Genomic DNA, 108,115 nt, shown 5'->3' with positions numbered 1-108,115 from the left:
ATTTAACCTCACCTAATTTTAAAAAATTGAAATAATTTCATAAAATCATAATAGAATCATAGAATGGTCTGGTTTGAAATGGATCTTAAAGATCCCTGCCCCATGGGCAGGGATAGCTTCCATTAGCCCAGGTGGCTCCAAACCTCATCCAGGGGTGAACACTTGAACACCTGGCCTTGAACACTTCCAGGGGTGGGACATCCACAGCTTCTCTGGGCAACCTGTTCCACTGCCTCACCACCCTCACAGTAAAGAATTTTTCCCATGTATCTAACAGAAATTTCCAGTCTTTCAGTCCCAGAAGTTTGTGTGGAGCAAGTCTCTAATACAAGCAAGCTGAGATGCATTGCCTAAGTGATTATCAAATAGTGACCCCTACAATATTATGCAGTTATGTAAGGTGCTGGCACTCACTATGTAGCTATGGTTTTAATTACACAGGCATGTTTTGTAACACAGACCTTGGTGAAATCAATATAGGTAAATGTTTAGGGAAACACAGCAAGTTTTAGCATTATTAGAAAAGAAGAAAGAAGGGAAGATGGACACATGTATAGAGGAAAACATGGTTTGAAACCATCTATTAATTCCTAATAGAAAAACCATTTTGGAAAACTTACAATAAATGCAACAAGACTTCTTTCTCTATAATATTTCACTTCTTCACAAGTTACAATCTGTTTAATTTTTTTTTTTTTAAACCACAAACCATTCAGGACCAAGTAGTACCTAGGTTTTTGTTGTTTGTTTTTTTTTTTTCTTTTTGTGTGTGTGTGTGTTTTTGTTTGTTTGTTTGTTTGTTTGTTTGTTTTGGGTTTTGGTTTTGTTTGTTTGTTTGTTTCTGTGGCCACAGGTTTTGAAAGCCAGATCAGATCTTAAAATAAAATTACAAGATCTCAGAGACTTCATATAATGTTGCCATAAATTTTAGGCTCACTAGCAGCAGCATTACACAGGCATAACCATAGTTAGAATTCACTATGAGATTATTCTCGATATTCAAGGTGAAACAGAATCACTGACAGTAGAGAGCAGGTGACTAACGGGTAACAATGTAATGTTTCCTCATGCCCAAATTTTTCAGTTACTAGTTTTTCATTCTTCTGCTTAAAAAAAAAATATCCCACAACTGACCCACAAATTCTGCGAGCATTCAGATTTTTCTATTCTGGGACACAGAGATGCTGTGACAACATGGCTTGCCAGTAGTGAGAAACTCATAGTTTAGGCTTTTGATGACAGAGGGTCTTGTTTCATTGCTGTGTCAGATTGCCACACAGGGCAGTATTTATAGTCTTCTGCAGCACCAGTTCCTTGCTACATTGCTTTAGCTTATGGGTGGGCAGCTCGTTGTACCAGCTGATGAAAGAAAGTAGTGGAATGCCTAGGCAGTTAAATATCCTCTTCCCTAGAAATGAGATTTAGGCAAGAGGAAATGTTTTGAACTAGATCAAAAGAAGGAGGTAAGCACCTAAAAGCTGGTGTCATAATAGTGAGGGTTTAAGGGGAATCTCACCTTAAGCTCTTTAAGTGGAGGTAAGGCTGAAAAACCTGATCAGTCACTCTTGAGTGGGGAAACCTTCATAGTCAATAGGAGGTAATGAACACTGGTGTGCTGTAAATTTGGCTGTTGTACAGAGCTACAGACATTGTACCTTTGCTCATTTTTGATATGCCTTCCAGCATCTGGTTTTCAAGGGTTTAAAACCACTTTTAAAACCGAGGAATCACTGAAGCACTGAAGTTCAGTTCTTTTCTTTGCTGGGGGGATAACAGATCACATCTCCTTTATCATGCTGAAATATTCTAATAATAGGAGCTGTTCTAAAGAGTCCTTGGATGAGAGTTGTTGGACATTAATCAATAATGAGCTCTTGTCATTTCAAAGTGGTTAATTATTGTTGGGCCCAGCAGCTACAATTCATGCTATTTAGACATTTGTATCTGGTATTTATGATCATGTACAGAGGGAAATTAAATGCAAATGACGGTTAAAGAGATTCTTCATCACTGAAACTATACAGAGTCACCAAAGAATGAGAACCTTCCCCCTTGTTGGGGCAAGCAGCCAGATACAGAACATGAAATTTGAGCCAAAAAACATATGTATGCATTTACATAATGTAAAAATGGTGGAAAATGGAACAACTTTCTCCCAAATTAAATTAATTGAACCTTTCACCCTGAAACTGATCTGTCTTATCTAAGGATAAGACAGATTTGAACAACTTGAAGGAGAGATTGGCTCTAAAGCCTTACACAGTTGACTGAGGCAACTTCTTTCTAATAGATGCAACTTCAAGTGGAATTCAGAGAAAACAGAATCCTGGTGGTCACAGTTGATAAAAAATACAACTTTTCCACTATTATCTTAGGGTACACAAGTTTTTTGTGTGGTTGCCTGTTTATTAGTACGGTCTGGTTTAGGAGTTGTGCTTGAACACCTTTATTTGCCTTGTACCTTGGCCTTGTTTGAAGGAAGAGTAACAACAGAACAGCTTTACTCAGGAAGGTAGCCCTGGAAAGCCTTACTAGGTACCTAACTCCCTTCTCTGTCACATTCCTTTCACTTCCCAGGGAGGAAATATGGTGGTGCCGCTGTTGAAGCAGCAGTGGGACTATGGCTTCAGAGAGTAAGAGTCTTTGGTGGTCAGTGGTGATCAGGTAGGGTCCTCAGCATGCCACAAGACCTAGGGAAGAAGAGTTAAACCTAGGAAGTCACCACTGAGTTTTGGGTGGTAGAGAATGTTCTCTGTTCTTCTACAAAACTTTTGGCATACAAAAAGATTTTTCAGGGTTATTTCAGCCATAAAGACAGAGCACGTTTTTGTCTTCTGGTAGTCAGAACATTCCTTGGGGAGCATTATTTATGATTTTCATCTAATAAGAGGGGGATTTTATCACAAATCAGGGCCTGTTTATAGTCATCTTCAGAGATCAGTAGCTACTTCTGGGAAATATTTTCACAGCAGCTGGGCCCAGATCACCTCCAGAAGGGAAGCTGAATCTGCTTTGTATGTTCTTGATAACTGCTGTGCTTGCTAGCATACTGTGTAATTGACTGAACCTCACCTCCATTTGTCTGGAAGCTTCCATGTTTTAGAAGGAGACAAGTTGAACAGCACATCAGGGGAGTGCACTAAGGGTGCACACTGAACTGAGCCCCTGAAGCATTCCAAATGGCCAAGTGTTTGATCTCTAGGAAAGACATGTGAGGCACAGCATGGTGAACACACAATGCAGTAATACTGGAGGAATTCCTGCATATCCAGATACATTGAGGATTCAGGAAAGAGTAAGAACAAAAATCATTTGTCTACAAAATAACTATGGCATAGGGAAGCCTTAGCAAGTGCCTAATTCTCTAGCACATAGAAAAGATTTCTGGTTTTCAAACACAGACTTGAAATTGCCTACTCCTTTATCTTCAATGGCTCTGTTAAATATTACTTTTAATTTCAATCAAGTATTTTTTAAATGGAGATATACTTAGGAGCATTAAAAAAAAAAGAAGAAGGAAAAACAACCCAAAAGATCTTTTTAATAATTGGTAACAAGTAGTTATTTTTTATTCTTCCTTGTTCATCCCATTCAAACCTTTAACTTTTACCAAGATAATAATTTCAATATCAAAGCAACATTAAGTGTTTTTACAGTGACTTTTAGAGGGCAGAATTCCCCAGCTCCATGGCAAACAGCATTCCCGCCCTTTGTAATCGCTGCAGTCCCGCAGGTTGTCATTAAAAGCTTGCAAAGGCCTGGCCTCGGCTGTTTCCTGCCATCTGGTGGGTACTTGAAGTAACTACCTCGATGCTTCTAATTTCCGTGGGTTCTTAGTAACCAATATTCTGAACAACAAAGCGAGAATCACAGACCGCAGAAGGGCTGAGATTGCCAGGGATCTCTGGAGTTCACCTGGCCCCTGCCCTAGCAGGGCCTCCTAGAGCCGTCTGTGCAGGGCTGTGTCCATGGGACTTGTAAATTCTCCAAGGAGGGAGACTCCATCGTCTCTCTGAGTGACCTGTGTTAATGTTGGTCACTTGTACCTGAAAACAGCTTCCTGACAGACAGACAGACAGACAGACAGACAGACAGACAGACAGACAGACAGACAGACAGACAGAGGGAATCTCCTGTGTTTCAGTGTGTGCCCATTGTCTCTGGTCCTGTCACTGGGCGCCCCTGAAGAGAGCCTGGCTCCCTCCTCTTTGCACCCTGTTCTGTTTAAGAAAGTTTGACATCCATTGAAGTTTTTCATAAGAAGAAAAGCTCTTTACATTTAGATACTTAAATTAAAAACTCACCTTCCCTTTTATGTGTGTTTTACTGTCTGAGAGCATCCGTACTAGTGCATATTTGACCCATGCAGGCTTATAGAAATGAACTCGCTAGTTTTACCATACACATTTTATCCGTATCAATATATGAACCAAATTCACTGTTTTCTGTATTGGCAGTGGTTCTGACTTTAGGGCATGACCACAATATTACTGCAGTGTAATGCAGAAATCAAAGGGTATCTCTTATGTGAAAGCATGCAGTAAAAAAAAAGATCAATGGTACCTAAGGGATGCTCCGCATTTAACAGTTCATTCCTTGCTGGAATCAACCATCAAACACAGATCAGTCTTGCTGCTGAAAGTTTGGTAGCTGCAACTGCTCATGGTTGAGATGACTAATAAATGACTCTTCTGCAGTTTGTTGGCTATTTGTATTCTCAAGATAAACTTGATTTTTCACAAAATGAGTTTTTAACCTTTAATTGTACACAAATTCATGTTAAATAGAAGCAGAATTTTGTTGATTTAGCACTCCTTTGTAATTTTGAATTTAATGACAGGTTGCAGCGAAAGAACAGTCCAACCTACTGGAAATGTATGACAAGTATTTTTCATGATGATGAAATTGAACTGACAAAAGGTGGTTATAGGTTTGTTGTTGTTGTTATGTGGTTGACTAAGAGTGCTGGATATAATCTATTTTAGAAGTCTCTCTCCTACTTTTCTGGTGTTTAGTAATGCATTGACTTGGTATTCTTTTCTTTGGTTGAAGCGACTGCCTTGGGTCTGAGGCAATTTTCTTTTAAACTTCTTTTCTTTTCTTTTAAACTTCTGCCCTCTCACCAAGGTCTGAGGTGTGCTCAGACTGTCAGGCATGTGTTGATACTTTACAGGACCTATTTCTGCTAAGTAACCAGTCAAAGTAATGTACTTAACGTGAGTTTTAAGGTGAAGGTCTAGCCATGAAGGAGTTTGCCTTCTAATGTTTAAAGAAGAATCAGATCAGCCTTCATGGACTTTGTATTTGATGGGGAGTTAAATCCCTCAGAGGAACTATAAGAATTTGCCTCTGTAGTGATTCAGGGCTGTCTTGCTGCTTTCTGTTTATCATCAGGATTTGATAAATGGCTTGTGTCCTACCTCCAAAGCAGTAAGTGGCATCCTGCTGCTGCATAATGCCTTGTTCCCTCTCCAATGCGGTATGAAAGAAAAAGTCAGTATCTCAGGCCAGAATGCTCCAGAAGGAGATTATTTTGTGGAACACATTACAATTACGATTTAAGGATTAAATAGCCCTTCAACAATCCTTTTATCATGACAAGTATGAGATGCCCATTTTTCAGAGATGAGGCACATCCAAGTGATATATGGAGTGGACCTCCTGTGATTGAAGCCACATAGATAAACATCAGGAAAAGCTAAAAATAGAAGGCAAACTGTACCAACTTGCACTACATAATGATCACTTCCCTAGACATAATCCCTGGAAGATACAAGTGTACCTAGAAGTGAGAATCATGAAAAGCTCAATTTTCTGGCTGTCACCAAAGTTATGTGCATGGCACTTCAGGTTTATCTGCCAGCATACGGAATATCCTCTACTCACTGTGAGGTGGAGTATGGCAGCAAAAGTGGTGATATTTTAGTGAAATGGAAGGAAGAGCTACTTTTTATCACTACACCTTTTTAAACAGGGTTTAAGGAAGAGAAAGCTTGTAGGACAAACAGTGCAATAGGTTAAGCTCTGAACAACTTTGTTTTTAAACAAGTACATTTTCCTTTTTATTTCATAAGAAGTTTACTGTTGAAAAAATGATATATATTAAAGCAAACACATTATACACATAGGTTAAACATCAGATAGCAAAACTGTAAGGAATGAGCACTACTGGTTGTATTGTATAGGGTTTACAATCAAAGGTATACTTAAAAACCCTTAAGAGTTAATGTACTTTCAAGGTAAGTTAGGCACAAAATTTAGCTTGTAACTAGCTCTGCAAGCATCTCACTGTGATTTAAGTGATACAAAGTATTACAAGTGATCAAAAACATAAACTGACTTTTAAAATTTTTTAAGTTTTATTTGTACTATGTGCTGAAATAGTACAAATGTATAGAATACTCCACCTTTGTTTAAAAAAAAAGTGTAGGGACTGTAAAGTAGAGTCAAAGGCCTAAACCAGCCCTTTATTTGGGCTCAGAATTAGTATGGCATAAATCTATGGCTTTGCTTTCTGAACATATTTGAAAGTGGGTAACTCCTACAAACGTGGGGAAAAAAAACCACCCAGGATGATACTTTTAATGAACATGATGAGTTACAATACAAATATTTTAAAGCAACTTTATAAGTAAGGGAAACTAGCTGGTATCAGATGTGTCTGTCTTCCTTGGTTTTCTGTATAAGATGCAAGATAAAATGTGAAATTTTAAAAAGTGAGAGACTGTGTCACCAAAAAAAAAAAAAAAAAAGAGGAAAAAAAAGAGAAATCCAAGGAGCAAAAAACCTTCAAGTAATTTCCTGCAAGGTTTTAGCATTGATGAGGCCCTAGCTTAGAACCAATTGCTAATTTGCAAGAAATGAGAGGGCAGCAGCAAGTCTGTGAACCATAGTAAAATCTTCACAGAAAACTGTGGGATCTTCTAAATATGCATATTAAAAACATTTTTGATTAAACTACCAGATTTTTTTTTCATTTTCATTTTTTCATATATTGCTTTGTCCTTTTTTGCTTGTTTGAAACCAAACACATTATGATTGCCACAGAACTGCTAGAAACTGCGTACTTTCTACAGGTACATTTTTACTGCATCATACAGGAATTGCTTAATAGGCAAAAATAAACACCTTAAAGTCTTAATGCTGTTTTTGATTAGCAGAAATACAAAAAGGAATGCACTGAAGCAAGATGAAAAAAAGAAGTGTATCATGCAGTATGTTGGCTTAATGTATAAAAAATTTCAAACCAATGATGTGACTGGAGGGTGGGGGGGGTTTAACCTATTGCATTCTCATTCAAAATTAAAATTGTATGTGAAGGCAAACTGTGTGGAAATGTGACCAAGACTGGGATGCCTAACAAAAGGGTGCCAGATGTGTTATTGTTCCTAGCATGCAGAGCTAATGCTTGAAGGCCTATGACAGCAGCATAAACTCCTGCTACCTCTAGTTCTTTACATTACTGCTTTGTGTGTGCTGGCCGCAGTCTGGCCGCAGTCAGCAAGTGCTCTACGGTGTGAGGAAGTCAACCCACAATCTCTGCAGGTTCAGTGACCAACTTAGATCCATCCCATGCTGTCTTGAACTGTTCAGGAACCGGAAATTCTTTCTGGTAGGAAACAAAAGCAACAATGGTGGTTAAACAAACAGGGGATATCTCATGAAAACTGGTGGAATACTATTAGTTCTACATGACTGCGAAAGCATTGATAGCTCAGACATGCCGGGATTAGAGAGAAGCCTTCTTCATTACCCTAGGAAGTTGTTTTACAATGCCACACAGGAAAAAGCCTGATTGCTACCCAGTTTCAAACAGCCTTGGTATGGTACAACTTTGCATTAATCTCTCTCACACCATTATCTGCATCAACTAAGTAAATAAGCCTCATGTCAGAAATGACTTCAGATTCCATCGATGTCTGGGTTGGAAGACGGTAGAGAGGATTTAGATGTGGAGATTAAGCCAGTAGTCTAATTTTAAGGACAAAAGCAATACTGTAATATGGAAGAATAAAATAAAATTAAAAACGCCAGTCATTTTAAGTATGATACACTTCAACATAATCAGCATCCTTTGTGGGGTACACGAAATGAAGCAGAACATCAAATAAAGTGCCCCTCTATTCTACAAATTCAGTGAAACGATGGGGGATATTGTTGAGTATTTCTCTATACCCAGTAAAGGAAAAAAATATGTGAAGAGAAGGGTTTTTTGTTTAGACCTCAAAGAGATGTTTTTGTAGCCAGTAATTTCTGATGGTATGGTGATTTTGAGGCAAGACTGAACAAAAGGACTCTCTTTTAAAATGAAATAAGTGAATATGAGCCCACTAAAAATTGTTCCCTTTTACTTGTGTAAAGCTGGGCATCCAGCAGTCACTTTTGGAAATGTTAAGCACAGAAGTTCTCATTACATACTTTATTTTATAAAGCCTAAACCCTTGTACTAAATTCCAGCCCAACAGACTGACAAGAAATTTAAGTTCTGTCTATGGCCATGCACTACAATTTCAACTCTGCTCTATTGATGACACCAGGGAACTATTATGAGCACACTTTGTTTGCTTGTGTGTGAAGTGACAGAGCATGACTTTACTAGAAATGCCACTGTGCACAGTATGAAAATTTCACTAGAATGGGAAAGGAACTGGAAAAATGCCAGTTTAAGTGGCTTTTAAGGACATATGTTGAAAACAGTACAAAGTACTACTGTTGCTATCCATGTATCAATAGCTTTAGAAAAAACAAGTATATTATACTGTATTATTTGACCTGTAGTAGCCTTACATGTATCTTAGTTTTAGCCCCATCATCTTCAGACTTAAGTGCTCTTCTGTGAAGGTAATTTCTTTGGGAGATTATGTTTAGATATAAAAAAAAAAAGATCAAATGGATAGGACACAAAGCCATTATCCATCAGAATGGCAAGACAGGAGATAATTTTTGATCTCTGAAATTATTTTGTGCCTCAGAAAATAAGGAATTCTTCCTCCTGAGAGATAGGCACATAGAAATTAAATTGCTTTGGATCATTTTTCGATGACATAATTATGCATGTTACATCAGTTTCTTTCCTAGAGGCTTAAGTGCTCTTAACTGCCAAGACTAGTATGAAACAGAAAGGAAATTAAAAAAAAATATCTTACTCACATAATCACCATCCTGGGGGATAAGAATGTTCATCTCGGATGACTTGGCACTCACAATCTCACAATCCAATGACTCCTCACTGAGGTAGATGTGGCAGCCTTCTGTTTTGTTAATAGAAATGGTTGGCACTTTCCCCATCACCTGCAAAATAAAATCTACTTAACATCAAATCTTAAATGCAAACAGAGATACTGTTAATAAATTCCTCATTGCCTTCTAGGTCTAATTTTGGCCACCAGCATCTGATCTATGTGTCACCTGCCTGCGTGACGGTTTGATTTGATTTGCTGGACACTGAAAATTCTTGGTGGTGGTAACAAAGACCTATACACAACAGCAAACCTGTAATGTGCAGCATCTTTTAATACACAACTGTATATTAAACATGACAGAACTTCTCTGATTCTCTCTAATTTCAGTGATGCTTTTGTGCTGATATTTAGGCAGTGTTCATCTTGTTCAGCAGTGAGTACTGGCTAAGAAGTCAAACATGTCAACTTCAACCCAGTAAGGGCAAAGGAAAGATCCCAGCATAAAGTAGAACTCAACAAGGTATTTGTAATACACTTTGAAGACTTCAAACCTCTTGCAGTATGCAACCCAAAAGGGTTTTTATCCTCTTCAGACAAGCTACAGTTCTAAATAGGTACTAAGACCAACTTAATTAAATCTCTAAAACTACTTCATATGTCTCTTTTAAAGCAAGAACATGATTTACTTGAGGCAAGGAAGGGAAATCTTCACTTTTCTACAATTTTACAGACTGAAAGATTTCTTCATGGCCAACAGTCTGTCTCACTTTTTGTCAGTAAAAATTCCTGCTCCTGCCCTCTCTAGCAAGGATGGCAATATACTCTGGACATCAAAACACCAGAGATTATCCTAAGCCATAGAACACTGACAGCATGTGACAGAGATTTAATTGTTAATAAGAGTGTCTCCCATCACTTAATCAAAGAATATCTTTCAACTTCAGTTCCTTAAATGTGGCAGTAAACCAAATGATCTGTCCTCTTGCATCCCACCCTTATCCTGAAGTCTGAGCTATGCAGTGGATCAATGCATCCTAAAGTTCCTCTTCTAAATGGGTTCTTATGCAATCAAGAACAGAAGGAAGGGTGTTTAAAAAATTTTGCAATCATCTGGCAAGAAAAAAGATACTGAGATAAAGGAGAGACAAACAATTTGGCACTAAAGTCACTATAGCAAAATCTATAGATTAACTTACTGAAATCTGTTGCCTTAACATACCATGTACGTTAAGGCAACATATCACGTATGTTCAAAGATATCGTGTTTGAACATTATGAACTCAGGTCTTCAAATTACTGAGAAAACTGAGGTTCTTAGCACTTGGCATATGCCAGCCCTGTGGGAGCTGCCTGATTCAAGCAGCATACAGCATATAACCAGATCCTGCCTTCCTAAGTGGATGCCCAGTCTGCTCCATGATATACACAGAAGCCTTATGCAATATTCATAGAACATGCTTAATTTTGATTCCAAGAATTTTGATTCTTATAAAAGGTATTTCCATTTTATTTAAGTATTAGCAAGCTGTGGCTTTGCTATTTACTACATATGAAATTTTCAGCTTTCATGAATAGTTAAAGACGTAATGATTAAAAATAATATAATTATTTTAAAACTGCTCCAATAAGTGCCTGGGATCTATAACTGCCTTCTCTGCTGTAAAAAGACATGTAGTGATCATGAATAAAACTGATTGTTACACTTCAGTCACTTGCATAAGGCTCAACATATAAAAACCCCATCTTGCTCCTATTCCCTGTGGTGGCTGTGACCATTGTTTTTGAAGCATGGAGCAAGACTGCCTATATTTAATGTCATACAGCAGGCACCGCCTCTTAAGCAAAAGACCTCACTTTGAAGAGTGGCAGTTTAATATAATTATTAACATTTCTTTTTCACTTAAAATAGTATGTCCTAGACTCCCTTATTGAGATTACGCTGTGTGTGTCAGACACAACTCAGTGTTAGAGCAGGTAGTTAGACCTCTGTGGAACAGACTGACTGAGTGCTGTAAATGTCAGGCAGTCTGTACATTTTGAGCAGGACAAGTGTTCCCAGTACAGAGGGCAATGTATAGATTTAAAATACTTGTATCTTCTTTTCATGAGAATCACAAGGAATATGATCTCTGATGAAGCTTTTTGAAGACAAATAAGTACACTACTTAGTTATATAAAGTGTCACATCACTGGCCAGGGAGATTTTTTTGAAACTGCAGCACCTACTTTTACATTATAACATTTAGTTGTCCCTTGACAGATTATTTGAACATTTCCACTGAAAGGATAAGAAAATAAAAAAATCTTGCGCAATTAGAAATCAATTAGCTAACTGCTAGAATTTCTTCTGTAAGCACCTCTGAACTTTCAAGTGCTGGGAGTTGCTTAGCATGAAAGCAAGCACATCAGGGACAGAAGTAACAGTTCTGCCAGTGTACAGATCTCTCAGCTCCACCAGAACCAGAAGGCACTGGGCTACGAGAGGTTGGTTCAGTGACAGTAAATAGTTTTCACAAGCATTTTCTAGAAACATCAGCAGAATTTAGAGCATGTAAAGATCCATTTTGGATACTTCTTACTTTTGTTGTGCTCTGTGAGTTTTTAAAATTTCTTGTAACTACATGCTGGGCTTTTTCACCCCTACTTGTTCTAGGTCTGTCTTCATCTCTCAATTGGATATTTACCTGAATCTGAATATCCCTGGAGTTGATCACTTCCACGATTCCCACAACATTGTCAAACACAAGGCCAAACTTTTTACAGTTGTCTAAAATAAAAGCAATCATAAATAAGAAAGGCAAGAAAAAAGCAAATACATGCACACCTGCTACATTAACTATGAAAATTCCCAGCCTGCACTGCATAGCTGAGTGACTTTCATAATCAATCATTAAAGTGAATGGAATGATTCAGATGCATTATTAATCACATAAGGCAGTTTTTCCAAGATTGTCACTTGAAGCCCAGCTGAGCTACCCACTCACCAATAGTAATTGAGTTGATTTTTCCTTTTATCTGAAGTGTAGATTTGTTACACTTAAAAATGTAGGCCACTTGCTTGAGTTCAGTGTTGTTAATGACCAGGTCATTCTTATCCTCTTGATATTCCTATTTCAAAAGAAAGTTTATTTAATTGGTTCTCTTTAACTAACAGTCTTAAGCTTACAGTCAGACAGAGTTTAGTACAATTTGTCCTCGAGTCATTGCATCTTCAGTTACAATAGAGCAATATCCTTCCTGTGGCTTAAAATCCTAATCTGCTTGGTGACCAGATATATCTCACCTAACTGACCCTTAGATGACACTGTATCACTTAGAGCTGCAGAGCTGAAGAAGTTAGCACAGACAGTGACAAAATCCATTAACTTTGCAGCAAAGATGTTATGCTCACAAAAATTAAAAAAGGCACTCACAAAACTGCAGTTTGGCTTCCATCTGATTCAGACTGAAGAACAGAGCAAGTTTTCCTTCCCCAAGTGTTATATAATATTGTGAACACATACAGGCATTACCATATACAATAATGGAGTAATAGGCAAATAAACTTCCTTTCACTAGGCTTAAAAGAACAATTACACTCCATGGATGCCCAGGAAAGGCTAGGGATCCACAAGGAAAGTTCCAAGTAGTAGAACCATAACAACATAACACAGGCAAACAGTGACTGCACCTTATGCAAACTGGACTCTCCTGTAATATACACTGACTGTATATAACTTTCTGCATGACTAAACTGCGTGTTCTTTCTGCTCTCTCCTAACCAACACAGTCACATCATTTTTCATTCATAGATTCTTTAGTATATGCCTACATAAATTAACACCTAAACTTTAAACAAATCTCCTTTTTCCATCTGTAGACTGGGCAAAAGGAAAACACTCCTCTACTTTTAAGCACAGAAGACATGCTTGCACGGAACAGGCAATGAAATATAAATGTACAATTCCACTGGCTAGGGAAACTGGAGAGTGTGGTCTGTGATGACTGTTCTCCCTCATTCACAGGAATGGCCTGCAAAAAGGGATTTTAATTGGTGTTCTTTAATGGACTTGTTTCTGGGGCATTGTCTGATTTTGCAAGGAATTTATATGCCGGTTCTGATGTTCTCCAATGAGATGAATTAATAAGTGATTCTCAGAGACAAGTGAATTTAACTTAAGATCCTACAGAATAGTAGAAGTTGAAGTGTAGCAATGCAGAGAAATGGAGGACTCAGCCCTTTTTAGTTGCAACTTTGTTTTGTTGCATGTGAATGACAGACAAGACGTTTCAGTCCTCCTCCTGGTTTGCAATGTGCAAAGTGCAATTCAGAGGTGTGACTGGAACTCACCACTCTCCACTTCTTTCCCTCTAGCTCCAAGACAGGGGCATGGTTCTGCTGTGGGGAATTCTTGGGAGAGGTAGGACTTGGAGTATGGCTTTTTGTTGGAGAACGAACAGGTGGACCTTGGGCACGTAGGCTGGGGTTCTTGTGAGTCTTCTGGTCATCAGAGACATGTCGAAGCCCTGAAAAACCAAAAAGAAAGGTGCTTGTGAAAGAGAGTCTATTTTCCAATCCTAAAAGGGCTCATATTGAAGCATGAGAAGTTTGTTTGTAGTTGTGTTATGTTACTCTCTGAAATTGCTTTTTAAAAAAAAATTTCCTCAAGGTTTACCATGGTTAACAACCTGAAGTGTCATTGCTGACATACTTTTAGCAGATCATATTAAAACTCTTCTACTGTGGATGGCCTCTTAGTATCTTCAACAGAAAATTCCACAATGTCTTCTAGGTCCCTCTCTGTAGCAAGCTCTGAGAGCTTGTTGTATCATGTTTTTCCATCAGTAAAACAGAGCTTCTTTTTCTAATTTATGACAATATTTGATCTATCCCTGCAGCATTAAATGCAAATATATCAATCATATGTATTTAAATTTATAGATATAGACTTAAATTACAGCTGTCCAATATTAATACAAAAAGCTTTATTTCACCTGACATGTAAGACATTTTGACACAGGTTTGTACACTCAATGTGAGTCAGAAAGAGGGATAAAACTTTATTGCAATTGCAACTTAAGAGGCTGACCAGCTACTGGGGGCTGAAGATATCCAGCTTGGCTGCCTTAAAATTAAAAGAATACCTCTAAATGGTGTGAATGTCAGGTATACTGAACTTATTTGAGTGCTGTAGCTTCTAAAGCTCATTTTGGTACACAGCCTTCTCCACTGGACCATTGCAAGCCTCAGAAGGATCTGAGCTGCTAGAATGTAACTAAAAAATGCTGTGAAAGCTGTGAAATGCTGTGAAAAATGTAACAGCTCTTGATGTAGTTTGACTCCTGGATCACAATTCGATTTCTTTTCTCCTGACCTTTGGTAATTGCCTCTCCCTGGTTAAGCTGTGCAAAGAGGGCTGAGCGAGCTGCAGTTCCTTCATCCTTTGTGGTTTCCGTATCGAAGATGGGGGGCGGTCCCGGGGGCGGCGGTGGCGGAGGTGGTGGAGAAAGGCAGGAGCCGCTGGTTAGAACAGATCGCATGGACATGGGGGATGCAACAGGACCCTGTTTGAGACAGAGGGAAATATTTTACATACAGTGTTTCAAGGAACATTGTATCACAACAGCTCTTATTATTAACATCCTTGAATGCTGGGCTCGGGTGACTCCAGAAAGCCACAGGCTCCTGAGAATTTCTGGCTCCATAATCGAATATAATCCTACCAATCTTTCCCTGCACCTGAGCAAGCACAGCTAGAAAGAATGACAGCCCACACTCTACCCTTACCGCAGAACGACTCCACCTAAAATATTTGTCTTCAACATTTCTAAGGGCTGATGTTAAAAATCTTTAACAGTAACTATTCCATAATTTATTCCAGTATTTACTAACATAAAAAGGATTTTTTTTTCCAGATAAAGAAGATGTTTTGGTACAACACAAATAACTGAGAGGTTCATCAACTGTCAGTTATACACAGACAACATGATAAATTGTATGCAAGATGTAAAATGCTATTCTTGGAACTGTTCAAGTTATCTGTAAAGATTCAAATACCACAGAATATACAACTAGGGTGGTTCATGTCTCTTGATTCTGAAATTCAATTTTTCTGTTTTTAGTTCAATTTCCCAAATTCTTTTTTCCCTTTTTTTTTTCAGTTGCAGGAGATCACAGCACGTAAGTTAGGAGTGAAGTGGGCCTTGGCAAAGTAAGTAACACAGTCTTTCTTTTAGTTTGCATAATCAGTACATATTTTTTACATATGTACTTTGCATAACAGTACATAATTTGGTCTGAATTACAATTCTTATATAGAATATTATCAAAAAGAAAATACTAATAATTATCTGACTAAAATTTTATAAGAATGCTCTTAACAATAGATGTTAGAGACAATCTGAGAATCACTTTTACTGTCTTGCCACTGAGTGTCACTCTGATCCTACCTCTCTGCAGCACGGAGGGAACTTTTAAAAGAACTATTGAGAAAATTAGATTTGTACTGATGAGTTCAGGTAGCTACAAAGATACTGTGCCTTGCAGCAAATAGTAACAGGTGGGCACACACAATGGGAAAATTACAGCGACTTACGGAGTCACAGCTCCTCTAACTGGCTACCTTTGTTAAGAGATACAGGTTGTTAGTGGGCCCCTGGTAATCCATCCTGGAAATAGATATTGCTTAGCTGGCCTCTGAGGATATTTTTAACCATTTATGGTACTACTCTTTCTGCTTTCCACTAAACTGAAACAGCAAAGCATTGATCTGTTTCATGCATCTCACAGGAGTGAAAACTACAGCTATTTTTTAAAAAGCAAAACTTGTTCTGGCCTGTAATTCCAAACTGTTAACAGGAAAAGGGCTGGGGTCCACATGTTCCTTTTTAACTTACTTTTCTGATATACCTTAAAAACAAAATAAAAGTCTAAGATCTCCTAAGAGGATAAGCTCACTTCTTGTTATTAAATCTTTTTGATCAAATGTAAACAAATGAGAAGAGTCTCCTTTTGGAATCAATTATAATTTATTGTCAAGATATACTGGGACTAAAGTCGACTGCTTTTAGAGACATTCCAGTGTTGCATGGATACATTTAACTCAGAGCTTCTGCTTACATACTGCCTTATTACAGGTCAGTGTTTTAGGCTGGGGACAACTTCTTCACTGGGCCCTCAGTTTATAGTGCCTGTTCCCTGCCTCTGCTAGTGCCAGTAAAGTTACCTGCAGCAGAGTCAGCAGAAGAAAGAATTATTGTAATTTAAAAAAAAAAAAAAAGAATGTAAGTGGATTTAGTGGTACAATCAGTTATTGCTGCCTGAGATGCAATACAGATCTTCCCCTTCTGTTGCCTGCAACCATAGCAACTGAATCCACTATGCCCTGTTATCCAGAATTATGAACATTGCATTTGCAGGGCTTTTTAAAACACTCAGATACTCAGAAATGGCACTCACCATTCACTGTGTGAACATGCAGTTATGAATTATGTATGCTTTATGAAAGACAATAATTAGCAGTAGTGGTAGTGGCTAATAACTTTTAGTCTGAGATGAAAATCCGGTTGCCAAATTCCAGACTGACATCTGCTTTCTCAAAAATACCTACTGCTTCCACCTGCCTATCAGTACAGTGTTGTAATCTTCCAGAAAACTTGTGTAAGAATCACACATCCACTTAGAATTAACACCATCTAAACTGTGCAAAGGCTGCAAAGATGCATTAGAGAAAAAAATTTCTGGAAGCTAACTGGGTATTCTGAATATAACACAGAGTCACTCTGGCAGTCTCTTTCCTTCAAGTGTCAAACTCAGGGCCATCATGGACTAATGCACGACTCTCTGGGCTAAAATAATTCTGCTGAGTGGTGTATCAAAGGCAGTTTCCCAAATGGCAACTGAAGTATGGGAATATCCATGTAACAAGATGGAAGTAAAACTCAGAAGGGTTTATCTATGGAAGGGCGTCATCTCTCTCCCAGAACTCTGAAAGAACTTCCTTGTCAAAGTACAGATAAAAGGAAGGGTTTTAAACACATAATTTAAGTTTGGATATGGTTTTGTATGACTGGAAATTGTTGTCATATTTATTTTCAAGAAACAGAAGAGGTAGGAAAGGATCTGGGAAACTAGGAGCTTTTTTCCTTTTAGTGCAGTACTGATGACGAAACAAGTCTACTCAAAAATCTCAATTCTTGACCTGAGCAGCTAAGACATTCTAGTCCTTTCACTGACTTTCAAAAGTAAGAAAAAAAAGTATTCATTGCACTCATGCTGCCCCATCTGCCTCTTCTTTTCTTTACAAGCCTGGTCCCTCCACCAAAGTCAGTGGTTATCTCCACTGAGCACAAAAGATTTTGAGTTAGATCTAATTAAGAACACAGAAGCTATCACAAGGTAAAGACACCCGAGGTTCTGTCACCCTTCCCACTTTTCTTCTTAATTTTGTGCAGTCACAGAAATAAAAGACAGACTGAATCCTGGTTGTTAGCTTTTCTCTTGCATGGCAAATCTTGTCTAGTTTAAGACCTGAGTTACAGCTACACAAGCGAACTGATATTGTAGCATGCTATTTTCAACATCTAGGGCCATTCTGGAAACTGCAAACAATTTCAATCATAAATTAGGCCAGGCAAAATTGAAAGACAAACAAAGGAAAAAATGTCTCTAAAGTACATGGCTTAACTGCTCCCATCTTCATCTACTGCTCTGTAGACTCCTCCAGTAGGACCATCTCCCATTGAAATAAAATGGCATGGAAAAGACAGATAAGTCTCACTAATGAGAAGGTACACAGACCTGCTGGGAAGAAGGGTACAGTCTAACTCTGGATACAGTCTTCTTTTCTTTGCCATTTTAATGTATCTAACTGAAATCAAACAAAAATTCAAATGAGGTGAAATTCTTTGTGAGAGAGTGGCTCAGGGAAAGTCTCAAAAGGGGACAGAAAGCGCAAAAGTGAACTGGAATTGCAGAATACACATTTCACTTCTTGCATTCCCTGCGTGCCAGGAAGATGGGACCTGTGCTGCACTCAGACACACTGATGTAAAGGGCAACTTAAAAATCAGCCAAGTGAAGTAGTTCCAGGATTTCTTTTTAAAATCCATTTTGACGTCTATTAATAAATGAACCTCCAAGTTACCAATCTCAGTCACCAGCAATTACTTTGCTTTCCTTAGTTTCTTTTCTAAGACAACTTACACCCTCAGGCTCCAAAATATTTCTGAACCAGGCTCTTAAACTGTTCTGGTATCTGGTGATACGTGTGTATAGTCCTATCCAATTTCAACAGAAGTTCCCTTCACAAAGTCCATTCATTTCTGTTCTGTATAGGGTGGTGTTTGTGAGAGCTGCTGGAAATAAAATAGCATGCTACATGCCCACAAAAGTTCATCTATCCTAAAGCAGCAGGTGCTTAGCAGCTTTGCTATTTGCAAACAACTCTTCAGATTAACTTCATGCAGATGTTAACAACAGTGTGTCTTTACATAAAAAGTGTTAGAAGCCATTTGGACCAGTGAAGGCAGTTGTTTGCAAGCTGCATTTCTTCCTCTTTTATTTCAGCTGTTTGCCTCGGCAACAGCTGCCGTTCTCAGTGCTGTGGTGTCTGCAGACACGAAGTCAAGTTATACTGATAGCTGACTGCTCCATTAAAATGTTCGTGTGGTCATTTTTCCATCATTTACAAATATGCCCCTAGTGAGAATTAGCAGGAGATGACAGGTAAGAGTCGTCCTTACTTTGTGAAAATGTAACACAAAAGTAAGCTGTAACTTTTAACCTGGTAGCTTTGTATAATAGTGAACTTGATGTGCTTTGAAATGTGCTCATGGAGCTGTTTGAAATGGAGGAAAATGTAATTCTCCGAGTAAGGTCCTATCAGGAACAGGAGATGCAGGCCCTGTGACCATGTACTAAGAGTTCTGTGGGGACAAAACATTCCAGAAGTTTCCCCTCAGAGCTGTCTTCAGCTTCCACCCATGCTCTAAATGGGGTGACAGGAATGGATCAGGGTTTGCTCCTTGCTGGACAGCCCTGAGCCATTTGCAGAGAGGCCCAAGGGCCTCCCATTGACTGTGGCAGAGACGTTTCCTTTAGCAACAGCGTCTGATGCTGCTCACAGAACTGGGTCTGATAAATGTCACTGTGCACGGTTTGCAGGATTGTGGTACAGCCTCAAAGTATGTTATATTTCTACCTTTATCTTGTGCAACTGGCAGAAGGGTGAGGTACACTTCTTTTTCTCACCTAACTGCCTCATTGGAAGAAAGAAATGATTGTTTATGTTGAGATAGCTGCCTGGTTGAAATTCTCATTTAATTCCCATGAAATTACAGCAGAGCTGAGTGAAGCCCTTTGCTTTTGAGAAGCTGGGCCTCATTAAGCACATTTCTCCTAAAGGTTTCCTTCCCCCGGAGCACAGGGCAAAACCAATCTTGTTAGAGAAATAAAATGCTGTTCAGACATAACACAAGTGCTCTGGATGACATACTGTCACTAATTTTCAGTGGCCATATGCAGCTTGACATGTCTTCAGGTCTGAGCCCAGCTACCGAGAGACACTATGAATTTCTTTTTATGTCTTATCGCAGATGTTACTATTTCCTGAGCTATTCTTGCTGAACAGCTCCCTGGGTAAGCCTTCCATGTCACTGTTACTATATTTGTAGAAGGGCAGCAGCAAGGAGACCCAGTCAGAGGCTCCTATCTCTGGGGCTACGAGGGGCTTACGTGCCAGACCCTGTACAAACACCCGCAGTGTTCCTCTGTGTTTATCTAGCTTTTGGCTGACACAGGGCAGCACGGACACTGAGGGCAACAAAGTTCTTGTGCTGGGAACCTGCTGTGGAGCATCTGAACAATGCATTTCTAGTAGCTGCAAGGGTTGATTTTACTCTGAGCCAGAAGTTTATAAGCATCTATATAATGCATGTAAATAAATGATATATGCATGTGTATGATATACAGTACCTATTTTGTTGGTCATTCCTATTAAGTGGTAAGTATCTATTTGCAGCTGAAGCAACAGGTGGCTTAGAGAGAGGTCATGAAATCTCTCCCTTAATTTACTGAAAAGCCTTCTTTTCAAGGCAGTAGACAAACAGAAATCTTAATGGGGAATACATTCTTCCAAAAAAAAAAAAAAAAAAAAGAAAAAAAGGAAGAATATCCCTGTTTTCTCCCCCTTTATAGTAATCCTAGTTTCACACCTAAAATGATTACAGCATTCTTTATTGTTCTTTTCATACATATGCACAGCCAAAGACAAGAATTGTGAAGCTCAAAATATCACATATCAACCTCTGGGAACAGGTGGACCATGACTCAGAGGCCCAGAGCTCTTGTTAAGGTGTTTTTTGTGTAAAAGTAGCTTAGCACAACAGTTCTATTACCTACTCTAAGCCACCTGTCTGCAAGGAGTTATGCTGCCCAGAGAGCTGCAATTTACTGGATGAAACAGCTGACTTACAGGGCCTGTAATCTTTGCCAGTTAAAACACAAAGCAACAAAACCCCGGCTCCATTCTTTTCTTGTTACTGAGTCTCAGCAGAATTATTTATCTGCAGTTTTCAAGCTTTGCAGCCCCCTGTAATATACTTTTGCCATTCATCACCTGTTCAGGATTTAAAATGATGCTTACATCTTCAGAGTTACCCAACCAGAAATGTTTTATACAGCCGTGGTCTTCTAAATCATTTGAGAACTGTATGATAATGTAATTGCCAACAAATAATGTGCTCCAACAGGCTGATTCAACCATCTTTTACTTTTAGAAAAGTTTGGTTAAAAAAAAGACCAATCCCTTTATCAAGATAGTGAAGTTTTAATAGATATACCTTTCCTTTTCTCTCTTGCTTTCAATTTTGTATTTCCTTTCCCTTTTCCACTGGAACTAGGCTGCAGGCCTCACCCAGGTTTTCCCTTAACACGTTTGAATGGTGCTTGGTCCAAGTTAAGAGAATACAATTGATATACAGTAAAGACAAATATTTTCACCCACTGTTGGAATAAGAGAGTAAAAATACTTTCTTTCAAAGGGACAGGGATGTGATTGAGGCAGTTTCTACCAAAGAGGCAACTATTGCAGAGGTGCCAGGATAGCCTGTTTTTAAATTTATCCTGTACCAAAAACCAGAACACTGCCTATTCTCTGAGAAAAAAACACTTGTAACTAAAGGATGCAACTAAAAAAAAAAAAAAAAAAAAAAAGTGAATAGGGGATAGGGAAGGGGAAAGGTAGAGGAAAGGAATGGAAGATATTCAGAAAAGGAGAGAAAAGGCTATCACTGAGAAAAACTGAGCACTGTGGAAATGTCTGTCTTCTCCGAGATACAGGCATCTAAATTTGTATATCTATGCTGCCCTTCCTTCTATCTGAATAAGGCCTCTGGGATTGCAGTCCTGGCTGTGGCTGGAATTTGGCACTACAGTTTTGACCTTTAGCTTTAGCAAAGTGGCTCAGACGATGGCTGCTTGATAAGTAGGTCAAACTAAACACAGCACAGAAGAGATACTGGACAGATAATAGGAGGCTTTTGCCTGCAGAAGTTGGTCTTTTGCAGCTTGTTCACATCAATATGTACAGAGATGATGTATTACAGGAAAATGTTTTGATAGAACAGGAGAAAGGCAGGGCCAATTTATAAGAAAATGTCTGGAGGTAATTATTTTAGACTAGAATAAAATGCCCAAGTCTGCACTGAGACTAGGATAATTGCACTCAATAAGGCTAATGTAGGAATTATGATGGTACTTCTCGGTGTGGAGCTTGTGGAGATTTTCAGCTTTTAAAGAATGTTTTTAGAGCACTATCTAAGGAGTAATAAATGTTTTTTAAAATGCTATTTCAGGAAAAAAAAAAGACTTGAAGATACTGGCTTCAATGGAAACAGTATTTAAATAAATCTCAACTGCTTTTAAAGATGTACAGAGTTCATCCTAAGTTGTTTTGATTTGTAAAGGGGGAGAGGGTTTCACTTGAGTGAAATTCTGTATTCTGCTGGCAAAATCTATCTTAAATTACTATTGTATACAAAGAACAAAATGTTAAGTACAGATCCACCTGCAACTGAAACATTCAAGATCTATTATCTTGGAGCAAGATTTGTGTCTTAACACTTATTTAATACATGGAAAACTACAGCAGTCTCTTATTATTACTGGTTGTTTTCTTGCTGCAAGGTTAACCTACAGAAATAGGAGCAGAAGATTCACTTCCCCCAAATTACTCATGCAGGCCTTGTAGCAAACAAACTTTTCATTAGGCATTCTTGTGAGCTTATATTACAGCTGTTCATTTATTCACATCACCAAAAAGAAGTGGAGGGTAGAAAGAGGCATGCTTCAACAGAATCCCTTCTTAAGAAAAAAAAGAAAAAAAAAGAAAAAAAGGCACTTGCTCTTTATCAGAAAGAACTGAAAAAGGACAGGTCACTATTACAGTTGTGGATTGCTTGTTAAAGACAGAAAGCTGTAGCAAGCAAAAATGACAATTACTGCATAGGTAAAATGCTACCCTGGGCACTTAAAATATTTCACTGTGACAACACAGTGAAAGACTCACTGACATCTAAGAATGTCATATCTGGTAGAAAATTAAAACAAATCTCCATTAGGCCGGTAATTGCTTATTGTCCCCATTGTCAAGATAGCTAAATTGAGATGTAGTGAGTATAGTGAATGGCCACTCAGCACAGGGTGTAGGAGGCAGGACAATTTACATCCAAGATAATGAACTACAAAATTACACTTTTAAGGAAATACTGTAGATTCATCTGGCTTGCACTGACAAGCATATTTTCTCTGCCATAGGCACAATCAATGAATGAAAATGACTAATTCAGATTATGTTGAAATACACAGAACTTTTTACTCTCTGGGACAATCCTGCTCACAAACATACATTAGATACCTACTTTTGTTCTGTGAGCACAATACTATCAAATATCCTAACCATATCCATCATGCCTTTACAATGTCATGATGGAAATGACAATTTACACAGTCCAGTCCAGTTCTGTACTACCACTCCACATGAGGAGAAAAACAGGTTCAGATGCACAAAAGTCTAAAGGTTCTTAACTACACTATTTCCTTCTATGTGTATTCTTAAATACACTATATTCTTCACTATTTTCTTGGCTTTCTCCTCACACAGTCACACATTTCAATAGAGTGCCCTTAATAAGTAAAATATTTTCACACAACTTGGCAGAACCAAAGCAAGACAGAACTGTGTTAGATCCAAAAATCCATGAACATCTGTTTTTATCACAAACTTTTTATAAAGCAGAGAGAGATAAGTGTTATTGTCAGAAGTGACTGCTTGAACATTATTTCAACCCTTTGTGTCTGTCTTCTAATTTATTAAGACGTTTCTCTTTCCTCTGAAGTGTATGCCTGTATGCCGGCTGCCAGAGCCAGGAACGCTGTTCCAGGATGTACTAGTGATCTGTTACAAGGCTGGCTGCAGCTGCCCTGTGCAGCTTGGTGGGGGGGCTGGAAATGGCACAGCTTTGGGATATTGCATGCACACAAATGTGCACACCACAGTATACAGCACCCATAGCTTAGTGGGTCAACTCAAAAATCCTGTCCCCTTTTTGGAAACGCAAGCATAGGAAATCCTCTGATTTAGGCTTATGCTCCTGGGGTTTTGTTAGAATTCAAGCATTGACAATACAGCTGGGAGAGAAGAAATAGTTAATATTCATCCTGACTCTTCACTCTCTTTAGAAATATACAAATGTGCTACTTCAGAGCTTTTTACAGAAACTTCATGCATTGCTTTGTTGACTTCTGCAGATATGAAGGGTAAATTATTGGCATAATACACTTTGAAATCTGTACTTACATGCCCCAAGACATTTCTCTCTCTCCCCCTCTATAATAAAATACCTTTTTTACACCAATGTCTACCTCTCATAAACATTCCACTTTATTAACGCCTTGCCAAACTACTGCTTTTTCCTTTTTTCCTTTTATGCATGTAAGTGGAAGCTGCTGTGTGCAATGATTAACAACTGTGTCTGGAATATATCTACAGCCTTTATATATGTCACATTTTTTGTCTGATTCTGCAGACCTTAATGCTTAACTTCACACAATGTGAATCTGTGACTTCCATTCTCACTTTAAAATGTATAACAAAAATGAAATTATCACTTAAGGAACTCATTACTTTCTGGAATGGATTTGTTGCCAAGCTTCATAGAAATATTTAAATAACATTTAAGTGATTTAAACAACCTGCTAACTTACTGGATTCTAATTTTCTTACATGCACATTTAGTAAAACTTAAAAAAATATATACATCCATAAAAATGAGTCTGCAATTTAATCTTTCAGACTTGTATCACATAAAGGATAATTTAAATGAAGCATACTTCCAGGACAACTTCCAGATATGAGTGATATCCAAAGTGAAGTGAAATCAGTACTTCACATGCAGGGATGGGCTCATCACTCATGATGGAATGAGCACAGTTGGCAGGAAACTATGCTTAATATAAATAAACAAGTCACACCTAGATTTCAGCAATTTCTTGGACAGTTGAAGACAGAGAAATATAAAGACACAATGGCTGAGGTATTGGTTTTAGGATCAGTCAAACATAATGTGCAACAGCTACCCTTCTGAGTAAGACTACCGGTACTCACCAGCATTGAGAGCTTCTCCTGTTTGATCAAATGGCTGTACAAACCTTTACCTTTTAACACTATATCCATATTTGTGAAGTTCCATTAAAGGTGAAGATTATTCTTTTTCTGTATTAACAGAATGAATTATGTCCCAGATTCTCAGGCTAATTCAGCTAATGGGGTACTACAATTCCTTTTCCTTATGTAATAATAATTTAGAAATCATTAGGTCTTCTCACGTTCACTGATATAACAGAAGAGGATGTAAGAAGTGTGAAATTTTGTACTAAATAAAGGGATCATGTTTAATATTTAATTTTTTTACTACAGAAACCTACAACGTAGCTAATAATTACAGTCTTCTAATTTATCCTGTTCAAGCATTTTGCATTGCTTCAGACTAAGATGTACATGCAGATCATGGTTTTCTCCTGTGTTTGAACCTGCAGTCAAATACTTGAGAATTGAAAGGCCTTGTACAATATCTCACGAAGGGTATGAAGAGAAAGCTGCAGCCTGTGCTGAATACAAGTAACCTACAATATCTTACATGGTTATAACCTCCATTGAGGGAGAGAGAAAGCAACTTTTCCAGGTACTATAGAATCAGGGGAAGGTTTGGATTGGAAGAGATCTTAAAGATCATCCTGTTCCAAACCCCTGCCATGGGCAGGGACACCTTTCATAGACCACATTGATCAGAGTCCCACCCAACCTGGCCTTGAACACTTCCAAGGATGGGGCATCTACAGCTTCTCTGGGCAACCTGTTCCAATGTCTCATCACCCTCAAAATAAAGAATTTCTTCTTTATATTCAGTCTTTCATTTTAAAACTATTACCCCCTGTCCTGTCATTACAAGCCTTGGTAATGTCTTTTTCAGTCTTTCTCACAAGCCCACTTTATATACTGCAAGGTCACAAAAAGGTTTCTATGAAGCCTCTCTTCTCCAGGCTGAAAAAAATCCCAACTCTCTTAGCCTGTCTTCACAGGAAAGGTGTTGCAGCTCTTATTCCATCTTAAGCTACACTTCATAGAATCACAGAATGGTGTTGATTGGAAGGCCATTAACTTGAAAGTTCTACTTCACTTCCCTATGTTCCCAAGTTCTTAAAATTGTTTGTTTTGAGAACTAAACAGTGACCTGTATTAGTCCTCTGAATAGTCATTCAATTAAAAATAATATTTGTGTACACCTAAGAAATTATAAATTTGGTGTGAAAGACTGCATGTGCAAGTATATGGTAGGTTTAGGAGATGGTATCAGTAAAGAGCAAGCTGATTACATTTTTAATATATTTCAGCGGTTCTCCTAATCGGATGATAAATACGAGCACATTATTAAAGTAAAATAGAACACTGTATCAATGTAGATGGTGGGCATAAACTCTTACATTTATACCCAACATAAAATTAATTTTTCATTTTTATACCTCTCTTAGAGAAAAATATTCATTTGTATCATCTCAGATGTAACACATTGAAGCATGTTATATAAGGAGCACAAATAATTAGGTACGCAGTTAAATTTACTCTGTTTCCAGAAGATATTTCTGTATGTCTAAAATAATAGTTTTATAAAGCTATCCATCTACAAAATTATGTATCCCTTGTCTTTGTCTTCCCTGTTATTAAATCCCTCTCTTTGTTCAGATTCTTTCCACCACCCTTCTTCTTTCCATGACATGCTCCCTCAGTTTTCCTTTGGTCTGACATGTCCTTCAATTTTTTGCATTTTGTCTTGTTCCTACCTTCTACAGGCATGGAGAACTGTGTCTGCCTCTCTTTACCATCTGCAGCTGAGGGTTATGGCTATAATAATCCCAAGTAATTATTTTCTCTTCCTCCAAACCTTTACCACAATGGCCTGAATATCTCCATTTATATTTCAAACATTCATTGGCTTGGTTGGGAAATCCACAGACTATGGCTTCTGCTCCTGGCATAGATATTTATTTTTCCTGAGCTAATGATCCACATTAAAGGACGAACAGGTTACTGGCTTTTTATGGTTCTTCTTGAAGAAAGAAAGAGTACTTACAGTTTTACTCCAGGTGAGACCTGTGGTGTGATGCTCTTTGATATAAGCTTGAAGCTCAGACCAGATGTTCAGATATGACTTCACCCAATCAACATGGCGTGTGTCACTATAGAAAAAGAAGCAATATTTATGTGTGAATGTACTCAAAACCAGAGAGCAGTGCTGCTCTTGCTTAAAGCAGATAAAACCCAGTGACTGCCTTAAAGCCATGGACAAATCAGTTAGCAGGCGGCCAACCAGCCCAGTGCTGCAAAAATTGAAGCTACTACATTGGAAAGCTTCTAGATCCTTCTAGAGGACAAACAAGAGCAAAGGATGCCTCTAGCAGAGAGTGCTTCCTGCTAGAAATTTGTGTCACCATTCTTCTCAGGCTCAAAGTCAAGTGAAAAAGCACTAAAGACACATTGAGCTGTGCAGCAGTACCTAGACATAGTTTCAAGGTGCTGAACTTTAGAAAATTAAATATCCATGGATTCTGTAAGATATTCTGGCTGCCATGTTCAAATATGGCCAGGGCAATAGTGGGTCATGTTACAGTCATCAGACTGAAATATTTATACATGAAGAATTTTTAAAGAACAAGTCACAAGTTGGCTTTAGAATCTTTATTGTTAGTCCTTCAATGGGACTCATAAATGAAACCAGGAAATATGTAGAGAGAAGTTGCTTGTAAGATGAACAAGTTATAGTTATAACCATATTTATAACAAATTATTAGTGAATAGTGATTGCTTACAAGGATTTGTGTGTCTACCTTCTATTTATTTCCTTTGGAATTTTATCCTTAATAATGCGGAGGACCTGGGTCAACAGGTTTAATCCAAAGCCTGCTGAAGTCAAGGGAGAGCCTTCCATACTTTGGAAGACACTGTGGTCTGATTCAGTGAAAAACAGGAAAAGAATTCCTCATTAAAGGAAGAATTAAATACCTAAGTAATGTACTCCATTTATACCATTACATGAGACTTTTTTTTTTCTCCAGTGTAAATACTGATGCTATGTTGTAAAAATCATCAGTTACCCCAGCATCAATTACTACCTTCAGTAGGTGAACTCAGGCTTTAGGAATAAGATATAATATATATAAAATAACATACTATATATAGCATATAATTTATATTTATACATATTCAAGAAACATAAGTACATGTGAAAGGTTTTAATATTTAAAACCTTCTCCTCACTAAAGAGGAAAAATTCAATAGCAAATTGAATTTTTATTCTTCACTGGGATATAAAAATCAAGAGTCAAAATCTGGCCTTCAAAAGCATCAAGTCAGCAGGATTTAATACATGACTTTTCGAAGAGTGCGTAAGAAGGACCTGAATTTTTCTATCTTACTCCATCAGTTCACAGATATAATTTATGGAACTTTTTTTGTGAATTCCTTGTGGTCTTTAAGAATAGTGAAGTGGTACAGAGAAAAATCAAATTAGGAGCTATGGAATTTGAATCTGTCTCTATCTACCACCTACATACACATTTGCAAGCCAAGAGCAAGAAGAGCAACAGTATGAGAGCACAAATCAGAGGAGGATGCACAGCAGCCAGCTAGCCGCACATCACTATGTAAACAGGCATTTGCATATAAGCTCATGATGCTGGAATGCCAGAAAAATTAAAAATAATCTTAAAATGCGCAGAGGATGAAAACCAGCACTGCTGACACCATTCTCACCGCAGCATGCTGCAGGTCAGAGGTGAGGAAGGGAAACTATACTACTGCAAGAAGGATTCATCAAATGCTTTTTAGTTTACAAAACACTTCCCGTGATAGCACTGTGAACCCTACTGGTATGGTTAATGCTCGGTTCTCTGGCTAGTTGATACTGGAGCTTGGCAACATACCTGTTCTTGTAGTCCTTTAATACCCTGTTAGTATAAAAGGTAGCAGCATCATTCATCTCCTTGACATAAGGGCCTGGTTTAGGAGACTAGGACCATCACCCCATGGTAGCAGGAAACAACAGAAGGAGAAAGGAAGTAAAACATTAGTCAGATACCTCCCCTGACATACCAGGTTTATTACCTTCTTGGGTGTAGTAGACTGAAGAACTATATAGATGTGACTGCAGAGCTCTGCAAGATTTGGAACTATCCTGGGCTGCACCATCTAGAAGCTTCTTAACAGACCTCCCAACCATACCATGTGTCACTCACCACTGCTATCCACCCAAGGGCAGGGATGCTCTCACTGACAGCTGACAGGTGGTTGAACATTTTACTTCCTCTGTTCCTTTCTCTGAAGTTCTGGATTTCCTGAATCTTCTCTGATATTGGCTTGAGAAGCATTGCCACCTCATTCTGTAAAAAAAGAGGGAAGGAGAGGGGAGGGAAGGAGAGGGGACGGGAGAGGAGGGGAGAGGAGGGGAGAGGAGGGAAGGGAAGGGAAGAAGGGAAGGGAAGGGAAGGGAAGGGAAGGGAAGGGAAGGGAAGGGAAGGGAAGGGAAGGGAAGGGAAGGGAAGGGAAGGGAAGGGAAGGGAAGGGAAGGGAAGGAAGGGAAGGGAAGGGAAGGGAAGGGAAGGGAAGGGAAGGGAAGGGAAGGGAAGGAAGGGAAGGGAAGGGAAGGGAGGGAAGGGAAGGGAAGGGAAGGGAAGGAAGGGAAGGGAAGGGAAGGGAAGGGAAGGGAAGGGAAGGGAAGGGAAGGGAAGGGAAGGGAAGGGAAGGGAAGGGAAGGGAAGGGAACTGCTGTTAACAGTGGGTGGTCCAAAAGCACCATCTGGTTTAATATTGTCTTCCTTGCCATGTGATTTAACATCCATAAAGAAAGGCCATAATAAATTTCTACATTACAGCAACAGTTTAATTACCCTCCTATAGTTGCAGTGATAAAATGCACAGACATTAAGTATTAATAATTTGTTGTAGCAAAAATTGTTCTCAGCACTGGCAGCATTTTCACATGCTGCCCAGATTAAGACCAATATCAACCCCATGGCTCAGAGTTAGCAGAATAATTGTCATTTTCCTCTGATATCCCTGGAACTTCTTCAGATGCTTGAGTTTTTCATGTTATTAACCAAGTTGTTTTTTACAAGAAACACAAACTACTTGTTAGTTGCCTGTTACCATCTGGCAACAAGACTGAGAAAGTAATACACTGTAGGCAAGATCAATTTTACCTGTCCTTCTTGATACATTTTAATGTTTTGGCTTCAAGTGATGTGGGAGGATTTCATGGGAAATGCTGCCTGCAAGCCATGGTTTGGGGAAGTTCTCCTGAGTTAATCAGAAACGAATGGTATCCATGGGAATGACTGCTGAGTGGAAGGAATAGTGTCTGGAGTGAAGAGAAAAGCAAAATGAATGCAGAAGCTATCCAAGATCTTTCCTGTGCAAAGTGAATGCTAATCACACTGGTCCAGTGTCTCAGAAAAACTAATTTAGAGCACTAATTCACTGGGAAAAATTCTTCCACCGAGGAAACAGCAGATTGAGGGACATGGAATCATCAGTTTACAGGCAAAACAACTGCTGTACCTTGCAACCCTCTAATATTACAAAAGTACGCTCACCAAACCCATACAATGTCCCACCAAAGACAGTGCACCATTCTGATCCTCCCTGGCACTTCACTTGGAAATCACTCAGGATTGCAGCAGAACTCTGCATTTTTTCTCACCTTTTCCAGGACTATTTGTGATGTGCTTGCTGGAGACAACTAATCCTCATGATCTTGAGGACTAATGTTACCATGACACACGCAAAATAATGGGCACATATGTCCTGCTTGACCTCTGCCATTTTAAGGTTTTTCTTTTCACCTTTCCTGAAGACTTCAGCATTAGAGAATTTTATTTCACCTTAGAATAAGCAAGTTTGCTACAGATCAGCACAGGTCAAAGACACTTCAAAAACATGCCAAAAAGAGGTTGTGCATTTTGAAAAGTATTTTGATCTACCTACAAAGCCTGAACATTTTAGTGGCAGAGTAATTTTGAGAAAGGTCTATGCATCAGAAATACATGGGGACATGTTATCTTCCCTACAACAAAATGGGTTGGGAGAAAACAAATATTTACAGTATTACTGTGAAATAAAAAGATTTTTTGTTGATGACTTAATGACCAGCAAAAGTCTGAAAAAGCCCTGAAACCTCCATGATTTGTAGTTCTGAAAACATGATCTTGTTGCCATAACATGATAAAGTCTGCAGAAATTCTCCTTTCTAATTTTTGCTTGTTTACAACATGCTGCAGCTTGGGTATTTTCTTATTTTTCAGGGAAATCTTTCAAGTATGACAGTAGTTAAGAAAACTGAAATTTAAGAAAGTGCTTGTTCTGCTTTGATATTATGCCAGTTTTCCTCCCATAAAGTCTGAGGGATATTTACAGTCCTGAGCTTACTGTGAATCTTCATGGCCCAGTTCCAGACAAAGAGAATATCAGGCCTAAAAATACAGCTCCACAGATGCCTGGTGTATCTAGACAGCACTGGGAGGCAGCACATTTCTGTGGATAGTGCACAGAAGTGGGAGTCCTTAAATGAGGGTTCTCTTTGCAGCTCTCCCACCAAATTTCATCAGGTTTCAGGAAAGCTGGGTTAGCTTTCTGTGCTTTTATTTCCTAGATATGAAATAGTGTTAACATAGCTGTTTTATTTTGTAGAATACTTTGATTTCTATAGATAAGAAGGCAAACTTATGGTCAAACATTTCTCTGAATGACCCACAATGACCCATACCTCCTCCTATTCCTTCTGGAAAAGCTCTCAGCCACTTTTCTGAGGATCTTCTGTCAGTGGCACAGAGATTATTTCTGTCCCTCAAAACACAAGACCTAATCTACCCAGTGATTACATATTTATAAGAAATGTTTATAAAAATGTAGTGGATTTATTTAATTTCACAGAACCAGTGCAAGCTTTAAAGATGAAATATATTGCTAAGGAAAATTTCTCAAAGTAATCATTCTCTTGGCACTGCAGTGACGCCAGAGTGGGCTTGAGGCTTTTCTCAGCTCTGTCCCATGTGAGAGGCCTTGGCAGAGCAGCACAATCTGCTTCCCGTTCACTCTGCACTCATCCTCTTCTGCAATGGCTGCACAAAATATGTGTGTTTGTGGAAGCTTCTTGTCTTCCAAGTTTCTGTGTGAGGGTTTGACACAGGAACACAGCCTGCAAGGAATCACTGAATTGAGTTCTGTCTCAGTTCTAAATTTTTAGTTAGTGATTAAACTGCAGATGAATTACAGTGTATATGGCATATGAGTATAGAAAGGCTCATTAATTCTGGCAGTAATCAGTCTTGTTTGGCTTTACAATGCCGAAACAGTTGTGCTGAGGGCTCTAGAAGAATAACCTCTTTATTGCAATGAATATTAAAACAGCTGACTTAATAAAATTAATGTCTATATTGTATCTGTAAGAAAAGGGAATTCCAGGAGATGAATCAGAACTGTTCGAAAAATCTTCAGCATGCCTTTGGCATGTGCTAGATACAATTTCTTGTCATTTAAGACACAGCACAGTTGTTTAACAGAAATTTAAGAGTCTCTTTATAAACACCATTCCTATTATAATATCAGTTTTGCTGAAATGCTTAAAAATGCAACAAGGGCACAACTGACCATCAGTAGTATCAGAAGTAATATCAGAAGTAATTCCAATATCCTTTTTTCCTTTTTAAATAATGATTAAAACCAGATTGTCGCTTTAAACACAAATAACTAGACAACCAGACAACTTATAATATTTTATAATTCTTATTAGAAAATCAAGAGTAGTAAGACTATTGCCACAATTAGTCAAAACACTCCAAAGAAGTTCCAGCATGCAAAAGAACTGCCTTAGGTTTTGGCTTCAGACACTTAACTGTCTCAGCCCAGTCTCATAAAATGACATGGAATACCAGTACTCCAACAGACCACATGACACAGAATTTCTTTTCCCTCACATTATTTGCATTACCCACACAAGAAATTCCCCAGGTGACAGGCTTAATAGGACTGGTAGACAGGGATACTTAGTTCAGGAGAAAGGCCAAAGTTTTGGGGTTTGTGATGTTTGAAATCTGCCTGTAAAGTCACATTAAACTGAATGGTTTGCTTAAATTTTGGCTGCTTGAGTCAGTGATTACTTGAAAATCTCAGCTTTAATTTGGGAAAATGGGTATTTTCTCAGGACCACTGTTGTCCAGAAACCTGCCAGCATGAATGACAAAGGCACAAAACACAGCAGATAAATCAAAACTTTAGTTTTAAAGATCTTTTGTATTTTTAAGCAAATCTTACATGGTTTTGAGGGGTGAGATTGTTTACAAAAGATTTTTATGTTGATGAGTGGCAACACAACTCAGACCTCACTATTACAGTGTTTGAATCAATCTGATCTATTATGAAAAAAACACGTCAAGAGAACAAATACCCTTTTCAGTTATGCAAAATGAGGGCATGAAAACCTTTGGCGTAGGAGCAACAAAAGAAAACTTAGAGAATCTGGAATCAACAGCCCCTTCCTTTTACTCAGCTGCAACCCGAACAGCATGAGTACAACCTTTATTCCATGGTGTACAGTTCTGTTAGTTTCTCCTTCATACTTAAATAAAATCTCCATCATAATTGCTTTGTATTTTTAAGAGGCAAGTTTGAAACACAGAGTTGATCTGAATCAGGTATCTTTGTATGCACTGGCAAGCAGTGCAGCCTAAGAGGAATGGTTCTGCAGAGCAAACGAGTTGGTGCTGAGGCTCCAACATTCACAGTATGCATGTAAGGGAGGTGCTGTTTGGGACTACCTGTAAATTGGGGTTTAGATGTAGCCTGGGAGTGGATCTTCCACTTAACTTCATCAGAAAGATACCCTCTTTCTACACCTTAGGCTGCTCTATAATGAGAAACATGACATAGTAAACGGGGCTGATTCGAAGGAGAAATACAGTTCCACAGTGAGTAAAACACTAACATAGACACAGCCATTACCTCTGCAAACAGCCTAGTACAGTCCCATCCCATATTTCATCCTTTCAAGGGATGAAAAATGCCATGGATAGCAACCACCACACTCAGTTCTAACCATTTAACAGGCAAGCATCTGGTCTCAGCTGAGACTTGATTCCTTCTACTGTAAATGAGGAAAGAAATATCCCTGAGGAATTATTTGCAAACATTAATAGATATTAGATGATTATATGTTAGAAGACATTAATAGATGTGAAGAAATGGACTCTAGAGGTGCTGGCCATTCCTGCTGAGAGAGCCTAGAAAAATACCTTACACAACATTCATCCCTTGACAGTTTAAAGATGATGAGCAGAAGGCCCATCCTGTTTCCAGAGGAATAAGATCACCAGTGAGATGCATTTCTGCTATGAGTAGCTGTGATTCTAGACTGAAACAGTTTCCAATTAACTGTAATTTCCCATTTTTTGTATTTTCAAAATCTGTAAAGAAGACTTTAAGTTTGTACTTTTTTTGGTAGTTATGCAGTTTAAGAAAGGACTGTGTTTTTCTTTAACTCTTTATTAATAACCTGGATGGAATCAGTGTTCAGATTAGGCTGAGAAATAACCTACTTATTCAAGTATATATAATTTTTTTTTTTACCCTGCTCCCCCTTAATCCAGTGTTTTCTCTGAAACTATTTTCTGACTGGCAGTAGAGACCACAATTGAGATTTTTCTCTGCAATCATTACATTCATGTCCCTCTAGTATTGTGATATTTTCAGGGTTCAAACCTCACCTCCTACCTAACTGAAGAAAGACATTAATTTATTATGGCCTTGTTTTCTTAGAATGTAAATCTTCAACATAGCGGTGTAACAAGTATTTGATGTGTTGGTCAACAGTACAGGTTTTGCCACTTCCACTCGCTGCTGTGCAGCAGCAGGACTATGACACAGAGAGACAAACCTGCATAACTGTCTGGTCAGCTTCATCAGCACAGAAGCTTAGACACATTTGTGTGCTTCCAAAGTGACTTAATTGGTATTTGGCTGTTATTCCTCTTAGATTGCACAAAAATTCTCAGTCTAACAGCCAATATCAGCTGTAGCAGTTTTGTCCTTTGTGGGGAAAAAAACAGGGAATACCAACCCACAACCCCACATGACAAATTACTACTTTAGTCATTTGTGGGTTTATTTTAAAATATAAACTCTGAGGCAGGGCAAATGGAGAGGAATGTGAAAGACAAATCACTTCCAACCAGTGGAGAAATCCAGGGCCTGATACAACCTGCATGCATCAGTTTACAGCAGTGCAGTCTGCCTTTGGCTGGGACTGGTTGGTTTTAAATTGACTTGAATGTTCTGTGTGTTGTATTCTTGTCCACTAGAGCTTTCTGTGGGCAGCATTTTCAACAAGAAAGGGTCCTCCTGCTTTAGCACACAGGCTACACCCCACAATTAATCAACAAGAACAATTACACTAATAAACTGCTTTTAACTTTTTGATTTACGACTCCTAAATCCTGCTGGTGTGATTATAGTCCATGTCAGTGGGGTCTGGGGCATTCTAGGTAGCAAGGAGATTCTGTTAAGCCACAGTTTCTTTATTCACAACATCTGAGATCCTATGAATCTTTGCTAAGAGCAACCACCTTTCATGGGGCAAGTCCCGTGAAAGAGATATTAGATATTGCAAGTTTCCATCTTTGGCCAAACTGTTAGCCTGTCCAGTTCATTGAGCAGTCCTGGAATTGACATAACTTTGGGAATTCACAAATGTGGTCTGCTTTAGACCAAAGTAAAATTTGAAAAAAAAGAAAATAATTAACTAACTTGTGAATCAAAAAGCCCTGCTTTTCAGTCATCTGTACCTCCAGTGCTTTCCTTTTTAGAAGGTTATGTGAATAAAACCCAGGAAAGAATTGTGTAACACAGAGAAAGGAGAGTATTGGTTTGTTACTAGTACCAGAAATAAAGAATATGGTACTTAATGGGAGAAGGACTGTCCTATCAGCTTATCTCATAGGGTCTCACATGGCACAGTTTGAATATGAACATTGCTGCAGGGACTGAAAGCTATTCTGGTAATTTTTGGACATTATGTTACAAATGGCAGAATTCCCTGTAAAGGCTTGCAGATCCCTAGAATTGCTTGGCATGTCAAATGAGGATCCACAGTATACAGGTACACTGGAGGTCACAAGTGCAAGGAGCCTTTTGTTATTGGAACCTAATTTTTGCACAAAATGTGAATTGCTGGCAAGTCTGTGCCTGGGGATGTTGGTGTGAGCCAGTCTAGAGCTGCCACTGATGTGAATTTCTGCCTCTATTCTGTACATGCTGGGTGATGCTGCACTGATCATGGCCCTTCTGCATTCCCAGGATCCCTAAGTGTCTCTGGGCCGCGTTACTGCTGAGTGCACTGTCCCTGGGGCAAAAGTGAATTTCAAATGCATCCACCTTTTATTGACCTGGGAGTTTTGGCAAACACAAGTGAAGAAAGTGAAATGGGACAAGGATTCCTAGAGAAGTTAACTAAAAGAAAGACATTGAGGGGCTGGAGTGTGTCCAGAGAGGGGCAATGAAGCTGGTGAAGGATCTAGAGAGTGAATCCTATGAGGGGCCATTTAGGGACCTGGGAGTGTTTAGCCTGGAGAAAAAGAGGCTCAGACAGACCTTACTGCTCTCTACCACTCTCTGAGAGGAAGTTGCAGTGAGGTAGAGGTCAGTTTCTACATCCAGGTAACAAGTGGCAGGACAAAAAGAAAATGGCTTCAAGATGCAACAGGGGAGGTTTAGATTGGAGTTCAGGAAAATTTTCTTCACTGAAAGGGTTGTCAAGTACTGGAACAACCTTCCCAGGAAAGAGGTTGAGCTACCATCCTTGAAAGATGTGCAAATGTAGTGCTTGGAAACAAGGTTTAGTGGTGGAGTTGACAGTGCTGGGTTTATGATTGGTGACACTAAAGATCTTTTCCAACCTAAACGATTCTATGAACTGAAAATACAATGAATTTGAGGCTGATAAAATGTAGATGAGTGATTTTGAGACAGAATCATGAGGTAACAGGTGTCACGGGCTTATCTGTATGTGAAACAGAGTAAGAGCTTGCAACAATATCAAAAAATGAGCCTGTGAACTCTGCACTGCAGTGGGTTAGTGACTGGAAACTGCTGGTCCATCCCTGTGGCTGTGACCGCACGTCACATGCAGTTGTAGGCTTGCAGATAACAGAAGTATGCCAACAGTTTGGCAAGATTTCAGAGAACAGGACCGGGGGAAGGGGTTCCCTTTCGAGCTCAGGACTCTCAGGCTCCTGTCCGTGTTACTCTTGGCACCTTCTCTGAGATTGAGGCCTGAGGACCTTAAAAGGATTGAACTAAATTCTTCCTTAAGCTATTTCTAGACATAGAGGAGCAGGTTAGCAGCAGTGAAGCAGCTGAGAGAATGGCACTGAAATTCAGCCCAAACTCTTTTGCATAAGAATGTAGTAAATTAACAAAGTGAGAAGTATCCCACTGTTTGTATTTTTGGAAAACACTAAGGGTGATCCCAGTAAGCATGAGGAAAAGTAGGGGGAAATGGAATGACATAAGCAAGTCAAGGTAATTAGAAAACAAATCCTGCTAGAATGCAGAATAATAAGTCCCAGGAGTCCTGTTATTGAAGTACTTTAAAATAGAAAGAGAAGAAAATGAGCAATCCCACACTGACAGAGAAGAGGGAACTGTGAATCTTCATCTTTTGATTTCTACATAAAAATCCTGAGAATGAGTTCTTTATTCAAAGATTTTGCCACAACGATTCTAATCCTACAATAGATTTTTTTTTTCCTTTTTGCTTAGCTATAAAAAATAAAAACAGAAGGACTTGTTCTCATGGCTCTAAGTCTAAAAAATCAAATACAGTTGCTTGGGTTTCTGTGAGGTGGGGTGAGGTCTCCCTTTTCTGAGAAAAAAAGGGAAAGCTCTCCTTTACCTCTCACTTTTTTCCACCCCTCTCCTCCCACCTGTGTGCAGGATCTGGATATTTAAGCTAGGTATTTAACTGGAATGTTTGTCTGCACAATGTTAGGAATAAATCCATGAGCTTTAGCAGTCATATGAACTCAGCATTCTTCTCTAATGAGAAATTACGTAATCATTTATAGTCTGAACTGCATCCGTCACTTAAATCTGTTTGTAGTACTTCTCACCATGAACACACTCATCCTGCATATGTTTATATTGATTCACAGAAATAATAATCTCATTAATTTGTTCTCAGTATGGAACAATGGATTCCTCAAGCCCTCAAAGCAACTCTTAAAACTGTTTGAACATTTAAAGTGAAATATAACAACTCATGAAGAGAAGACAGTATATGAGTCACCATTCACAAAGAATTTAATGCAGTGACTTTGAGCAGCGATCAGCATTCATGATCGCAAATTAAAAAAAGCTGTTAAACAGATAAATTTGCTCAGGAACACTAATAACTTTTAAAATTATTATGCAATGAAATAAAAAAACACATTTCAGTCAGAATTGTATTTGGCTTAGACTGTGGGAAATAGAAAATCAGATCCAAACTGTTTCAGAATGTTTTGTGAATGTTTATGCTAAAACCTGTCTTCTGAATAGCCCAAGCAACATGCAAACATATGGTCTGAAAACATCTTTTTAAACAACTTCTCACAGATTACAGCAATTCTAATTTATTTTCCCATCTTCTTTCACTCTTTTATAAACTCATATATTCTCTGACACCATTTATAGTAGCAAACAATTTATAACAGACATTTTTTGTTTTAATGTTTTAAGTCTTGCATCAGATAATTTCTCATAAGTAGATGAACTGAAAAATCCTATCTTGCTGAATGAGCCTGTATCTAGCAGCCATTAGCTGGGACATACACAAACAGGAATATCAACTGGTGGTTTTGTCATGTGATCTCTTTCACTGCACATACAAATATAGAACATGACCATAAAAAGTAACAGAACATGCTCTCTGCAAAGTAATTTATTGCAGTTGATGCTAGATTGGTATGCCAGCTGGAATTACCTTCCTGGCTCCTACTATTTTCACATATACAGATAATAAAGGCTGTGCACTGCAGCAGATTCCAAAGGGAAAAAAAAAGCATTATTAACAAGAAGCAAAACTCCACAAAAGCAACTTTTAGCAATCTTGACTGTTTGAAAATGTTTGCTAGTGACTCATAGCACGAATTAAAGAGCAAAATTAATTCTATGACTCTGCCATTTTCAGAAAGAAAAAAATACCACTTTTCGATGATATATGTTTCTATCTTTGCTGAGCACAAAAGTATCCAAGGATTATTATAGATATTAGAGCTTTCTTTTTGTTTGAATTCCTTATTCATTAGTTTGTAAGCTGCAAGAGCTGAGCTAATTTATTTTCCCAGTGCGTTCTTCCCTACCTCTTTTTTTTTTTTAAAGGCACCATGTATGACATCCCAACCTGACAGGAACTCAGTAAATCCCCTCAGTCTCCACACCGCTGTCTCTGAATGTCTACAAAGCTCCTATGCCATAATCGCAACTCGCTGGCTCATTCACAGCTTTACATTATAAAGCAAACAGTCTAGACAGCTGAATGACAGAATTACTCTCTTTTCTCTTGCATTTATAGATATGCTGTCATCTTCATTTGCCTTTCTCTACTCTGTGCATTCTGATACACTAATGATCAGCTTTCCTGTTTGGATTCCACACTGACTCCATGGCTCTAGGCTATAAATACAACCAGAGCCAAGATGACATCACAGCAATAAGGTCCTGGGGGAGCAGGGGCAGGATGCCTATTTCTTTCCTTCTCCTGGGTTAGCTAGTGATTACCAGCTTTTTCAAATGCTTAACCAATGTGACTTTATAATAGAAAGTTTTTTCCTCATTGTGATGGAGATATAAAAAACCTAATGCCTGGAACCATCACTCTCTGCAGTGGGGAAAAAACACTCAATTTGTACAGAATAGACAGCCTTCAATTATTTTCACATCTGTTCATAGTATAATTGAGTGTATCTGTGCAAAAAAATATGCAAAAGGAGAAAAGGAATGGACAACAGTGTGTGTTCTGATGTCTATAAAAATGTGTAGTTAACAGTCTTTAAAAAAACTGTAAGTAACTGGACTGGGTTTGCTCTCACTGATAAAAAGAGACTTTAGTCTGTAATATTCCTGGTATTTTAACTTTTGAATGATGTGTACACACATATTATGTGGCACTTCCTCTGTGCTAAAGGACAGTTAAGTTACAAAAGTATATTTTTCTTGCCTTCAACAAGATGCAGAAATCTATGCAAGCCTGATAATTTACAACTAAGACATGTGGATGGCCAGCTCTGGTGATGTTTATGACAAAATTTTTATTATTTGTTGCTTTTCTTAATGGTTCTGTAACCATCATTCTAGATTGCTGGAGAATCTCTTCTTACCTCTACTTTTTCTTTGTTGTTCTTTTAGCATGTTTTGTTGACATTTTGAAATAATTTCTAAACTTTACAGTTGAAAAATCTCAAACTTGACCTCTGACATGAGGTCAGAAAGTTGTAAGGGTAGGAGTAGGGAGAAGCCATTGCCATTCTCACTGGAAAAGCAGAGAAAATCCTACTGATAATATATCAGCACAGGAGGCCAAAACAGGACCCACAGCTTATCCTTGTACCAGAGCTGGGACAATCCCAACACTCCAGAACACTGCATTACATTACGGGCCATCAGAAGCTGGTCACCAGGGAATATTTTACCTATGAACATGTAGAATTTTGTGGGCCACTGGGTGCAATTGTATTCACAGCCAATATAAATGACTGCTTAAGGCCTGTACCAATGGGAATTTTGCCTGTTCTGTGTGAGCCATGACCCACTTTTACTCCCTGAGATCAGGGACAGCTGGAAAAACTGATCCCTTCTTGCCTGTAACTGTGAAGTCTACATTGAATATCTATGGGCTTTTTTTTTCTTTTCCTTAAGCACCCTTGCCATTAAAACATACTGTTTAGAAAAACTTCTAATTTGTGCCTCTAAGAACAATAGTGACAGCAAAACTTCAATAAATTGTACCATGTGCAAAGAGTTCTGATTTGCAAAAATGGATTTTGATGTACTTTGGAGCAGTGAACTAGTGAAAAAAGGCAGAACTGAAGGCCAAGATGAGACTGTGCAAGGGAAGACTTAATTCTCTGCATACTCCAAGGAGGAAGGTTCAAGGGTGGTCCCACAGAAGAGCTAACTGATTGCTGTTCCCAGGAATGATAAAGTACTATTGGCCCTGAGCCTTCTAGAAACTGCAAATGAGATTCACAACAACTCCACAGCTTCCCTGAGCTTTCTAGTGAGGGGAGAATTTAAACAGTTGCCACTGAAACAAGTATATAAATCAACTCAATAAAAGTTTATTTTTCATTTTCTTGACAAAATGCTTTCCCTTCCTCCCAAATTGGCCTAACCTGAACCTCAGTTTGGGGAATACTGAGTGTATGGGCTAATATAGGTTTTTCTCTCACTGGCTTATACCCTGACTTCAATGTCTACCATGTAGCATCCCTGGGGGGCTGACAAATAGCCATTATATTCCATGGCATTTCCAGCTTCCAGATAAAGACTGATCCCACTTACAAATGTAAAGTGGACACTCCTTTGCTTTCTTCAATGATCTTATATTCATTGGTTCATCACAGAAAAGGTTCTTAACCGTGGACCATGGCTTTCTGATTATTACAGCACCATGCTTATAAAAGCAAAAGCAAGCCCCCAAGTGCACTGTATAAATAAAGGAACAAACAAAGCAGATGCAGGATCAATAACATGGAAACACAGACTTTTTTATACACTGCCTCTTGAAGCTCCAGGTCACTTTCCTTACCTCTTGAGGCTCTTGACATTGAGATGCTAACAGCAAGAATGATCTCTGGGCTTGGAAAGCAGCACGTACCATCTCTGCCTGTAACAAAAGGAGGAATATAAATTAAACCTTAGCCTGTAACCTCCAATGCCTCTTTGTGGCAGCTGAAAGTCAAGTGTGACAGCTCAAATCCTCCTTGCTGCTTCTCATCTAAATCACAGCAACAATGACTGGAAGAAATGTATTAAAGTACTAGCTTAGCTATAAATTTTTTTTTTTTTTTTTTTTTTACACCTAAGGTTAAATTCCCTATCTTCTTCAGACAGGAAATAAAATGAGTTGATATGCAGGCTTTTAGTTATAATTCCTACTTTTAGTCACAGGAGGACTTAATTTTAACACTTCAGAGTACGTCTAGGCATTTCAATAATGACGCTTATACCCAAGTGCATAGCAAGAACTTATTACCACTGGGAACAGCAATCTGCAAGCTTTGTGTTGAACTGCAGCTTAGGCTGTTCAGGATGAGTTGAGCTTGGCACATTTGCTGAGGGACTGTACTGTAATTCATTCCTTGCCTGTGATCTGTGGGCACACTCGATGGCCGTGAGAGATGGTGGCTGAAGGTTTTTGGGCATTTTCCGCTCACAGAACTCTTAACATTTGGGTTAAAGCTGCACCTGACAGTATGCTTTTGTGTCACCAGTTTGGATGGGTGATAAATCTCTACACTCATGGGTGTTTACTAAGATTCAAATTTCTGGTCTTTTCTGTTTATTTGACCCCTGTACATTTTCTGTGCATTCTTATTGATATACTCTGATTTGAATGAGTATTCCAGTATCACCTCTACCTCATCCAGGTGGAGGAGTAGTGACTAGGAAAAAGCTTTACTGGTATAGAAAAGAATTATTCATAACTAATATATATTGCTAAATACAAACCAAGCCAAACCGAATGCTGTTAAGTTAACCTAATATGAATAGGTACATTTATAATCACTTTGTGGGGAAAGGGTGGGGAAATGCACGCCGTTTTTCCTTGGGGTTTTTTCAATCAAAAAAGAAAACAAGGTCATTATATATACAAACCCATGTGGATGCAACTTAAAATACATAAAAGTCAGGAAATTTGATGTTGTTGCAAAGTAAAACAGCTAAATTGTGTTTATTCATCTTAAAATGTGATGGCATGAATAAAACATAATCTGTTAGGATGAAAGTCACTGCAAGGAAGATGGTAAAAGAGACCCAGGTTGGACAGTATTTGGGGAAAGGGGATAATATGGTCTGACACGCTGAGATTTGGAAGGGTATAATCATCTCTATAAATAGATAAAGAAATAAATAATAAGGGAAACCTAAATTTTCCAGCCAGAGACATAAATACCATCAATAATAGCAAGGTTTAGATATTCTTAGACATTTCAGATGACTTTTTTTTGGGTACAGAAATTCATAAAACAACAACGTGTGGGTTATTTTAAGCTTAGGGGGGTTTTTGTGTGTGTGAGGAGAACCTTGGAAAACAGCTGAGAAAAAAACTGATATTCCTGAGGAGGAAGCAATTATGAATGAATTCAGTGCTTCTTAGATTGCAAGATGGATAAAAATAAATCAGTAACTAAGGCTTGGTATAAGGCAAACTTTTAGAAAATAGAAAAATCAATGAAAGAAGATGATTGGTCTGAGGAACTTAATGATTTGAATGAAAGAAAGGATGGATTTACACTGAGAATGGAAATAATCTGTGTGCACTGGGCAAGAGAGAGAAATTGTAGGAAAGGGTTAGAGTCTCTAAATGAATAAATAATGAAAGCAATATAATAAGAATAAGTACTAAACCCTCACAGAGTGAGAAGAGGCCCGGACTGTCAAGCAGAACTTCTTTTCAGGCACTGTAACACAAACAGCAAAGGAATGATGGATAAAGGCTTTTTGAACTGTACCTTGCATGGGAAAGTAAAACAAAGATGTATTTTTTTTAGCTACTGGAACAATAAAGAAACAAAGCAATGAAGTAAAGCCCTGACACTGCTATGAAGGGCAAGTTTGGTATGTCTACATTATTTTTGATGTATAGATTATCTGTTGCTGAATAACAAGCTCTTCCCCAATTTCAAGGAAGTCAATGTACATAAAGATATGGAAAGGGTAGCTAAGGAGAATGATGGCAAATCAATAGGAATTACATTATTTGAAAGGGAAGTCAAATATTCACAGCTCAGTGACCAAATTATTTGGTCCACATTATCTTTTCTTCAGACTACTGAAGACACTGGCAGATGGAAGCACAAGTAGAAAATATTTGAAATATATATTATTTGGCGATAGTACTACATGTCAGAAATATGCAATGATGGATTGGGCAAATATGCCCAAGAAGAGGGAGGGAAGTTATGTCAAGTGATATCATGACTGTTAGCTTGACTTTTAAACCAGCTTTGAAACAAGTGATTAAAACACATGGAAATGAAAAGCAGGAGAAATTACAACAGGATTACCTATAATTGAAATCATTACTTTTTACACAAAGATAATGTGTCAGATCTAGTATATCTGGGTATCATATAAAATGCTTATTGTGGGTCCTCATGGCAAACGCATTCTTTGAGTGGAAATGACACAAATTAGTATTAAAATTTTTCAGTTGGATAAGAAGCTTGATAAGCAGAGGCAATAATAATGTATATTACGGATGGTGTTACTTGAGAAGAGGAAAGTTGCTAGTTGTGTTTCTCAGGGATTAGTTTTAGGAGCAATCAATATGTTTCTTAGTGTCATAAGAGCAAGAATTAGGTGTGCACTCTTAATATTCTTGGGCAACCCAAGGTTAGGAGGTTTGAACACAGTCAAGAAGGACTCAATCATCACTTAAGAAGAGTAAGACAATTTTGTTGGTACAGATAAGATGAATTGGAAAAAATTTAGCAATCCTCCCTGGTGCCTTTTTAAAACAATGCATAGTTCTCAGTGTAAATATGAACTGATTAAATAGAAATACTGAAAACTGGAAAATACAAGTATAAAAGCCAGGAAGGTGGCTTTGTGAAAAGAATGTACGCAGTTCTACAGAGCATGTGGCAAAGTATTTGTAGTAGATCTACAGAAGGGTTAGTATCATTAGAGAGAATCTCCTCTGGAATTCTGTGCACAGAATTAACAGTTACCCATGTTAAAAAAAAAGATGAGCTTAATCAGAGTTGATGCTGAAACAAGCTACTTGGATTTTTAAAGCAATGACTACCTGTAAAACAAAGAAAATTTAAGTTTCACTTATTTTTTCTTAGCAAGAAAGTGGTAGAAGAATATGACAATTCTTTCTCATAGACAATGCAAATAGTAGAGAATGAAGAAAATGGTAGTGTCAGCACATAATCACAGGTCTGAAAATTGGGCCATGAGTAAATGTGGTCTCAAATTTACAATAATGCAAAAAGTGAAGTTCAGAAGGAATCTTCCAATCCCTCCAAAGAAGCAGCATTATTTTAAGACAGAGCGTTAAATGCTGATCAAACAGATCATAAACATGAGAAAAGAGTCCTTAGATATAGAAAGTTATGATTGCTTATTGAGTTCCTGAACACATACTGAGCTGTAACATCAATGAGCTTTGAAAAGTGCCATCGTCTGTCTGGCACTTTGTCTACACTGCATTAAATACACACTTTTGGGATCTCAGTGGTCACTATGGAGGCTGAAGAGGATTTTTTGCTCTACTCTGAGTACTAAGTAACAACTGATTTCTTGTCCCATTGTTCATTTATTTTTGATGAAGCACTGGAATTTGGTCAGAGCTGGAGACAGATTATTCGATGATACACACTGATGTTCCTAAAAGACTGACATTCCTTGACTATGCCTCGTATGTGTGTGAAAACTACTGTTGGATGTGGAATCAGGATTCACCTCTCCTCCAGAACTCTATTACTTCTTTTCTAGTGCAGAGTGTGGCCAAAGCCACTTTCTCAAAATGCCTGGGAAATGTCTTTAAGAAATCTTGTGCTATTGAGTGTACACAAGCCGTAGGTAACACTCTTTTGAGTTACCTGTGCTACATTTAAATGGTGGCTTCTTGCATTTTTTTATAATCCAAAATTTATTATAAGATGTTTGAAACATTCAGCTGTTAGTAGACTTTTATTGATTGCAAGGCTTGTGCTATGTGCCCAAAATTTATCCACTTCCAAAAGCTTTTAACTGTGTAGGGATCAGAGCAGCCAGATCTCCCACCTCTGAATGTAAATCTTAATAAAATGATCATGCTAACACACTATTTGCATTTTACAAGTAGAATTTTATAAGAATTTTGCCACAGTGAGTTCCTTCTTCCTGCAAAAGCATTAAAAACAGCTTTCAGAGTTTTACTGCTTCTGAGCATGCCATACTTCTTTCCCCACATCCCTTCAAAGCAACAAAGAAGAGCTTCTTCTCATTAAGAATGCATTAGCTCAATCTATCACCATTCCATTTCTTTCTTGTAGTCTTTCAAACATGACACTTCAATGCTACCTCCTTGTGCTTAGCAGCCAGGCTGTATAACTAAGCAGGTAGCGCTACAATTTTGGAGGGAGGTGACTCTTTCATGAGACCCCCCCACCCCACCAAAACCAGCAAAGACTAATGAGTGAAAACACACCAGAGAGGATCTTTCTCAACAGCTTGTATGGCTCAGACAAAAGACTGTCACAGAACAAATTAGCTGAAACTCTTTCAGTTGTATTCAACTATAGTAATGAAGTTTGAGTGTCAAAAATAGTATAGGAATCATGAGTAAATTTATCAGAGTAGAGTACACGACCAACTTGCGCACATCTATCGGCAGACAAAAATGGACGTGTTCTGGAGCAACAGAAAATTGACAAGTGAAAACTTTGGGTAATCCTTTTGGCATTCCTGGGATTACATACAGACACATCAATCATCAGACAGATTCCTCAGATAAGGTGAATATTTTGATGGAAGCAAATTCCTCAAAGAATTTCCTACTCTGGTCTTAGCAATTTTTCCTAGAGCCTGGAGGAGATGGCTGTGACTTTGGACATGAATTCCAGGACCATGTGATGTTCCATGCACCACCCCAATTTCCCCACTGGTAAAGTGTGGAATAATGCATCTTAATCCTTCACCTCAGGTCTGTTTGACAGCTGACTCAGGTGACTGATGTGGCTGGAAGAGCTGAAGTTGGACATGTGTGCCATGACAGCCCAGTTCCAGGCTGTGGAAACCTGTGGCTGATCACAGTGAGTGATCCCTCTGTCCCCACTGCAGTAACAGCACAGGCTGGTCTCTTCTCAGTTAAGCCTACAGAGGTTAATGGAGGAATCATATGTATTTAGAAAGAATCTTTTAAACAGCAACTAGTTTAACCTTCTCTGTCATAACATAATGCCAAACTCTGGTATTTGTCAGAAGCCACTGCTTGAAAAATTGCCAGAGGCTCTGTCTTCTAATGAAGACAACACTGCTGACCTGTTTGAAGGAGCATGAGTACAAATTCCACTCAAACTTGCACTGTTTTAAACTGAGTAGATGTAGAGGCACTAGACCTGAAGCTTAAACCTCCAGTTTGCTTTTCTGAGGTTCAGCTCTCCAGAGCACATGTAGGTTCAGGATCTGCCTCTCTTTCTCATTTTAAATGTTCTGTTCAATCTAAGCTGACCTTCACTCTGGTAGCCAAGTACCAATAAAGATAAATAACATTTATGTGCCAAGCAAGCTACAAGAACAAACAGGCACATGCACTTAGATCTCAAGTTACATCAAGTTAGTCAAAAAAACCACAAAACTAAATAGAAATAAGAGAAACATACATAAGATTTCCTAATGAAATTCTAGTCAAGAAAAATACCCTACTGACCTTATAATATTGAAACTGTAAAATGCTATTGTATTTAATACCGTATTTCCTCAAAATCATAGCATTTAAAAGCACAGTGTAAATATCAGAATCCACTGGACTTCTATTGTTGGACAATATTACTAATCTGCTTATATATACATGCTAACATTACCAGAGATAATTAGTAAATCAAAATACAGTTCTAGATAGTAAAGAGTACACAAGGGAAAAATGGGATTTAGTGGTCCCGAGTTCAAAACACAATTTCTGCGGAAATAATTATGAGTCCTTTGTATCTAGCAAAAGACACAGTGACTGACTGTAGTTTTCATTTCAGCAAATGAAAACTACAGATGGAGCTTCATTGACCCCAGCCTTTCTCTAAGAGGGACAGCACTACCAGAGGAAGAGACACACAGTTTGTCTTTTACATTTTGCTTTCAAAAGCCTGTTCAAAGTGAACTGGTGAAGTGGCTGCTGGCTTGAAGGGAGAGGAAAGAAATGGAAAAAGAATGGAGTTTAAGTTAAGATGGGGCTGCTATAGAAACCATCCAGGCTAGTGAAAGAGAGAGCATTTATTTTGAACAGCTAATTGGCTGATAGAGATTTTTAAAAACTGGACCAAACCTTAAAGAGTCACTGGCAGTTGTACAAACAAAGCACTTTTTTACTCTGGAAAATGAAAAGTAAAAAAAAAAAACCTGTCACCTCTCTCTCTCACTGGTCCATGCAGAAAACAGGGTTGAAATTCAAGTCAAAATTGAAGTCAGTGTGAGATTTGCCACTGGTTTTCACAGAACCAGACACCACCTGAGATATTTTCTTTTCTACTTTCAGACAGACACATTGACTACCACCAATTAGCTGTGCCCTATACTGAGGTTTTTGGTGTTTTTCAGGCTTTATGGCTACATGTATATTAGGGAATCTTTATTGAAATTTCTCAGCATTGCTACTGCTTGTACAGTACCAATCAGTGCTATCAATTGTATCGGTCCTGGTCTCTCTGGATGCTTATATATTAAACACTTTGTCATGTAACTGTGCACAGTATTACTTGTTTCAGAGTAGCATTCATATCTCTGTTCATTAACTTTAATTTTTAGTAAGCTTCACTGTGACTTAAAATGCTCTTACTTCTGGTGGAGTTCAAACCATACCATTCTTTAAGATCTCTCAGTGCTAATTAATGATGTAAAACGGATAAAATGGCAGCAACAATCTACCCCAAATAATTCTATTTCTCCATCTGAAACATTAACTGTATAGATGAACAGGAAAAAAGGTATATTAAAAACCACAACATTTGTTTTTACATTAATGGCCTTCTACACATGTTCAGCATCATTTGCACCAATAAAGCTTGCTGCATTGTTCCAGAATTTCCTCTAAACTCTCTCAGTTTTCAATGACATGTGGTTTTCTGATTGATTTCAAGAGACTGTTAAGTTTAAAACATAATGAATACTATTTAAATGTCAGCTTTGTTAATTAATTTATTAATATTAGTAGCAGAAACAGTCAATTATTTTGTTAATCTGTCACTGCTTCAAACAGATATAAATATTTTGCTTTAGGGCCACTGCAGCTACTTATTACTATCAAGTGAAGCAATAGGAGATCATATTCTCCAAGAACATCTCAAATAACCTTTGCCACCCATAAGAGAGGAAAAGCAAGGCCAGACCAAAGCTATTGACATTTAGCTGATGCTCTCCTAAAGCTCAGGCTGCTTTTTTTCTTCCAGATTCACAAATTCTTCATTAATCTCTTTGACAACAGCCAAAAATCTATGAGTCTCCTGACCTCTGCTCATTTCAACTTTTGCACAGAAGTTCCAAAAACAGATGTATTGTACTAATAACTAGGGATTCCAGAAGATTCAGCACAGAAAAATGTTGTCATCGTATCACAGGGGTTCCATACTGCTGTCTCCTCATTGCAAAAGTTTCTTACCTTCTTGGTGTTTCTCATGGGTAGCTCTTCAGAGCACTGACTCTTTCTTGTTCACAAAGCAGCCAAGTGACTCCAGTTCCCTTCTCAACCGGCCAACCCACTCTTTTATAGCACTCTTCTTCTCATTGTTACAGCTGGGGCCTGTTAAAGTCAGGCCTGTTCCTAATCTTTGATAATTGGCCCAGCTGCAACTCCTTAGGGGTAAGATTACTTTCTACACTATCTTTATTTTCTTATATTCTATCCCCCAACAAAAAAATATTAAGAATTGTGTACAAAAATAAAAAGTCCACTCATTACTCAAGATGTAGTCTATTTACAGACTAAAGTATTGGTAGTTTTACAACATCTTTCTTTTCTGAGCAGTTTTGAAAATGTTCAAAAATTCAAGTTTGCCATTTCCATTGTAGACTTCTGCAAAGGGCCAAGTCACCTGATGGAAATTTCCTGCCATCTCACTGCACAGCACACAGCCATGGATCTACGTTTAGAGGCCTCCACATCAGTAGAAGTAAAGGGTGCTATTGTCACACTGCAGCACCTGATCTAGATGGAAGCACCTAGTCCCTGGTGCTTCTCTATAGACCAGACACAGCCACAAAATTGTTTGTCAGCTGTGTGGGATTTGTGCTGTCATTTTCTGCCTCTGTAATATGTCATTAGTGATCACCATAGAAACAAACAACAGATTAAAAGAGCCAAACATTTTAAAAACAAGCATAGAAACACCATAAGAACAAATGGCTTCTCTTCCTCACTAAAATGCCAGGCCACCATTGTTGGCTGGAGTTTCTAATAGCCAAAGACTGTCAACACTGTATTTTATGAGCATTAGGGTATGAGTAACAGCAATCAGAGATAAGCGGGATTTGACCTGCCTCCATTTTGTTAAATAACCAGAACTCCTGAGGTAAGAGGCTTTTCCAGGGGGAATACACTTAAGTAAAAACATTACATGAATATTCATTGTATCACATGTCAGATATTATGCAATGACAAAATGGTTTTGGGGTTTTTTTTGGTAATCTGTATTAGGGAGAGTAGACAGAAAGCACCCCAACCTGCACAGGGAGGAAGTTGGCCAGTCTTCCTGAGAGCTCTTACAGCTCTTCATCCTGACTAGCCTACAAAAACACAAGCAGGTTTCTCCGAGAGTGATGGCAAAGGGAAACCAGCTCAGCTCAGGATTTCACTGAAGAACAGAAAGTGGGGTACATTAAAGTTTCACAGCCCTTTGAAGCCTCTAGTTTCTCCTGTTACCTGCAGCTATTACGCAGCTCTGAAAAAGTGCATTACTTCTTCAAATAAACAGAAACTGCATACAATGCACTGAAGTAATGAAGTCTAAACTTTGTTTTTACCAAGATCAACAGTTTTTTAAATTCAGATGCCTTTTTAATTTCCCATGAACATCTGAGCTCCGAGTTCTTTGGAGGACCTGGTTGCTAGTGTTGAGGAACTATTTGTGGAAAGAACTCATTTCCCTGAGGAAAAGCAAACCTACATTTCCTCCATGGAGCACATGTAAGCCAGCACATCAGAGAACCACAGAGATCTCTGGGCCTGCAGGTCTCATTGTGATCTGCACAAACACACTTTTGCTGTGCTGGTTGCAGGCACTCTGGTTATTTCTCTGCTGGGCTGCTTTACCCCTGAGGCTGCTGCTAAGTGCCCCCCCTCTCTATCACCAGCTATTCTGCCAGAAGCCCTTCTCAGTGAAGGTCCAAATCTGCACAAAGGAAATTTCAGAAAATACTTTAAAATTTTATAGGCCTTAGATGTGTGCCTGATTTAACAAATACAAGTTCTAGGAAGTTCAGATGCTTCTCTCTGGCACCCTTGTAAAGAACTGATCTCTTGACTTTTGTCTGACAAGTTGCCTGATAAAGACTGAAGACACACTGATTTCTAAGAAATTGTATTACGTTTAGAGAAAAAGCTTGGACAATCAGGTTCTTAGATAGAAAAAACTTTTTTGTATGTTCTGCTTCTCATGCACTTCAAGACAACTGGTGACATTGCCACCTCACTCTGCAAGTAGTCCCACTGAGCTCTCTGAAAGCAGCTCAAAGGCTAAAGGGCCAGAACTTGTCTCCTTGTAAATTCACTTCCACTTTCATCACCTTGAAAGAATCCCAGGTGCCCAACCAAAATTTGCTAACATGGAAGTCAGTTCAAAACTTAAAGCTCAGACATCTATAACAATATTTTAGCATTTCTTCCCACCTGAAGAATATTTTCCTTTTCAGAGGTGCTAAATAACGAAAGCCTACATGTACTTGGAGAGGGAGCCTCAGCCTCTCTGAAAGGCAAGGATGTGATTTAAAAGCAGATCTGAACTAAGGTGTTTTTAAAAACAGAACATGTATTAAAGCAACAAGAAAGAAATGTCTCAGCTTCAAAGTTCTACACAAAGATGCTTAATGAATCTTTTTACTGTGTCTCTGGGATAAAACACATAATTAAACTTATGAAACTCTGCACCAATACTTAAACTGCTTTGCAGTGCAGATTAATTGTGGAAATACATAGCTCCATTCATGGGTGTCGGTAGACTAAAAGAAGTTAGCAGTGACAGTGACATGGTTTAATCTATCCTAATGGACTCTTCAATATTCAGAAATGTGACCATATTGATCATGCAATTCATACTGGATAAAAAGAGGCAACGCACGTTTGTGGCCACATTATACCCTCATCACTCCTGACAGCACTCCCAGCTTATTTAAAACAACATTCAAACGCACACTGGTTTCCCTTGTGGCTTAATTCTCATTATTCACTGAACTCCTTTTTACTAGAAACTGACTGAAGAGCCAGATTCTGAGCTCATTGTTTGGATTTTTGCTGACAACAATGAACAGCCTTCTCAGTTTCCAAGCCCAGCATTTCTATACACTCAAAACAGTTGCAACCAACTAGCAAAATAAAAGCAGGTCAGGGATGGGGAGGCAGATGAGTGAAAAGAGTGTACACGTGCTCTTCAGAAAGAATGAGACTGAAAATTAATAAAAGACTTACTTTGCCTGTGGCAACAAATGACATCATTCAAGCATGTGTCCCAAAACAGAAAAAAAAAAAAAGGGGAAAAAAAAGCATGGATGTGTATTTCTGAGATTGAAACAAATGGGTTTGAATTATGTTACCATTCCAACTCAAAATCTTCACCAGAGATAAAAGAACTATGAGCACCAGTAAAAAGAATCTTCAGTCACAAGAGGTTCAAGCTTATGACAATAGCAAGGATGCTGTCTTTGTTTTTCTGATGGATCAAGAAAGTGTACCTTGGCAGTGGTTCACTAGAAATTATTGCTCTGAGAACCACACACCTCACAGCAGTTGTGATGCTGAGTACCTGAGATGACTGTCACCTATACGCTCTCTAGATCCTAGACTTCTTTGAAACAGAGAGAAAAGTAATTACCAAGGCTTCTTCATGGACCCTGGCTCTGTGCCAACTCCATTTATTCAATCCCCCCTAGTAAGTTTTCTCCTGACTTTACACCAGCAAGTGTCCTAGGCAATGGCTTTGCAAGGGGCTTGTGGAGACACTCTCACACTGTATTTGTGGCTCTGAGTGTAGGTGGTTCACAATCTAAAGCCATCTGTGATTTAGCTCGCTCTTTTAGACATGTAATTTTATCACCTTATGATTTTTGGTTAAGCTGACACAGTGGTTTTCAACTTGTGGAACTCTTATGCCTCTAATCTGTACACTGCTTCTCCTGGAAAACCACTAAGAAAAACTGGTTTCCTGCCAGTTGACTCAAATATTCTCTTAAAAGGGCTTCAATGAAAAATTGTATAGGGATAGCAAAATTGGCATGAGCTAAAGGATATGATCAGTTCTGACTTTGACTTCAAATGGCCAAAAATGCAATGCATGCCTTGATTAATTGCTCCATTCATTAAGTAAATTGATTAGTAAAACATGGACCTTATATCTAGTCTGAACACTGAATATTATTCTGAATTCATCTGGTCAATTAAAGAACCCTTCCTGATCAGATTTTTTTTGTAAGAGGAACTTATCTAACATTTTCTTGAGCAAACATGATGGATTTTTCTTTGTTTTCACACTGCATATAAAGTTTCCCATTCAAATAATTCTGATATCTTTTTCTAGCATCCTTGGGAGATCAGAAAGTCCCACTGCACTGAGTAACCATATACACATTATATCCTTTTTAGGGGGCAATAGTTTTAGACCTTGGTCAAAAATGGTCTGTAATGGTCCCTGATCAACTGCACTACTTTGAAATCAACTGCTTATGGATTAAGTCACGGGCTGCTCCATATGCGAAGAACTCTCATGAAAACAGGTTATGAATAACTCTTGACAGCCTTGAGTGTTTGTGTTTCTGATTTCCTGTGTTTCTGACTAAATGCCATATGGAATGTTCTCATTATATATTCCCACCACTATCCCCCCTGAATTTACAGGTGCAGGTTTCTCGTGCCAGCAATACACAACTAAAAGCCCGGCGGCCCACAGCTGGCCACCATGGCATTGATTTTTCAATACTTGTTTGACTTTTATCTCTTCCTTGCCTTTTTAAATAATAAGAAAAGCAAGTGGTATTTACTGCAATGTCCTTTAGAACAGAGCAATCAAAAGTTGTAAAACTCCTAGAAATGTCAGGTTTTTTCTAAACTAACCTCTAAATTAGCCCCTCGGCTAGACTGTATATATTCCATTTCCATCTTTCTTCTCCTAGTAAAGTGAACATTCTTTATTGCTCATGTTATGAAGTATCTTGTAGTATATATACAGTGTGAGAAACACAGCTGAATTAGCATTACAAAATCAACTTTAATACTGACAGATTTCCAAGGCTGATGATTTTATTTTATTTTCCCTTTTGTAGTCAGCACTACCATTTTCTACACCCTAAGACTCTTTCTCTCAGTCGAGTGCACTTTGTATGCTGTCCAAAAAATCTACCTTTTTATTCTTTTTTTCTGTATTCCATTTTCCCCAGTCCTGCACTAGCACCTTGGTTTGGTGTTTATTCCATGTAGCAGAAAATACCTCTCACAGAAATGGAAAAGCAGCCTGACAGCAAGCTTCTCTTTGGGCATGCTGACATCATCCTCTTCTCTGAGCTCTAATTCAACTTTCAACACAATGCTTAAAACCGCACAGCCTCTGAGCACAAAAGATGAACACGAGAGTACACTTGTGCATTCTGTTGCCCTGTAAGCAAATTGCCTTGTGAATGAGGAATCAGTCAAATAATGGGTTTGATAGACTGCGTTTAGATAAGCTAAGATAAAGTGCAAAAGTGGGGTTTTTTTTGGTGTATCACAGACAGCAGCACATCCTGCTCAAAGTTCTGGACTATGAACATCATTGACTCCTTCTACAGCATCTCTCACATGAAAAGACAACATGCAGCTATTTCATGTGTCATAACTACCTATTTCATGTGTCATAACTACTCTTTTGAAAAAAAAGAGGAAGGTAGGATTTTTTAACTTCACTGATAGTCCAAACCAGAGTGGCACTCTGCAAAGTGCATATATATCTCATAAAACATACCTCCTACTTTCAGCTCTCTGTTTATATTTGTGTGGAATTTACTGGGAAGACAAACGTCACTGCTTTCTTTATCATGTAATAGATAAAGAAATTCTCTGGGTACGTGCATACGACATTTGTGGGGTGCACACTGCTTCCTCTGCTCACCATGGTAAGAAACAAGTGTATGCACACAGAGAACTCCTGCAGATTGGATAATATGCTGTTACTTACTTCTTGGTGATAACCTTGTTCAGGCAGTCACACATGTAATGGAAATCCTCTTCCAATAAGGAGCAACTGAACCACCTACCACTTCATTTATGAATGTCCCAAGCTCTTTGAGCTTTTGTTTTGAGCTCTGCATTTCAGCAGCTGGAAGTTGATGGAAGAAAGGAGGGAAAAGGCATCCATATTTTTATAGTTTTCCATTCCAAGATAAATAGCTTGGATGAGAGAAGAGGGAACATAAATGAATCACACAGACAATCTGTTCTTTCAACTGGTGGGGTTGGGAGGTTAAAAGATTTTTACAAATAAACATTTTTTAAAAGGCAAGTATTAGCTTATGTGTTTGACAGAAGGCTGCAATTATGCTCTGCTCTGTACCACATAAAATACTAAAATATGGAATTGTGAGGTTATCTATCCTTCTCTTGTAGAACCAGTACATTCTCTTCCTATCATGATGTCTCATCTGGTACATTACTCAAATTCAAGCCAAAGTATTCCACCACTTGAGATAGCACATAAACAAAATAATGTGAAGAAATTAATAATAAACGCATTACAAAAACCTGCTTCTTGGCCTTCTTGGTTTCTTTGCTACGCCAAGATGAAGAGCCCATCAAACCTGCCTGAACCCAGCTTCCTCACTGGGACACAATCTAAAGGTACACTATGTCTTCCACAAGCAGCTCTTTGTCTTCCTTAACACATTTTCTGCAGTGCTGGATTCATGGCCCATGCTGCAGAGTCACAATCTGTTTTATCCCGATTTTCAATTTCCCTCATTCTGACAGAAGGACAGTTTTTGGTGTTGGCATATATGGTGAGTCAGCTTCAGGGCTGTTACAATCTGTAATGGTTGGTGACAGTCTCCAAGACACTGGTATGTCAGGACAAAGACAGCTGGTTGGTAGCAGTCCTGGCCACATTCACTCTTTCACTGACCTCACATGCTCTAGTTATGACATGGACAGCAGAAAGTGGTTTCATAAAATCTGTGCCTGTAGGGGACTTTGCATTTCATATAAATATCCACGTAATCACCAGATCTTTATTCCACAGTGACAGAATAGGGAAATGATCTTCTCTTAGCTGTTTAGGGTAATTTGCTTTAAATGGAGTATGTAAAAGCCTAACCACTCTCCCTCTATTTTAAAAAGTGGTTCATTTCTTCAGTGCAGTTGACCTCAGAGATTCACCACTATATGTACTATATGTACTGTAATTTAACGAGAAATATCTTGCTCTCAAGATTGAGCCTAAGCAGGACTCTGATAAACTAATCTTTGTAAAGCCCACTGTTCTGCTGTGTTTAAGAGAGCCAGAAGCTAGCTATTAGTTCTTTTTTGTGGTTTGTTTGTTTTGTTCTCTTTCAACAGACTTTTTAGAGTACAGCATGCTGAAAAAAATAGGAACCAGGCTCCCCAACAGATGCCAGTTGTGTCTGAATTCTTCCTTTTGCCAGGCACACAAACCACACAATCGTTACAGCCATCAGCACAAAACACATCATGTTAAATCCCTCATTTCTTTAGCATAATATGAAGTCTCTCTTTTTCTCATATTACCATTCTGGTCCATCAGGTATGTGAGGTTTTTCAAGGCAACAGGTGTTTTTTGAAATAAAATACAACCTTCCCTTCAGCTCATTATGTGAAAGAGACAGCAGCTGCAAGTATAAAGCTGAGGACACATGGTCTATAAGACACCCAGAAGAAAAATACTCCTTGTTCCACTTGTTAAGGTAAAGCACAGATGTTGCTTCAGTGATAAGCATGAGCATAAGGCAACCACAGTTGTAAATGCAGAATCTAAGATTTCAGAATATTTAGTAGGCTGCAATCAGAATCACCAGTTTCTTTATGTAAAGAAAGCTAATGCAATGTCTAAGCTCATAGCACTAACAAATACTCCATATCACAGCTTGCATTACACTATCATCAACAATATGCTAGGGACTGTCCACAGACTTGGCTGACAAATTATTAATAATCTTTTATATGGACTCAATTATGAGTAAGAAATAGTGACAAATGCATAAATTAATACACTTACTGATTTAATGATTTAAACATTTACAGATAGTGTATATTAAAAAGGGTTTAGCAATTTAGAATGTTTATTGCAATCCCTTTCCCTGCTTGGTATTGGTAGGAAGACTATTTTTGTATCACTCAGATCTAAACTGTAAGAAATCAACTGCAAAATAATGATGTCTAATGAATGTAAAAACCAAGCTAGAATCAATCCTTTCCAGGGAGCAATCCTCTGTTCTGTTAGGTTTGTAATTCTTCCTCCAACCCTCTGACCCCCATTTATTAATTTTCCCCTAGTTTCTCTGAAGAACAAAGTACATATATCGTAGCTTATAGTATAATTGTCTGGGCTTTTTCAAATAAAAAGGGAGTGCAGCACTTCCTTAGAAAAACAAAGATTGCCTAGGACTGCTTGGTCTTCTTATTCCCTCCTATTTCTAGGCCTAACTAGGTCACAAACTCTGTCCTACAAACCGGAACATGTAACACCAGAGGAAAAAAACACAGATCACAGAATAATCCTGTCATCTTTCTCTGAAAGCAGACTGGTTGCTTTGGTTGTCCTGAAGAATATTTATGTTGGCCTTGCAACATGAATCTCAGTAGCTTGTAGGACTGCACATTTTTCTGGCTACAGTGTTTGTTATGTAGAGCAGCAGCAGCAATCAGCTGGGAACCGTACACACAGAGGAAGGCCTGATGGCATGGATCTACTCCTTCAGATCCAGCTTGCATTGACCCCTGCTCTCTTGCATGTGGGATGGTTTTTTGGGGTTTTTTTTTGTCCCAAATCTACATTGGTAAGCTGTTGGTAAGATGACTCCATCCCTTGTCATTTCCATCACCACCCATTTTAGGGAAGACCAGCTTAAAAAAATAAAACGACACAAGTGCTGATCACAAGGTTAAGATCATAAGGTTAGAAAGTATTGTCATAATGAAAATGATAACATAGGACTTCCTCACTGCAACTTATATTTTTAACAAAAGGTCATTTAAATGGCTGAATCATTTTTAGTTTTAGTTTAGTAATAAAAATGAATGACCAGAAAAAAATCTCTATTTTAATTGGAATGATGATACACATGCCTAGAAAACAACCACAGGAAGTTATCATTGCTTGGGCCCACCTGTTGTTTGCTACTTATTTGTTGGCACATGTTCGTAATTGTGTTCCTGTCCTGCAAAGAGATCAGCAGCCAACAAAGCTATTCAATTTGCTTGTGACTGAGAATATTTCTATATTTTGCATTCTATGGTGTTTAACTTTGGTGCTGTAGAAGGCAGCAATCTCTTCTTTTGAATTCGCACAACTCTGTGCTGTTCCCAAACCAACTGTACTCAGTGTGTTGTGCCAGGCTATCACTTACAAGAATTAATAACTTAGAGTTTGTTCTACTATTAAGATACTCCTCTACTCAGAAATCAAGGTTGATCATATAGATTCCAAGCCTTGTACATTTCCATCATCATGGGAAAATCTGAGTAAATACTTACATGTGTCTTCACATCACCTTCAAGAATCTTGCTGTACCTGAGAAACTCAGCAACACTGCCATTCAGCAGCCTATCAAATGCTTCCACATATGGTGCTATGCCTGTAGAAGAGGAACATTCCATTATAATGGGTTCATAAAGTATATAATACATAGGACATGTAGCAGATGGAGGAGATGTGTCATAGAAACTGAGGAGATTGCTGTAACTTCATTTCTGATTTATGAAATCAGTGAAAAAGGATGTAAAATTATTTTTGTCCTAGATAGAAAGAAGAGAAAAAATCCTGCTCTTGGTAGAACTTGAATAGGAACCTGTAAGAGAACTTCCGGTGTATAATGTAATGGGAAGCTTCTTTTGTCTTAAAATAACATGTGCTAAAACAAACATCTCTCAGCCCTTCAAAGGACCTGAGAAGTCTAATTCTCTTAACAAATATCCTCTATTGTACTTTAACCAAATATTATCCCCTAAAAAGAACTTGCACTGTACTTAACAACTATTTTTATACTACTCCATTCCTGAAGATCTCTGTGATGTTTGGTGGCTTTTAATAGCAACTAATTCCATTTCCAGTAACAGAGTCCTTGGAATGGGTTGACAGTAGATTTATGCAGTGAGATATGGCTTTGTAATCGCCTCCTTTTGTTGTCTCATCTTGCGAAACTGCCACTGGATAAAGAAAGCTCAAACAAGTCTTCCAGACAACATACCCTATTGACTTTATGTATGCTATACATTACAAAAGAGGAATAAAGCTGCTATTTTCTACGTGGTACACAAAGCAGTTTCCTGATTAAGTGAACAACCAGAAAATGCAGATCAGTCTCAGTTTCTTAAGCACCTGGCTTCTACACAGCACTACGTGGTACCTGTTAAGATAGCAAAAATTATCTTTCCTTGGATGCTTTCCAACCTCCCTTTACTCCCTCATGTCTTGTCTGTGCTTCAGAACCTTTGCCAGACCCAGCATGAATGAGACACATGTGAATCTATGACATATGTAGACTCTGAGAGAACAAGGTTAAAATTCTTCCCTGCCGCTCTCCCTCATTAATAAAGCCTGAGGATTGCTCTGAAGAGGTACCAGGCTTTCCCCAGAGAATTTGATTTAACCTTTTGGCACTATATAACAATTGTGTCCAAATTCATAGTTATGAAAGCCCTCTTTATTCCACAAGAGTCATCTGGCTCCATGACAGAATAAAAGACAGGCTCTGGCAACTGGAGTTTGCAGTGGCCTGTGTGAAAAAGAAAATGTAGTTAGTCAGCTAGGTGGGATTTCAAGGCTCCTTTTGTTCTCTTGATGTCATTCACCTATAATTCTGAGGAATTTCTGGGCTTTCTTCCATATTAAGTGTTTGTGTGTAAACCCCTCAAATGACCTGATGCACAAAAGGTTTTAGCTGAGGAGATGCTTTCTAAAGCCCATTTATGTTCTTTTTCAAAATCTGTGCGTGTTTCCAAAAGATTCATTGTAACGTTTTCCTTTTAGAGCAGAGTTTTACATAACAGTTCACCAAATTCTCCTATGCAGAACTAGAAAGCAAATATGCTATTTTTTACTATTCAATGCAGCTCACTCCCAGAAGCATTTAGCAGAATTTGCTGTGGGCTGTGCAGAGCAATGGAATGATTTATTTGCAGTTCTGCTGTTGTAATGCCATTTAGGAAAACAGTAAAAGTACAGATCTCCCACCCTGTTTCTGAAATGTACTAATTGAAAAGCCAAGGTTATTTTTTTTATATAATTCTGATTATGGAATGGTCTTTTACGGGATAGAGGTCAAGGTTGCAGAAAGAAATATACCTCCATTTCAACTCAAGATTTTAAAAAGGTCCCACTCTGGCTTGAGTGACAGTTTTGAAGGAGAATAACAAAGAAGAGACCTGTAAGACTGTTTCCTTTGCAGTGTCTGTGGCAACATGAACCTCTGCAGAGGCACAGTGACACAAGCACAGAGAGTGCTGTTTGGGGCACTGTAGGCATACCAGTCACACAAACTGAAGACTTTCTCAACTGCACCAGCAAAAGCTAATTCCTGAGTCCCTGTGTGAGACAGCTCTGCCTGGAGATGTCATGCAGCCTGGCAAGCACCCCATGGTGCTGCTCATCTCAGCTTCTTACTGCAGTCTCCCAGTGGGTGTGTTTTATAATCACACTTCAACAAGGCTTCTCAGTTGGTTTCTTCTGGGGATCTGTTGGGGCGTTCAGGCTCTGGTTCCCTGGGGGGTGAATCTCTTCATCTGACTGAGCTCTTAGGTCAGGTCAAGAATACGAGCAGTTTTCATGGAAGTACTTGGTATGGTGAGTTATCTCCTGTTCTGAAAGCAGCCCTTGTTCTGCAATACTGTGCTCTAGATAAATACAGATTCACCTAAATGGACTCATTACATGACTAAATTCTTTGAGAATTGCACAATTCCTAGTGGTGACTGATTTGTCAGTTTGTATAGGGATCATATTTCTCCCTGACTTTGCCACAATTTGCTAGCTGCCTAGGTTTTCTCTGGAGTGCAAGCACTTTTTTACTGAAGCTTTCTGTGATTGGCTAACTCATCTGCCATGGAAGCCTGCTGGAAGATGCTCCTTTCCTGCCACAGAAACACACTGTTCTCAGTCAGCTGCTCCACAGCAGCTGCCATTGTGCAGGCCCATGGCACACAAGGGTGTAGGGAACAACGTTCCCTCACATGTGTCAGCTGGCATAGAGGACAACACAGCAGCTCACACACTTCACTTGTTGCTGTGTCAGTAATGAAAGATGCCTGCAACTTTCCATGTGTCCTGCAGCTTCTGTACAGCAGCTTAGTCCATGCTGGGATGTGCTCTTCTCTAGAGAATGCAAGAAAGGGCAAATACAGAAATACAGAAAGCAAAGAACATGAAGCTAATAATGAGATGTATGCTGGGGTTCTGGATGAAAAAAAAAAAAGTTTTGGAGAAAGGAAAGAGCATTTCTATTCCATCATATTTAGAAGTACCACATATCTAAAGTTATTTAGCCTATAACTTTCAGGTACCACAAAAATTAAGGCATGAAAAATATGATTTGATGATATGATATCAATAGACAAAGAACAAGCTTTTTTAGTATATTCTCCACTGTAGTGCTTTGGAGAGCCACTTAAAAAAACAGAGAGGTCAAGAAATAAGAATGTAAGGCCATGGATGTATAGCAGTCTTTAGTGAGCAAATGCTTCGAAACAAACTCATGTTTGATTAAGGATGTTAAACAAATTAAGTGGATCTGCACCCTGAAATTCAGAGCTCGCTCGCAAATCAACAGTGTTTATATTGGTGACTTCTACAGGAATATTTATGCTGCACATTTAGGGGATGTCTCATTTCTTCTGCTAACTGGGCTCAAGCAGACATCTCCACCTGGGGAGTTATTTACAATAAAAGATCCTTCAGCTATTTGAGCTGGGTTATTCCCCTTTACAACAATATAAATTGTAAATATAATTGCTAAAATGGAAAGAGTAATAAAGCTTGAGACATGGACAGTATATTTAAGAAACAGTAAAATCATACATTTTCAAGGCAATATTAGTTAAGAATTGTGCATGCTACTAAGCTTGTCACATGGCACTTCTAAATAAATTTTTTAAAATATTACTTTATTTTGATACAGAATTTGTAGGAGGTGGGATTGCATTCCCTCTTAGAAGACAAAAATATACATTTGTAATTTTTTAATAACAGAGAGATGGTTCAAAATAACATACTTACTTCCATTGACTCCATTGATGCCATCACACTCCATTCCACCAGATCTGTGTGAATCTGAAAACAATGATTCAAGTCGAGTCACTGCTTTCTCCAATCTCTCCATCAAGCCATGAGTCTCTGCCATTCTGAAAAAAAATCATTATGGATAGAAACAGTGTTAGACCCCTCTCAGTAAAGTCCTTGCTTCATGCTGCAGTTCTGTTCATCTTGTGGCTTTTTCTTTTATGGTAAAACTCTCATTTTTAAGCACTGTCTTTCGGGCACATAATTAGTTGCAGTGAAGCAGCTGACAAAGGGTAACTTGCTTCTTTGTCAGAAGGGAATCAGATCAGCACTCAGCTCTGGTTCGTCCTTCTAAGTGGCAGGTTCCAACCACTGCTAGTGTAGCTTTTAACAGTCTGCACATGAACAGCTTATGACAAAATGCGTATACAGGCCCCCAACCAGATACTGAGATTACTGGAATAGTCATAGAAGTAATTGGTAAAATTTTATGCCTACAATGATTTGAGTCAGCATCTACAGAGACTAAAATACAGACCCAATTAATACTCTCTGATTTTTGAAAAGGTTCATTCTGAAATTTGCCTCAGTCTTTTATACTTTGTAGTAGGACCCAGCCACTTGACTGAAGACTACACAAAAATCCAAGAAGGTCTTCCATTTATTTTTCTTATATGATTTACCATCACTTTTTTTCTTACAGAAGTACCCAATATGAACCAGTGTTTCCCAAGCTTTTAAAATCAAATGCTAATTAACATTTGGATAGGAAAAAAAAATCCAGAGGCCTGCTTGTGCATACTGCTGCAGTGCTTTTGGTTTAAGATTAAATAGAAATTAGGTTACATTTTTAACAACTCACACATTGCCTTCTTTCCTCACAATGTGATTATCTGCTCTCTTACATGTGAGGCAGTGTAGGCATTGACATTTTTGAATATTGGCCAATCTCTCAGGAAGAAAGTGCTATATACCATACAGAGTGAGAAAGAGTTATATAATCAAAGGCAAAGTGATGTTTAAATCCCCTATCATTTAGTAGAGTGAGTTTAATGTGCACGTTCCCCACTTAAGGTTGTGAGCGTTTGATCCTGATAGTGACATTCAGCAAGGGGTGCATGTGATGATGATGGCTCTTGATTAACATGATCCCTGTGGCCAGTTCCAGCCCAGCCCCCATATTAGGCTGCATCCCCTGCCCAGCACCGGGATGTGCAAAAGCAGGAGTAAGAGGGGAATGCAGGGAGTCAGAGGCTCTCTGGGACCATCATCCTGTGGTGTTCTTCCACAAGATATTGAATCCTGTATGGCTCGGAGACTAGAATGCTTAGGCAGACATGGAATAAAAGTGTAAATGTATTAGTTCCTAAAGAACAGCCTGCTAGTATTGCAGAGATATTAAAAGCCTAACAGCAGATTCCAATAAACTGCACCACTATGCAACACTCAGCAACCGAACCAAACATTGCTGCTTCAGTGTCTCCACAGCCAGTGCAGAGTTCCTAAATGTTATAATTAATAAGTAAAGCACCATGGAAATAAATGTTTTCATTTACAAACAAGTACTACTAATTCTTATTAGTAAAATATAGTAATATTTTTCTTCTAAAAATTTAAGCATGAGGAAATTAGCTACTAGGACTGTGGAAACACGTGCAAAGCTCTTGTGCTCTGAGTCATGCAGCCTTTCAAACAGGGTGGGACTTTCAGACTTTACTTTATAAATGTAATGAGGTTTGTATTTGACCTAAAAGTGAAGTAGAAGATTTTACAGCATGAAACCCTTGAAAGAACCATTCTTGTGAGAAAGTTTTGTCTGGAATTTATGGGGTTTTCCTATTTCTATTAAGTAAAAAATCAAACCCCCAAAAGAGGATGACATTAGTCAGTATGCATATGAACAGTGTAAAAATTCAGAGGGGCTCTCTTGTCTTATCACAGAATGGGTCAGGTTGGAAGGGACCTCAGAGGGGTCATCTAGTCCAACCTTCCCACTCAAGTAGTCATCCCAGAGCACATGGCACAGGACTGCATCCAGACAGTTCCTGAATATCATCAGTGAAGGAGATTCCACAACCCCTTTGGGCAAACAGTTCCAGTGCTCGGTCACCTGCACAGTAAAGAAGTTCTCCCTCATATTCAGGTGGAACTTCTGGGCATCAGCTGCTGCCCACTGCCTCTTGTGCTATTGCTGGATAACACTGAGAAGAGCCTGGATCTGTCCTCTTGGCACCCTCCCTTCAGATATTGATAGACATTGATGAGGTCCCCTCTCAGTTGCCCCTCGAGGCTGAACAGGCTCATCTCCCTCAGCCTTTCCTCATGAAAGAGTTGCTTGGTCAGCTTTGTGTCCCTCCACTGGATCTGTTCCAGGACCTCCATGTCCCCCTTGTGCTGAGGAGCCCAGAACTGGACACAGCACTCCAGGTGTGACCTCACCAGGGCTGAGCAGAGGGGTGGGATCCACCCCTCTGCTCAGCCCTGGCAATGTACCCACTGGCAATGTACTTTCTTTATACTGCAAAATGCACACTATTCTGTTTGAAAAATCAATTCATTTAAAAAAAACCCCACACCTTAAATTTTTATAAGGTTACAAATATCTTGCCAGGAATGAGATGAATGTATCAGGGGAGCTTCTGAAATATTCAAACTTTTATGAGAATATTAAAACTTAAAACAAACCACTGTTAATCCTAAAAAGATATTATGAATACATTCTTTTCACATTTTACCCTGCTACATAAAAGCCTAAAATGGTGTCTATTTTAAAAGTTCTTTTTTCAACCACTCTAAAGTCTGGATGGTGTAACACAGCATAATAATACATAACACAGCATACAGTCAACTAATTTCATCAGTATTTTAAAATATATTTTTAGTATAATACCTATTTTTCTTTATGTAAAGATACAGTCTGGTAGGTTGGGGTTTTTTCATTTGCCTTAAAATTTTCCTTGATAATGTCATCAAATGTCACAAAAACTATACACAAACTTCTATGGAGGACCTGTTACTTTTTGGCCTCTTCAGCCTGATTTTGCCTGTGAAAGAATCCAGTTGTTTGATTACAAACTCAATAATTTGAGTGCACCTACCAGGAGGTCTGAGAAGTCTCACAAATGAGCAGACTTCTAATGTATTACCCAATAAATGACCTTCTGTAAGACACTAATATACACATTACAGTGTCAGAAGTTCAGTGGAATAACCCAGCTCAAATACCTGAAGGATCTTTTTATGCAATACCTTCCTGCTACAACATAGTCTTTTACTCACTATATTCTTCACTGTTTTATTCTAGTCCCATTAACTGGAGAACTACAATGTTCTTCCAAAAGCAGGCATCACTATATTAATCTTATATTGTCATACTCTTTAAACAGAAGTAGAAACCATTTTGACCCTAATATTAGGGATGCAAGGTTTCTATTCTTTTAATATAGAATATTACACTCAATAATCATCATCTTTACACTAACTTTTTATCTGTAGATTTATGTAACCATGAGTACATGGTATTTGCATCTATTTCTATACATATATGTACATACACATCATGCACAAAAGAATACTCACAGTTATGCCTGTCATGTATGAATAAAGTGCAAAAACACTTTTGTGACTACTGTCCATAACACTAAAAAAGCAATCATTTGTACATATACGAATCTTACATCTACACCTTGCTTTACCATTAAATGGCACAATGTCATCTACCTTACAAATAACACAGGAATTTAAGTTACTGTTCTAAACATCCACTGAACAAAACAAAAGCATGAAAACTCTTCATCCATTCTCAATCTAAACACTGACATCTTTGCCTATACATTGGGATTTACATATTTGGCTCATGTTATGACACACTTCAGCATTTTCTTGGCCTATATTCAGCTGTTTATCTGATTACTTATTCCATACTGCACTTTGCCTGGTCAAAGAGACACCACAAAGCCACAGCTCAAAAGGAATCAGAATACAAATGGCAAAGCTTGACTCTGTGCAGATACTATCTGCCATGATACAGCATCAGAGCTTATATTATAAATAAATAATAAGATTGGTCTACTTACAGTGTCAAATTAAATCTCTGCACATTAAAGAAAAGAGGATGTAAATATGTCTGTGGCATGCTTCCACCCTCATAAAGAATGTTTTTACTTCAAGAAAGACTCTCTATTTCACCTGTCAGAATTTTAATTAAGATTTGATCTTGAAGTGATTATCAGGGTTAACCATGTATCTTTTCCCAGAGCTGATGCTGACCACCTATAAATAGTTAAAAATAACAATACTTCAACTCCCGTGTAATCCTTATGCAGTTGCTCTCTTGGTGAAGAACACTGTCCTTCACTGAAAATAAGGTCACCTAAGAGTCAGGAAAGGTGTTAACACACATCTGCTGACAAATCATTTAAATGCTAACATTGCTAACCGCCTCTTGGGCACAAAATCAAGACAGAAGATCCACAGCTCTGCCCTGTTTACTGTCAGTGGTATCATTTTTGGGAGTGCTAAAGGAATGTGGTAGTACTACCATCTGTCATTTCTTCCACAAAAGAAATAAAGCCAAAACCAGGTAGAAGAAAGCACGCTGAAACTCAAAGAGTGGCTTTCTTCTTATAAACAGGCCTTGGGAGATTACTGCTTTCCTCCCCAGCTGTTTCAAAGCACCATTTATCTATTATAAGGGGAAAAAAACCTTGGCTGTAGACTAGCGTTTCCTGATATACTGATCCCAAACAGCAAACTGTAAGTCAAAACACACACATACTATTCCTATTCCAAGTGTATGTGACTTACAACAGAGGACAATATTGCTCCATCCTCAAGAAGAAACAAGTTGTAATGAATGCACAGGGAAAAGCAGTACAGTAGCATAAAGGGGAAAAAACCGTATGATGACATACCAGGCATGTAAAAATGGGGTTTTGAACAAAGGAATGGTGCTACCTTGTTAAGTATGAAATGATTCTCACAAACATCAGCAAGAGATAGAGTACGAAGTTCCACATTTTGTTTTACTTCCTAGCATTCTATTAATTTGAAAGGAAAATAAATGACCTGTTAATTTATTTGCTTTCCTCTCCCGCCCCCACTCAGTACCAGTTCTTCCAAAGTTATCTAGTACCTGAAAATCGATGCCAGGTCTCACTCATGCACATCATCTGATATCCTACATGTCAGATTTGGATTTCCTCTCTATGCCAAAAAAGGGTAGAAGCTTAAACCAGAATATAGGCAGTAATGTGGCATTTTAATCGTATTCACCATTGTTGCACTGCCTTAGAAGTGGAAAATAGCACTGTCCTTGGAAGTACAGCACCTTGCACGTGTGCTTTCTCTCTTAATCTTTTAATAAATTGCTACCAAGATATTAAATAAAATACACAACCCCCCAGACTGCCAGCTGGTACTATCAGAGAGCCAGTCAGGAACATTTTATAGATCCCAAGCACTGTGTCCTCTGAGAGTTCCTCTGTACAATTTATGTCAACATACATCAAGGGAGGAGAAAAGCATTCCTGAACATCCCCTCAAAATACAAAAGCATCTTACAGCACTTCATTTCTGACAAAAACATGGAGAGCCTGGGTCTGAAATGGCTCTTTTTCCTATATCATCATTCAAACACCTACAAATCCAAGCTGTTTTGAGTAGGCAACCTCTTTGCCACCTTTGCCATGAGACCCAAATTCCTGCTGCACCCCATTCTTATTCAGAACCCCACTAGCTTGGGGTCTCTGGAGTTCCTCATTGCCAGATAGAGCTTGGAAGCAGCTCAGTACTGGCTGGGTGGTAAGAAGGAGCACTTGAAATTCTTTGGGTTGCTATCACAAAAGATTCTGGGCAGAGAATGCAAAGGGAACCGTGGTGAAAAGACAGTATGTGTTGGTAGACCATTAGGAACATTACCTTGTATGGTTTGTGTTTTGTTTTCCATTAGCTGTAGGGGAGGAATGTAAACAGAGTCTTCTCAAACTGATGTCAATTTGGATTAAACCAGAAGACCTCTCTGTAAGGCCCTGTATGAGAAGAATGATTTGAGTTTCAAATCAGAGCCTTTTTTATTGTTTTGCCCCTAGATCTACTACAAGCTTGTTTGGGAGCAATTAATTCTTAAGTATAGAGAATTATTTAATTTTTAAACCTAGTTAAAATAGTTAGTTTTGTATATCAAACAGTATTAAAATTTTGACTTTTTTTTTGTTAAGATGGACAGTTATACCTGAAATAGCAAAAAGACTAAAATGTCTGTATGACTTCTGCTTTTTGTGGATGAATGCACCATTTTCACTATTAAGTTGATCTGAAGTCTTAGCTGACTCTAGTATACTCATCATAAAATATTTCTGTCTGTAGCACACTGTGTGTGTTAAACCCACTGCTATGCTATGAATAAGTCCCTTATGGCTGTGCATAAGAGCGTGCTACATCAATTATCTTGTGTGTGGACTCCTTTCTTTGGCATAACCTGTGTTTTTAAAGGGCTTCTTTTTATAAGCAAAAAACCATTTGCATAGAAGAAAGTAAAAGCAGGTTTATGTTCAACCTCTCTCATTTTACCCAAGTGTTTTCCTTTGTCTGGCCTTATGCTGTTGGTACCACAAAGCATAATTTTCTGTTTGCATTCTGGCTCCTCCTCTGCTTCAGTCCCTCTCCTGGTGATCAGGCTGCTGTCTACAAAACCATGTTGAAAAAGAATAGAGCCTCTATTCATCCCACTGTTCAGAAAAATTGTAAAACTTGCATCATAAAACTATCTCTGTTTTGACAAATACCTTTAAGACTGTTGATGCATTTTAGATTTATCACATGCCAGTTTAGTCCCATAATATGGGTGAGTAATTGCACACATCAAGCTGTATGTCTATAAGTCAATGTAATAACAACAACATGGACTGCAATTAGGCCTCTGATAATTTAATAGGAATTCTTTAAAATATGGCATGTGTTCATGTATGTGCTTAGTATCTCCTGGAGTATCAGTTCACTTCCTAATTATTGGGAAGTTCTGTGAAGAGCTTCTATCCCTTGCTGAATAATTTTGACTGTCATGAATTTTGTGATCACAAAGAGCGAGTTCATTATTTAATGATATACTGAAGCAGTCAAGACTGCTTGACAGTTTGTGTAAGCATGATTGACTTAAAATAACCAAGGCAACCCAGTTTCTAAGTACATTCTCCTATTCCTTTTATGCTCACTTTTCATGTCACCACTGCTCATGGTCTTTTGTCTTGGTTTTATTTTCTTCTCTCCCTCAATGAAGTGTACAAGTTTTAATATCTGTGCAATCAACAGAAATGCAGTGTTCTTAGCCACCTCATTTACTATATATTAGTGTTGGGCTCTTCATGTAATCAAGCATTTTATAGGCCTTACAAGCCATTTAATTACCTGTCACAAGTCCAATTACTTTATGTAAGCAGATTGCCTTGCTGAACCGAGAAAATACGGTATGCAGGCATTGATTTTATAAAAGTGCTTCAGTTCAGTTCATAACAACTGAACAGTAAGATCCTTTATGCTATGGTTCCAAACAAATTGAACTCTCTGAAAGGGTAAATTCCACAAAGTACAAATGTTACAGTACTTCCAGGATGTGAAAGGAAAAAAACAAAGGAGGAAGTTAAAACTAAGTGAAAAGTATTGCAAGCTCTAAAAACAGAAACTGTGAAATTACTTCTGAAGAAAAGACAAGACTAGAGTTACTCAGTACCAAGGCTTGTAAGTTTTGTTTGCTGTGCTGGTGGCCTTTCACAAACCTTCCACACCCTACTTCTCATGCATATCCATATTATGTTGAAGCCTGAATAGCTGGGCTTGATTTCAGCCAAGTTTGTAAGCGTTCCTGTTCTTACCAGAACATCCTGCTGCAATCTATGTCTGATGGTCTCAGGCTCATAATGGCTGTTCCACTCAGCCTGCAGCCAGTGTCTCTTCAGCATAGCAGCAGCCAGCAGGACTTAAGCAAACTTTTTGCCATATGAGTCCTCCCTCTTCTTTGCAGTTCAATTGGGATCTTTATTCGTCACAAAAACTTAAGGTCTTCATGCATTTCCCATTCTAAAACTCATCCCACTGATTTTGCAATACTGCTGGCATTGCAATTTGTGCCTTTGCTTCTGATTCAGGATGAAATGGGCCAGCTAACTGCTACTAAAACAGCCCTTTCGAATTCCTCAGGTAACCTGGTTACTACGTATGAGGTCCTAAGCTTTAATGATAATCCATGCAACCTGCTCATATACAAGATCTCAGACATTTAATTATTTATCCCTCCTGTATTTCAGCGTGAGGTCCTGTGAAACACGGAGAAATCAAACTGGACCTACCCTAGAGGCCTGTAAAAGTCAGCCTTTTTGAGGATGGCTACTGCTTTAGAGGACCCAGAGCTGCTAGGTGAATTAGTCTGCTGTTTCTAGACAATGACAGATTTCACAGAGAAAGGTAAACGATTCTTTGCATTCCTTCCAAAGAGCAATTAATTAAATCTCTAAACTAATACAAAGCATAGCCTAAAGCTTAGGATCTGAGCAGATCTTCTTGGAAAAATGTGCCACTATTTAATTATGTAATTGAGCATTTCCCTGTTTTTTTTATACAGCCCACAAAAGCATTAAGGCTTTAATTCCCAGCATACTACTACTGGTATTTGGAATTCTACAAGCAAACTCTTTGGCTTGCTGTTTCCTGTAAAACTGTGGGTCGGACAAAGAAATTCCCATTAGCATATACTCAGAAAAGCAGTCTCAATGGGACCTTTTAAATAACAAAAAGTCCCTGAAACTGACAGTCAGAATACCTTAAGTACACAGGTGAAATTAAGACAGCAGTAGGCAGTATGTGTATACACTGTAGTGGTGTCTATGCCATAAAGTCTTGCTAAATGGCAACAGAGGTCACAGAGGTTTAAGAAGCCCCAAACTCCCTACTCTTGATGAAGCATCTGAATCAGCATAATCATTGCCATAGATGCAGCTGTGCTCACACATGCTTTTGTCATTTCAGCATACAGTGCTTAGTAAAGGTGCTGCTATTCTGGGGTAGTTGTTAGCAGTGACATTCTGAAGAGCTGAATCTTTAGAGTTTGAAGTATTATGTAAGCAATTGGAGTGGACTCTGTACCACATGAAAATGACAAGTTCCCATTTGTCCGCTCTACTGCAAAAGATACACTTGAAGTTTTAGAAAAAGGAATTTAAATTATTTTTATATATCAGGGGTACTTTATCAAGCAAAAGCCTTTAACCAGCTCATAATAAAGCAGAAGAAGAACTGCAAAAATGTATGCCTTATCTATCATAGGTGTTTCTTTGGTTTTGCCCTAATAAGCACAGAATGTTCTCTTTCATGTAGTCAGATGTTCCAGTAGGCAGCAACTGCTGCAGCTACTGTGTTTGCTGCTGTTGCACGTGATGTTAGAACTCGTACAGAACCACCAAGAATATTCTTTAACATATTTGGCAGTTCATTTCTCTCCCTAGAGTTCAAACCAACTGCAACTTTATTGTTACTGACAGGCCACAGATTAAAGCATAGATTATCTAACTTTGTTCAGGTGATGTTGCAAGTCAACATTGAGGCTGAGAGTTGAATACAAGTTGCCCGGTTTTCCAGCCCTCCTTACTCACTCTATTTTTCCAGTACTCGCTAATTCAGATCACCAAGACTTTTGGATCTGGATGAATTTTAATGACTTTTTTTTTTTTTTTAATTTAGGGTGCCCAATGTATTTTGCATGGTTAATAAAAATTATAGAGTGGGATCAGAATATCTAATGATGGGAGGGAATTTAATACATGTAATCTTAGAACCCTTGCTCCTTATGATACACTAAGAAGCACTTTTCTCCACGAGCCACAGCTGACAAAGAATAATGAAAACATGTCAGAGGTTGGTTCTACCATTATAGTAAATAATGCACATCCTCTTCATTTTTATTTAATTGAGAAAACATATTTTATTCATTAAGTTTGGAGTTGTGCCTGTCCATCTTCCACATCTGAGCAGCATTTAAGGGGAAAGACACAAAGGAATCATAGGAGTATTCAGAAGACTTGCATTTTTGTTAAGCCCAAGACCAAAAAGACCATATTGTTGTATGTGCCTAGCTTTCTTACAGAAGGTAGATTGCCTTTGTTCTTGTGCAAACTTGCTCAAAATAGAGCCAGAGGTATGAAATCCTGGTACTGAAAATGCATAAAACCAGAAAAAAAGTTTACTATCATTTGCACAATAAGCAATTAAAAGGAAATGCTAGGATAAAATTTGCACAAAAATTAGGGTATCACAGTAATGTCTCAAAAGGCCATATTTTGAGAGTACTGAGTTCTAACTCATTCCATCTACCACTTTACTATTCTAAATATTTTTTCCAGTTACATTTCTGAAGTAGGATGAGTCTTCTCATGACAATTTCACAAAACAATGAAACATGGTAGTCCATAAACCACTGCCACTTTTGTCTGGCGTAGAAGCAAATTTATAAAATCTGCAGGTTTATCCCACTCAGATCCCCTGCTAAACAGATCCCTTCCAGCTACTTCCAAGTGGACTGGCCTCTGTGAAGGGTTTTTTTTCTGACATTTTCTATCACTCAGAAACAATTAGGTAAGGTATACAAAAAAAGCTTTCTTCCCCAGATGATCTGTTTTTTAAGACTGCACCTACACATTACAAAATCTGAATTCTACTTGATAAAAATCCTCACTTTTGATGCTCTAATGCCAAGATACAAATCTACAGCATTCCCCAAAGCAAAGGACAGATCACACATTTTTGGGTGAGGTCACAACAAGTTCTTCTCGGCTTTGTGTTGGCTGCGTCTCTGGGGGTGTGCTCCTGATGTCAAGTTACTGCAAAATGCAGGACCTCGGCTTCACAGGTCTTCATTTTTGCCTTCCTCTCGTCCCCTCTGAAAGCTACCTGTATTTGAAGTATCCTTTATACATATTTTTATGTAAAGGTATATATTACTTCTTTAGGACGCTCACCCTAAGATGCTATTTAACCCTTTCATCTGGGCTAAACCCGCAGGCTCTTCTGCCACCTGCACCACACGCACACCTCCAGCTCCAAGGGCAGAGGGATCCAAGGGCTCGGCGCCCTAACACCCACCGGCACTACAGCCGCCTGCCTCAGAATTAGATCATCTTACGCTGATTAAGAGAGTTCAACACCGGCACCGCTTGACAGCCAGGTCTGCACAAACAAGCCGAGGGCATTTTTAATAACCCCTCGGCTGCCGGGACCTGGGGCGGGGGCTGGGCCGCAGCCGAAAGCACCCCCGGAGTCGCTCCCGGCGCTGACGGGGGGCTCGGCGGAGGAAATCCGGCTTCGGCCCCAAAGAGAATCCCTGACGGGCCCTGGTATTTCGCTCGGGTCTCCCCTCTCCCAGCCCAGATTACTCCCTTCCCACTTAGCACCCGGGGGAAGGGAGGGAGGCAGGGAGGGGGAGGTTTTCCGTGCGCAGGTCGGCGCAGGTGACAGGAGGCAAGTCGAGGGGCACCGCTGATCCCTGACCCAGATACTTCCAGAGCACTGCCCGCACAAGGAATAACTCTGCCGCCCTGCCGCCCCCGGAGTCGCCCCCACATCACTTTCCCCATCCCCAAGATGTCCGCTGCGGCTGCTCCTGCCGCCGCTACCGGCGGGAGCGCCTGCCCGGGGCCAGGGGGGTCGGGCCGCTCCCGGCATCCCGCCCCTCCCGCCGCCGCCTGCTCTTGAGTTACCTGTTTTGATGACCCGCGTAGCCTTTTTTTTTTTCCCCTTCCTCTCTGCAATGAAAATCCGCGGCCGGTCACTCGCTCCCCCCCTCCCTCGCCTCGCCGCTGCTCTCCTTCCTCCTCCTCTTCCTCCTCCTTCTCCTCCTCCTCCTCAGCGGGAGCCGGTGTCAGTCAGTCACATCAGCTGCCCGGGCAGGCAGGGAGAGCAATGCCCAGCAGCTTCCGGGAGTGCCAAATAAAGACAAGTCCAGAGAGGGAGAGAGACGGTGGCAGAGATGGAGAAAGAAAGCAAAAAGTGGGTGGAGTGTGAAAATGGAGAGAGAGGGAGAGGGAGAGGTGTCTCACGGCGGCGGCTGGGAATCTGCGGGGAAATGGCAGTGGTGGAGCATCCCGGAGGAGCAGGGGAGACTGCAGGCAGCCCAGAGTGGAGGGCACCCATGGCCGCTGATATGGTGGCCCTGCTTTTGCCCGTCGGGCACAGCTTGAGAGGGTTGGAAGTGAGCACCCCGCAAGACACTGATCTGGTCCACAGTGGGAAGGAAGAGTGAGGCCCATGTGGAAAGGATCAGACTCCTCACCTCACATGGCAGGGAAGGTCGAGGGCATCCTCATGTACACCTGGATACTTCATTGCCTGCTCTGGGCTGGACTAAACTGTGTCAGCCTGACCACAGCTGTAGCTGGGCCCAGGTTGGGGCTGCTGCCTTCATTCAGTGTGGCCACGAAATCAGGACTTCCAGTGGGCAAACCCTCGTGCTTAGGCCTCATTTGTCAGGCTTGCCGGGCTTCGCACCACCCCGTGCCAAATGGAAGCAGGAGTGTTCTGCAGTTGTGCAGTGCTTGTCACCACGTGGTCCCAAGGCACATTCACCTGAAATCTGCTTCACATGCTCATAGCAAATGAGCTGGCTTTCTGCACGGAAGTCTTGGGAAAAGACCATGAATTCACAGCCTCTAGAGAAACAGTCTGCTCTTGAATGGAAAAAAAGTCATTAGATGGTGATTATAAAAAATACCACAAATATTTTTCAAGTCAATATATTTTCCAAGTCAACCGTGTGGTTATGTAGAAAAACGGTAGCACATTTTTCTATCATATATATGGCTTATTTTAGAAGAATTTATGTTTCATTTCTGATGGTCTGACAACACCACTATAAAACATGGAACACAATGATTTGTTTTAATTGTGCAGCAGTTAAATGTGGCCTGAGGAAAGTAATATTTTAACAAAAATGCCATGCTTAATAGCAGCTCACAGACCTCACATGTCTAAAGTCGGTGTTAAGCAAAAGCAAGCAGACTGCAATGGTCTGTCTGGGATCCAAACTCAGTAATGCAGACAATGTAATTGGCATTGGAAATTGCAAAAAAATCACTGGCACAGTTTCCTGTATGAAGTGAAACGAACTAGTTCTCCTTGGCGTGTACAAGCAGACAGATGAAATCAACAGAACAGCACATGTTTTAACCAGAGGGTCTTGCCAAACCTTCCAAAAGGGTAAAGGTAGTGTGGAATTGAAAACCTGATTGAAAAAATGCACAGAACACAGAAACTACTCAAGAGAGATGAGAAACAAGCCAGAAGATCTCCTTCTGGAAGGAAAACCCAAAAGGATTAAGAAACAGTGAAACTACTACACTTAGAGTAAAGCTCCAGGTCTGTATTTCTTACAACTCAGAGGGAAAAAAAAATCTCAAGACTTGTGTAGTGTCAGCATGATGAGTTGAAACTTTAGGATGGTAAATGCGGTAGAATTTCTGTAGAATGAGAATTTAATTTGAGAAAATGTAGTTAAGTGATGAAAAGTTTTATAAGCTCTTATTGTAAGAACTCAGTTGAGCACTTCACATTATCGTTTTATATAATGGGCATACAGAAAAGAAGGAGAAACTATGAGGCATTTCTTTTCTATGGAAAGTTTTATGAGGCTAGCAAACAACCATATGCCCTACACTCTAAAACATGTCTGTAATCCATCTTCGCTCCTGTCTTCCAGTGCTTTCTTCACAAAACAGTCAACTTATTTCTTCTTATCCCAAGGAGAATTTTGACAAACATTAAAGGCTTAGTCTAAGGTAAAAGGAACAACAGGAAGTAATAAATTTAGTAAGAAGAGGAAAAAGGGAGATTCAGTAACTGTAAAGTGATCTCATAAAAGGCAGGAAACCCAATGGCAGGCAAAGATATCAGATGTAGTGCCTGAAAATGCTAGAGAAGAAAGCCTTGCAGTTTCTGTAATGAATAAATGTAATCTGAAAGGGCAGTTCTACTAAACAGCTTCAGAATTTTCAATTCAGGCTGAACAACATCCCCCTAAAGAGAAGAATATGAAAAATGTGCAAATTTTGAACTTTGCAAAATATTGTATGTGCAAAAAAAAATGAGTGGATAACATGCATTTGTTCTCTTCCATCAGGAAAAGGGCTTGGACAGTATTAAAGAATAAGTTTAGACAGTGGGTATTGGAATTGGCATCAAGTGAAACACTGAGCAAGGAATGACTGGAACATTAGGCCTTGGGGCTGGCCACTTTGCCCTCAATCTAACAATACATTCAGATATCCAGAAAATACATTGATGCTTGTAATTGAAACATTAACAGTTAAAGATTTTTATCTATGTACTTTTTTAGTGCAGATAGGGTCACCGACTTCCAGATCAAAACATTCCAAAGAAGTCTTAAAATTCTAACTTGTGCCATAGTCCTCTTGAAATTTGGAGGAGCTCTTCTTAAGCAAAGAGGTGCAGTAATAGCCCTCTTGCAGGAAGTTACCCAGTTAAAATGTAGCAGCTCATGGAGTCTAGTAGATTGGATTTAATATAACTTTATGATTCTTTTTTTCATTTTACTTACTAACTTTGGTGCTGCAGACAATCTGTGCCAAGGCTGACATGTTTTATTCCCTTTTATAGAAGAGTGTATTTCTAAAGTTGTGCAGGGATCCCAAAGTACACATCAGAAGCTGTAGATGCAGGCTATCAAAATCTCTGTAGAATGACAGCATTGTAACCTATTTAGAAGAAAATACTCTGGTGCATCTTTTATTTGCATACATTCTTTTTCCATAGAAGAAGACTTAAAAATGTTAATTGTTACTTTCCTAGTCTATGTTGAAAATGGACTTCAATGTATATGATTGCAAAGGTTCTCTATTGATGAAAGTTGCACCTGAATGATTCCTAGATGAGTCTGGAGAAAACCACAAATATTATTGCTTATTGCCTTAATTTCATGCAGTCTATCTTTGCTGGGGCAGTGCAGAAAATATGGATTAAAATTGCAGAAGCACTTATTGATGTGAAAAGAAATTGGACTATCATGTGAAAATCTTGGTAGTGTGATTTGCTAGATGTGCTTAAATAGTATTAGACTGCATTCAGGACATGTCAAGACTGCTTTTGCTTACCAAATCTGCTGTTTAGTCTACAGAATTTGAAAAGCAACATATAGGTAATTAACAAAATGGGTCCCTGAAGACCCCTTTGTGGTTATCTTGTACAGATCAAGTGTCAAAACACACAGGAAAAAATAAAGAGAAGATTCTGCCAAAGAAGTGGACAGCTTTTCCTCTTTCAAACTGGGGTGAAATCTGCCATCATTCACACTGTTCACCTGTAAAATATGCAGGCAGATTCAAATTACATTTCATTCCATAGCTGTCACTCTACTGCTTTCTAATCTCCTCTCTGTATTCTTTTTTATGCAGTAAGCTCTGGGAGTGTGGGCTCTCATAATTGTGCATTGATTAGTCGCATGCTTCTTTTTAGACATTGCAACATAAAAAGTGAAGTAATAAGCACGCGCTTATCATTAAGTGTGTGAGTAATGGCAGCCCCGTGTAGCAGAGCACTTAAGCATTCCTGTGTATTTAAGCAGCTTGTCACATAGGGATGGAATTACTCCCTTCTTTATAATTCAGTATACGTTTAAGGGCTTTGCTGATTCCAAGGGGAAACTGTTCTGATCTCACAAATACTAGTCTTTGTGACTACTTTTACTAATGGTAGTTGTGTGGTTTAATTCAGTTCTGTAGAAGTTTTGGGAAAACTCTTCAGTGGATATGATAGCTCAGATCTGCTAAGTATTTACATTGCCCTGTCTGTTGATGATCATGGTTGTATTATTACTAAACAACCTGTTCTATACACTACTGCATTCTGATACGGCTTTCAAGGGAAATTTTGTGGTTTTCATTTAATTACAGGCAGAAATTTGCAAGGAACTTCTAGAGAGGATGATTTGAGCAAATCTTCCAAGTATGTGAGTGTAGTGTTATTGTGCTACCTGAACTCTCTTGCTGTGGATCAAAGCTATGGAAGCAGTAGTCAAAAGGAATAACAGAGTCTTACTCATTGGTCAGTGTTAATTTTCCCATTTTAGAATCTTCGCATTTCTGTTTAAGCTTCCTTGTTCTGTTTTCACCTTCCTTTCAATCTGGGATGCAGAAGATTCTTTAAGAGAGACTGGCAGTATTTGCTAGTGAGGCCCCAACACAACTAATCAAAGCAAGCTACTGCTTCCAGCTTAGTAGTTGAATGCGTAGTTCTGCTTTGGTACTTTCAGGACAACTTTACCGTGATGCTGGCTCACTGTTCCAGACCCAGATATGAGCTGTGAACAATCTTAGTAGGATAATTGCAGCTTGTTAAATGTCCATGCTCTCAGCCTAGTCTTTGCCAGTGCTTTGTAATCCATCTGCAACAGAGGAAAATGCAAGTGTACCCAAACACCGCTGGAAGTTAAATAAAGTGTTTCATGGTCATCTTCATGCCACAGCTTCTTTGACTCATGTGTCCCACCATCCCTGAAGCTCCAGTCACTTTCAGAATGTGCAAATGGGTCTTCATGTCTTCCAGGCATGGAAGTCTGGTGTTTTAATCTGTGTATTCTTGTGTCTGCATTTTTTTCTTTGTAGGTGACATATTTTTCCTTGTTGCCTGCTGCTGTGTTTCTTTCATCACCATGTGTGTGATGGCATCACTGTTGTGATCAGAGCTTGTCAAGACTTGGTGTGTCTGCATCATTAGTAAAATGCATCAGTCTTCTTCATGTACTACTGGCAGTTAAAATCCTTCATTTAGTGATTAGTCAAAGTCATTTTTGCTTATTGCTGAGGAGGTGACTTCCTTCTTTTTCCCCAGTACATCCTGGTTGTAGTTTGTTTTATTTTTCCATCTGCTAGAGGTAGAAAGCATGGAGTCAGCTCTAAACTTTTTCTTGGGAAGACTTAAAATGATTACCAGAGATCAGTATTCTTGTTGCATTGGAAAGGCCTGACAGCTGGTGCAACAGAGGTACTGAAAAATCCAGATGCACAGAAAATAAGATATTTTTCTTGAAAAACTGGGGATACTTGAGATTCTTTTAGTTAATGAATTCAAGGTTTACTGTGCAAACCACTGGACTTGAAACTTTTTTTTGTTTGTTTAAAATATAGAATTGCCTGATTCTAGGGAAGGGTGCTTCAAAGAAAACACCTAATTGTTCAATATTTGTGGTAAAATCACATGAATTGATAACTTAATAAGATTTTTTTTACAGAGAGAACACTTTGGAGGGTATAATCAAATAGCAATGTGGGCAGATAACCAATGTGTATTCTGAAAGATATAAATTTGTATTGTTCCAAGCATTTAAATAGACTGTGCCCTTATTTAAACAGTGGTTCCTAAGTAGTGTAACCCCAGTTGTGGTCATTACAGGCTAAGTAAATCAAAGAAAAAGCCCCTTAGAGAGAGAATTCCTCTGTTCTTCCTCAAAAGTTAATAAGCTGCAACATAACACTTGCTACCCCCTTCTCCCAAGGTTGTACGTAGTTGGTTTTGTCCATCTCCAAGCTCCTTTGCACTATGTGGGTGAGGGGAAAGCAAGAAAAGCACTTAGTCCCTGTTAGATCATTTCACTCAGGCAGTAAATAAAGACCTTTACCACGACATAGTCACAGTGCTTGGGCTTCTCCTGTAAGAACCCGCTCAGCTATTGACAAGTGTCTTTTGTAAATACACTTACTCCCCTAATACAGAGGGGGCAAACCCATGAGTTTTGAACGTGAGTCTTTGAAATATTTTACCTAGTTTTGGAAAGAATCTGAGGTGATTCGTGCTTTTCCCCATGCAGAATGCCAGGAGCAACAGCAAGGCGAGTTTTCTTCTGATCTTTCAACCTCTCTCTCAACCAAGAAATTGAAGAGTCAGGATATGTCAGTTTTATATCCTCCTGCAAAATGAAACTGCTGGCAAGGATCCCTAGGTACAGTACATTACTTATATTATTATGCAGTTTTGTCAGCCTAAATTATTATTTTGCAATTTATGACTACCTAGATTAGGGATGCAGAGCTTTTCAGGCACAGCAGCACAGAGCCTAGCACAGCCATTTACTCCAGCTTTTATATTCTTCATAGCAATTGGAGTGGCATCTTTTTATTTTAAAATAATTTGAGAGCTTTTTAAGACTAGGCCTCTTTTCTGAAATCTTTCTCAATACATGATTTCCCCATACATGTGTGGCAGAAGGATTTCCTCTGTTGAATAAAGAAGGAAATACAAACCCAGTAAAGGTTTTAGGATGAATCAAGCCAAGGAATAGAATAGAATAGAATAGAATAGAATAGAATAGAATAGAATAGAATAGAATAGAATAGAATAGAATAGAATAGAATAGAATAGAATAGAATAGAATAGAATAGAATATTTCAGTTGGAAAGGACCTACAAATGATCATCTAGTCCAAATAGCAACATTACATTACTTTTGGGGATTTTTTCACTCAGAAAGGGAGGAGGAGCAAAGCAAAGTAACCAAAAAGAAAGAAAAGTAACAAAATATGCTTAATTTTAATATCTAAAATGGATTGGAGGAACTATAAGTATTTCACACTGATGGGATGAAATCCTCTTCCTCCTCAAGTTAGTAAGAGTATTTTGCTGGCTGACAGGGTCAGCATTTCACCCTACATGTCTGAATGAATGTTTTCCTTGAATAAATGTAGGCCAATCATGTAGGTATCAGAAATAGTATTTTTGTTTCAAAACCAGTCATTTATTTCATTCTTATTTTCTTGCTTCTCTGTATTTACAAAGGCTCTGCATATATTGCACTGTGTTTCTAAAAGCTATAATTTTCTTTAGAAAAGAATATTGTTTGCTCTCATGAATAATTTATCTTGGAGTTCTCTTTTAATCTCTCATCAGATGTGCCATTCTTGTATCTTCATAAAGGAAAAGAAAGGAAAACAACACTCTAAGGCTGATATATGAAGTAGACCATGAACAGTAAAAATATGTAAAACCTTGGAATAAATAAAGACTTCGGTTTTAATTTTAAGTCAGTTGTTTCAGTACTTCTGGAACAATACTATTGATTATATACAGATTTCCACTATTCTAACTGGCTTATCACAGAGCATTAAAAAAATCATGAACAATAAATATGATGAAGATTTGATATTTAACCTTGAGCTAATAAGGCTAACCATATATGTAGGTTTTGAAGGGAAAAAAGAAATACTTGGAGTACAATATAAATGCAACTGTGAATAGTATGTAATTTATAATATTTGTGAAACAAATAGTTGATAAAAGAACTTTTAATCCAAGTTCCTATATATCCCATTAGGTTGAAGTAGAAATAGTTTAGGTGCAAAGGAAAAAACCTAGAAGCACCTTCATAGACAATCTGTGGCCTACAGATGCTTGTTATTGGATTACTGTTGTTCATTTGCTGTGCACATCAGATTAGCAACAGACCTTTCCACATCCCAGGGAAGTTCAGGTCTATCATGTCACTCTTATCTGTCGGAAGTCATCTAACTCCACTGCCCAGCTGCTGAGCTGGGACATCCCCAACTCATTTCTCCCCTATAAGATAGACTCAGGCACTGCAGATTGAATAAAGTGTGTTTAAGGCATCAAAACTGTATGTTGTGGTGTATATAAAAGGTTAAATGGTTTTAATGCAAATAGTTGGGTATTGCCATGAGGAATGTATTTACAAAGTCAAACCAGTAGGCTCTCATCCATGCCATGGCTTACAAAAGGTTATTCAAGTATCTGAGCAGACCAACCCAGCCTCTTCCAGCCACCAGTTTCATTCAGCCTGTAATAATCAGCTAAACCTGTTCTGCTTACCTGTGCTTGGCTGCCTCAGCATGCTTCAGTGTTTGTCTGTGGCTTCTGTCACCTCTTGTGTATGTACCTTAAAGATCAGCAAAGTTAGGGGCTACACTGGGGGCCTTGGGGTCAGCAGCAGCAGGGTGTGAATTGCAGAGAGTTCTTCTGCAAAGCACTTAATGAAAAGAAAATAAAATGTGTTATAGGAACACTGGAGTGAAATCTTCTGGGGAAACAAAAGATGATCCCCTTAACGTTCTTGGAACCGCAGGCTCATCTATGTCATCAACTGTGCTGAACAATACAAATAGATCCTTTCCAGGGTCATTCATCAGTATTTTCAATGGTTCATCAGCATTAATGTTATAAAATTTGAGAAGCTTAAATATTTCCTGAAGAGCAGCTTTTCCAGGAATCCCTGTGGTATTCATAACATATCTTCCTTAAAATGTTACTTTTAGTGTTACTGAACAAATTTGGTAGAGAACCTGATGTTCTGCACATATGGGAGTTGCTGGAGATTGATTATACTGATTATTGTGTGATACAGATCTCCAACCTAAAGGTTGTATGTATATCTTCTGTGGTAATTTATTGTTCAATGAATAAAAGCAGAATAGAAGGGACAATTGCTGTTTTGGTATTACTAGTTATTTTGATATTTGTTACTACATTTTCCACTTTCCTGTTGTTGATTTGGATGCCAGTTCTAGAACATCAATCTCAACCTTTTTAATGTTTTCATTTTCTGAAATGTAAATACTAATTTTCAAGAGTACAACCAAAATCAAAAGTTAGTGTCACATTTCTGACTGTTGGCTCAGTGACAACAAATTACAAGTGTTAGACCCCCTTAGTGTAGGTGAAAATACACTTATTAATTCATGTTTCCTGATACTCTCCAGGAGGAAAATGATGAGCAAAAGCTCAGCTCCTCAGAGGTGTTTAAGTTTTCTACAAAAATACATTTCAGTAGGGAGACTTGATGGATGATGGGCACTGCATTTATATGTGCCCAGGGGCTGGTTTTAGTAGTTGGAAGTTCATACTGGAGCCTTTCTGAGCAAACCACCTGCTGACTTTAGTCCATTTTTGTTTGAGCGGGAGCCTTAGGTTTAAAGATCTGTTTGTTCCATGGTAACTGAAGTCAGCACAAGTTTAGTCATTGATTTGAGAGAGTGGGTGGCAGTTCTTAGGGGTCCACTCCTGTTCCAGCCAAAGTCCACTTGAGTAGTTACCATTATTTAATAGAAGATAGCTCTAATTCAGGAAATAATTAGTAAAAATGTCCTTAAACCCTTGTGCAGTTGAATCAGCTCACCTTTGAAAAAGTCTCTCTCCTTCAGATAGTGGGGCTATTGACAGGAACAGCAGTAGCAGCTGCTGTGTGGGTGTGTGTGTGTCTTGCCCAGCAACTTCATTCACTGTCAGTGGATTTCACCTCCCACGCTCCACCTGCGAAGGCCGGGACTACTCAGTTTCTATCCAGCAGCGGTGGATGCAGCCTGGCGTTAATACTTGGCTGGAAAGCAGTTGCAGTCTGCCTTTTTCAAAAATTTTGGATGCTGGAAATACACATCCATCCCCCCACCAAATGCAAATTTATGACCTCCAGGATAGGTGGAAAGGTGTGACTGCACACAGAATTATAAATGGAAACAAACCAGTGTTCTATTGGGACTGGTTTGTCATGTGTGTGTGTCTATGTATAGACACATAGAGTGATCCATTTGTATAAGGAATTGCAATGCTAATAGTCATTGTGGCTGCTCCTTTGTTGTCATTATACACATTGAACTGGAGACTGCTGTTAAAATACTCCATCAAGAATCCAGGAACATCTGTTTTTTTCTCTTACTATTTTTTTGCCAGCACTTCTTTGTAACTTTATTTAAAGAAAAATGGCCACATTATCTCTTGTTTGATTTTATTTTGTTTTATTTGCATGATAGAATATGTAAAATACAATGCATAAAATTGCATAATGTGTAATGAAAATATAATATTAACTAATAATTATAAGTAAAATAAAAGAGAAAGTTTATTCCATTTGTGAGACATAGAACATATAATATATAAAAATATCTATCAGAGAATCCCAGAATTTTTTAGGTTGGAAGGGAACCTTTGAGGTTATCTAATCCACAGGCCCCTAAATTATCTTTTTTTTCCAAAGAAAGCAACTTTTTAATTTCAGCAAGAGTAATTTCATACAGCTTCTTCTGTCTTATTTAAACCATTTATTTGATGCCTCTTAAAAAAAGAAACCAAATATAAGGATTTAAATTACATAAAGTATAGAAAAGAAACTCACTTTTTAGAAAATTACTGGTAATTTAATCTAGAAAAATGATCACAAAGTTCAGCAGTGTCAGCAGCTACTGGTCTTTGAAACTAATAATAATACGATGATTTTTTAATAGCATTTACAATTCCATATCTGAGATATTCTGTGATTCTTTAAAATAATCATTCTAATTGTGGAGGTGTCATCTCTTTAAAAACTGGTTTGTTCATTCTGTGTGTGAGCCACACCCTGAAAAACCGAAAGGCTTTGCATTTGCCTAATTTAAGATTTAACCTAGCATTAGTGTTAAACCTGTTTCAGTCTGTCATTCACTTGCTGAAAATGCTGTGTAACTCAAGGGTTTCTGTTTGCTCCTTTAGCAAATCAATTATAATCTGCCTTGGCTCACAACTTAATTCCTGCAGCTGAAGGTGCACAGTGTTCTATTCTTCCACTGAAAATAATTGGAGGAAAAAAATTCACTGCCTTTTTATTTTTTCGTTGTATTGAATGTAACAAGAAGAGCCAGCTTAATAGCACTGTAAGCTAAACTCTCATAATTGTGCTCAGGGCAAACAACAGACAATCAGAGCTCCTCACACAGACACAAAAACCTTCAGCCTTTCACCTATGTGCAGCTGGTTTTGTGTGTTCTTACAGCACTTTTCAACAATGTCTTGGTTGCTGATAACCAAGAACTGGACTGGTATCACTCGTGATTGCTCCTGGACTTCTGAAAAGGTTTTGTGGGAATCTAAAGAAAGGGTTTATTTATTCATGTTTCTTTAGGATATCATGATGCTAAAGTCTAAAAGATCCTTAGCTTTAGAGTTGCAGAATCCCTGGGAAGTTCAGGAACCTGACTCTGCAGTGACCTTTTCTGAAACAAAGGTCAGCAAGCCATAGGCAGACTTGCCAAGTCAACTGCTTTTCCCTGCAGACTAAAGCTTTGTGGTCTTATCCACAGATCTGTTAGGAAACTTGGCCAAGCTACTGCTTTTTGTTGTCTAAGGCACAATATGTGTGTCAAATGAAGTTTCATACTAAGTGAGAGTGATTTCAGTAAGTGGTTATTTATTTCATCCTGTGGTTCCATATATGTTATTTCTAATTTATTACAGTTTTAATAATTTCCTAGATTCATTTCTAGGATGTGTTTTTGTATAACCCTCACTCCTATTTTCATGCTTGTTTTTTTGTTCTCTCAAAGTTGTGAGGGATGGAACTTACTTGGCACATTAGGGAATTATCTTCCAACTGTTTGGATAGCTTGGGCTCAAAAAATTACCTTATTACTGCTGTTGACACCTCATAATTGTTAACTCATTTTTTCCTATGCCAGTGACCTTTTAAACACAGGGGTTTAATTCCTTTATTTTAGGGGATCATTTTAGGAATACGAAGTCTGGAGAGGCCATTGCTAGTTATTTTAAACAGAGTCATAGAAATGTTTTGACAGTTGGAGGTGGCTTGGGGTGGCAGTTTTGCTTTGACAGTGTTGTGGGACTTTTTAGTTTTGAAGAAGATTAAATTTGGACCATGACAAATTTGTGATCTTTCCCTTCTTCCTTCAAACTTCTGGTTTTTGAGAAATTGACCTTAATACTGAAAAGGCTGTGAAAGCTGAAGATTTTACTTTATTGAATCTCTCCAGTATAATATTTTTCCTATTTTCCTTTATCTGTGTTTATTTGCATCTTAGATTAGGGTAACTGTTTAAGGCAAGAACTGTGTGTTCAGGTAGTATTAATCAGCCAGTATATCTTTGGAGACAAATTCAGTAAATTTTTCCATTGATATTTTAGAAGGAGACTCTGTTTTTTTCCTAGTACACTTTGGGTTAGATGCTCAGTTCTTCTAGGTCTCCAGACCTTACAGGAAGCTCAGAGATCTGCTGGTTTATAGCCACTGCACATCTGACCCAGTGTCCATGCAGTTATTTCACTGAAATGTGATCTGAAACTAGGAATGTGTATGCTGCTAAGGATTTAAAACTTCATTTATGTGACTGGTGTAGCAAAAATACATGCCAATCAAAAATAGCTTCTGTATTGAATATTTTTAGGTCATTGTCCAGTCATGCCCACACAGACTTCCTACTAGGCATAGAACTCAGACGCTGGACATAGATATGACCCTGGGAAGTGGAAACTCTGAGGTGTTGACAGGGATCAGTGAATTGTGGACTGATATGAGTCAAATATGTTACCTCATAATTTTTTGTTAGCTTCAGAAGCCTCAATCAAGGTACTTTTAGCAAACTTTGAATATGTCAAATTCCTGTGTGAGTCACAGACCAGATCCTGTGGATCAAAAGCTCAGTGGCTGAACTTTTCACTGGGCTTTATAAGAACAACTTGCACTTGAAAGTTCCAGTGATACCTGTTGCTGCTGCAGGGTCTGGGTTCAGACAGCTCTGCAGTGTTGCAGCTCAACACAAATACACTCACCTGGAATTTGTTATGTGCTCTAAGGAATAGCTTGTCATCAAACCTGCATAGCAGTAATTGTATGTACAGTGAATGAAGATAGATTGTGCCTGTCTATGGCAAAAGGCAGGGGAATATACATCACTTGGCTGTTTAACTTTTTTATGATTAGTTGGCTCAATTGACTCAAATCAACTTTTATGATAATTTTCCGATCAGGTTCCATCTGCTTCAGAAGGATGACAGATCTGAATTTGTGGGACTCTGTCCTTTTGTATTATCAGGAGGACATAGTGACAGAATTGGAGTCTGACAGCATAATTGGCTGTTTTGGCCACTGTTGTACCGGATGAGGTGGGATTGGCCATTACCAGCTCCATTAATGTGTTGTGACAGCAAAATTTGGTTGGCTCTACAAGTTTTAACTACTGACACTACACTTGTGGTGCTGTCCAAAAAAGAGGAAGGATTGTAAATTAATACAATCACTGTTTCAGTAGTAGAGGGAATGTTGGACTTCATTGCATGTCCCTGATCAGTTCTGAAATTCTGATGCAGCTTTGTGAAGAAATTAAACTTTCTATAATAATTTTGCTTATATGCCACAACTTTTTACACTTTTTCGCAACTTCTTAGCCCATCTTTTAAAAGTTATGGGTTTGCTATGACTCGTTATTCATTAAATGCCTCCTTACTTTCTTTTGTTTGAAGAGAAGTCATTTAACTAATAGATACACTGTATTTATTCACTGTCTTGGCTAGGTAGAAATGATCATTAATACCACAATAATTCCAGCTCAAATATCTCAAAATAATTTGTACAATCCGCCCTTCTCTTTTTAATGTAAAAAAACCTGCCGTTTTTTTCTAGCAGGGTTTTGTTGTTTGGTGTTTTTCTTTTTTTTTAACAACAGCCACAACAATATGTCACAAGATAAACTCAGTGAAGCTACACAAGAACAAAGTCTGGCCCACAGACACTGAGTTTATTTGAAATTCACACACACAGTAATGTGAGGCTTTTGTGTTTGCAGCTTTGTACCATTCCATCTGTGCTCGTTACCTGGCAAGCACATCTTAGGTGTTCCACATGTTGTCTGGCTCTCTGTCCACACACAGATGCATGCATGTCTGTGTGTTCACAGTGAGCAGAGGTGATTAAACACAGCTGACACACTGAGCAACAAAACAAAGTAGAAATGTTCAAGTAAAGGCTACGTAGAAAAGACTTTTGACTTTTACCATCTATGTTTGGCTGTATGTGTGTAAGGGAAAACAGGCAACTTTGTGTCAGCAGCAAAATTATTTGTTGATTAGAAGAAAATTACCAGTATCTAAAAAATACATGTTGTATGCATAAAATGAATGTGTTACATACATGTTTGGTATGTATAATACATAAGATAAATTCAATATGCAATGATGTGGTAATTTTTTACTGTATTTGGTTAATTCTTTCATATCTTAGTATTTCATTATAGGGATTCAAGTCTGTAGCATCTGTTCTTAACTTACAGTCTGTGGTCTTTAGAGAATTACAAATCTTCATTTGCAGAAGCTACATGGGGATGCGTATCACATGTAATGTGATTGTTGTACAGCATCCCCACTGTGTCAGCTCTGTTAACTAGGTGCTGACACTAGATTTACTAGTAAATTTGAAAATTTGAAAAATTTACTAGTAAATTTGAAAATAACCAAATCAAAAATATAGTTCTCACCAAGCACTTGGAGATCACTGTGCACTTCCATTTGCCCTCATAAAAGAACATTTAATTGGATTATGTACATAAAAATTTCAAATGATGAAAAGTGTGGTGCTATATGTTTCTTCTTCTTCTCTTTGACTTTTTTTTTCTTTAAAGAACTCTGTACTGGAGATGCCACTTTTTGATATCATATCTGTCAACCTGGTAGTGAGTTAGCAGTAGTTACTGTTGATGCAATACATTCATAATTTATTGTGGTTTTATATTGCTTTTCTGATTGTCTCTAGGAACTGTCTTTAGGATTTAATTCAGTATTAATCAGAGAGGCAAAGCTAGGCAATCACTGTCTTCTGTTTGAAAAACAAACAAACAAAAAAAAAATCAGCAGAAAATCTTTTACATTGACAAAATAACACTACAGAAGCAAACTTTACCTTAGGTGAGCTCGTCCCCTTTGCACCCTTTTACAAGCAGGAGAAAGAGGATCCTTCTGACAGTAATTCAGAGGATTTATGTGTCTGTCTCTTGACCACAGAACAGGACTAGGGAGGTTTTTCTCGAGTAAAGTTAAGCCTGTGGGGATGACTCTCAATTTGCTTCTATTTTTCTGCTTTGCATCAGACTACAGTATTCAGTGCTAAAATGTAAGATAGAGAATCACAGGATTTGGCATTATCTGCTAATGCTTGTCTAATTAATTACAGGAACAGGATATATACTATCCTGTATATACTATTTGATTTTTTTTTTAAGAAGGAAAGTACTTAAACCCATTCTTGCCATTTAACTTGCTGCAGCTTAGATATAGAAAGTGATTCTGTGTTTTGTATACTGAATATGAAATCCATGTAATCCCATTCTCATTTCTCACTGTCAAAGATATCTGGTGATCTCATGTGGAAAGTTCAGAGTGCTGTGTCATGGTCAGCATATTTGGTTTCTTTGGAACTAGGCAACCCCAACTTTGTCTATTCCAAATAACAACATTTCTTAGTAATAGGGTTCTTTTAAGAGTATTGATAGTACTTGGCAGGGAGGGAGAGCTATGTGTGCTAGGTGATGGTCCTAAACCAGGACACCTAGTAAATTGTGGGATTTTGTTCTCCTTTATTTCATGAGCTGATTTGCAAATTCCTTCTCTTTGTACCAGAGAAGCATTTTGCAAGCAATAAAAACCAAACTGGGAAGGAGCCTGGGATTTTTTTTTCTCAGGTCTGGTAACAATTTTATTTCTTGCAAAGATCTCACAGCTCTTATGACTTTTTAAGAACGTCTGCTAATGCACTGTATTAAATCTATCTATTCCGAAGACAAGACCACAAGACCCAACACAAAGTTCTCTGAAGGTATCTGGAGAGCTCCCCATAATTTCACTGTGCTGTAAAAAACACCACTAGACCCTTTGAGAGGAAAACTGTTTTCAGACAGTATGAAAATGTCTGTGATTCTGTTAAAAACCTCTCTCCTGACCTCTCCTCTGCTTGAACCTGACAATTCTATGGTTGCTTCTGTACTGACCATTGTAGTGACCTAACTGGTTCTCAAAATCAAGCTGCAAGCTCCTCTTGGTGTTTTTCAAGGCCTCATAATAGGGTTCCTTTCTCCCTCTAACAGTTTTAGAATGAGCACACAGATCCAGAAGTCCTTTTCCTCTTCCTGTGTGTCCTGATTTTGGCCAGTTGTTCTCCAGTTAGAATGAAACTGCAGCACTGTGCTATGAGTTGCAGAGAGGAGAATGGAAGAAGACAAGCAGAGAATCCTTCCTTCACAGTGATAGAGGAGGATTCCTTTCTCAGACGCCACCAAACATGTGCCTTGTTCTACAGCCTGGTGCAATGTTTATAAATGGATTTTCTGAGTTCATGACCTATTTCAAAACAAGTGCCAGAAGCCAACACATTTTGTCCTGGCTCATCTGGGCACAGTGGGCACCTGTTGCACAAAGATTCTTCACCCAGGCCTCTCCTGTGGCTAAATCTGAGCTTCTGTCTGGATTAGAAAAGGTCTTGAATAAAAAGGGACAGCTCTGAGGGAATCACATAGAAACTTAAATGATATGCAGATCTTTGGGGTTTTAAAAATTATCATTCTTTTCTGAGCATTCAAGTATGTTTATTCAAATGGCAGTTTTAAAATCAAGTTAGAATTTCATAATTTCTAAGTGCCTCATATGACCAGATGCCATTTTACTTTTGCCCAAATGTGGAAAAAAAGGAACACAAATGGCTTTGAAATTTGAGTACATTTAATTAGATGGCAATTAGAATTTCCTATAACCATATTTAGTCCCATAAGTTTGGGACAAAATTTTACAAACCATTCTACATGAAAGCATTACCTGCTTTCTAAAGTGTAGAAGAATGCATGAGAATCACCACCAGGTGTGTCCAAACTGTTTCTTATGCAGTTAAGAGGAACCTGTGTATAGAGATTTTTTTCTTGACCATGACAGTTAAAGGACTTAACATGTACCAATCTATGTTTCTCAAAAATACGTAGAGTCTTTTCCATGTCAGTTCCAGAGGCTGCAGTGTGCATGAGTAGTGTAAGGATTTGGGATGCTCTTGGGTTAGTTATTCCAAATTGTAAGCTGAAATGACCTGAAATTTCTTTTAAATTTCAGAGGTGTTGTATACAGTGTGGGAGATTTGAGAGGTTCTAAGAGAAGGGACAACCAAGATACATGAGATCTGTGGAACAACAAGAGGTGAGATTTGATTATCTGGTCATAGATCATTATGTTTTTACCATTTTGGTGATTTAACACCATGCTCTCCTCCTCCTCTCATCTTCCCAGCATTCATTAGCAGCAAAAATAAAAATTTCAGTTTGGTGCATGAAAATATCAAAAGGACTCAAATGAGATTCCTATTAGGGTAGAAATAGGCTTTGGAAATCTGCTGTCATCCCATCAGCCCACAGAAACACTCCAAAATACCGTATTCTGGGGGAGAGAATGGCAAATATCTAGAGCAACAAATGTGGCAGCTGGAAACAATTTTTGAAAAATCGGGTAGGCCAGTCATGTTATGAGGGGTAAGAGAGGCAGCTGGGAGATTTAAAAGAGAAGGCCTGGGAGCAGCTGAAAGGTGCCAGCAGTCTGTTAGTGAGAGCATCTGAGAGCTAAACGGCTGCATGTGATGAGAAAACATGCCAAAATGATAAGAAAAACAGCTGGAGAAAAACAAAATTTCAAAGGGATGGATATGCAAATTCTACTGACTATTGAATGAGTAAATTAATTACTTGGGGTTTTTTTTCCTCTCTGCTCTCCTAAGTTTCTCTTGTTTTCACAGATCGTTTTTCAGAATCTGCAAGTGACCTTTTCTGCTGCCTCTTCTTCCTCTTGACCTTTTGTTTTCTCCACAGAAAATCAGTATTTCTGAACAATACTGTTCATTTGTTTATAGTCTCTTAGGCCAATATTTTAACTGCTTATTTGTCTGTTTCCTCACCTGCCTGTTATTCTGAATGTAAAAACCTTTTGGTGGAACATAATTTTCTGTGAAGGAAATGCACAGGTAGCGGTTGATTTTAGTAGCTCCAAGTGTCACTTTGGGGAAGGACCTGTAAGATTTAGATGGCTTTGTACTACAGAGGTCTGGCTGGAGAAGCTGACAGTCTCGGCAGGCCTGGTGAGCTGCCTCTAGAATGTGGCAGGGTCTAAACCAAGTTTGTAGTAAGAACATGGTGACTTTGGAAAGTAAGCTTTAAAAATGCACAGATTTTCAAGGTTTTATGCTTCACACTCGCAAGTGTATTTTTGTATGTATTTTACCATATGTAGAATTTTTAGTTTACTTTTATGTGATCACATATTTGAATCTAGTCAATATGTGTGCCTCAGTGATGCAAAGACGTATGCCAATATCTGATACAATAGTATGTTCTTTACCTTTGTCTGCTGTTTTTCAGCTGTGAAAGCAAGAGACGGTATGTATGTACTTTTCCCCCATAGATCATAAGGAACAAAGAGCTTATGTGAGAAAAAAGAATACAGGAGAAGATCCTAGTAGATTCTGTCCCATCAAAAACTGAAATACAGCAACATGAAAAGAGCAAACATGCTGTTCAGCTTCTCTGAAGCTGTTTGCTAATGACCTCCAATGAACTAGAAAATGTTAGAGAGCATAGTTTCAGCTTGAAGCCTGAGAGAAGAAAAAATAGCAGACTGAGAGAAGGATGCAGAGAAAGTTAAAGAGAATGGAGATAGTTAATAATTATTTTACAACAACAAAGCCATAATCAGGCATCAAATTCTTGATATCTTTCATGCTGCCTGAAGCACACTGTTGTGTCCAGGAAGAGCAACAGCCTTTTTGAAGGGCATGAAAATCGACTTGTGGAGTAATAATATAACGGAGCAAATTGAAAGGGGGAGAGAGTATAAAACTGCATATTAAAATATACTAGAATGAACCTTTTTTAAAGAGATCTGAATTATTACCACATATTGCTGAAATATAATTCATTATGCAGCTTATACTAAAAATTTTAATTAAAGAAAATAATAGTGTCCTGTCAAAGGATTACAACCCAATATGATAAAATGCTAAATGAGACAGAAAGCACAGGAAGCACTTTCCCTTTTCCAGTAATGGAAAGTTATGCTTGTCTGGGAAAGAGAAAAATACTTGGAGTGAGTAAAAAAACATGTTCATAGTGCAAAGGAATTGTTTTCAATGAAAGCATTTAAATTAAGTTTTCAGTCACCTGAAAGCCTTTGACTGTGTCTTTTAAATAAGGTCTATATTTTTTTGGAAGCCTTTGACATTTTATATCTCTAACAGGAGTGATTAAACAAAAGCATAGACTTGCAAGAATTTCTGCATTTAAGATGTAGTGTTGGATGTTTTATGCTTATGTCAATTATTCTCTTGGAATAAGAAGTTTCATCTTCATTTTTTTATTTTCTTCATGATTAGCAGCAGACTAGGCAGTTCATTATTCTACATTCTGGTGTAAATATAGATGGCTTCTGCTTTAAAAAAAAAAAAAGTAAATCAAGAAATGAGCACAGGCGCACGAATCTGAAAAGAAGTGAGATAGTGGATTTGAGAAATAATGGGGGAGGCACTGTCCAGCTAGGTTTTTTCAATGCATTGCTTTTGGTAGTTGAAGTCACTCAGCCTTCTGCTCATTCTGCTTTCCAGCCTGTACCTTAAGAAGGTCTTTGTCAGTAGCTTGCACCACCTTGTGACTTAGGAGAATTTCCCCCCGGGAAAGATGCCCAGGGTCATGTAGCTGTAGAATTTGAGAAAGGAGGATTCCAGTTGCAGAAGGAAAAATGGTTTGGTCAGTTGCATTTTTAACTAACATGAGGCAGGGGTGGAAAGACTGAATTTGCAGGACCTCCTGCAGCAGGAGCATGAACCTGTATATCCAGACAAGCTGCTGTGAGATCTACTAGGGATGTGCTTAGGCAGCTCCATTTAAATGGATCATGGTATGATACATCCATTTTGTAGTTGGTATGGCTTACACACATTCTGCTCTTTGAGTGAGTGATCTTGCTCAAAACATCATTTCTCAAATAATTCCAAGATGAGGTGCTTTCTACCATTTCTCAAAAATGAGAACAACATGTGAAATTTTACCACTGATGATTTGCTTCAAACTCTGGGAAAGAAACTGAGCATCACATAAATATTTCTTTTCCCCCTCCTCTCCTCTACACCAAGTCATTATCTGAAGAGGACCCTTCATCATAAACATGAACATGTTCCAGCCCTTTTCTTCTTTCCAGCACAGCAGAATTGTTCTTCCCCTAAACCCACACAGGTGTTAGACTTGTTCCCATTCTATAAATTTGAGAGCTGATCACTGCCTGGTAGAACACAAAGCTGCTTGAAGGGTTTGCATGCTGCTTGCTCTGCTCCACAGCAAGGCCCTCATGAGTGGTTCTCTGTCTGCCAGACAGACTTGCAAACACCAATAATCTTCTGACTACCAGTATAAGAGAGCAGTGAAGTTAAATGTTCTTTTCTTGAGATCACTGCTGAATTAGGAATTAAAAGTTAGTATCATTAGATCTTTTACCTGTATGAGTGACAGAACCTAAGACTTTGTAGGTAAACCTGCTTGGATTCAAGAACATCCCACCAAGAAACAATTTCTTTTTATGTTGGCATATTTATGATTTTGTCCTCAGAGGTCAAAAAATGGGCAATAACTGCCCTTGTTCTCATCCAGTTTTTGATCTCCAGACAATCCTACAATCTTCATAATCACATTATACACCACAATAAATGTTGAGAATCCATTAAACTCTTTTAATGTTTGCAATTACTTGTACTTTCACCATTACCAAGCAGACTAGGTTTTACCCCTTTCGAGCAAAACTGTCTCCTGCAGTTCTCTCAGGGCATATTCATGCATTCTGTTTTCAGTCTGGGCCCTGGCTGGATATTAAGCTCATTTGATTGTGCCTAAAGCTTGCTATTCTGTTCTCTCTTCAGCAATGGCTGTGGCAGTCAGCATCCCAGCTGTCCTGCTGAAACAAGGGGTCATTAATACAGCGCAGCCACGTTTCAGATAAACTGTATCTCAAATGCAATAGAGACAGTGCCTGCTTCTGCCTAATACTGCCATTCCCTGCATTTAGGAAAGCCAGATTCCTTGAGGCTCCTCCACACACTGTTTGTATCTCTGCCAACCTGTATTCTTAGAGAACTGCTGGCAAGCACCACTGTTTGTTGTCAGGATCTGGCTAAGGCACTCTGTACAGGTTTTTTCCATTATATTGAAGACAGGACACAGGATCTTTGAAGCCAGCTTCATTCTTGAAGTTCTATGGTCGGCAAGACCTTCTTCCCCAGAAAGACACTACAGAGCTGCTTTCTTTGCCCTTTGACTGGCCTTTGCTAAGCTAAACTGATGCATCCAGGCAAAGAAAGCCTCTCAGCTGTGGTGTGCCCTTCTCAGGCGCTCACTCAGCTGACCCACTGCAGCATGTCAGGGGGTGACACCAGCCCTCTGAAGGCTGGTGCACACTTCTGTTTTCACACTCAGCTGGTGTTCTCAGAACTCTATCTCAGATTCTGATTTCTTTTGGCAAGATCCCAGGTGTTGTTAGAGTAGACAGCCCTTCTTGATAAGGTCAGAGGAAAACCAGTTTCAAGACACAGTAGTATACATGAAACTGGTGACATTTACAGAAGAATAAAGCCTGGAGATCTCTTCACTCTCACTTAACATGAAAACCAGTATAAATGATGATGGCTCTTAGGTTAGTGAAATGATTCACTTTACAGAAAAGGAGAAAATATTTTAGTTGATAAAGCAGTTCTCTAATGTAGAAAAAGCTAATACTGATGAAAATCAAGAAAGATTGATGCATGAACTTACATACTGTGATGCCTAAGCCTTGGTTAATGAAGAACAGATTTTCCTTAAATAGTGCTCATAACATAAATTAATATAAAGGAATGGACACTACTCCATAACCATATATTGAAAAAGAAATTGTGAACATTCCTTATTCCACTAATGTGCTACTTATCATCTTCCAAGGCTAGGACAAGAGCATACTGGACAAAGAGAGCAGCCACTTTTAAGGTCCTTCATTGCTATTGTGATGAAGAAATTACATTTTTATTGAGAGTGTCCATCACTTAATAAAGCTTTGGCCAGTATATGAAAAAAAGCTTGTATTTCAGCTTTGTTATGCTTGGGTCGTTCTTCCCCGTGTTTACTTGTCTGCATAAAACAGTATGGTGAAATTTGATGATCTTAAAACTTTTTACCTAATGTAAATCTGTGATTCCCAAATTGTCCACCTATGCCTCAGTAAAAACAAGGTTTTCCTCTAGACCTCCATTATTTCTATCCTCATTCAGAAATATTATTAGTGATCAAATTAGGAGATTAATTCCAGCAGTTTGAACAAGTAGCCAGGGAATCCCGATTTTTGGCAACATCATATTATCCACAGCCTTGAGTAAGTAGACAGCCTTCCCTTTGGAGCAGTTGGAATATGCAGTGGTGTGTTTGTTGAAAGCCTTTCAATTCTACTGGTTCTTGTCAGGAAAAAAACAAAAACAATCTACTCTTCTTCTAAGTGCAAGGATATTTTGCTTTTAAGCAATTTATTATTTTAAAAAATAGGGGGGTTAATATAATTTTTTTTTTAATTATCCAGTTTTACTGTTATGGGAAACAATTTTGTTTATTGCAGGGTTTTATACTTTAGCTGATTTTTGTCATCACTACAAATCCAAAAAATAAAAGTCCAAGTTTTTCACAGGGTGGCAAAATTCCTCACCTGCATTGCTGGATAAAAATGTATTCTGTTCTTCAAGTCTGTTGTAAAGACTGATTCATGTCCTTGCAAGTGCAATGAAAAAACTCTTTTAACAGCCTAATGACAGGTGATGGATTCACTGAGCTTTGCTTATGACCTAGCTCTGTCGGTTTTGGTATTTTGACATCTTTTCCTCAGGTTCAAATGGAGTCGTCAAATTCAGAAGAAGATGAGCTGCAGATAAAAAGAGCTATTTTGTAAAGACTTTTTCAGATTTTGTAAATTTTGAGATGAAAGACAATGGGGTTTTCTTATTTTACCTAGTTTAAGTCTTAAGAAGGAAGTGACAGGGTAGGTGCAAGAGCCCTTGCCCTGTAAAGGAGTGGGAAACAAATCACCCACAACAGCCACATATAGAGAACAGAGAAGAAGCAGGAGGCACAGTGAAATCTGGTCCAAAAATTAACATGAGGACACTGAGCTGAGGATTATATGTATGTCAGAGACCTCTAACCAATTAATTTGGATAGCATCTTTTGACTTTCAAATGCTTGGTGATGAAACAGACTTTGGTGGATTCCTCCCTTTTCCCAGACTGTTTAGGTCAAAAATTATGATAGATAGTGTAAGCTAGCCCAAATTCGTGGCTTATCTCAGCAAAATTGGCACATGGAACTGGGAAACATTCCAGAGCTAATTTTCTTTAGGATGAGAAAAGCTGATAATTGTTCTATAAACTCTTCTGAATGCAGTCACAGTTGTAGTTTTCTCTTTATTCTTTGACACTGTGTCAATCTTATTTTTTTCTCATAATTTTACACTGCATTTTGGAGGGATAAAAGTATCTGCAAACAAGCCCCCAAAGCCCAATCATCAGTCACAGTAAGCATTTTGTAAATTCACACAAAACCATGTTATTTTTAAACATATGCAGGCTCTTAAGAACCAATAGATAGGTTCAAAATAGAATGATTTTTCCCTGAGTGTAGCTCAGGAATTGCTCAGTTTAAAATGGGTAAGCATCTGATGAACAAGACTAAGAGGTGCTTTGAGTGGTTGCATCATTATTTTCATCCTAATATAGTCCTTCCACGTGTTTGAAAAAACCAAGAACAAATAGAATCAATGAAGTTTAGCAATGCCAAGTTATGTTCACTAGTTAATAGGAAAATAACTATACTAGGAAAAACTGCAATTCTAGGAGCCAGGTCATCAATGTAACCTTTCAAGGTATTACACCTTTTTTAATCTACACATTCCTTAGCAATGTTTCCTAGTTTCAGTTTCTTCCTCCCTCAGCAAGAAACTCCGCACTGGTCACTTTTCAGTATAGAAACTCTTGAAGGTTTTGGAAACTCAACTGGAAATATTTTTGTGAGTTTTTTGCATATATGCCATCTCTCAAGTAAAAAGCTAACATTTTTTTCTGAGTGTTCACATGTTTCATAATTATGTGCTGCTATTTCTCAGTTTGTTTTTTTTTGGTCCTGGTAATGTGAACTGTTGGCATTTCATGTATGTGAAGTGTTACTGAGGTGTACTTTATGTACAAAGATCTGTTCAGCTACTCATTTATCAAAAGAAAGCATTAGTGTTCATGTTGTGTGCTCAAAGCTAAGTTTGCTAGTGGAGCTCACACATTTACATTTTTGCTGATGTTATTTATTCTGTCAAGTTGAAGCCAGCAGGCAATTGACCTTTATAAGCTGAGTCATAAACTTTTATTCTGTTCCCATTGTGGCTTTCCACAAGATAGACCCCTCCAGGGCAGCAAGCATTCCCCTTCACACCCCTCCCTGGGGGTGTCTGTCACCTTCAGGCAGAGGCAGGGGAAGACCCAAGGACATTTTCAGGGGCCTGCATCAATAGGGAAAGGATGCTGTCTTCATCCTGTATCAAAGAGAAGGTTAGTGTGCCATCAGTGTGCTTAGCCTTTCTCTCAGAGGCACTCCTGATTTTGATTCCTACTTGATACCATGTCTTCTAGGCAAGCCCCTTGGAGCAAGAACGGGGTAAGGAAGTAGAAGACCAGAGTAGAAAATGGAATTTATTGTTTCCTGCTCACTTCCCTGCTGGGTGTTTACACGCTTCTTAGCAGAAAGAGCACTACAGTGTGCTCTGCAAGGTCGAAGATCTTAAGGTCACATTGCAAAAGGCAGTTCAGCAACACTTCTCAGCAGCCAGGCTTGAAACACTTGTTAAAAGAACCATGACAGCATCAGGCCAGGATGTTAGTGAATGTTCCAGTTCTGGAGTTTCATAATCGCCCATGGTGAAATGAAGTCTGACCCCAAGACCAGGAAAAATCTTTTCTAACACTTCAATTTCACTACTCCCTTCTTTTGTAGATGAAAAAGACCCTTTTTGTGGGTGAAAGAGCAGCTCAAATTCTGCAGTCAAGCTTGTGCTTTTGCTGAAGTCACAGTAAGAGTGACAGCTGCAGTGATGAATTTCAGTATGAAGATTGTATGAACATCCCACCATTCCTCAAAGAACTGGTTAATGCTGCCATGCATTTCACACAGCCTTCTTTCAGCTATCAGGTGGCAACTCCTTTTGGTCATCAGTGTCTTGGACTGACACTGAAATGTTAAGTAGTCCTGAAGATTACAAATCCATCATCAGCTGGATCTGAGCAGCTACTTGACTGCTTACCGGTTCAATTACTATATGCAAAAAGCTGTCCTGACCTTTAGGTTTTTAGTAACATCATTTTGCTTGCAGGAAGGGTTCAAGGACCAAAAAACTGCCAGGTGTGGAAGGAGATTGATTCAGGGACCTCTTGAGGAAGCTCAGTCCACATAAACCCATTAGATCTGATGGGCTACACCCAACGGTGTTGACAATCTAGGGAAATACTGAACAATCATGGAACCATCCATGGAACCATGGAGCCATGTTGGCAGAAGTTTCCAGGCACAGGAAGGAGAATGTGGTGATTTGGAACAGCCAGCATGAATTTACAAGGGTAAATCATGCCAGACCAACTTAATTGTCTCTTGTGATGAGGTGACTTCATCTGTCAAAGAGGGGAAAGCAAACAATGTTGTCTACCTTGAGTTTAGCAAGGCTTTCCATGTAGTCTCCCACAGAATCCTTGTGTCCAATTTCAAATGGATATTTAGGCAAAAGCCTAACTGAATCATTGGTCAAAAGGGTTTATGCTCTGTCTTCACTTGTTACAGTGGAGTTTTTTCAGCCTCTGGCTGGTCTGATACTTTTGTGAATGACTTGGAGGGAGATGGGATGCAGTACAGTCAGGTCTGTGGACTGATGATACTTAATGTAGTGTGTACTTGACATCTTAGAGATCAGACCTGCCATTCAGGGGGATCTATACTTGCCAGAGGACTAGGCCAACAGGAACATCATGAGGTTCAGTCAGGACAAATACAGCAGTCCTTATCTCAGGTGGACTAACCACCACAGCTTGGTTAGCTGCTTTGCTGAAAAGGACATAGGAGGCTTGGGGCAGGCTGCACAGGAGTCAGTGGTAAACTCTGGCAGCAGGGAAAGTGCATCAGACCGCATCAACAGGAGCACAGATGGCAGATTGATTATTCTGTTTTACTCAGCACTCATTAGACCACAGCTGCCATAGTGGGTCCAGTCTAGAGGCTCCCAGTACATGACAGCTGCTGGCAGACTTGAACGACTCCACTGAAGGATCAGCAGGATGGCTGGAGGCTGAAGCATGAGAATTGTGAGGAGAGGATGAGGCACTGGGGTTTGTTCAGCCTATGGAAGAGAACAGCAATTTTCCAGTTCCTAAGAGAAGATTACCAAGAAGATAGGGCTGGGCTTTCTGCCAAACAATGAGAGACTAGGGCTGTAACAAGCAGGGAGGTGCTGGTTAGATAGAAGGGAAAAAAAAAAAAAGACACAACAGGAATAATTAGGTAGAAGAATAGATCCCCACATGGGGATTTTTAAAGACCTGACTGGACAAAGACATAAGGAACCTCAGATCTTCCAAAGTCCCTTCCATTCTGAATGACTTTATGACAAACCTCAGAATGGATCTCCTCCTTGTAATACAGCTCCCATCAATCTGTGCATTTCAAGTCAGTGTACATGCTGCTATTCACCTCACAGCTCAGGAAAACTATATAAAAGATTTCCCCTCTAGTTTTAACTAAACAAGATCTAAGACAATTTGGGCAAGAACAACATTAGACAGGATGAGACAACATTTTTTTATTGTTTTAATACGAGTGAATAGATTAGGAGATCTGAAATGTTGTAAAGCAATATACATAATGAATAAATAATATGCACAGGAGAGTCATGTCTGCATTGTAACACTGGCTAGTATTCAGAATACTTCAAATAAATCCAGTGACATTGGATAAAGTCCATAAAAATGCTATCCTGTCTTCCCTTGTATGAAATTGTTCAAGTATAAAAAAAATCCAATACAGTGTAAAATATTAAATTCCATTTCGGTCAAGAATAAAAATTGCAAGTATTGTAGTTTCACAGGACAATGTAAAGCAGCATTTTCTAGCAAAGGGAAAAATAGTCAGTCTACATACAGATGAGTGAGAAAACGGCACTAATGTATTTGAGAGGTCTACATGAATAACTAGTAGAGGGAAAAAGAATGAACTAGCAATATTTTATGTAAAAACCTAAAAAAAAGTGTTAATTTAAGAGTACCCTCATACAGTGCACATACTGAATTTAAATAAATCCAAGTCAACATCCTTAGTTAATTAGGTTAATATTTAATATGCTACATCTAAGCCTACTAAATAATTTATACCATGAGATGAATACATAATTTTACAGTGTCACATCTAAAGTCGCTTTCTTTAGAGCGCAGCATAGTAAAATTTTCAAAATAAATATTTCTTTTTAAATAGCATAACAATTAAGGCACAGTATAAATCACATACCATTAACCCTTCAGGAACTGCAGTCTTGGTAACAAAAAGTTGTCTTGTGTACTGTATGTTTGCTAATAAATACTTTAAATATAATCCTGAAATAGATATTAAAATTGTACAAATGGTTTCAGAAAAGAAAATTCCCTTAAAACAGTTCTTAAAAGGTTTTAATTCATTAGGCTTCTTCCTGCCTTTATTCACAAGTTACGAATAGATGCAATAAATAGAAAGAGAAGGCTGTTGTAGTAAAGGGCTGATCCTATTTTAGAATCAGAATAGCTGACACCAGCAGTTAAAGTTTCCCAAAAGTGAAACGGGATGGGGCGAGGGATTAGGATGTGACAAGCTCATCACATGAGCACGAGTGATGTGTTCTGTCCAGAACTGTCTGTGTTATTGATTGTCTCTACAGCTGTTGCACCCCTTACTTCCACATCACTTGCTCCATAGTTCCACTCATCCAGAGGACAGAGAAGAAAATAACTTTGGTGCCTGTCCGCCATCTTACTAGCCGGCCATCTTCCTTGGGTTGTTCGGTGCCCGTCAGTGAGACAGTGACAAGGTCCTGTCTCACCAAGACAACTTCTGAATGCTAGAAAGGACAATCAGTGCTTTAAGCTCATTTCCTCTTAAATGGATAAAGGTTACATATTGCTGACTCAAGTTTTTCCCCTGGTTCAAACTTTTCAGATACCATTTTCTTACTTATAAAAGGCAGTTTTGCTTCCCTGATACTGTAGAAAGTACATCTTTGCTTTTTTTTGGTTCTTTTTTGTTTGTTTGAAAATACGAAGTCCCATAGCTACTCCTGCCACTCTTTCATGACAGTACAGTATTTTTCCCCCCCTTTTCTTCTGGCTTGACACTCGAAACTAGACATGCCGCACTACCCTTCCCCTCTAACAACAAGATTTGGATGCATACTGTATGAAGACAGTGGAATAAAAATCTTTAGTTTCGCAATAGCATCGCTTTCCTTAAAGCTTCTTAGTTACTACGAATTGTCTCTGTTAACTACTTATACTGGAAGGCCGAGAAGAGGAAGAGAGAGCTCGCGAGCTTCCTTCGGGAGTCCATCTGCTATTGCATGCGGTCTGTCTGCAGCTGTTGGGGCTGGTACTGGCCGAAAGCTGCCGCTGCCGCCGCGGCTGTGCCGGGCGCTGCTGCGGTGAGGGGCTGCTGCACGGCATAGCCATAGCCCCCGGCTGCCACGTAGCCGGCGGCGGCAGCCGGTGAGGCGGCGTACGGGTACTGCTCATAGGCGGCCGCTGCCGCCGAGTACTGCGCGTACGCCGCTCCGGTGTAGTCGATGTACGGTGTGGTGGAAGCAGCGGCCGCTGCAGGCTGCACGTGGGGAATTACCACTCCAGGCTGCACAAAAGCCTGTGGATAGACATAGTGAGCGGGTATCCTGTTGAAAGATGGGAGAGGGAGTTAGAGTCGGTACGCGAGTCAGCGCCTAAGTGTCATATCCATATTCCGAACTAAAACAAACTCAATTTAGTTGTTGTTATGTGCATAGGGTTGCCACAATAACTTGACTCAATGGACCAATTATCAGTTCACTGGCCCGAAGAGATGCATCGCTCCAAAGCACAGCGTTGTAGCTGAGTTAAGTTGGGGTGTTCAGCATTCCTTGAGGACAATATCTATAAGGCCATTCAAATCTTTAGAAGAACCAGCATTACTGATGTCTGTTTTAAGACAACTCTGAAGGACTAAGCTTGATTATTCCATCTCGAAAATCGCAGTACTTGTTTTTCAAATCACCTCTAAGTCATTTTTATTACCCCTCTTCTCTCTTATTTGACTCTTAGTAAAATTACTTCCTGCAATGCTTTTAATATTAGTAACTGAGCAGTTTGGCAGCATCACTATAATGAGCTCGACAACAGCCAATAAGGCAACAAAATGATTGAACTCTGACTTTATGTCAAGTCTTCCCAGGGAGGCGTGTTAAGAGCGTATTGTGGCAACCCTACTTAAGTTGCTATGCAGACTCAGCACACATTAATTTCTCTGCAACCTCAGTCACCCTTATTAAAAATAAGAAAAAAACCAACACAGGCGACAAAGGAGTTTAAATAGAGTTCACAAGTGTGGTAAACACAGCAAGAATCACACTTTCCAAACGAACGATAGTGCAGCTCACTCCGTCACAAGAGGCCATTGAGGGGAAGCTACATAGATGCTATTAAAATCCATAACAGTGACTCCTAAGTACATGTGCATCACACTTTTATAAAAGTTCGTAAGGACACAAGAGTCAAACCTGTTTGATTATCAGGTCACTGCTGTCCTGTTTTGTGCCAGCTTGTTTATTTCTATGCAAGACATACAGCATAGAGTTTTTTGGGAGGTGGGCATAAGATTAAGTCTAAATAGATCTGGTGCTTAACAAAAGCAAAAAAACCACAAATTTACAGTTTAAGAAATAACCATTCTGAATAGATGAGTAAACACTTTCCCATCTTGTCCAAGTCACATAATTTGCTTTCTTGGCTTGTTTACTTAGCCCGTAAGTTTTAAAAACTGGTCATATCCTTGTCTTAGCACACAAGTGTACATACATGTTAATCTCACGGTTGGATTTTATCATATAATATGATTTAAAAAAAATACTCTGTATAATTCTCATTTTACATTCATAACCCTGGTCTTGCATCTGGATTTCCAAAGAGCAGTCCTTCATGTATGCAGCTCCTTCCCAGCCAGTGAATCTCTATACATGCATGAAAAACTTCTTGTAAAGATTCACTGTTATTTCATACTGAACTTTTTGTACCTTTATAGACACCTCTAAAGACTGCATCAACCTTTGAACACACTTTAGGCACAGACGAAAACTGTAGTAGTAAAAAGTGTCCTCTATTCTCCAAATTCAAGATTTCATGGAAAGGGTTTGTTGGGGGATTTTTTGTTTGATTTTTAAAATAGTTTTAAGATGTACTTAAGTGGTCAACAAGGAAACATTTGCAATCAGAGGGAACACTGTCAACTGGAATCATAGCAAAACGTAGTTTAAAGTAAGTGATAGACTTTAAAACAGCTTAGTTTTCTTTTTCAGAAAAAAAAAGAGCTCAGTTGCTTGAATAGGAGTATTAGCAGAGAGAAATGTTCAGTTGCCCTGTTTAAGACATGAACACCACAATCATAAAAACCCAACATGTAAATGAAATTCATTTCCTATTGTGGGAGGGGAAAAAAATAAAAGAGTAACAAATAGGGAGGGATTGGGAAGGGAAAGAAAACATAAAACGAAACCATAAGTTGGGTTTTTAACACTCACCTAATTTATGAAGTGATTAGCCAGAAGTGCATTTGAAGCATACTTAAGCTGGCTCTGTGCATTTAAATACACATCATTACCTGAGCTCTCCATATGGATGAGCATAAGCAAGCATTTTGTATTGGTCACCAACCAAGTACAATTCTAATAAACATTACGTATTTCTTAAGCATTTAGGGAAAGAAGTATAAAAACAAATCCGAAGTCACAGAGAGTGTCTTTTGCATCACAAAGAGTCCATTTAACACCACATCAAAGCAATCTTTAAATTCAGCACTTATGGAAGAGAGTAATTCTAACAGAAGAGACAGCAAGAAAGCTTATCAGGCTGCTTGTGTTGCCTTGAACTGATGTTTCTAAGATTTTCTGAAGACACTTGGACACTCGGCCATATCCTTGAAAAAGACAGAAGATACATGTGCTTCTACTTAAGCTCTTGTGACTTGGTTTATTTAAGCCAAGAAACTAACAGGTGGTGAAGTTATGAAACATTATCTGTTTGCCACATCTTACCCTACAATAAACATAAACCCTCTGTGCAGGCTCCTCTCCACCATGCCATTTAACACATGATGATTGACAGCATAAGCTGCAGTGGGGCTATTTTTGATCATCTGTCATGCTACAACTGTTTTCAGTCAAGTAAAATGGCTTTATATGGCCAAAGTAAATTTCTACCTACTGCAGAGGCCAGGACACGAAGATCTCAGCCATTCAGAACCCAACTGCTTTTCATGCTCTGCCAGGTCAAAAGCTGAAAAAGCAATTCCCACTTACACTAGAAATCCTTAGTATCCTTAATTTCAAATAAAAGCTGCTGCTTTACTTTTCAGAGTGATAGTGTGAGAAATTGACAGGATTTAAGCTCTCTTTCCTGGCAGTAGTTTTCACTTTGGAATGTGTATTTACTGTTTTATGCCTTTGCAATAAAGGAAAATAGAAGCCGTATTTAACTTTAGCAATAACTGTAGGTTTGAGATACTCAAAATTCAATGACCTACATCCCTGCCACGTGCCTTAAGACTTTCTTTGTGTTATAACAGAAGATTTATGTTTAACTAAAGACCTAAAAAATAATCCTATAGGCAACAATAAAGTGAATGATAATTTCAAAAGAAAGAAGACTTTTGAGACTACTGCGGAGAGCTGCGGCATATAAAAATTCAGCAGGAGTAGTGCATCTTTAACTCTCAGCATCACATTCTCAAAAAACTAGATATTTAACTTAAAACAAAATGTTTTGCTTTGGCCGTTGCATGGCATTGTTTGCTTTTGTAAGCATAGTTAAAGAGTAGATTTTCACAAATGAACAACTCTCCTTTTAAGAGAAATAGGTTGCATAAACATTAAACATACAAGACCCTTACTATGTTTCCTTTTATCTGATAACCACTAAGAGGACATAACAGCAGGCTAACTTCTGACTGTACAAGCTTCATTCCCTCTTTTCAGACTATCTGTAGTCTAGCATTATAAAGGTCTTTTGATCAAAAACTCAAGAGGGGGCTTTTCCTTCTCCCTTAAGAAAGGCAGATTTGCCTAAATCTTGGAAGATATCAAGCATGTCATATCAGCTAGCCATTTGATAATGGGCTTAATAACTTTGGATTTAACTCTGGTCTTACTGAAAACAGTGGATATGTTTTCATTTTGATATTAAGTACAGGTTTTAGACAGAAAATAAAAAAATCTCCACACCAGTTATGTCCTTCTGTAATACCTCTGAATAACCCTGAATTTTCCCACCAATATTAAAGTAAAAATTACATTAGCAAAATAAGAAAAGCTATCTTGGGAAGCAAAGTCATCTTCCCCCTCCATAAATTCCTGTTGAATTCAGAGATAGTATTTTAATAAACAATCCTGAAAACAAAGCTGTATAAATAACCAATCCTGTGATCAAACAGCTTTCTATGAAACACACCAACAGTAAGATAGATGCTGAATGTAAAAAGCAGGAAGAAATGTTATTTTGCAGCACTGAATAAAAAAAATGCCCTGCATTTTAAATGCACCATGCGTTGAAGCTAATCTAGTTTCTGTCTCCCTCCACCACAACAGTGTGGTACTTAAATCAGAATATTGAACTTCTGCATCTTCTCAGTAAAAGTAATGTAACATAATCAAATTATTTTAAGTTTATTATTTGATAGATGTGAAACCTTATGTTGTGGATGTCCCTTCTCTGAAAGTGTTCAAGGCCAGGCTGGATAGAGCTCTGAGCAACATGGTCTCGGGAAAGGTGTCCTTGTCCATGGCAGGGGTTGGAACAACATGATCTGTAATGTCCCTTCCAACCCAAGCTATGCTACGATTCTGTGATTCTAAATCACAGCTGACCGTACCAAAATATGGCAGCACCTCACTAATTTGCACTGCTAGGGAAAAAAACCAAAACTCAACCACAAAACATCTGAAGCTTTTGTGTATGGATTAGCTGAGTATTGGCACTGAATCACCACTACAGCCTGTTTCACACAGCATATTAGGGAAGTGTACTGCACAGGAAGAAAAAAGGCTTTAGGGTGACCATGTATTTCAATGCAAAACAAACAGCAAAATCTTCAAGAGAAGGAGATTCAAATAAGTGCTGAAACATCCCCTCTTACTGTCACTGAAGTGAATGAACATGTTCATTCATCCTAATGAATGCTGTTCTCCTTAATCTGAACTACATACTTTAGATAAAGGTACAGGTCACTGGAAATTTTGAGGAGGAAGAAGGATTGGTAATCTCTGTTGCTTACACATAGTAAAAGAAATGCAACAGCCAAGGATGAATGAAAAATTACAAATTTTATATATACATGACTCTGTGACCAACATTCCATCAGATTTATGTGCAATGCATTAGAAATCCAACCTTATTCAGCTTGCTGGAAGGATTTCCCTGACTTAAACATGGTTTATGTCATCTATTGTTGGCTTTGGGTAAGGAAAGCAAGAAAGACTCCTACATTTCCAGAGTCCTTTAAGCAAGGGACTACCACAGATCCTCCTTTTCTTTTGTGCTC

At 38.6% G+C, this 108,115-nt stretch overlaps 2 protein-coding genes across 2 annotated transcripts in view; both read right to left on the bottom strand.

Moving 5' to 3' along the window:
• Positions 1-5,911: 5,911 nt before the first annotated feature.
• On the bottom strand, positions 5,912-74,196 carry CAP2 (cyclase associated actin cytoskeleton regulatory protein 2). The gene is made up of 13 exons (XM_009086408.4): positions 74,148-74,196; positions 62,404-62,528; positions 58,668-58,768; positions 41,610-41,687; positions 29,011-29,154; positions 28,699-28,784; positions 26,850-26,955; positions 14,537-14,726; positions 13,513-13,688; positions 12,167-12,290; positions 11,867-11,949; positions 9,151-9,291; positions 5,912-7,609 (listed from the first exon to the last, which is right to left on the bottom strand). Exons 2-13 carry the CDS (start codon positions 62,525-62,527, stop codon positions 7,526-7,528), a joined length of 1,437 nt encoding a protein of 478 aa, XP_009084656.1. The 5' UTR covers position 62,528; positions 74,148-74,196; the 3' UTR covers positions 5,912-7,525.
• A 26,909-nt stretch (positions 74,197-101,105) lies between these two features.
• The window catches only part of RBM24 (RNA binding motif protein 24), a 10,676-nt gene continuing 3,666 nt past the window's right edge, over positions 101,106-108,115 (bottom strand). The window contains exon 4 of the mRNA XM_030234943.2: positions 101,106-103,223. Within this exon, the coding sequence (XP_030090803.2) occupies positions 102,893-103,223 (331 nt within the window). The 3' untranslated portion in view covers positions 101,106-102,892. The remainder of the gene's footprint in view (positions 103,224-108,115) is intronic.

This window comes from Serinus canaria, chromosome 2, assembly GCF_022539315.1.
Source record: "Serinus canaria isolate serCan28SL12 chromosome 2, serCan2020, whole genome shotgun sequence".
NCBI classification, from domain to species: domain Eukaryota; kingdom Metazoa; phylum Chordata; class Aves; order Passeriformes; family Fringillidae; genus Serinus; species Serinus canaria.
This window is presented reverse-complemented; position numbering and strand designations above follow the sequence as displayed.

Coding starts and splice junctions, on each gene's coding strand:
- CAP2 (XM_009086408.4), bottom strand. CDS start 62,527: ATGGCAGAGACTCATGGCTTGATGGAGAGATTGGAGAAAGCAGTGACT. Junction 41,688..58,667: donor AAGGTGATGTGAAGACACAT/GTAAGTATTTAC, acceptor CTTTTGTTACAG/GCAGAGATGGTACGTGCTGC. Junction 7,610..9,150: donor TCCCCCAGGATGGTGATTAT/GTGAGTAAGATA, acceptor GTTTCCTACCAG/AAAGAATTTCCGGTTCCTGA.